The sequence below is a fragment of the Channa argus genome, chromosome 20 (assembly GCF_033026475.1).
Source record: "Channa argus isolate prfri chromosome 20, Channa argus male v1.0, whole genome shotgun sequence".
NCBI lineage: Eukaryota > Metazoa > Chordata > Actinopteri > Anabantiformes > Channidae > Channa > Channa argus.
In genome coordinates this window covers 7,239,972-7,362,957 of record NC_090216.1, presented here as the reverse complement: position 1 = coordinate 7,362,957, position 122,986 = coordinate 7,239,972, and the positions used below count along the sequence as shown (strand labels likewise).

Genomic DNA, 122,986 nt, shown 5'->3' with positions numbered 1-122,986 from the left:
CAAAAGAAAACTTTAGAAATGTCAGGAATGTGTCAGGGCAGAAGAGGTTGTTCTCTTGATGATGTGTTGAAGGAAAGCAATGACCCAGTCGTATTGCTTAGGGCTCCACTTGCCCCCAGACAGTGACCTGTGCTGATAGACATCAGAGGTCTGCAGCCTAAACCAAATACTGCTTTATTACTAGTTGGAAAATTGGGAGAAAGCCCCTAAACTGGATGGAAAATGTAAACCAAAATGACATGATTATGATGCTCATTTCTATATTTATTGTTAATATTGCAAAATAAGGTGAGCACTGGTGCACACTGCAAATCTGGGTGCTATTAATCTTTGCGGTTTCACTGCACTGTACGTTTTCTGTTATCTTGTTAAATAAGTTATTCTCATTAAACATTCTATTCATTTTAGTATCAATATTGAAGATAAAGCATGATAGAGATGTTTTAATGCTTTGATCGTCATAGCTGAATTGATCTGCTCTTGTGTAAGATGTTATACTGGTGACAGAGTAAGATGCACCACAGGCCTTTTTAATGCAGTATTTGGCATTAAATGAATGGGAACGCTGAACACAAATCAGCCCCCTGCAAAAGTCTAAGTGGTGCCTTTCTCCCTCAGTTCAGATTTTCAATTGCAACTAATGCAATTTCTGAAGCCCTTTAGCCCAAGCAGCAGAGAAGATGTAGATGTCAATTATTCTATTTAAGAGCTCCAATTTTTTTCTAATGGCTCTATCTCCATCTGTGGCATCCTGGAAATGATTAGTACGGTTTGGTTAAATGATGTAACTAATTTCCATGATTGTCGGTAATGAGTCCAGCTTTGACGTTGAATTATGACTGCAGCTTAATATGAAATGGCATTCATTTTTGGACATAATTACTGCCCACAAAGCAAACAGAGAATAGCCACTGGTTTGTTGTTGGGGTTATAGTAAATTACCTTGTTTCCTGCCATCTTTTGGCTTACACAAAATGGAGCTCTTTGAAGGTGCATTAAAACTGTTGCAGTTTTCTCATCTCTGTTGGATGACCATTTAAAGGAGAAAGTAATTCACTAGCCAATTTGTCAGATACATTAAATAAGTTATCTTTGTGACCTCAACATTTGCATAGAGTTTCAAATGCAGCTCCCCTCATTCAGCAGCTTAAAGGAGTTATTAGGCTGTATAATTTAACAAATTGCAGTAGATAAATCTGTTGCATTATCTATCAGCATTTTAATTCAAGCCACAGAGAGGTCTTGTTTTTTATTTTTTATGTTTTTTGGTGTGTCGGTTCCTCTAGCTAAAGCCCAGCTAACCACATCTGTGGTTGTGTGGCCAGGCTTTAGTTTCCAACCGCTGAAGTGTTGCAGACAGTTTGGCTCTACATGAAACCATTACATGACAATTAAAATGGGTGATTGTGCTCCTACAGCCTGTCAGGTGCATTTAACCCAACCACAATGGGCTCTTATGTTCAGTCAGGAGGGCACAGATGACCTTCAACTAGACACCTTATCTCTGAAGACTGGTTTCTAATATTATTTCAAGCTGATGATACCGTCCTTTTATGAGCTGTGGAAAAATGGGGAAATCACATGATGCATCCGGAAAATATTGACAGCATTCTGGTTTGTCTTCTGTTTCATTACCACATACTGTAGAATGGAGAAAAAGATGCAGAGATTGAATGCAATAATGCAATTTACTTTTAACAGAGTAAATCCATGAAGAATATGTCATTTTAAAGATGAAGTAATTTATTCAACTTGTGGGTTCCAATAAGGTGTATATATTAGAAAAGATCAACTAATGGCTCTACCGTACCTCTAAATCTCTACCTGCTGTGTAGGTCAGTAATCCATCGAAAAGCACATTTCTCACTTGAATTCGAGAGGGAACCTGTAGCTGACTCTTTTAATTAGCATTTTGCAAATAGATACAATCTTGCTTCCTAAACTTGAGAATTTGATGTTTTGTTTTACATGATAGTAAATCACATATCTTTGGAGTTCGATTTCCTAATGCCACCATGGTCTTGAGGAAAAGCAACAAACATTTTAAAAACAAAAGGTATTGTTAAAAGAAAAAGCAGGTGAATCTTTAATGAAGGTCTGATTAATATCTTCTTTTAAACTAAATGGTACACAAGGAGATGGGTGATTTACCAGATTAGATTATTATTAATTTCCTGAATCCAACGATGTTGAAGTTTTAGATTAAGGTTTCATCCAGAGGGTAAGTGGTCTATTGAGAGGCTCCTCTTAATGAATGAAATCAACTAGGCAACCAGCTGAAATGACAGTTTGTGCTAATGGACAATATACACATGCCACAATATATTTTTTACCATTATTAATGTGTCAAACATTTAAAAATACATGTTCAGCATTAGTTAAAATAAATGTAACAAATTAGGTAAATGCAGATGTGAAAGGCTTATTATTGAGTGTTTGAGGATAACTTCAAGTCAATGTATTTTGCATTTTTGTTTAAAAGAGGCCCATGGTCCTTTTTCATATGAAGTGGACACTGCCATCAGACTGGGCTAAAATGAAAATCGTGTCCTGTGGAGAGGTGGCGTCCCCATTGCTGGAACATCCCAGCTTGGGATTGAAACCCGAGCTGCTCACTTGGATGTGGCTACGGCCTGCCACAACACCTCACTCCAAGCCGCCCCTGCCTGGGGAGGCTTTTAAAGGGCTTTGATGGTAAAGACAACATCTCCTCCAGAGCATTGTAGTTACATTAGAGCCTAATTAGACGGTAAAGCTCAAGGCCATGTAACCGACTGCTTGGTTTTACACTTGCAACCATCAATCTCGTTACAGGCTGGACAGGCAGGCAGCAGTAAGGCGGACTAGTGAAGGGGGTACTCACCTGGGAGCTGGGCTATAGTAAATCAATCTCAAGCCATGACAAGAGGGCCACCGATTCAGGGCTTGAGGTACCATTTTGGCTCCTCCTAGGCTTTTTGGAAGAGATTAATCATAGGAATATTAATCTGTTTTAAAATCAGGCCCACAGTACCCAGAAACCAGATATTTGAGATTTTTGTATGAAAGAATGTATTATATGCTGAATTTAAAATACATATTTCGATCGTATCACTAGGCTTTAGTCAGGAATCAAGATAGTATGGTAAACATTCACTTCAAAAGGCAAATTGTGAAAATTGGTGCTTTAGAAGTAAGAGTGCAACATTCACATAACTCATGTCAACTGTCGAACTGATGAATGTTTGTATAAGTAAAACGAAGGCAGGCATCTGGGGCCATGTTCGAATATGTTTGGCTAGGAGGCACCAGAGCTGTAGAACCTAAAGGAGAAATCATACCTGTTTGTGACTTTGGGTTCCCCATAAATGGAAGTCAATAATTTCTAAGCAAGTGGATTTCGTTAGGTATACCGTTACTTTTGTGTGTAAATGTTTAAGGTGTCACCAACAAGAGTAAGAGACAATACTTGAGGGTTGATACCGGGGAGAGACACCATACCCATGAATAAAGTGTCATATTGTACCACCACTGGCTTGTTTCCTCCAGGGGTGAAACAACAAGCACTTAAACAAAGCTGATCCATGTCCTATAGAGAGCCACCTGTCAGGGTTTGTCGGAGCTAAGTTTTTTGGATCCAACTAAATATTCCACTTGAGAGCATGTTGCATTGTATCCGTGATTTGCGGTCAGCTTTGGAGTGACAGCCAGTTTTCTTTATAAAGTCAAAAACAAACAGAAAGAAACGTGATGAGGCCAGATCCCAGGGGGACTTGTTATCCCCATTTAATCTGAAATCAGATTGCAGGTCTTTTCAGCACAGACCCTTTGTACACTCTTTTCTGTGTCTATAAAAGCTTCTGTGCTGTTTAATGGGTTCATGGCCACAGGGCAGGGGTTACAGTTTGTCCTTCCTGCAATTAGCATTCACGGTTAGCTTAGCAGAACTAATGCACCACATCTTTGAGGCTCAAGTTCCCCGTGCGCCTCTGAGTGACTGCGGGCAAGACTTAACTGACTTGTTGTATCCATTTCAACCTGCTTTATTACATGTTATTGGCAAAATCCCCCAAACAATACCATTTAAGCCAGCTATTATCCATCAATGAAGTGTGTGTGGTACATCGTTGCTCAGAATTTGTGTATTTACAGTCTAGCTTCTGGTGATATAGTAAGAAGAAAATCAACACAAGTGTCTGAATCAATGGCAGGCAGAGCCTCTCATAGACCTCACTTTCACATCACAGGCCACTTTCAACCCATCGTCAAACTGTATTTGTGACAATGTTCTCACAAGTCGGCTTAATAAAAAAAAAAAAAACTGTCTTTGTGTGTGTGTGTGTGTGTTGTTTTTTTTTTTTTTTGTTTAAATACATTTCTTGTCTGGTTTGCCCTGTGACATTTAGGTCAAGGCGCTATGATCTCATGACAGTTTTCACTGTGCAGGAACATTCACACCAGGGCTATTGTGGAAGCAATTGTGGGCTGTGGGGATCTCATGGGTCTTAAGTGACACAGCTGCTGAAACGAAGCAGCTTAGAGCAGTTTTGTGCTATTAGCTTTCTCTGGGTTGTGTAATTTCACATTGTTTATACTGTATATGAATTCATGGACCTTTATGTCAGTTGACTGCAATATGTATATTAAGGCTGTAGTTATCGACTGTGGGATTTTCAGAGTGCAGGAGGATATATCTTATGTGTTTTATGATTCGTGGGATCACTATAACTACAAGTACAATCAAAACAAGCACTGCTCACATACAAATTGCAAAACACATTAAACCAACTTAATCGATTAATAATTAATAGATTTTAAAACAGACATTTATTTAACATCCAGGTAAACTGAAATATTTGTACACTAAAACGTCCAATCAAAGGCTCGGAACTAGTGCACAGTGATAAAACTGAAAGGTCACTATCATAGTTAACGTCTATACTTATTATGGATTCAGAAATATAATTTGTGCTCGTGTTTTATAAACTCCAACCTGTGGCTAAGTGGGAAAAGATGTTACTCAATATAAAATACATTTGTCATTTCCTAAGTGCATTCTGTCTGAGTGATCAGTGCATTATGGAGCCAAATCAATGACACAGAAAGTAGCTGCTTTCATAAACAGCTTTTGATTATTGGACATTAATAACTTTTTTTAATTCAGTGAAGTGAAACAATGTGATGTCCCATCGACTGAAATGCAGATTAAGCAAACTAATGTGAGAGATCAATGCGTTCATCCAGATCTGTACTTAGAACTGTCATGCATTGAGAAGTCTGGCTCTAATTCATCATAGTTCACACATTATATTATTATTGATGGCACTTGCCTTGGGCTAGTCCATTTGTTTTTCAGATTTGTGACAGGCGGCAGGATGCTGGATGGAGGTTTATTCTGCAGCCACGCCAGCAGCGTTGCGCACAGCCCTCTCTTATTTGTCTATTGATCATCATACCTCCCAATAATCTGGTGCCTGACACATTTGACAACATTATGTGGAACGGGTCAGAGGACAGTGCTAATGAAACCGAATGATGGATGCTGTTATCAGCAGCATTAACCCTGTTAATAAGTGTCACAGGCAGCACATTCACTCACATGTAGCTGCAGCCCTGCAGACTGATGGGCTTGCCATAAAAATAAAGAGCTGATCATTCAATAAGGTGGTCCATGGGTGTGATTCAATAAAGCATCACATAGTGTTGCAGCAAGCATTAGCAGGTCAAAACAAGACTGTTGTAGTCACATTTTAACTGAAGTGGTTTTTAGTTGTCTATAGGTCACATTATAACCATCATTTTAACAGCACTACACACTGAAATATATCTAAATGTAAAAAAAGTTGCCTTTCAGTAAAATGTAGGCAGCTTGATCCTAGGCTTCGGAAGCCTTTTGACCAAAACAATGCTTACTCAGAGGGTGCTTCTGGAAAAATAATAACAGTAAAAACTAAAAAGGCTAGAAACATTATGGGATTGTTTGGGCCCGGGGATGTAACTAAACCGTCTGGTGCACTTGTTTCATATAAATTCAAAAGCAAAGAAAGGCCTTGAGGAGAAGTTCTGCTGTACCTGACTACAAACCTACAGTACAGGTGGATTTTAGCAACGAACAATAAGCAATAAGCAAACAATAAGCACACATGAAATTCAACATTACATTTTATCCAAACAAGATTTTCTTTTTTCCCCAAAAAGCAAGTAAGCAGACATTTCCATAGAGAGGAGGCAGAAAATGAAAGTAAAAATCACATTCTGTGCGAGCAGTCATAAGAGAGGTCTGTAACACCAGGCATGAAGTGAGCTGTATGACTGCGAACGCTCCGCTCTGCTCCTCTCCACTCCATCCATCGCGCCTAATGTATCCCTCTCAATAGCCAGGGACAAGGGGAGAAAAGACTGCTTGTGTATAGCACAAAAAGCCCCACCACAGCCGTGTTCACAACAGTAATTGGCAAGGAAGCTTCATTTCATTCACTCCTGTATGTCTTTTGTTGTCCTGTAGGTTTTAACAAGTGTGGAGCTTTTTGAGAGTTGTTTAAAAACGGGCTAATTTCTTTCAGCCTCCTGCTTGTTGTTGCCCATGTGTCCATTTATTTACAATTTATGAATAGACAATTGAAAGACTCTCTTTACTTTGCTGGACACTCATGTGTATTAATAACTGAACATTTGGCAGCATCTTGATGACACTTCTGAGTACCCTACTTTATTTTGAACCTCTGCAGGAGGTGGAAAACATTTAATCCCTTATGAATTCGGCTGCTTTCACACTTTGAAAGCATTGCTGCTGTTCAGTAAAGTAGCGGTCACAGAATAGAGGGTGGTGGGCATTAGAGGGACAGCACATCTCCTTTCATCATCACATTGAGGTAGTTGTTTAAAAGCCTGCGAAATGTAGCTTGTAGATATATTTTCACCACAATTACACTTTATCCCGTTGTAAAATGCATTAAGAGAGTTTTCACAATATTACACCGGAGCATTTTTTGTGTTAAGCACTCTTAACCCTGTGGTACACCCGTTTTATAGAAATTCAGCTGCAAAGAAAGGTCCTGAGGGAATGTGTGCCATTTGCTTTTTCAGGTGTAATTCAGTTATTGTATGTATTTTTGAGCATTATTTTGTAAAATTGTGGGGTTTTTACCATTATTCCTGTGTTTACGTAAGTATTTACAGGATCACAGCAGTTTATTTAGCTAAACCAATGTTGAATAAGTGGTTTCAACTATAATTTCGGTTTCCCACAGGTTGCATAGCATGAAAAAAAACTTTGGAGTATTTCGCAAGTAAGATAAAGAAACAGCTCTTTCATGGCAAGAAGGTGAAAGCAAAAAGGTGGCCCCCATCCCACTAGAATAGTGGGATCCTATTGCTTTAAATCGACGGACTCACAGAAATGCTTCTACAGAAACAACACAAGCAAAGCATTAAGTGAAATGTCTTGGATGGATTTCCATAAATATTCAATAAGATATCCCCGTTCCCCAAATAAAACCAAACGTACCCGGCTAAACACCATAATTAGTTTTTTTTTTTTTAAATTGGGCTGTTAAGCTGAAATAACAACAAATGTGTGGTGACAGCTTAGGTGCATTTTGAGATTCTCATTGTGTTTATGTTGGGGCACAATCAAAACCAAGAGTCATTCCCAACCGTTTCCCCACTCAGAGAAAACACAGCTTTCCCCGTGGGGGTTGCACTCCCAGTATGACACAATCTCATCTCTAGGGCCCTCTACAGTTGGAAGAGTTTTGCATCTCAGAAAATATTACAGTTAGAGGATGGTTGACCTCTGCCTGAGCAGAACCTTTGAGTGAGTCAAACTGAAGCAGCCAAAATCACAGAAGACAGAGGAATTCAGTTAATAGGGTCACACTGTTAGTTGAACTCTAAAATTCATCTGCCAAATTGCACCTGTGTTCTAGTAGAAAGAACATGTTGCAAATATTTTCAAGAGGAAAAACACTGTCCTGGAATACTGGCCCGTATGAATACAGCACTGTGGTGCAGGATTTCCAGCTGAATGGTTCAAACAGTGGCTTGTTACTTCACAGGTCATAAGAGAACGATCTGTTCTTCATATCCAGGCTACTCAACAATTCCATGTGTTTTACAAAAGAAAGGTCAAAACAGCCATCTGACCCGACAACCCTGGGAACTCTGCTGAACGGTTAGAGGTCACAATTGGACACCTGGCCCTATTGCAGGGTCAAGATTTTAGTTCTCCACTAATAGGTCATGGAGTCTTTCTATATGTCAAATTATTAAACTTATAGATGGTTAGAGCTTTAGGTTACATCATGTACACAAGAAAACAAAAACAAAAAAAAACAACTACTATTGACCTGAGAGGATTACCAATTTAACAGAGCCCTCATTGATTCCGTTTCCAGAGAAACTGCAGCCTGGATCAGTTTACATTGTTACCTTGTCACACTATGTTCTGGTCTGATCTCCATGTCCATTTCCGCTCAGCCGCCCCTCCCGGTCACCACCATGCCGCGTAACAGAGCTCGCTTTGTCCCAGTGGCCAGTCATCCATTTCTAATCTCCAGTCTTTGACCGCACTGGAGACGTGCTGCATGCTTTCAAAGACCAGAGTGAGCTGTTGATGCATGCGCTCCATCTCCCAAATGAAGAGCAGAACAAACTTTGTGGACCAGTAGTGACAAATGACTCAGTATTATATTGTTGATCTCTTGCAATGTGCAGATCTGAATCACACACACACACACACACACTACACACACACACACACACACACAGGGGAAAAGAAACTTGGTAGAGGTGCCCTTATTCTGAAACTATGGTAGTAAGTATGACATGCATTAAAACACAAAGCTTTTTATTAAGGACATTAGATTGTACAAATAAATGTAAACATAAAAAGACTTGATACCATGACTAAAAACACACACAAACCTAAAAGAATAAAACAACCATGCTTAAATAAATCAAATGAGCCGTGTTTAGCAATCATGCTATGTTGATGCTGAAAGTGCTTTTTTAAAAAGATGAAGTATTTTTTACTCATTTTTGGGTATAATGAAAATACAGTAAGACCTGGATGTGCCCACCACCTATTAGAATTAGATATAATAATTAGATTCTCATTTTAGATCAACCGATAATGTAAATATCGTTTCTTAAGTGCTTTGAAGGGAACTCTTCCTGAGGAGACTCTTTAGTCCTCAAGTTTAAATATACAAATATAGAGTACATAAGAACAAATTCAAGCAATGTTTACTGACACCTCAAAACAACCAGAGTATAAAAATGTGCACATAGGAACTAATGCAGCAGAGTGCTGTTTGTATATCAATTGATGATCTGTCTGTCAGGTTAAACAGTAAAGAAGCCTTTGACAAACGGAGGAGCTTGAGTTCAGTGTAATGCTGTTCCAGGTAGAGATGCCACGCAAGCAGATACCATCGACACAAAGAGCTCCTTCTATTGCATTAGCTAAAGGCACTGATATCTTGATGGAAATAACTTCATTTTGGCCACTACCAGGCCCAGTAAATACAATTGCTAGCTGTTAGCGCAGCTGTGTGAGCCCAGTAACTGACGGAAAGTGACTCAGACACAGTTATGAATGGTGCTGGTGGCTGTGCCTGTGCACTCTTGAATACATTATCATCTCCTCTGTGTGGTGGAGCATATTAATAAAGCACCTTACAGTTACACCATCTAAACAGACTGTAAATCACTGTCAATTAAACCAATATAGCCAGTAACATGGCCAGCCCTCGCTGTGCTAGAGTCCACCAGGTTTAACCACCACAATTAACACATTAAACACTTCAATGCTGAACTGATGTGACACAATCAGCTACCATAATGATTAATTGATGGCTTGGGTAAAGTGTAGGCCAGCCCTAGAAATTGCCAGCAAGAGAAAATTAATCAGGCTAATTGTTTGAAACCAACTTCATTAACATAACATTATCCCTGAGGATTAGTTAGGAAATCAGGAAAATGGGGCTTTTTATTATCTTGTCGTCCTTTTTTTCTATAAATGCTCTTTACACACTTTATACATTCATAACTTCTATTGATTTAGAATCATAACAAATACTGCATGGTAAAAGGCACAAGTTTGTTTTTTGTGTGTATTTTTTTGGGCACCTGCACGTTTCCTCTTCCTGCCCTGTGTGTCCTGCTTCTCCAAGACTACACACTGTCATATGCTGAGTGTGATACTGTGAATGGTTTTTACTGGGATTTTAGCATCTGTTTCCTCCCCGGCGATCCTGAAGATCACACAGGTGTCGGAAGGGATGGTGGTGGTTGCGGTCGGGGATTTACCCAGCCAGCCTTGAGATCCACGCTTGTACATTTTAACTGTTACCTGCAGTGTAGGAAAGAGAAAAGTAAACAGGGAGATATAGTTAATTAGATAAATAAAATAAAATTGTATTAATTAATAATAATAATAATAATAATAATAATAATAATAATAATTAATATGGTGAAAGTTGCAGTCAATTAAGAAAGATGGGTAAGAAGAGGCACTTTTCTTTCCTGACTGGTGTGGGGTCATGACCCTGACTGAGACCTCCTGACTTCTGGCTAGACCCTAGCAGACACTCATGACTTTCACCTTTGACCTCTACATGAACAAGCTGTTAGTCAGTGTGTTAATGAAATAATTAAATTGAGGCCAATTGAGTAAGAACAGTGTCCTTTATATCCAGCGTGAACACATCCGTCTATTTGGCCAAATATATTACATGATAAAACAAATTAGTTCTACTTTCAGTGGAAAAAAATAAGTCAAAAGAACAAACTGCTTTGGGATCAATTAGTCATCTGTTAAAATGATCAAAATGTGAACTTTTTGATGAAATTAAATATTGTGCAACTCTTTGTGAACAGTGATCCAAACAGCAGTAAGAGACAGAATAAATATTAAATTAACCTCGTTCTCGCTGTGAGTTTTTAATTCCCCTCCACATCTTGAATGGAGTCATACCTCTCTTGATTTTATGTAGGTTGTAGGGCATAATACGCTTTAACACTACATCAAAACTGCCTGTTATGTTTGAGCCTGACAATGGAAGTCGTAACTAGATTTAGACATGCAGGTAATTGAACCACATCCATTTCAAAAAGAATGCCTCGCTGCATCTCTTGTTTGGCTGCATTTACAGGGGATAACAGAATATTACAGTGCCTTTTCACAGTTCCATTTTCTTTCACTTTAGCATTAGGCAATTTTTCAATTATTAGTTTTTTTTTTTCCATGTTCTTTCATCCCCGGCTCTCCATAATGTCTGGGCCTTTTAGTTAATGGTAGCGACAGTCAGAGCCCAGTATATCGGCCCTTGTCCATTTTGTGGGTCATTGTGGAAGCCCAATAGGCCTTTTATTACACAGACATCAAAAGGCAGATAAGCATTAGAGGTGGGGAAAATACCCTGCACTAGATATGTTCCCTCTTTCCTTTGTCTGCTATTGAAAGTGATCATTTTAATAGTGAAGAGGTTGGTGAGCTTTGGGGCTGATGGGAAGTGCGACACCCCTGACAGCCTACGAATATGAGCAAGTCGATAACACAACACAAGCGCACAGCACACCCTCAACACCTGCACACTCTTGCTGCTAACCTAATTATCTGCAACAAAGGCCACTGCGATTTCAGACACACATCTTTCCACCATTTACTTACTTATTACTGTGCATTAAAACAAGGAGAGAAAAAGAGAGAAAAAAAACTAAACAATTGTGTCTTATATTGCAGTCTTGGCCGAATGCCACATGGCTTGTGTTACAATAGCATCAGACACTTCAGAGTGAGTGAGTGTCTATTAATTTGGGATGCATGACAAAATAGCTTCATGACAGCTGGTGGCAGAAAAGCATACAAACCACCACAAAGACATCAGAGAGGAATTATTCTAGCAAATCATCCCCAAATGTAATAGTCAGCAATTAACAAATTTAATGGAAATAAAGTTGAGTACTTCTATCCTTGTGGCACTTTTGCAGACACAATGCTACGTCTCTATGATACTGCAGCCCTGATAGATGCAGAAAAAGCTACTTGCTCCATATTTTGTATAGTTAGAGCAGCATGAGAGGCTAGGAAACAGAGTTGGCACAATCCTGTAAATGTTATTTTAATCTGCACCAAAATATGCATAGTAGCAGACAGCAACTTTTCACTTTGATTTATCTTGTTCCTCTTGCAGGATTACATTGAGTTAATGCAAGTGTAGACTGCAATTTACATCACCATGACTCACATCAACCTTGTTATGCCATACAGGAAGGATGCTGCTGGCCTTGGCATAAAATCAAACAGGGTGGGGAGGAAGGGTGGGGGTGTATGGGAGGTGCCATGTGCAGTCTAGACAAACTCCCTGCCAGGTGTTATCCTGAAGAGATGGCCTGTCAGGTACAGGAACTGTTATTGCATGTCAGCCTCTCCGCCACTTGAGGCAAGTGTCTGAGGGTAAAGACGACACTGTCTCTGACTTACAGTAGAAGAAGACAGTGCAAAGCAGCTGCAAAATGGGAGTCCATGTTATTTGCAGTCAGCTCTCTAGTGATGAAATGTAGTACGTCACAGCTATGCAACAAGCGAAGATGAACAGATCAATAGATACCAAAAATAATGCCTATTTTTAACAAAATTTTCCACACATTTACCTGAATTGTTATGATTTCAAGCTGAGACAGGCCTGAGTGTGTATCACACTTCATGGCGAGGACAGGACCCTTGGGGCTAAGGTTGGGTGTCACACAAAGGGCTGATAGCTCACCTAACGGTGTCTACCCCCGAATCTCCTCTCGCTTTCAGTGTCAGGGGATTCGTGAGAATGACATCATTCCTCAAATTTCAACGAGACAAACTCTGTCTTCTTATTTACCGTCTGCTAATAGTCATAAATCCTGCCTCTGCCTCACTGTTAACCTTTTACCCTCTTTAAGTGAAGACAGCTCATTCTCTGTCCGAAAAGAGAAACACCTCCATACAAACAGCTTATACCAATCTACATAGGTTTCCTTCTCTTCTACATGAAGGGGGCTTCTTGCACAAATTCTCAGTCACTTTGGTGTAAAGCCTCATGAGCTCGGTCTTGTGAAGCCACACAGTAGATCACCAAACAGTTTTAGTAAAAATGTAATTATTTGTAATTAAAGATCTAACAGGTCTGACGATCAGTAATATTGTAAGGAACTGTGCAACTGGGTACGAACGTGTCACCACCTGTGTGTATTGCCATTCACAAAGTTCAGATTCTTCCCCTGATAAAGTCAGAGAATATCTGTGAGGTATCAGTCAGCAGAGGCTGTTACCTGGAGCCATAGGTGCAGTGTTTCAGGTGAACTCTGAGTGAGCGTAACGCCACACCAGCTTCAGACGACGGGCTCTTTGTTCCACGCCGCGTCTCACCAGACACAGATGAGATGGAACACTGTGTAACACACCTCTGGTGCACCGAACATCTTTGACGACGAGCCAAATGCGATGGAATCGGACCAAAAGTGTTTTGCTGTCATTTCGGATAGATGTAACGAAGCAATCAGGTAAATACTGTGTGGTTTGGCTCAGTGGATGAATATATTAACGACCTGCTAAGAGAGTTGTGAATGCTGGGAACATCAGCGATTTAATTCAAGGCAGAGAAATGTTTTTTTTCAATCAAATTCTTGATTATTAAATCAAGAATTTATTTTAATTATTTTTTTCCACTGAAAGCAGAACTAATTAGTCAAATAATGTACTGTAAGCATCAGTATACAAATCTTGGCCATTTATACAAGGCGTTTAATATCCAAGCTAAATTTTTTATATGAAATCAAATACTTAACCTTTTACCATCCACAGTTTTACCAATCAGAGTCGAGCATCAAACTTTCACAGCTGGTACTTCTCAGTACCAGCTGTCTTAAGTTATTATCAGTGAAAGTCTTTGCACATCCATCTGCCGCAACAATGAGCACAATAGTGAATAATCTGTCAAATCAGTTTTAAACCAATTAAATACTTGTGAACAAAATGTCACAAACTAGTAAAAGACTGCAAGGTCAAATCTTTAAATTGCTTGTTTTGACCAACCAAGCATCCAGAACCTACAGTTATTAAATCTTTATGACAAGCAACAAGCAAACCAGTAAACCAGTGAACCAGCATTTTCCTTGGTGAAGGGATACCCTGAATAATCAGTAATCAAAACTGTTGTGGTCCAACCTAGTCTATTGATAGTTTGTTAATCCACATTTGTTCTACAAGAGAAGAATAAATTAACTTCATGTGGCATCAGCTGCTTGTCTGAACAATCTCTACAATACATTTTGCATTGAAGGACTAAATTCATCACTGAGCTGCTCTGTGCTCCAGATGTAGACTGTTTATTAAGATGCCGAAACTTTAGTTTGGTGACATTACTGTCTACGTCAATAACCACATTTGTCTAAAGCCATGAACGCAAAAAAAAAACTATGTCTCTGCATCTACACAACCTGCCCCAGCTAACAGGAAGCCATTAGACTCTTGGAAATAACCATTTACATCCATTCACCCGGCTCTGACTTTATTTCCATCCACATAAGTGCATTTTCTGCAAGAGGTTAAAATATGAATCCCCCTCCTTTTTCTCCTCAATGGATCTGGTTGTCTGGCTGACTTGAGAGGGCACAATCTATGACTGATTTAATTTGCTCTTTACAAACATCTCTAACAGCATTACCCCCAGAGCATACACTGACTGCCCCCATCTGACTCCATTAACTCCCAAATCAGGTTTAAAGACCATATTGATGCCGTCCGGTATTAAGGGTGATTATCAAAACAACAGACAATGGGCCAAAGTGTCTGTTAACTAGTTTATCCATAATTTCACATAACTGTAACAGATGGCAGGGCTGTCAATTACATACTGTATCTGCTGCATGCAGCGGCCACACGCTGTCTGGATATGCAGAACATTAGCCTTTACATTAAAAGAGCGATAGTCTGCTCACAGGTGGTCAGAGGAAATGGGCAGAGCACAGAGAATAAACTATAATATTAAATGTCAAACACAGAAATGCGTATGTTGCCAAGGATAAAAGTCTAAAAAACAGCGAGAAATCACCAATTACTAAGGGATGTATTTTTTCAACTATAACTGTCTCACTGTATGATAATAAAAAAGTCAGAGATTAATAAATAAAAAAAAAAAATCCTAATGTTGCTGTTCAGTCCACTTCAGCACCTTTATTCTCCTCAATTAACGAGAATAGCTTTTGAAACTGTAATTAAGTGTCTCTGCTCCACTCAGCCTCTTCATTATTCATGAATCCTTATTGATCATATCTTACAGCCTATACTGTGGAGATCACTGTAATATCCTGACTCCCCAAAACAAATAGCCGGGCTTCCCAAGATAAAAATGAACATCCTGGCCACTGACCACAGAAAAGTGTCTTTTGGACACTAAATCCTGCATCTGATGCCAGATTAGCATATGGTCTTATTAAAAGTGCATTGGTCTAGGCAATAATTTAATATTATTGTTTGACTTTCAGTGGAACTCTATTGTTATGATTTAATTAGTATGATTAACTTGCAGATCTCTATAAAATATAATAAAATTGTTTTAAAATGGTCATCATAATTTCAGAGAGCCTAACGCGATGCTGTCAAATAGCCTGTTTCATCAGAGTAACAATCCAAAACTCAAAAGATATTGAGGTTGAATATGAAGAATACCAATATTTTGCTGGAAAAACAAATCCACAAATTATTTCAGCTCTACTGGTATTGTTTTATAAAACTCTGTTCCTTGAATTCATTACTGCAAACAAAGAGGAACACAAACTAATGCCCCATTTAATGTATCAATTTAATTATGTTACAAGTAAATTTCCTTGCCCAAACTTGTTATATGTTATTATTGGCTTAATACTTGTGTTAACTGTCCTGAATAGGATTTCAACAATATCCTACAACACAGTCCTATAAAAGAAGAAGCAAGGACTGTTTGGTATTTCTATTTATTTTAATCTTCATAGGTGTCACAAATTACCTACTGTGTGTGGGGAAGAGCCACAGCTCATCCCACATTCAAAGAAATTATTTTGTAAAGAATATTAATGGCTTAGAGCTTTGTTTTAAACATGTATTCAAATGTACTGAAACTCAATCTCCACCTGTGTTAAGTAGGAATGTGTAAAACATGAACTCCACCGGTTGGTGTTTAACTAAATTAACAAAAGAGCGCGTGAAGAGCCCTCTAAAATGCATGCTGGGTGATGAATTTAGAGGAGACACATTGAGTCATCTTCAATTCGACAGATGCAGAATCTCTCCATGGGACTCTTCACTGCAGCTTAGTGCTTAGTGAAAAAATAGACTTTACCAAGTTTAATCACATGCTATTACAAGGCAGCTTTTATCATTGCCTTCCACTGTATAAGTGCTGGTGTCTTCACTAGTTCATTACAGACACTTGTGATTCTGCAGCACTCTTCTCTTGTGTAATTGCATGGTTAGCTTTCCTCTGTGGCTTCCTACACACACTCCGGTGCAAATTATTTCCAATTCCAGTTTCCTTTTGAGAGCGATGGTGCAATTACAGAAATCTGAACATGCTGGTAATTTCCCCCCACAATTTTCAGTTTTGTTGAAAAATACTGTGCAACTAATAGATCTTTCTTTCTGGGAAATTCTTCAAAAACTTTTCTTTGAAACTCTTTTATGGTACAGGACGTAAAATGTGATAAATCACATTTTAAAATAAACAACTTAAAGCTACAGTACACTGATCAACAGTTTTCAAATATTTAATATGCTCCATAATTGATTTTATCATGGACAGATGCTGTCAAAGCCACTTGTGAGCCAGACTAATTTAACATCATTGTCTTTCTAACCAAGGGTGGATTACTGGATGGATGAGAGGTTAGGGGGCCTGGGTCAGAGATACTCAACTTTCACAGAAAGATGCAAATAAATAAATAAATAAATAAATAAATAAATAATAAATAAAACCTGAAGGGGGACAAAGTGACCAAAGAACAGACAAAACAACTTCAAAAATATGCAAAATTAGCAAAAAGAAACAAAATAACTAAACACAGACAAATGGTGAAAGTGGTGGTGGTCCCTTGCCCTGCCAGTACCCAGGGGCCCATTTTCTCATAACCGTCCATGCTTCTGACTAATCAAAGAAATTCACAGATTTCTGTTCAGTTGATATGTTTTGTGTTATTCCCATTATAATTTCATAAGAATGACTACTAAAGGACTGTGCAGCAGCTGGCCTAGTGTAAAGCAAAGCAAAGCTGCTTCACTGTAGTTAGAGGGGAGGGCTGGAAAGAGCAGAGGGGACTGATTCAGAGTCTCACACTGAATCAGCTTATATTGCATTTTATAGCTTTAAATACTCTTGAGTATGGAACATTTTAAATATGCATCTGTTTTGTTTCTGTATTTTGAAAAAAAAAAGACAATTTACATACAGAAATCACAGACAAAGCAATGCTCATATAATTTTTCTGTTTATACTGCAGCTAAATATTTTTTACTCTACATAAAAAGCCACAGTGGCTGCCAAAATTATCTATTTAGGCAGCAGAATTTGCAGGCTTTGTAAATGGCCAGCTCCTGGCCTTTTGTGTGCCTCCATTCATTATCACCACAAAGCGGTTGATGTCTCCCCTCTCTGCCTTTTCTGTGCTGAGCACTGAGCGCACCAGCATGTCCATTACAGGCCTGTGACACGTGCAGCCTGGGAGATGGCCAAACAGAGAGGAATGTCAGTGCAGAGCTAAATTAACAAGCTACATCTTTGTAGGATCTGTAGTCAGTCAGAGAGACGAGATGTTTCTCAGGAAACCGAGGGCTGATATTTGTTAGTTGAGATGGTGTCGGTAGCTTTGCTTCTATTAATCAGCTGACAGGGGGTGTAGTCAAGTCACGGTTAAAGGAACTCAACTGTTGTTTCTTTAGCTATGCTATTAGTGGACACTCTATATCCTCACTGTGAGTTAGGAGACTTTTTTTTTTTTTTTTTTTTTAAATACAGGAGGCTCCATTTCAGCTCTGCATGAATAAGCTGATTAGTATATATGAAACTAGTATAAAAGCCTCATGAAACATTTAAATATCACAAATGGAGACCACATGAGGATGAACAAAATAAGTAACCTACACTTTAAATTATGACATGAATAGATTTTGAGCTCTCTCTCTCTCAAATACACACACACACACACACACACACACGCACACACACACACACACACACACACACAAATTACCCCTCAATCCATACTAATTGAATGAAGCCAGAACTATGTTCTAAGAATATAGACCATAATTAATAAATTACAGCCACTCTACTCAATCATTCTCCACTTTGGGGACATGTAGACATCCCATTCTCTGCAGAGTAATTGACTGAACCCACAGATCACACACCTAGTGCATCCACTGTGGCCCTGTAGATACATCTGCTCCCACTTCTTACAACCAAACAGATGCCTGAGTGAAACTGTAGGTCATATCGCAGATCTTCTACCCTGTGTGTTTACAAGTAACAAATCAAAAGCATGCATTATTTCTGGGCTCTAAAAATACGCCTCTGGGAGATATCATGTTTCTTTGCCCCCCCCCCAGGTTCCCATTGCAGCTGCTGCTCACAAGCAATAATCTATTTTTTCTGAAGTCAGAGAGGATGAGCATCATGTAGTGAAGAGGAGTAAAAATGTAAATGGTTTTACTTAAGGTAACCAATGGCAAAATCTATTTTTCCTGGTGGTTACTGCGGCTCAATACTTGCAATTTGATAATGACAAACAAATATGCCCCTCTATTGTATCTGAGCATACTACTAAATGGGATAAAATACACGCCCCAACAGGATATTCACAGTCCATATTCTGAGACACATATCTCTGCAAAATATTAGGAGGGGGTCCACCTCACACAGACTCCATTTGGAATTATTTCTTTGAAAATATATTTCATTGTCATCATGCGTGTCCCTCTGGGCTACAAAAGGGCCCGCTGGAGACTGTCTAATGATTGTTGGGTCATGTATCAAATACACAGCAGCTGGAGGCGAGAGGGGAGAGTACATACAGTGTGAGTGTTGGGGGGTTGGTGGGCAAACCCGGGCGAGCCTGAGTAGAGTGTGTAAGAAAAGCCCAGTCTGAGTGTTTGGGTGCTAAGGGTGGGTGTGAATCACTAATGGATGCTGAGAAGGGGGTCATACTCACTGGACCTTAAGACCTCGGACCTTACTCTGTGTAACTACCATCTCATTTAACGTATCTACTCAACAAGCAGGACGAAAGCACCATTAAACATGCAACAATTATTGCTTTGTGAATGCTTTTAAATGCAACCAAGCCCAAAATGATTCTCAACTGATGTATGTACAGTATAGCCATTAAATACATCGTCATAGTTATGAGACAACATTTAACTCATCCACTGAATCCTTTTACTGCCACACAATAATAAAAAAAAAACAATAAACGACCGATATGAGAACGTGAATAAGCTTCAATTGTTTTTGTTTAACTGTGCTTTGATTTGTGATTAAATCAAGTGAGCTAATGAGCATCTTACAGCCAGCCACAATAGTTTAACTCAGTAATAACACTAAATGATTAAGGGAGTCATTAACACGAAGAGTGATAATTGAAATTAAATGAGAGCAAGTGAAGCCACTCGAACAGGCTTTTTAAAAACAGACTCACGCATCCTTATCTGACCTGGGAAATGCAGATTTATGAATAAAAAAAAGCTATTTTATTTAACTTCTAAAAATAGAAAACATGTTGTACTTGGTGTGAGGTGGTGGTGTGGTGAAATTGTATTTTTACTTTACTTTACTTTACTTTAATGGCTTCTGACCAACATTCCACTGTAAATCCTTTAATCTGATGTTTAGAAAGCAATTTCTAAATTCATATTGACCTGATTGTTTTCAAATAACTGTAAATGACTATAAAGTCCTGCAGTCGTCAGCATAAATGATCTGTTTCTAGATAGTGGAATAAGAGGGGAATGACTGAAAATTGAGTACAGTAGTCATAAAGTACTACTGCCACCTGCTGGCCTTCAGGCTCATGTTGGGCTTTATGCTTAACATTATTTTTGGATGCTCCTGACACAGCATCCAACTGCTATTCCCTCTGGTACTGAGTCGACTGACCTGAGGAGCATGTCCCAGCAGGGCCCACAGCAAATCAGGAGACAGGTTTTTGACTCTGGAAAATTCAAGCATGTCCGTTTCTTCCCGGTTGAGAGCGATGTATTGGCAGACCTGGTAGTCTCCTTTCAGCTGCCCACCACACTGCAGCCGCACCAGATCCCATGTCCCCACCCTCCTCAGGACCTCCCGCACTGAATCCATCTGCCTGTATGACAGATGACCTGCAGGACAAAAAAAAAAAGAAAAGAAAAAAAGGAAACGAAACAAGTTGAACTGAGTGCACTGCTGATAATTTACTCAGATTTCATAGTGGAATTCAAGTTGTTGAGTCCAAGTCTGATTTCTAAACAAGTTGATTTGGAAACAGGTTCAATGTGTCAGTAATGATTTTTTCCCCACAAGTCTTAGGACTCAGTAACAGACAAAAATGACACGTTGTGGTGATGGTTTTTTGCAGTGTTTCAGAGAATTTATTAAATCCCTCCAAGAATTTATGTACCTCATTTATGGAAAAACTCACCAGAGATCCAAGAGGGAGTCAGAGCATCTGATATCCAGGCCATGTAACCCTCCCTGAAAGATCTGAGGAAGTCGTCTATCTGGCTGTGGGAGACCAGCTCCTTCAGTTTCCTCAAGTCCTCATCCACCTCACAGTCTGGAGAGAGGAAGAAGAGTCTGGGGAAGAAAAGGCTTTGGCTCACAGATACTCCACTCCTCTTCAGATAGCTGCGTAAGTTAGTTGTCTTGGCCTAAAAGGAGAAGAAACTTAAATGAAGGGATGTAACAAATGAAGCGTCCGGCACAAATTATTAGTCTTTTTTCTTTGATCAGTCTCCAATTTACTTTTTTTCTTTCAGAATTGTAGACCAAGTTTTTGAACAGTAGCTTGTATATACTGTGTTTACACTACATTTAACATTCCTACAAATTATTTTTAATTAAAAAAAAGTAAGGAAAATGTTTGTATTCTTCAAATCAAAGTCCCAAAATTAGTGTTGTTTGATAATGGCACTGAAACTCTGTACATTTTTCAATAATGTGATAAACAATTCAGCTGGCAAACAATTATCAGCATTACCTTAATCAAATTTGGGGTCATTTAATCCAGAAACGATATGTGCTAATATTAACACAGTCCCATTATATGATGAGACATATGTAGCTTTTAATTTCTAAGGACTCATTTTAACAAATTATACACCCTCATAGACGGTAGAGCTGCATCTGTTTTGTGTGGATTAATGAAGTTAATAGATCCAATTCAAGCAGAGCTATTTTAATAATGCAGTGAGTATTTGCCATCAGATTCTTCTGTCAAGCTTCCAGTCCAAATTGAGCATCTATAGAGATGGAAATTAATGCCTCCTAACAGAGCCAGGCACATAAGGTGACAGCTGTGTTTAGGCACCTGCCTGCTTTCACCACTCCCCCCGTGAACATAATTATGGCCTTTCAAATGAAGAGCATCCACTTGGAAAAGTTTAGGAAGCTCTGCAGTAGTGCTAGAAATTTCCATATAAATTGTTATGGTGACTCAGAATCTCTTAACCTAGCTGAGGGTTGCATGAAAATAATGTAGTGGACAATTGACTGGACCTTTGATTTAAAGTGCAGCAGACAGTTTGACATTTAGGTTTTCATGAGGGTGTTTCTGCTACATCTGGGTTGTTTTTTTTTACCATGATTGCTTGAAGAGGATTTTCAATCTGTTCAATGCAGGTATTGGTAAAGTTCTGTCCCTCTTCTTTCACTTGCACATGCCAGCTTTGGTTGTGAGCTGACACTGTGCCTCTCCAGGATTTTACATCTATGCAGAAGATCCCCTGACCTTAGAAAAAAACAAAAAAAAACAAGAATTAGGTGAAGGTTGACACACTTTGAACAACACTGTACCACCTATACTGTCATTATAACTTTACTGAAGATTTACTTAGATTAAATACTACTTCACTACTTTATGGTTTATGGAACAACATTTAAGTTTAGAAGATAGGGGAAAATATTATGGGATATACTTCTATACTGACCAAAACCATATATACACATGCATACAATGATAAAGTAGTAATAATTATAGTAGCCAGATGCATTCGAGCCTTTAATTAGATGTAAGAAAATTAAATGTGTTTGGATCAGATGGGGACCAGTATTTGCCTTGGACCTTAAGGATTGAATTCAATATTTAAATTGTAAAGAAATAAATATATCCTCACTAAGAAAGGGTGTAGTAACTTTGGTTGCTCCTGGTTCTAAGTATCTAAAAGTCTTCTAAACTCCATTTAGCTCTTTATGGTCTTGCTATGTGGCTTCAGGTTTACTGGGACACACAAAAAAATGGACACATTATTCATTTTATTAGTACCAACTGTGCTTTTCGATTATGAGAAGTCAAATGTCTATTAGAATGATCCATTCCTTGCTAAATGTAAAATGTAAGGTCCTGAAGATGTACCCTCTCTATACATCTCCACATCCAACAATGGGCTAATATGAGATTCTGTGCCACACTTTCAATATTCTTCTGATTTATTGCTAGGCTCTATGGTGAAAGGCCAAATGCGCCAACCTGTGAGGATAACAATGTTGATATCATCTCTGGCATTCTGAAACTGGTCTGGGATGCGCAGATTGCAGTAAACATCTCCCTTTCTCAGCCCAGTCAGTTTCCTGTAGTGACAGAACACAGAAGATAAACGTAAAAAAAAAAAAAAAACAGAGATGAGTAGATACCAAAAACAGTCGCAAACCAAAAGAATGAGCTGAAAGATACTAAAAAGCCCCATAGGGCAAAGGGTAACTGCAGAGTCGGGTGCTAATTCATTGTGGATTAGTCACTATTCCTTGAAATAGCTATTTGATCCAATGTCATTACAAAAATACATGAGTGTAACTTTAATACTTACTTGACGTGTTGTAAAAAGTCCGACAGTGCTGGCATGTGCTGCTGGCTCTGGCCTTGGCCGCTCTCTGAAGCTCTGGAGCTGGGATGAATCTGGGTAAACAGGCTTCCAAGCATTCTAGTCTTTGTGTGAGAAAAGATGAAGTGACTAGGCAGTTACACCAAGAGACAGCATGCGCAGAGCTGCTACATACAGTAGCTTCAGAGGTTTGGATCCCTGTTACTGCAGTGCCTAAAATACATTATACATGTCAAACCCACATTTGTTTGTTCTTTGATCCACATAAACAATAGGACATTTGCCATTGCTTCATTATTGCTGTCAAGCTCTGTTGTTATGCAGCCTGAAAATGTGCCACGTGCTAAACTTATGGTTAACAGCTTTGTTGACGAACGCTTGAACTTGAGGAGAACAAAGAGCAAACACAGGGCCGCATGCTGAACTCGCTCAAGCTCTCAAACAAAACACTACATACTGTTGAGGTCTCGCGCTGTTTAAAGAGCCCTTGAAGAGGAAAAACAAGAAAATTCAGGAGTCCATCCTCACGGTGTTATTGCTTTTTTCCCCCTCGTCTTCTTCTTCTCCAAACGCTGAGCAAAGTAACTTTATCCAGATTTCACAATTTCGCCGCACCCTCCCTGCCAGCTGCTCTTCTAATGTTCCTTGAGGAAGTAAACAACAGACCACGTGCACCACCTGCAGCATCATATGTCTTACACCGCGAGATGACGTCAGAGGACGTCAATCAGTCCCGGAGCGTTTACGCCGCTGTTAAATCAGTGGAAGATCAGTTGAAGATCAGTCGACATGGTGACCTCCAACCCTCATACATGAACAGGACACTTACACACTTTCTTTTTTTTTGTTGGTTTAATCAAAGCTCAATGTACAAAGTATAGATGTTTGACTGACAATGTAAAATCTCTAGACTAGACTCCCACAATAGAAAAATTAAGTGAACAAAAATATAAAAATTTGCTGCCATCAAATTCCAAATGACCTAATATTTTCCATGAAATGGTAAAATAAATATAAGAGTTGGCTGAAAATAATAAGATTTTACATTTCATAGCATATGAGAAAACACTGATGAGAGTTATATGCTGTTTTTCTAAACTTGAAGATAGTCCAAACAAGTGGCTGGTTCACACATGCAGCAAGATTTCCAATCCTGCATGACACATAGAAAGGATATTACAAAAGTAATGGAAAATATTTAATTTCGTAGTAAATACACACTGAATATCTCAATATGATGATAAACAATATCCGGATAGCACAAAATACTATGAAAGAGCTTAATATCAAGAGCAGATAGCCAAATCAGCTCATATGGGCTCAATGGAAGCCAATAAACAAAGGCACTCTGCCTCTCCTGACCTTCACTTCTGGTTTAGATCGCAGCGATAAAGCAGGCGCAACCTCAATAAAACTCATACAATGGAGTAAAATAAACAGATATTAAATTAAAGCAGAGGCAATACTGGCTGAACTGCTGCAAGAATTTGGGAACAAAAGCTTTTTTGTGCGGTTTAATATTGTCTATAATCACCACCTCATGAAACATTTCCAATCATTTTCATCTCTTGCCTTCACGTATCAACACATATAATCATCTTGTATTGGAACTTATAATGATGTGCATGTGTGCATGTGTGTGTGAGTAGCTATGTTCATACTGTATATTAAATGTGCTTCATGCTCCTAGTTTGGCCTTTTTGGTTAAAGCTAATATCAAATTCATAATCCATCTCATTTGTGAATGTCTACTAGGAAGCAGCAAGACACTTTGATGATTGGACAGAATTTATGTTCTTTTAGCCAACCATCTCACCGAATACTTAAAACGAGTATTTATCTGAGGAATACATGCTGCTGCTGGCCCATGCTGTTCCTTTCCGTTTTTTGTGCGGCACTGTGTTTCAAGTGGTTCCTGAAGGTTTTGCGTTTCCCATTGTCACTGTTAATGAAATTTTCACCTAATGCACTTGAAGAGCCCCACTGTGTGTGTAAGGAGCTGCTGAGGGTTGTCAGGTCGCCTCTAAAGTATAATTAGGCATGACATTTCATACTTGGATGGCTAGTCACTATTGTATAGAAGGCTTGGCAACCACAGTAGAAAGAAACAAGCATAAACTGCATAATGATAGTGGTGTAGATGTCACGTATTTGTCAGAAACCATAGGCAGAAGATATTAATTTGCTGGTATTGTGAAAGAAATCATTTTTTACACTGATAATATTTCCATTTTCAGTCTTTCAAATCAAATATCTCATTTGCAGAACTAATGGCTACATGGCACTGCTGATGCTCTGCTCACTAATTTCTGCTCATTTCCTTTGAATTATTAATATGAGAGATTTTCCATATGTGCTCTGAGGATTCAAAGAGAATTAGCATTTTACAGTGAAGAGTATGAAGAGCTTAACTGCCCCGATCAAATAGCGTGATTTAAATCCTGTCTAATCAAGATGTTTAATAGGGGTTGCAGCTGGATGACCTGATGTAAATGGTCTGAAACTGTCTCTGGGTCTCCATTAGCTGTACAATTGGGACAATTTCACATAAAAAGCTTGTGTCCTGAAATCAGGTTTGCAAAATATAACGATAGGGGGTTAATAATAATAATAATAATAATAATAATAATAATAATAATAATAATAATAATAATAATAATAATAATAATAATAATAATAATAATAATAATAATAATAAACCGAGTTAAATCTGGGCTCATATATTAATCACGCGAGTGTGAACAGTTTTGGTATTGACCCTAAAGCACCTTTTTGTGGCTAGCCTACCTCAGTAATTAGCTATGCCATATGAAGAGGTAATTTGTATGCTAAAGTTTAATTGTTCAATTATCACTGGATTTGAGAGGAGGCCTTGATGCCATTTCATCATGTTGTAGTAGCTGACAGTTATAGAGAGAGCCCTCTAAATAAGTTGATTTATGCAGGCCAGCCTTACTGAAAAGCTCTTGCTACCTGCCCGGTGCAGTCGGTGGCAGTGAAAGTGGATCCATTCAGCCCTGCAGAGCTCAACCAGAGAGAAAAAAAAAGGACTAGCTGCTGACAGACAGCATAAACACCACCTGCACAAGTACCACTGGATGCAACTACTATTAAAACATTATTACAAAGCAAAGAAAGAAGACTAGTTAAGCGTTCTTTCATACCAGGAGGACTTTTATATTTTTATTTGGTTGGGCTTTAAACAGAATGTGAAACAAGTCCATTTGAACACTGATCATCAGCATCCTCTCAGTGAAGGCCAGGAAAAAAAGGAAAAGGGAATTTCAAGTCTTGAAAAACAGTAACAGTAATACTAGTGTTTAAGTAAATAAAAATAATCTATTTATTTATTTAAAAACTAGTAGTTCAAAGCTCACAAAGAGTGTGTAATAACGCAGCAGAAATGATATAATATATATATATATATATTAAAGGGAGAAAAGTGCTGGAGGATTCTTTGGGACACTAACATGCACTTGATTAATATGTGTCATAATATAGAGTCTGCAGGGAATAAATAACTAAATAAACACAAAATGAATGTGTGTTTCTGTCCATAGTTCTCGTCTCCTGGGAGCATAATACAGACTTTCATTCTGTAAATACCCCTGCATATTGAGTCACTGATGACCTGGAATGATGTCCAATGATTACAGTCCATTTCATGCTTTTGTGAGGGACCCAGATGGGAATTCATGAGACAAAAGGGGCCCCCTTCACTTTCAGCTTTTCATGATTCTCATTAGTGCCCTGCAACGCTCTATTGAAACTTACGTGTCTGGTTTGTAATTAGCTCTTATAGAACAAGGGACGACATGGTGTGTTTGAAAGACTGAAAGGCAGGTCATCCCATCCTCAACAACAACACAAGAAGAGTGACATCCTGACTCTTCATTCAAAAAAAAAAAAGTATATATATATATATATATATATATATATATATATATATATATATATATATATATATTTTTTTTTTTGGAAATGGTTTTCGAAATTTTGAGGGCAAAGAAAAGTAAACCAAAAGTGCAGAGACAATTGCTTAATAAATACGTAAGGAAAACATTTAAAAGTACAATAAATTTAAAGAAAAAAATGAATGAAACTACATGAAAATAAATAAATATAATATATTAAAATTAATAAATTCATACTATTAATAAAATGTTACTTTGTGGAAGGTTCTTAACAAGAAAAAAATGCTGATGATCTAATTTGTGAATCAAATGTCTCTATCCTGGGGTTGTCTATCGTAATTTGATTAACATACAGAAGACATGTACTTACACCGTTTTTACTACCACTACTTAAACAATACCTTTTGAGGGCTGTCGGGGTCATTAGTTTAATTTTCATTTCGGTGATGAAATACTAGGAACATTCTTCACCTGAACAGCATGCGGGAGTGACAGAGACAGACCCCTTTGATGAATGATTTGTAAAACCTGGGGTATAACAACAGGTATTTTCAGCTCTGCCCCAACAGAAAATGCTCCTTTCATGTTCTTCCAGCTTGGTACTCACAATCTGAAACAAGGGTACAATTGTGGTTGTCACCAAACAATGAGATTTTTTCTTTCTTTCTCTAAATTCCCCATATCATCTCTACATAGATGAGCAATTTGTCTGTCATGAGGTCTGGGGCATCGGCCCACTCTGGGCCTATTTCACTGACAACACCGTTATTAGCTGTAAGCCGAGCCAGAGGCAAATGAATCTGCCTACTGTTCAGGAGGCCAGGGCTCTTTTCAGCGATTAATTTGATAAATATATTAATTATGAATCTGGATGACAGTACAGATTGTCAGGCTTCCAGACTCGGCCTTTGTGATAAGTAAGCTTTCAGATTGGGGCTCCTCGGGTTTCAGGACCTGTCATCCCTGGGGCTCAGCCTCTTATCAGCGCCTGACCCATTCAGTCGGTAATTTCCTGTGTGTTGTAATTAAATGGAGGCTTTCTGATTGCAAGTGACTCTCTTTAAGAGGTTCTTCTTAGATTTCAGGTGAAAGGGATTTTCAATGGACTGGCTGTCTTCCCTGCCCTCTGCAGGTCTCAATAGGCGGCGAATGTGCTGTTCATACAGCAGGAAGTGGACCTTTTATACATTTGTTGTGCTGAGCTGTTGTGCCAAATATTATTTGTCCATCTGAACGTAGTCCATTAACAAATAAGTAACATTCAGCTTTTGTCTGATCACTAAAGGACATCAGAAATTAATCAATTCAAGTCTGGTAAAACTGTTAATAAGGTCAAGGAAAAGTTCAATAAAAAAGTCTTACTCAAACTACTTGTAGAGGCGATCGTACTCGTATCGTGGTCCAACAATTACTTCATTCCAGAGATCGTTGTATGACGGACATTGAACATTTATTGCATTTGTTTCTCAACTTAGCCAATAAAGGACGACTTGTACAATACAAGTTTATGAAAAGTAATTTCAACAAACACATTCACAAACACTTTCATTAAACAAGGTTCTCAAAGTACGGCTAAACCCACAGAACACGATAAGAAACCGTGTGCATCCACAGCTACACACTGAACCTCTCACTTCTACCTTGTAGTCAGTTCCTTTACTCCCGTTACCGTGTCTCTTGTAGCCCACGTCTTTTCCTTTCAATACCTGAGCTGATCTGAACTCTCTTGGAACAAAACCATTGGTATAATTATTTCCTAGACAACTGTCAACAAACTTGGAAAGTAAACTACAAAGGCAAACAATAAAGGCAATCATCAAAGTATTATGATGTCACTAATGATGGTACACAATATGTACAATACAGCACACAAACAAACCCTGGTTGGCTCATACACTACTACTGTTGTAGTTAGTACAGAGTACAGTTATCTTCGAGTTTTGAAACATAATCTGAGTCATGGTCGTTTAGATGGTATGCTGAGATCTTTTGAAAACTCCTTGGCTCCTTCTTTGCTTGCTGCTGACAGTGGATTATGGATATTTACTGTGGGTGCTGACTCTACCTGTCCATCTCCGCTTGGATACTGTTTCAAAGCTGGCAGACGGACATCCTGAACCTACAGAGCTGCAGTTTTCTGTCAGTACAGGCTGACAAACGGTTACAGAGCCTTTAAAATTAAAGAAGATAACAACCTACAGCTTGAAGAACAACACGGCTTACTTTATTTTGGGTTTTCATTTGAATTTCACTGTGTTGTCCTGCTCTGAGGTGACAGAGGAACAAACCTTGCATCAATAAATTGTTCATCACTGAGTCACAGTCTGCAGGTAACAGAAACATTGAGTTTGGTCAAAAGAGGATAAGTCTGATTATGTTAGAGTAGAGATTTAAGTTTAATTCACCTATACCTTTGTTGAAAAAAGACAAATTATATGTATTATGGTTTAATTATATATATATATATATATATATATATATATATATACACACTATTGCACTTAAAGTTGGAATACATTTTGACATTTTCTACATTTTTTTTTTACATATAAATTATATTATTTAATTTAAGCAATGGTACAAACCTACAGTGGGACCTTATGAAAGCTTAAATTAGACTTGCTCTGCTGCCTCTTAAAACACAGAAGGTTTCCTTGCTGCTTTTCTGTCTGGTATCACCAAGGCCTATAATTAAAATCATGTTTTATTTTTTTATCATGCTGTTGAGGAACATTAATTCAGGAGAGAGGCTGAGCTCCCAACAGTAGCCACAACCACTTGCTGTGACCAGATGCCGTGTGTGGAGCTGTTTCCGTAGCTGTAGCCATAGTCACAACTACAGCTAGTCGTTTATGACCGCAGTGAAGAGGAACAGTAAGGAATCACGCGAATGGATTTCATAGCAAAGCTTAAAGATGAGGATGGTGCCATCCGTGCACCATGCCTAACTAATCTGTAGCTATGGCTGTGGCTAGAGGAACAGCTATGGATGTGTACCTTGGCTACTGTTGGAGATCCCTCCAATGTGGAGTTATTGTTATTGAGCCTGTGGCTCCAAGGGCAGCTCTGGGGAAGAGGTGGGGCAGTGGCTTTTCAACACCAATGGTCCCTGTGTGTACCTGCTATTAATCTAAACAAGAGTGAAGTGGCTTCATACAAGCAGGACACTGGAGCCCAACACACTGCAGAGATTAAATGAAGTTTTGGCTTTGACCCGTTACTCTGACCTCTGACGTTTAAGTGGACATTTACTGTATGCTCATCTTTTTACTCATCAAAAACCAGATATATTGTTCCTTTTTCACCATTTCGGCTAAAGCTGTTCTTTTGTGTTATAAAGGTATTTCGGTGCAAGAGCAAATAAACGAATTTGGTATGTTTAGTCAATTAGCAATTTGTAACTTGATGATATTTTAGGTTCTCACACACCCTGTTAGTTCACTTCTTGATTACTTCACAAGATGTCAAATTTTATATATACATATACATATATAAAACTATTCAACAAAACTGATTGTATGAGCAGACAAAAAAGATAAAAACAGCACTGACCTCACTTCGCCACAAGGAGGAACCACTGATTAATTTTTGCTGATCCACAGTCTTTGGGTCTGTTTGTAATACTTCAGTGTTTCACTGGATGGCAGGATTGCTTGATTCAGCGACTAAGCTCCCAATCTCTTTTATGAGCCACCTGAACAAACAGGTGAGTCACTGATTTTTGCATTTCATTCTGACTAACAGTGAGTGCTAGGCTATTAAACATGTCTCTCTCTGTATGTAATATCATTTACTAACAAAGTGGTTATTGTTGAGTTATTGTTTGGTATTTTTTTATTTTTTTTAATTTTTTTTTGATGACTGGTTTCATCACAACCATTCACATTTAACAGTTCATATTTGTAATAATCCATTTTCCATCTGCAGAGCCTCATATAGCATCGCTAAAAATAATTACCTCAGTGGTGCTGAAATAGTTACTTCACCGTGGAAGAGCTGTATTTTGAAGAGGGGACACTGGAGGTTAATTGCAGTCTCCTGCAACCAGGACGGGTCAGCTCCATGCAAACAAGGAGGAAAAAAACAAATTACACATATTCATGTAATTATGTTGAGATAAAATTAATTTTCAGAGGCTGCTGTCATTGCGTTCTATTCATGCTGGCCACAATAGGCTCAAGATAACAGAATAATTACGCATTAGTGTTTTTAATTAGGATTTCTCTCAAAGGTGAAGTGAACACTGATGGAATTTCGGAGGGATTTATTAAATTAGTGTGAAATCAAATTAGGGCAGCAAATTAATCCTTGCAGTGAATTAGATCAGTGAATGAGAAAATTGACTTTTCAACTCGAAGCAGGGGATAAGGTTGGATTAGTAAAACTCTTACAAACCACAGGTTGTTGAGCTCAGATGGTTAACAAGAATGATTGGAAACAACTTTTAATTGTTTAATTGAAGATGATCACATTTATTTGTAGGCACTGGCAGAGCATCAGAAAACATCCGGAGAAGCAAGAAGCTCTGTGTCATCAGGACTAATGCCCTTGGCACCTTGGAGCTCATTGTTTGTCCTAGGAGCTCCAGCACCTTGATTTATCTTCTCTGTGGCACACTTTAGTCATGCTCTTGGCGCTCTTCACTGTAGCTTTCAGGAATTCCCACAATGCACTCAGAAAATCATTCTGTGTGTTTCTGCAGTGATGCTCAAGTATCTGCAGGAAAAGCTGTGACACTTCATGTGTTGCAGCCTGATGTCTATAAGCAACAGTTTGATATTTGATATTTTGGGAAATACAGATTCAATTTTTTGCAGAATCTTCTGAGATGTTTGATATGTCCCTTGTTTTATTTAGTTAGAAAGAGTAGTTAGTTTTAGTAGTTAGAAAGAGTTGCAGCACCTCCTAAATATAATTGAGTTTGTGTGCAGACTACACAAACAAGCTTTAACATGATGTAGTAAAGAGGCAGTAGATTCACACTTAATGCTCAGACAAAAGAGGGGTATTGATCTTCTCAGCTATTTTCACCAAATTTTGACCACATTGATTGAAAACAACAAAAAACTGTTTAAACTTAATAGAATTCGACTTTATATTCCACCAGTGATTAGTCGAGATTTAAAAAACAAATGTAACATAAAGGATGATTTTCAGTAAAGCAATAAAGTGGGTCAGGTGAGCACCTTGTATGGCAGCTGCCATCACTGGTGTGTGTGTGTGTGTGTGTGTGTGTGTGTGTGTGTGTGTGTGTGTGTGTGTGTGTGTGTGTGTATGAATGAGAAGCATAATTGTGCTTTGCATAAAATGCTATGTAAGCACACCATTTACTTTTCTGGATATCTGCTGTTATGAAGCAGGTTTTCAGTCATGGTGTAGTGGGAAACAGTTAACACAACATAACAGACATAACACTGTACTGTCTGTAATGTTTTGTGTACATTAAAAGGCAAATTTGAAAGGTTTCTGCTCAGCTGCTTGAGGCTTTACCATTTAATGACACACAAACACACTAAGCTGACTATTTGTCAGATCTGCTTCCTACGCAGGCTTTGTATTGTGCTGACTGACACTGATCACTGTGTCTCTGATGGCAACAGACACAACAGGTTGATAATAAAAGCAGGATCACTTTCCCTTTGAAATTACTGCAATTTCATGTATTGGAACGACAGATTGATTTCACTGTGACAAGAGGAAAAGTTTGAAGTAACACTTCAGTGTGGAGGAGGAGTCTGCGGTGGTTCAAGTTGATTAGCGTCAGAAAGAATACAGTCAGTGCATTTTAATACCATGAATAACTTGTGCCCAGGAAACATGAGACAAATATAATCCTCTTCATTATGTTTTCTAGACGCTTCTGAAAACGCTGCCACTTCACACCCAAGTATTGGCACTTGGCACTTTGCTGAAGAATTACTAATAAGAAGATCAATATGTTGCAAATTGTGTTTACTTTCTCTGTTTGATCCAGCACAGGCTTCAAAGAACACTTGATAACGACAATGTGATCTCGTCTGTGAAATAAATAGATGAAAGACAAACAGCCGAATTTTTGAGTTGCTACGTGACCCCGATTGACACCTTTGAGGGTAAATGTGCAAAAACATTTAAATTGTTTGTAGTGTGGTGAAAATTCCACTGCTATCAAACTCATTCCAGCTCTTTCATTACGATACAAATCTGACAACCTCCTACAGAATGTCTGCAATAGGTATTAAAAAACTCTTCAATTTAAAGATAATAACTGTAGTATAATGCTTTGTGACCCAATTTTTAGTGAAGCGGCCTTTTGTCAGCATCCACTGACACCATGCTAAACTAAAATCCTTTAGATAGAAGAGTTGCCTATTTGCTGCCATGTTTCCTTGCCAAAATCCTCTTGGATCCATATTGAAAACTATCTTGTGCTCCATACTCCTGCGCCTGTATCAACAGTGCACTTATTATTAACTTTGGATGCCAAGCGGCAGCTTGGTGCTGGGTTTCCTTGCCATTACTATGGCTAATGTGCAAAGACAGACGCCTCAGATTGTTCAGAAGAATTTGGATAGTGCAATGTCCTGCCAGGGATACAGATGGAGGACATGGACAAAAGCCTGAAATCAGTGAGGCTTTTCTATCTTTTATAAGCAGCAGTCAGTATTACATTATTGGAGTATTGCTACCGATCACAGACATGAGAAGGGTTTTATTGTTGCGGCTGGTTTTATGTACTGTATTAGAAGTACTTCTGGATCAGGATGCAACAGAAACGCAATTTAGATCAGGATGCATCTTGTGTACAAAACTATCAATGTACAATATAACTACAACCATGGCTGTCAGTTAAAACGAGTGGAACAAAAGAAAATTCATGTTGCACGTGAAATAACCTGAAATCTCACCTTTACACGGTAATATGTAGATGTGTTACATGAAAAGTACTAGAAGAACAAACCCCATTTTCAGAAAAGTTGGGAGGCTGTATAAAATGTAAATAAAAACATAATGCAGTGATTTGCATTTAATTTGTAGCCTATTTTTGATTAGAAATATTACAAAGACAATATATCAAATATCATGTAAATGATATATTTTTTTAAGTATTTGTTCATTTTGAATTTGGTGCCAGCAACTAATCTTAAAAAAAAAAAAAAAAAAATCTCTGGCTGTGTTCTGCAGGCCCCCAGGCAGCACTGCATTAAAAACAGATGTGATTCACTGCATGGGCTCAGAAATATGTCTGAAAACCACTGTCAGTGAGCGCAGTTTGTTGCTGCATCCACAAATGTATACGTTAAATCTCTACCGTGCAATATATTATAATATATAATAAGAATAAGGAACGCCATCGCCTTCTCTGGGCCTGAGCTCATCGCAAATGGGCTGAGATGGAGTGGGAGAAGTGTCCTGAGCTCTGATGAGTTCAAATTCATTTTCAAATTCACAGACACTGAGTCCTGCACTCTGGGATTGTCTGACAAATCGGAGCACAGTTGAAAAACTGTAGCATCTGTTAACTTTTTCAATGGAAGCTTTGCTTATTTCAGCAGCACACATTCTGCTCGTAATACAGCAACAGAGCTCTGTAAGAGTCTGGGTGCTAAACTGGCCAGCCTGCAGTCCAGACCTGTCGCCCACTGAAGACATTTTGTCCATTAGGAAGTAAAAAATACGACAAGACAGTAAAACAGTTGAGAAGCTGAAATTCTGTATTAAACAAAAATGGGAAATTGTTATTTTTTAAATTTAAGCAACTGGACTCTGCAGTTACCAAATTCTTACAGAGTGTTGTTAACAGAGAAAGTGATGCAACACAGTGTTAAACATGACAAACACACAGTACTGGCATCAAATTAAAATGAGCAAATATTTTTTTAAAACTACATTTTTTCAGTTTACGTATAAAACCTTTTGTCTTTTTACTATTCAAATGAACCAGCTGTGTGACTTAAGGCACCCATGCAGAAATAGCTCAACATGTAGGTCGATACATTTTGTTGGGACATTCATGATCCAAACGGGAGGGTGCCATAGTTTTCCCTTTAGTTCCAGTGACATGTTTTATTTTTTGGTAAATATCTTAATAACTGGTAAGTGGAGAATTTCATGTTGCACAAAGGATCATTCATCATAACACTATTAATCCCCTGCTCTTAAAGCTTTTTGATTTAGTTTTATTTTCTGGACCACCCACAGGTCACAATGTCTTTTGACTGAAATGTCTCCATAGACAATGAATTGGCTCAAATTCTATATATTCGTGGTTCCCAGAGGATGATATAGTGCCACATGGAGGTTGAGTGAAATGTCTTAAAATTTATTTGATGGACCATCATTTATTGTAATGTCCTGCTTTTTTTAAAGTAGCTGTCACATATACTTAATTAATAAGATCAATAATAAAAGCATAGAAGAATAAAGTGGCACAAAAAGGAAGAGCTCAAGTAAAAGTACTTCAATAGTGACCGCAGAACTTGAGTTCTTTCCAATACTATTGCACAATATGGCCAGTACTGAGGTGGTGAAAAGCACAAAGTGTAAATCAGAGGAAGCCAAATTATGTCACTGCCATCGTTAATAGGGTTGATCTTCAAAGCACAAACCTGTCATTATACAATCAAAAGCATCGTTCAAACAAGCAGGCGAGGTTGATTACATGATGTGATCACACAAAGCAAATGAATTGGGACATGGTTTTATTTTTAGCCTTCCATTTACAATTTGTTTCTAACAGGCTCGTAAAGCCAGTACCCCTCATGATCCCTCATTGATTGGACCTTTTAGTAATTATACAGCCATCTGAGAAGAACAGGCGGCCGGAAATGTACGATGTGATAAAGGTGCTGTTCGGGTTCATCATAAGAGCTCATGTAAAAATCCTTAATGGACGTGTTTCAATTAAGCAGAATGTGAGTTAAAGGGGAGTTTCCTGGACGAGTAATCAGTTTCACGGGATTCACTTCTTATTTCTCAAATTCATTTTTGTTTCTTTTTTAAAAAACGTTTTCGAGATTTTATTTAATCCGCACCATTTATTGTCAGTGACTAAAGTTTTACTTTGATCTCTGTAGTGATCACCTGCCGTTCCGAGTTGACTGCCAGTGAACTGTCCCTATTGTCCTTCAATGCAATAATGGACGGATTGCCATGAAATTTTGCACTCACGTTCAAGTTGGTTGTGAACATTTTGGTGATTGTCTGACTTTTAGTGCCATCATCAGTCACATCAAACGAACAATAAATATCACAATAATTTGCGATGCAGGAAGGATGTCGTTACCTTTGGACAAAGACTCGCTGTTTTCCTGTTCAACAGCTGCGGCCAGTAACTTTATATTTAGCAAATAAACGTGAAAGGGGCATCAATCTTTTCATGTAAGTTTTGGCACAAAAACAAATAGGGGCATTTCCCAAAATGTTAAATCTTTCCTGTAACATAAACCCACACAGCAAGTATACACAATATAAACAAAAGCTCAACATTTTCATAATAACATATCAGTAAAAGCTGTTTTTAACTAAAGACAAAGTGACCCAGCAGCTTTGGACGACCATGTGTGTGTTTTAATATATATAATATCCAGCTTTGCTAAACTCTTCAAAATCGGACATGGTTGCAGTGGTGATGACTAAGTGAGCGGGTAACAGGAAGCTGGCTTCTCAGCATTATTGTTAGCAGTGTCAACACCTTCCCTTCTCCTTTCTTGCTGGTTGGCATTTCATTCTGTTTGTATAAAGCCGTTTGTCTGAGTGATTGTCTCTCCTGTCCTCACCTATGAGACCTTTGTGAGCCATAAGATTGCTGCGTGCCCAGCTCATACAGTTTGAGTTACATAACACGCAAATTGTTAGGTCTGAGTTTTACACATTTGCACCAAACTCTTTCCTAAAGCAAGTTCCTCTCAACTCAATGAAGAGGACATGTTAAAAATATAAGCGACAAGTCCAAATTTGAAAGTTGAGTCAGAAAAATGTTGAAGCCAAACTATATATTTAGGTTTAAAATTTACGTCAGCCTGCCAGTCCTGGTGAAGTCAAGTGTGCAAGTGGAACTGGCAGCAAATTGAAATCCTCACTGTCACAGTGAAAAGGAGGCGTGCTGCAGGCTCTCTCTCATCCTAGCATCTCTCTCAGTCAAGTCCTGCACTTGCTAAATCTTCTGACAAGAGGCATTATCTTCAAAGTGGCAACCTGCAAACTTTAGATCTCGTCTCAAATGCAGGAAACAAGGGGGACGAGGCCCCACCACCGTCCTCCGCTACACACAATTCTGATTTCAGGTGACAAGACAAAAAAACAAACAAAACACATTTTCCACGCAGTTAAGAAACTAACCCATGATGATAATGTTGAAAGGATTTGACCGGCATTCAGAAGAAACTTGTTCCAGGGGTTCAAATGTGAGGATTTGGTTTTGATTCTGTTAGATTACAATTTTAAGCCTAAACACTTAGACAGGACAGTTGGACACTTACAGACAGAAAATTTAGAACTACACTTCTGCTTTACACAACCTACACTTAAAGTTCACCTATAACTCGTCTGTGTTTTGAGGTGGATGAACTCAGCAAATCATAACAGCTTTTAGCGCATTTGACTCCATTATGGTTCATGTCACAAAAATAAAAAATGCAAAACCCTCCACAGTTTGTGCTTTTTATTTCTCTGTATCTGGCATGATTAATCATTCAGACACATTCGTATCAACATCAGACAAAGCAGCTGCTCTGCTCTGTTCATTCGCAATGATATTACCCAAAGGCCAGGAGGCGTCAAAGCCCATGTGTCCACCTTCAATCAGAGCTCATTTACATGGATCTGCATAGACATAATGCTCTCCTCATATAAAGCCTTGTTCAGGTGGCATGAAAGAGATTCTGTATTTCTGACAACAACATTCATATTTATTGAAAGCTACGTCCACGTGTGTCTGTCTAAGGCTGCTTGATGCTAAATGGGCTTGTTTATGTGACAGGTCTCCCACAAATGCATTTATATTACCCAGTCCCTTTAGAGCTATATTTTAAGAATGACGTTGCTTATGCATGTGCCTTCATTGTCTGTGGAGCTGGCATTTAACTGTGAAAAAAATGATTAATAAAATGCTCCCAAGCTGCCCTCAGTAGCTGAGATCAACTGGTGGCTCTGTGCCGATAAGGCCTCTGAATTGATGACATGCATGACAGCGCTCCAGTGGTGCCTTTCTCCCAAGGCGACTGCTGCATCACATGTGGAAGAATAATGCTGCACATGAATCCATCATTGCCAAAACCTTTCTTGGGGCCACGATGGAGCTGCATTTCTGTGCAATGACCCCCAACGGTTGGCATGGTTGTCTGTCCATCCCCTGCAGCCGCTTTCTCTTTGCATCAGGAGCAAACATCAACCCATATACTCCACAGACACTATCACAGGATGGTGTTTTAATGAGCCTCACTTTGAAGGAAAGCCTCCCTTTTGTCTGCTGGTCCCTCTCACCTTTTGTTGCCCTGGAGAGCCTGATTAGAACATGGTGGCCTGCATATCTCCACAGTCAAATACCATGTGGATGTGTGTGTTGCAGTAACAATAACTCTTTCCGCCCACACGCTCTCACAAGACCCCCTCCCCCCTCCTACTCCCTTCTTGCAGCCACAGCCACAGCCACCACCTCATCCTGTTCCAGCATCATGTCACAGTACACGCTCAGGAGTGGCATGCTTCAGAGGAAAAAACAAATCCACAATCACGTCCACGGGGGACAGCAAGAGTGAGGGAGTGTCAACCTGGAATGGACCATGTTGCCCCTTATTCATAAAAAAAATGCTGTTGCAATACAAGGATGGTTCAATGCAATGTAACAAGACCTGACCACCATGAGTTCATGTCTTTGTTTTTAGCTTATTAGAGTCCAAAAAAAGATTTGATTAAGTGAAATTATCTAACAGTTGCTTTTTCATCAGTCCGTAATTTTTTTGTGAGTATTGTCTATTCTCACATATTAGTTTATGTGTTAACGTTAAATTAAATACATGAAAGAATTATGGCTGCATTTTAATTCAGTATATAGGCTATTATCTATTAAAAACACTGTTCAACGTCATAAAAATTAACATGAATTTTATTTACTGTTGAATCTGGTTACTTGAGTTCAAATTATGTAAACACATGAAAGGTATTAATGCAAGTGGTTTTAAAAAATACGGATCCGCAATGTCCTTAATGTTCTCTGACTGACTGTTTCTCAGAGGAGACGAGGGAGAGATCAGGTAGCCCACACACTGTGCTGTGTGCGCGGAGGGGTGATGCCTCGAGAGCGCATCACAGGACCACAAAACCCCACCGCAAGACGCAGCGCCAGATTAGAGCCGCTTCGCCACGAGAGGTTGTTTCCCAGCAGTACAAAAGAAAAGAGGGACTTCGCACCTACAGATTCCCAAACATACTTCTTCTCTGCTGATCATCTTTGCTGGCTCCCGTACAGAGACAATGTAGAGTAGAGCGAGAGGGGATCTCCACCGGTGGAGAGATCTGGGATGCACGGACACGATTATGGGTGATTAAAGACATTTTCCAGCCGCACAACAAGACTGGATATGCGCACAAAAAGTGGGAATAAGTGAGTTTTGGGGCACACAGGATGGACACTGTGGAGGTAATACTATCTGTGTTGGTTGTTGTGATTATTATAGTGTCGTTGCTGTCCAACGTCCTGGTGCTGATCTGCTTTCTGTACAACCCGGAGATCCGCAAGCAGGTCCCCGGTCTGTTCAACCTCAACCTCACCTTCTGCAACTTGTTGCTGACGGTGTCCAACATGCCACTCACTTTGGTGGGACTCGTCAGTAAGGCTCAGCCAGGAGGAGACGGTTTCTGCCAGATTGTGGGGTTCCTGGAGACCTTCCTGTCCACCAACTCGATGCTGAGCATGGCAGCTCTGAGCATCGACAGGTGGATTGCGGTGGTCTTCCCGCTGAGGTACCACTCAAAAATGCGCCATAAAGACGCGGCTTTTGTGCTCGGGTACACGTGGGCGCACTCCATGTCCTTCTCCACGGTGGCAATCTGCCTCTCTTGGATGGGATACCACCGGCTTTACGCGTCCTGCACCCTGTCCAACCCCAGAGCGAGTAGTCGGACCCAGTTCGTTGTCTTCACCGTGTTTTTCCACTCCTTCACGTTTCTCCTGTCTTTTATAGTGCTGTGTGTCACATACCTCAAAGTGCTTAAAGTGGCAAGATTTCACTGTAAAAGGATCGATGTAATAACAATGCAAACTTTGGTTCTGCTGGTGGATATACACCCCAGGTGAGCTCCTTTACCTTACTACTGTTTGTCTTACTCCTGCACATGTGGTCCCTCATCAGTCATAAAGTCTGTAATCATTCTTCAGTTATAAAAACAGAAAGAACAACAGAAGGGTTGAAGAAACTCTAGTCATTCTTCTTTTCTGTATTAATTTTAAAGCCTGAAATGACCCTGTTCTGTATTGACATTCAGGACATAGCAGTTCAGTGAATTAAGCTTTTGCAGCTTTGAATTTTGTCTTCAGTATGAGGGGGTAGAAAATCAGACTCTGCTTAAATGTCATAAGGAAATTCTTTACTCTGCCTTTAAATAGTATAGCTAAAAACAATAGTGTATGTGTGTTTATGCGTGTGTGTGCAAGACATCAATCAATGTCAGCTGGCTTACATACATAGTGTCCATCACTGCCGCTCCAGGTGAGTGATGGTGTCCTGCCTCCTGCCAGGCTTTTTCTCACTCTTATATCCCCAGTTTCATTAAATATTACCTAGTTCCATGTGTCATCCTTACATCACAGCCCTTGTGCATTCAGGTTCACACACGAACACACACATGCTTAAATTGCATTTCTTCAAGTCAGAATACTGCCCTTATATGTCTTAAGTAAGACTTAAGGATAAATACATGATTTTATCTCAGCTCAGCCTCCAGTTTTAATGCCTTTATGTGATTCTAGTGACTTCTCTAAATGTTTGCCACTGATTACAAAGCACGTGGACTGTCCATTTTCAGTGTTCGAGAGCGTTGCCTGGAGGAGCAGAAGAGGCGAAGACAGCGAGCAACAAGGAAGATCAGCACCTTCATCGGTACCTTTATGGTTTGCTTCGCTCCCTATGTGATCACAAGGTGTGTGTTTGAGAGAAAAAACACACTGACACACTTTACTGCATATCTTTTGTTTTGCTGGTATCCCCAAGTTCTCCCCTGTTCTCCTTTCAACCCCCACTACATACACACACACACACACACACACACACACACACACACACACACACACACACACACACACACACACACACACACACACAGAGCAGCCAGAGTTGGAAGATGAGATCGGCTGACCTTGTGATAAGTAATATCCCACTGCTCTGCTGTTGCTGCTGCATTAGCACTTTTCTCCTTAAGTTCGTTGGGTGCAGCTTGTCAGGTAGAATCCCCTTGCATCTTTTTTACTGGACAAAGAACAGGGTGTTAAATGAGGTGACACATAAAAGACAAGAGAGTCGAGGTGTAAAAATTTTTTTAGTTCAACAAGGTAAAAAGTTCAATCAAGTTAATAAAATCATGCACGTTCATGAAAGAATATACAGTAAACTATACTGCGTAAGAAGAGGAAAATAGAGGAAAACAAAGTTGCTGTTTCATTGGCATTGGCATTGCTCCTGCTACGGGTCCTGAACAGATCCTTTTCCTAAATCTCCTTCAACAGTCAGCCTGAGGGACAGACTCCATCTTGCTCTGTGCAAAATGCATCAGAACATGTATCCACAGCTAATGTGAGTGTTCAGCTGTCTGAGTTAATAAATCAAGTGGAAATCTTCAAAAGTTGTTTTAAGTTTATCCCCCATCGCCTACATAGGAAACCAGGATCTCTGTATTTACAACAATTAACCTATTAGTGTCCAAATGAGGATCTGTCCACTGTTACGTGACATAATTGATAAACTATGAATTCACATTTAAGCAGATTTGATTTCTATCTGACAGAACACATGCTACTGAATGTTACAGTATTTTGTAAACTGTTTTTCATTAAGTTTTTGTACAAGAAGTTTGACTTATTAAATGAAGCCAGATTGTTATAAATAAAGAGCTGGAGGCTTTGAAGTTGTGCCTGATCCACTCAGACAACAAGCTTTGACGGTTCATTGTTTTATCGGGAAACTGTCAGAAATGAATGTCTTCAGCAGCGCTGAACATGCTCTCATTCTGCAAATGGGGGTTTACCAATTACAATCTGAATATATTATGCTAAAAGCCCCTCCACTATCTCTCTGATCCTCATTTGTTGTCAGGGTCATCATGTATAAAGCAAAAGCCCTGCTGTGCAGTGTAGCAACTGACTTAACCTCCTGTCTGTTCATGCTGGTGCTGTGGAGTATGTGGGCAAATGCCAGTGATGGCTACTGGCCCATGTAAGGCCAATGTTAATATGCTGACAGAGCTCAACTGTGGACTGAGTAATCATACAGAGTGCAAGGGGAGAGCATCAGCATTTCCTTTGGGACCTTTATGACAACACCTATCGTAAATATTTTAACATTCGACAAAAATTAGTGGGTTAGCACTTAATTTAGAGAGATGTGGATGAGAAGTACGACTTGGATCTGCAGACAACTAGCAACATCATCACGCTCATTAGCCGCCTTTGTAAATCAAATATACCGTGTTATAACTGTAAATGGTAGTGGAGTTCACCCAGACTACTAGAAGAAGTGTCCATGCGCTGTCCTTTAGAGTATTTTGCTCAATATTCAGTCTATTAGTTTATTCTATTACAGTCACAGTTAACGGGTTTGTTTCCACACAGTCTTTAGTGCTTAAAAAGTCTGCTTAACTCGTCTGGTGGCTCTGCCCTATGCCTTTTCTGACAGGAAATGCCGCTGGCTGCAAATGACGGATGAGATGAGAAGCAGCCTCACACTGTAAATCCACACGCATAGTGAAAGAGAAAGTCTTCTTGTAGTTTCACTTGATAGCTGCCCACATTTTATGTTGGACAGTGGATGTCTCCAAATGATAACCTAAGACAGAATAAGTGCCTCTAAGATGATTGGTTCTTTACATAATTACACAGTAAAAGTACTTTTTCCACAAAAAAATCTGTTATGGGCTACGATGTCTTGCAAATGTATTTCTATTTCTGCCTAATAAGCTCAAGGCATGCATGTCTTTTCCAGCACGTTGACTTGCCTTTCCACTGCTCTCTCTGTCTCACTGCTCTCTCTTCATGCTTGCCTGCAGGATTGTGGAGTTATTTCCAGCGGTGCCTATCAACCCACACTGGGGAATCGTCTCCAAGTGCTTAGCTTACAGCAAGGCAGCCTGCGACCCTTTCGTGTACTCCCTTCTACGACACCAGTACAAAAAGACATGCACTGACATTATCAACAAGCTGCTGAAGCGTAGCTCCTTGAACGCATCCGGGCGCACTCATGAAAACCAAGGGAACAGCATACCGACGGTAGAGTGACAGGGGATGGACTGATTAGATATGGACCGAGGGTTGACCTGACAACTGTCAGGGAAACATGAAGCTAATTTATCATTGATGAAGAAGAGGGCATACTTTAATTGGCTGTTCCTGTCCACATCTGCTCGAATTCGGTCTGGCAAGCCAAAAAAATAAATATATAAATAAAAGTCGATGCAGACAAGGGCAAACCCCTGCACAGGAATACCACTGCGCTTGAATACTGAGTGCCCAGAGCAACACATGAGTGTTTTGAGGACGACGAGAGCAGATTTCACATCCACCTGGAGAAACAGATGTGCTCACCCAGGAAGATCGACCAGTCCATAGGCTCATTATTTTAACCAGGGTAACTTCCAGCCTGACGTAACTGATTTTGGAGTATATCTGTTTGTTTGGACACTATGTAAAATATAGATATTATCTAAAAACTTTGATAGCAAATGCCTGTATGTCTTTTGTAGTCTGTGCAAAGTGTTTGCAAGTGACAAGTTGGTATGTACAGTATGTAGCACTAAAAACTAGTCGAACCAAAAGTTAATAGGCCACACAATCCCCTAATTTTATAACAGATAAAAACATACAGTATAGCAGGAGGTGGCACTGCACAGCGAGGCTCAGGTTATTTCAGAGATTCCGGTGGAAAACAGACAGTTAAAATCATTTTTACAGTATTTTATTTAATTTTATTTTTATCACATTGCTCAAAATGTGTATAAATGTACATTGTATGGAGCTTTGCATTTTCATTTACCATTCTGAGGGTCTTCATAACCTGGCCAGGCCAGGCCAGAGTGTTAATGGTAAAAACAGACTTTGCTGTCATCACTGACATGAACGCCTCAGGTTGTGTAACCAAGTGGAGATTGATCAACTATGTTGCACTTGCAGAGAGGGGCAACCACTTTATGCTTATTCACAAATTCATGCAAGATGGACAGAGAAGGAATTTATATACGGTATGATGTTTCCCAGTAATCAAATGCAAATTATTGGCATTTTGTTATATTTTATAGCAACGATGGGCTGTCCATTTAGTGGTGCAGTAAACACTCTCTACAAGCAGCTGAAAATGTCTGGCTCAGTCACAACGCGACAGAAATAGTGTTCAAATATCTAGCATTGAAGAGCAATTGAAGAGAATAAAGAAATATTTCTGACCTTCACGTGGAAGGCAGCAGTTTATTTGTGTGTGTTTAGGCAAGTCTATTTCAATTGTTTCAAAATAAAACCCACTTACAATTATTTAACATCGTAATACTTGTTAGGATGCCAGTCAGATTCAATAAAGGCATCGTTATGCTCCAGTTCGGTGGCTCCAATAGGACGTGAGATAAACTATATGTTTAGTCCAAGTATGACTACTATTGATGTAAGAGTAGTTAGGCTAACAACTGTAGATGTTCTTAGTATGACTAGAATGCAGTTATTGAAAAGGGTACATTTAAAAATGCCATCATGAAATTGTGTCTTCTGGTGTGATACGTCATAAACACAGTTGGTTACGTCTCACACTACTCTCTAAAAATAGAAAAGACAATACTGTGGATTAATTACAAGACATGGTTCTGTTCAGCCTTGGCACAGCACAGAGTAGAGTTGGAAAGAACAGACGGTTATAGACTGTCACCTTCGTTGTCTGAATGCAGTCAGAGATCTCGAACCTGTGCGCCTCCAATTTCACTGGGCCTATAGGATCCAGCTGGAGGGCAAAGGCTGTGTGAAACAAAATTACACTTCCTGTGAAATACAGTCTACCCTGGCTCAGTCACTGTAAGAATTAATTCTTTTTACTTGGAAATTGAAAAATAACATAAAACTAAAAGCTTCTTTCAAAAATAAAATCCCATAATCTAATACATGGTAATTATATTTCAACAGATTTATTTTTTTTGGTTTATACCAAAAGATATTCTTTTTATAACGTAAAGGAACTATATATACTGAAAGTTTGGCAATTTTTTCTTAAAAACAACTTAAACAATTCTAATTGTTTTTAGTGTTTTGGTTCCAGCTATTTCCCAGGGAAACATTAATTAGAAATATTATACTAGCAGCGGTTATTTGTAGTGGATAGATGAAAGCTGGTCATCACCCATCTCTGTTTTGGATTTCGAGCATCCCACCACAAGTTAAAAACTAGGAATCTGCATCTGTTTGAATACACTAAGAGTTGGCACACACATGCTAAGCACAATTAGTTCCTTTACCCTGTAAATCGCTGAATACATGTCATGCAGTTTAACCGAGCATTTCAGATTGGAAGCTATAGATTTGAGTATCAGACAGACTTTTGTTTGTTTCCAGAGCAGCTTTGCCTCCAAGGAACATTTGTTAAGAAACTCTTCAACTTTATTAATGTGTCCATGGAAATCACACTGATGGTGATATTTATAGTTTTTTAAGAAAGATACTTGGCACCCAATATATTATATTTCATAAAATGGATCGTTATAGAAGGATGGCATCTCACTTATATTCCCACAGTTACAAGACACATGCGCCGTATGTTAATTCAGTCCTGTTTCAGTCATTTTCAGACATTTTTTTGGAGGCAAGTCAGGAGTTACTGCATGTTTTACATATTATTTCTGCTTCTCTCCATATCCGACGACAGGCAGGCGTTTCATCACCTTAGTTCAATAATATGTATTGCAAATTTTTAATTTACAGGCATCTGAATTTATTTCATAACATTCAATTGGGTTGTTTGTTGAATTTCAATACACAATGCAGTTAGAGAAGCAGCCTCACACTGTAAATCCACCTGCATAGTGAAAGAGAAAGTTCTTTAGTGGGATTCTTTATGCATCTGTGAATTTCCCAGTTTGTGAATTTTCCGTTAGTAGCTATAATTCATTTCCTGAAATAATACGAGAAGAATAAATATGATCTACATAATGAATTGGCATAGGTATAGTTACTTTAATTTTGTGTCCGTGAGAATTTATGGTTATGTAGGATATATAATGCATAGTACTGTATGGCACTCCAACACAAGCGATGCCTTAAATTCTGTAATATATGGGGTACAATTGCATTTGACTCAACCTTTGCCTTATTCACTTCTAAACATTAACACATAATTAGACTAGAACCTGCCTCTGTATTTCTGTATTCCATTTCTGCTTTCATGGTTATTTCTTGCTGCTTTTTTGCAGATGTAAACTATTTTTTTTTTCTCAGAAATGATGATTATGGTTACTGGTGGCAAACATGCTAAACGTTAAACAACACATGGTGAAAGGCTTAGTTAACTGATGTGAAAAGTATTTTTGTGTCTTTCTGATATACAGTACAGTACGCACATGTAATTGATGACAACGCTGTATATGTTTGCGTGTTACAAAATGTACTGCTTCCAATGCAAATTAAGTTTTAGCTGTTGTTGATAGCTGACCACAAAGTGGGTGTAACATACCTCAATTTATTACTTCACTGCCTGAAGTGGTTTTGTTTTATGTCCCTTTTAATTTATTAAAGCTTGGCTCGAAGCGGCTAATGATGGCTAAGATGACAAACCCATGAGGATGGTGGGGACAGGTGATGACTGCTGTTGCCATCTGTTAATGATACAATGAGAAAACTTGGTTTGGTTAGTGGTTATGATTTTAATTATGGTGAAAAAGACAGCAATGACTGTTTAAGATTTTGCCCGTGACGATTAAACCATAGACTTTACCAAAATGGTCTGCTACTGTTTTGACAACTAAAGAGCAATTTCTCAAGAAAAGACTCAAACTCTAAGACTTTTGGACTGGAGTATGTCACGCTAAACACAGTCAAATATGTGAGAGCATCTTATTCTTTTCATTTTAACCCCCCCCCCCCCCCCCCCCTCCATAAAAAACTGCATTTCGCTCTGCCCAAAACAGCCTCCCAAGCGTATTAATCTCCTCTAAGCTGGCTTTGGAGTGAATTCATTGCAATTCATATTTGTATCTTTATTATATGATTTACAAATTAAGATGCACTGTAAATAAGATTTGTACTTGTATTTGAGTATCTGTGCAAAGTCACATTTGTAAATTGTTGTGCACAAAGACACTCTTTCAAGTACAAATCTTGTTTTACACATTCTTGGATCTCAAGTTGATCATCTGTGGAAGATGTTGTAAAAAAGATTTGTGTATGTGAGAAGATTCGTATTTACAGCATGAGATCTGCAAATGCACAACTCGAGACCCCAAATGCGTAGATCAAGATTTGTACTTGCAAAACAAGATGTGTACTTGCAAACCAAGATTTGTACTTGAAAGAGTGTCTTTGTGAGTCCAGTGAAGGTCAGAGCTGTGTGGTCATAAAGTTCTAATGGAACTTTCTCTGTGATTATTCATTTTAAACATCAGTAATGGTGATAAGTACAGCAAAGCGGCTATCATTATTTAGTCTGTCCTGAACAGCCTGATGTTGCCCAGATGCTGGTAGTGACGCTCATTTATCGATATAAAAGGAAGTCAAAAATAATGTTTATTACTCTGAAAAGTATCCATCGTCCTTGGAAGCTTTTTATTTTTTGACAACATTCAATTGTTGAGATAATTGGAGTTTTATATGCTGATAAACTGAAAGGGAACCTTTTATATGAAAATTTTAAAAAATCTCAATATCTCAAAAAGTCAATATAAGTTGAAAAAATATAAGTTAAATTTTTTAAACATGATATGGGATATGTATTCACTCCCCTGATGTCAGTAGTTTGCAGATGCACCTTTGGCCGCAATTATAACATTGAGCCTTTGTGGAAAAGTCACAATCAGCTGTGAACGTGTGGAATTATTCCCCATTTTCTTCGTAAAACTGCTGTAGCTCTGTCAGGCTGCACAGGGATCATGTGTGAACAGCTCTGTTCACACCCAGCTTCTTAATCTCAGCTTCTCAAAAAAACAGATTCTCAATCTTGATTTCACTTCTCGCTCACAAATTCTATTTCTTGAGGTTGGGACTTGGCAACTCCGCATTATCAAATTTGGTTATTTATGGCCATGGGCTCATTGTCTTGCTGGAAAACAAATAGTTTTTTAAGGCACTGTTACCTGTAACCCTCTAAAAAGGGATGTGAACAACATGTTATTATAATAAAGATAAAAAGTCTAGAATTTATTCCTGTTGAATGCAAACAAAATTGTTACAAAATTATTGTTTCTATATTTTCTATATTTTTCGATGGAATTTTAAATGAAGTTTAATGTTTTTTTTAATTCCTCAAATGAACATACCAGCGTTTTTCTTAAATTACTGTAAATCATGTTGTTTTTTATTTTAATTGCTTCCTAATAATTTTGAATAATTTAAAACCTCCATTCACACTCACACCTGCGGGCAATTTAGAGTCATCATTTAACCTAACATTCATGTTAGGTAGGAGGAAAATGGAGTAACCAGAGAAAACCCACTCAAGCACGGGTTGGGATTCAAATCAGGGACCTTCTGGCTAGAGGCAGACTTAACCACTCCACCACCGTGCTGCCTGGCATAAATCAACTTTTCACTTTCACTAACTTCCTGTTGATGCTTGGATTTGTGACCAAGGGATGAACAAGTGCTATAATTACGTCTTCAGTCTGTTCATTGATATGACGTTTAATTTGTGTATCAGCAGCGATTCAGACAATTTCCTGCAATCAGTCAGAGCAAGAAGAGAGGGATTTATTTTTCATGTTGTTCACACCACAGTGCAGGTGAGAATGAAAAACATCAGTGGCAGACAGAGACAAACTCTGACATTCAGACTGTACAGACTGACATTCTGTACTCCAATTCACACCCCAGGAGCCAGTGACAATGTTCAGGTGGGTGGCACTGACTCGAACACAAAGCTTAATCATGGTTGACCTCAACCCGGTGGGTCATATAAAAACCCAATCACAACTCAAAATAAAGAGTGGACTCAGTTAAACAAAGCAGTTATTTCTTCTCGTTGCTCTTTGGCCTTGTCAGCTATGAATCCATATCAACTGTGACTTCTCACTGAAAATCATAATATATAAAATGGTATTTAAGTATGTAAAAGGCAGACAATAAATGTTCTATTTGTTCATAAATGCTGCTTTGTAATTAATTCAAACTCTACTTTTCTTTCTTGTTCATGCCCATATGCTTTTTTAAGTTTGTCAGTCACAGCCATGACAGACTGTTGCCCAGTGTTTGGTTTGGATTAATGCGGTTTTAGCTAAAACATTTCAACAAACAAAGATCCACGGTTTTCGGCTTGTCCCTTCAGGGGTCGCCACAGCGGAACACATTCCGCAGGTTGATTGGGCATGTGTTTGTACGGGGAGAACAAGCAAACTCCACACAGAACATGCAAACATGCAGCCTTCTAACTGTGACGTGGCAGCACTAACCACTCCACCACCATGCTGCCCTCTGACAGGTTCAGGGCCCCCCGACCATTTGGGCCCTTAAGCCTGTGACCGGTGTGGAATCACAGCAACATTACCACAACCTAAGAGCAGAGACACGCCAAGTCAACATCAAAGAACTCTCAGTAATGACGTACTACTGCTGCGTCGCCTTTTTCTCATCCAAAAAAGGAAGAACTTGAACACTGTAAGGGCCAACTTTCATGTATGTTCTGCTCTAGTTGGAGAACAACGGAAAGTCATGGTCGTAGATAGTGGACATACAAAGTGTAAACAAAGCAGACAAATTTAATTGAGAAAAATAAAACTTCAAATCAAACCCAATTGAAAACAATATATTTTTCTGATAAGGTTGCAAAATTATACTGTCCAGTTGAGAATTTTTTTCACCCTCTTATTGCTCATAGAGCTTGTGATATCCTTCAAGCCCACGTAGAGTCTATCTGTCTGCACGGCCCCGGAGCAGCAGAGCGGAGAGAGGTTAAGAGCTGGTTTATGTTGCAACCTCGCATGGCGTTTCAGTCCTGTGATATCCAGGCCAACGCTGGACACTTCAAAGGCTGGACAGACTTCTGAAGAGGCGTAGGCCTTTCAACTGCTGGCAAGGTCAGATTGTGCTTGTGTCGTCCCACACGTCTGCATGGTATCACAACTGCAGGCCACAGCGCTACAGTGCACGTCCTGCACACTATAAAACCCCCCAATCACACTAAGATTGATGCCCACCTCAAATCACAGGGATTGTCTGCGTTGCATATGAAAGAAGTTTTGAACTTTTGGCTTCTTTAAATATTTCTTGTTTTTTCAAACTGTTTTCCCACAACGCACATTTATTCAGTTTCCACTAACTTTGCTATGGAGCTTCAGAAAGCATATTAAAATATAAATTATTAATAAGTTTTGATATGTCTTATGCTCTCCAGTGCTCTCTCATGCACTGTGATGATGTGAGCCTCTGTTCAATATCTTCCGGAGGAGGAGATAAGAGGTTGAGGTCTTCCTCTAATTGCATGTTGGCCAGAGAGACAGAAGGCCGGTGTTGTTGTCAGATGAATCCAGTGGTCTGTAAAAGCCCCAGCAGAGCTCTGATAATTAGAGCCTTTCCACCCCGACACTCCCAAGATACAATCTCACAGCACAAATGAAATGAGATAATGCTTAAAATTAACCACATTGATTATAATGAAGTTATGGGAATGAAATGGACCCTATTGTTCATTAGGGATGTTCATTCAAGCAGGAAGGAAAGAAAAATCTGAGATAAGTTTAATATTTATCATACAAATAACTGGCAACATCATAGTCACTTTGACTTTTTGATTCAATTCCTGGTCTTTTTGATTTGGAGCTCAAATACCTCAGCCTGCACCACGTTATACTTCTATTCTGCTTTTTTTTATTGTTTTATTATTACTGCTGCTGTGCATTGTGTGTATTTAGTTTGACTGCTGTCTTTCAGAGCTGGTTGGCACCCGAATTTCCTTTGGGATGAACAAAGTGATATCCTATCTTATCCTAATGGAGTCTGAGCTTTCCTTTGGGTAGGTGTATTTCAGTAATGAATGACTGCCCAGCCAGTAAAAAAACAACAAAAAAAACTCCAGGAACTGGACCAGACGAAAGGCAAAGTATCATCAAGCATCATCAAGATCCAATGCATCTGTTGTCTACGAGTAGAGGAGTTTAGGTAAACATTACCTGCTAAGGATTTTCTGTTTCTATAATCTATTAAATATATGTTTTTGATTTGACTTCATCATTTGTGTTAATAAAGATTAGAAATCTCACACAGCAAGCAAGAAAGTTTGACTTGGCAGCGATTACTTTATGTAAACGCGTTGAAGCACTTGTCATCCTATCGGCTTCACCTCTGAATAAACCTCTTACACAGTATGTTACAAAAAAAAACAATTGTGACTACTTTAAGAAGAGTCCAAATTATTTGTGAAGAAATTAACTGATTACATTTTTGTCTCCAGATGTGTTTTATGTCTGTTGTTATTTGTATTTTGTGCATTAATTTACCCATTTATATTTTATATTTTATTTTTTTTTTTTATATAGTTTAAGCTCTACTAATACCTTTATGCTCAATTTACAAAAAATATCACATTGATGTTTTATTTTTCTATAATTATAAATTATTATAAGAAAAAACTATTCTCTATTCTCTGACTTGAAATAAATTTAAACAATGCAAAATAAAGCTATTAAAATTATACTGAAATTACGCAACTTCATGCAGTAGTTAAAAGTGATTTCCAAGGTCTTCGACATGTATAAAATCCACACACTATGAGAAGAATCTCAATTTGTGCAAACATAGTCTGGATTTAATAACTTGCCAGAGTTAACAGAAAACATATAAAAGTTCACAAGTCCACGAGTTTTTTAAACACCGGAAATTGTACAAGTGCAGGTAATAAAGCTTTTGTAATGGTTTACGTGACAGTGTTATATAAGTTAATACATATGTACATAATGACAGTCATGGCCATTCCTCCACGTGTCTACAAATAGATGCTAGTACAGATTTATAACCTGTAGTTTGTATTTCAGTTTTCTTTTATGTAAAAAAAATAGCTTTACATGTGATTGCATTCTGTTATCTGCAGTATTAAATGAAAAACTAGGGTCATAAACAACATTAGCGTTTAAACGTTTACAGTGGATATGAAGGAAATTAGAGATGACAACGGTGAACACAGAAAGAACCTATGCCTGGAGAACAAATCAAATATATAAAAAAAGAATCCCATTTAAATTAATCCACATTTTCGATCTCTGCTAATTCCACTGACAGTACTCTGGAAGAATCTGACAGTGATCCAAACCCAGACTTGGAGTTCTCCCAGTCCGATCAGAGCATATGTATGTTTTTACTATTCCTTTGGCTTTCGCATGCAGTCATTATGTTCCCAGGCGTCTTGCTCTGGACCTGCGAGCTTGGAGCTGCCTGATGGGCAATTTAATGGGCTGCTTGTTGAATTTTTCCATAATTTCTTTAATTCGTGACAGGTTGGTGCGAATGATGGTGAAGTCACACCTGGTGGCGCCCATTTCATAGCCCACCTCGCACTTCTTACTGGTGAGGCTGTAGCCTTCAGCCCTTGCTGTTACCCGGTACTCTCCTGGGTTCAGCAGGCGCCAATAATCCCCATCAGCAGCTGAAAAAACACACACACACACACAAAAAATCTTTTACACTTGTTTTTGCTTTGGTGTAGCTGTAGATGTCACTGTGCTTAAGCAACCTTGTCCACTGGAAATTAGCATGTTTGTTGCCCTAATGTGACCTGAAAGGTGACCTGCTTGTGCTGTATGCTCACCCCGTGATTCAAAGGTGCAAAAAGGCTTCAATATAAAGAGTATTTTTTAATTGAAGTTTGGCAAATGATTTTTCTTATACTGATACTGACATTTTTCTTATACTGCATCAATAGCTTCCAGGCTGTCTCTCCTAAAATCTCAGTGACTACAGGAGATTTATCATGATGGGACAGCAACTGTTTTCTGTTTTGCAGTGTTTGTACCGCTCCAAAGCAAATTCAAAGCAGATCCGTTGGATAAAATTTCCAAAATAAATAGCCTAAAAACTTTCCTGACTGCAGTTGAAAATATCAAGGTTTAAGAAACTTATACTTAGTTCCACGAATAATAATGGCTAATGTCCGTTTCAATTTCTCGCTCTAAGTACAAAACTACTTCAGCTTTGAAGGCTGCATTTTTCAAGCATCAGCAGAGATTGCCTCGAGGATGCACAGTTTATAGTCAAATGCGAAGCAGAAGGCTTTAGCAACACTGGCTATGACTGTGAATTGAGTCACCCTCCAACTGCTGCGTTTGTTTATGCTTTTTATGTCTTCTTACACTGGAAACCCAAGTTACTATAGGAGTGACTTATTTCTGAGGAATAAGCTGAAGTGAACAAACTGTCGAGTCTGTCTAGCCTGAAGTGGCTTCTGCTGCTTTGAGTGCAAAGCCTGAGCTTAGTCACAAAAACAGCCACGTGTTGCAAAATAGACAATGACAGATGTTTTTGTTTAGACAGCACATTTTTCCACTGAACAAAACCAGAATAGCTGAAATTGCTCATGAAAATCAGGTGAAATTGTAAATTGTACCTGTGCGAATATCGTGGCTAATGCCCTCCACAGAGATGATGGCATTAGCTATTCCACGGCCTTGCAGGTCCCTTACTACACCTTTGATCCCACGATGCACCTGCATATGAAAATGAAATGTGAATCCTGCCCCAAGATGTACCCCATCAGCATCGACTGCATAATTTAGCAGAATGTAAATTATGTGTGATAATTTAAATTGTAATGTCTGATGTATCATATATGAGCTTCAGTTTAACATGTAATATTTAATATCTTACTATCATTATGATATATTATTGTTGGAATATTCCCTTGTTTTTCAGAATCAATATTTAGATTAAAGCCGTGTTTTCCCATGGGTTTGACCGTCTGAAACCCACATCTCTCAACAGACTATAAGTCTGCCATATTTCAAAGTTTTATCAGAGTGCAGATGGGGCTGCAGGGAATCTCATTTTGCCTGAATTTGGAGGACAACATCTTTTCACCCATCAAGATCCTACATCCCACTATCAGCTGGTCAGTTTTACGATGAAACATTCAATTAAACTTCTAGACTTTTGCTAACATGAACATTCTCAGTCATCCAGCTCATGGTTAGCCCAAAGGTTCTGCTCAGTGGCAAGTGGACTTGCTTGTTATTCTAAAAGATGTGTCATCCATTAGCCTTTGAATTGGAGGGGAAATGTCTTCAAGAACCAAAAGCAAGTCCAGTTGCCACTGAACAGCTCATTTAGAAATGAATAATAAAGTCTGGAATTTGCTTGATTTTACACTGGCTTTTAGGTTTTCAGACAGACTGACCTTTGCAGACAATGTCCTTAAGAGGTTCCAGTTATTAAATTTGGTTTTTACTTTTAACCCAGCACTTTGGTGAGGCAAGTTACAGGAAGGCAAAGTCAAACATGAACAACCAAATTCTTAAAATAACTCCAAACTAATAAAAAGCATGTGTTGGTGTAGCTAGTTTGCATGAGCCAGTGTTGTCTTGTGTGTATGTGTGAGTTGTGGGGGCTGCTTTGCCTCTGTACCTGCTCCATGAAGACAAGGAGAGACTCGCGATTGTTCTCCCACTCCTCAGGCAGTTCGCTCTCATGAGGGAATTTGTCACAACCCACATACATCGACAACTCAAAGCAGTTGGTGTGCAAAAAGCTGAAATCATTCATACCTGCCAACAAAGACACACATATCTGTAACCCAACTTAACACAGCATTTCGTCCAGGTATTGGATGGAATTTGTGGTGATAATTAAGAGTGAAATGGACAGAAAGCACACTTTTGCTTCCCTGTGTTTGTTTGTCTGTGAATTCTTACATGATGCTTCAAGCTAAAACCTAGAAGCTTTGAAATGCCAAAGAGGTTTAGTGCTGAATATGTAGATGTGCTCATGGGTGCTAAACAAAGCTACAGCTCAAAGGCTCAGTGCTGAGCAGAGAAATCCTGCATAATACAGTGTTAGGATCAGTGAGAAAACACCCGGGCAGCTATGGACACTAACTGCCAGCCGCAGTGTGCCAGGACGCTCCGTTGATGGTGCCATCCTCCTTGGCAAAGTCCTCTGTGTGGCAGACCCGTCGGTTGGCATCTGTCATCAGGCGGTGGGTGGAGGCGTAGGAGAAGGCCAGCCAGCGGAAGACATGGTCATCCGGGGTGGGGGTCAGCTCCCTGGTCACCCCTTGTGAGCGAGTTTTGTCGTACGGGAAGGTCACCACCAGCTCCCCTCCTTGTATGTTACTGCCAAGTACAAAGGGGATCTTCTCCATCCATGCTATCAGAGCACGTGTCTCCACGGCAACCTACATTAGGAATACACAAGGGGGGAGAAGAGAATACAATTCATCCAATCACCTCAGCACTGTAATAAATTTACTCTCTCACGCTGAAACAAAATTCACTGCAATGTGCTCTCAGGAGGGAATGATGAAGCTATCCAAAACAGTGTTGACACGGCAACATGCTGTAAACAAATTTCACTAATGCAGTATTTATTCAGAAGAACGAACAAATTTTCATCAAGAGGCAGTAAGAGGCCACCTAAGGATCCAGTGCCTTGTATTTACATGTTACAATTGGGTAACTGATAAACTGCAACTACTGTTTGGTCTTCTATAATTAAACCAGCCCTCATATCTGCAAGCACTAGTTGGGCTGGTCAGTGAGGCGAGCAAGGACTGTTTCACAGCTTCCTGAGCACAGATGGGGATCCCAGCTCTGCAGCTGTACAGCATCTAGTCTTGAGGCTCTGTGTGACTCACTTGCAGCTCTCGGCATCGTCAAAACCCTCGTGAGGAAGAGCTTTTAATAGATCACTGGGTGTATTTTAGCTCACAGCCTCTTCGTCACAAATAGCAAGTGTATGCGCTTCTCCCAAAATAGACAGCACTGATATGCCCATGTGGCTGTTTTACCCTTTTCAAGAGGCGGATGGTTTTCACTGGGAGACTTATGTGATAAACGGGGAAGGTGTAGGACAAGGATTCAGAGTAATAATATGTAATTTTTAGATAAAGTCACTGGAAACTAAATGGCAATCATAATATTGAGGATGAAGAATATGGAAGATTTTACTGTAAACACTGAAATCTGTGAGTAGGACTTTGTAGTGACCTAAAATTTCTGCTAGTCCTAATTTATAAAACGTCATTATTATTGGCAGGGAATTCAAAATCTACACATTAATAAAGCTTAAAATGCAATACAACAATTTAAGCGAGTCACTCTTGCTCACTGAGGCATTTGTGGATTGGTACCACTCTGGGATGGGAACATGGTGGTTGGAAAGTTTGCGAGGAATCCACTTCTTGGCTTCAGCTTCCCACAGTATGGAGTTAAGATCAGGGAAGTTATGGTGAATGTCTATTCCGTCATTGCTCCATCGACCTAGTGACCAGCCGCTGAGCTCCGAACCCTGTGTGAAAGAAAATTATAAAGAAACAAAATGCAAAGGAAATTCAGAAAGAAAAAATACAGATATTTAGTAGTGGTGACAGTTTAATGATTGCAAATACAGCCCTGTAACATGGCTCAGATGATTTTATTGAAAGTGTGCAGTTATCTTCATTCGCTAAGAGGCTAAACAGCAGTATAAGCTTAAGAGCAGATGGAAGTAGGAATACTGTAGAGTGGGGGAATGTCAGCACTGGCAAACCAGAAAGCTCTTAAACCTAAATTAAAAGGATCCTAAAGAAACCCACAGCACCACAACCTGAGTATAAGGTTGGCTAATTATGGATAACAGGACATTACTTATGTACACATTATGTCATTTGAGCGATGATTTAAGTCACTTCACACTGCCAAAGTCCATTATTCACTTGCCTCTAAGCTCCGTTGTGCAACGTTATTTCACCTGTTGGTTACTTCTTGTTCCAAAATATTGCTTACTGCAGCTTTAATCATTGCATCAGCCATTACAAAATGTGCTTTTTGTTAAGTGCTGCTCTTTTGTAGGCCTCACTGTGTTAAATAGATCTGTCTCTTAAATGTCCCTGTACATGTAAATCCAAGTAGAAGCAGACAGAAATAATTCGTAAGGTGCAGTATTAGCTTTGGTGGTGTTACAGTAGATACTCTGCAGTCACACATCGGGTCACCAAATGGCATGACGTCACTGACTGCGTGGAGGCCAAGCACTGACAGATGTAGTTTTTTCCTTACTTGTCTTTATCTATTTGTGCTTAGGCCTTTAATCTTGAGGGCCTGCAACACATTTACTGTGGAACAGGGAGACCGTGTCCATTCATATAATGTAACACATACATTGTTTACTAACATTACTTTAATATTTGAAGCCAATTTTCGGGCATGCACCTGCACCATGTGCACTATTATCAAGCACAGACCTGCCAAGCAGATACCGTATGGCGCCACTGCCACCAGAGGCCAGCATGTGATATGAGGTCGCTTGTGGCCATTTTGCAGACCTACCACTTCAAAGGCTTTCTCGTACCCATCGGGGTTGACAGATGGCAATAGATGGATTCTGGTCTCTTCCACCAGGTGACGAATGCGCTGGTTGCCAGATAGATACTCCAGACACATGAACTGCATCAGCAGGAGGAGCAGCTCCCGTCCTAGTACCTCATTACCATGGGAACCTGCTGTGTAACGAAACTCAGGCTCACCTGGGCAACAGGTTCACGTAAAGGGAGAAATGAGGGGAGTTACATAAAAATAAGCACTCATTGCAACTACATGTACTATACAGCTACACATAGAACAACAGTAAAGAACAGAGCACGATGTCTCTGATGCTGTTACTGTGTATTAAATTGACCAATCATGCAGCACTATAGCACAGTGTTGCCAAAAATATACTTACCAAGCTCGTGCTCTCCTGGGTTGTCTGAAATCTCTACAGCATACAGCTTGAGGCCACTTTGGCTCTTTCCTATGTTATAGATTCGGGTGATGTTGGGGCACATTTCATTAACCACCTTCATTAGCTGTGGAATGTAAATAATTAATCATCAGCTCTTCATAAGTAAAATTAGAGCTAAAGTACGTGACTTTAGCTGTGTACAGCATGCTCTTCTGTATTGGTACACTTTCAATCTTTGCTACACTTTTTGTAGCTCCAAAGCACAAAATAATCATCATGTTATTGGACATTTCAAATACACTATCACCAGTGCTGTTTCACAGACACAGATTTAATAACACTCCAGTCAGTGAGGCTGCTGTGTGAGAAGCAGTCAAGGTAATTATGAAGATAGGCTTGTAGAGTGGATGATTAAAATAGCAAGTATCATTTACACATATGGGCAGGAGAGAAGACACAAAGAAGCGCAGCAGGAAAAAAAAATGCATTGATGTTAGAAATCTGTGTTTACGCTTACTTCCCGCCGCTCCAGAAGTCATTAACCAGTCAGCAGTGATGAGCTTTTAATTAAGTCTGGGTTGAATGTTGACTTTTCTAGCCAAGTAAGTCGTAAAACAAATGTCTGGCTTTGTTCATAAAACTAAGTTAATGCTCCAAATTTATTAAAGCACATTATTTACTCGCTGAAGAGACCTGGATTGGATTTAGCACAGTCGAAGTAGTATTTTTATACACAACCACTGTCTACTTACTGTAGACGGTGTGCTTGAACCTGGATGGATTACTGAATGGGCACCAACAGTTCAGGGGGCCCAAAGGCCAAGTCTGAAGTTACTGTTTATGTTTCATTGGCTGATGAAAGAGCACAGTTGAAGATGGAAAGTGAGGCAAAATGATAAAAAATGATGGAAAAGTATCTAAAAGACACACGAAAAGATCAAATTCTGGCTCCAAAACAGATAAAGTCAAAGTCAAGGAGAAGTCAAAAAGGGGGACACAAAATGCCCACAACAAACAAAATGAGACAAAACAAAAAATACAGATATAAAATGACGAAAATAGACACCAAAAGGACCAAAAAAACAAAAAAAAACAAAATAAAAATGGTCTCCTTCCCCATTTTTTCATAATCGGTCCTCACATATCCACTAAAACTGATGCTGCCATTAAAGAGAGGTTTTTGTCGACCAAGATGTGTTAGCAAGAAAATATGGAATTTTCCTATTTAAAGAAAATGGGAAATGTTCTTTCTCTCCAGCTGGTGATAATGTCCATGGCAATATCAGTATCCCCAGGGCTACAACATTACAAACAGTTGTGATCTATAAAAAACAGGGCTGTCCTTGCTATACTCGTGGGGTCTGCTCTTTATTTCCGAAGCCGCAATGGGCTTTTTCCATTTTGAAAACTATTTAAACTGCTGCGGATGAGCGTGAGATACGGCAGCAGGTGCCTGCGTGAAGAAAAGAAATGTCAAGGGTGAAAAGGCTTTAGAAGCAGAGTTTTAAAAATAGTCTTTTTTTTGTGAACACCTATTGAGGCTGGACGCCCTGTGTGACACACATTAGCCCCAAAGGTAAAGAAAAAAAGAGAGAAGGAAAGAACAGTCAATTTTCAGTTCCCATAGATAATGCTGTAGCACGTTTTGAGCTGTGACAACAGAAATAAACGCTGCTCTTCTACTATAACCGCATGGCTCGAGCATTAATTGGAGTAAGTTTCACTGTGGGTAACGTAACAGCAGTTTCAGACACCTGTAGGCAACTGTTGGGAAAATGCGAGCTGTTACTTTACAGAAGATTGCACTTGTACCTTCGACAGCCCCTCAGTCGCAGTGCACACAGTGACAAATCCAGCTGTCCTCCTTCTCTGTACAAACAGGGCACTGCTCATGACAACTATATGAATAAGTAATTACGGAATCCAGGAGACGCTGTATGCATTTTCATGTGGCTGCTATCGCTCGGTTCATTTGTGCATGTTGCACACTTTGTTTCCACAAAAGACACAACTTGTCTGGTTGTTCACTCACGGTTACAGAAGATGTTTTATTGCTCTGGTGTCTCTGCTGAATAAGAAATAAGAGCCGGGCCTTCAGCAGCACACTGCTAACCTGTTTTTTTTTTTTATCTTTCATTCTGACTTACCTGTCTCATCTCTTTGTAGCTGTGGTGTCTGAAATCCAGGTCGTCTGTTGTTATGACTTCATTGCGTCTGTGGTAATAATTATGTGGATCTGTGGGGAATCAGAACAGATACAGGTATGAATATTTATATTAAAAGAGGTAGGTACTTATTTGTAGTGTGAAAGGACATTGCTGAGCATCTGCTCTCCATCTAAACTATATAGTATTTTAAAGGTATCTCTACTCATATCTAGCTTTTAGAAAATTTTTGCATTTTTGCCAAGGATTTAAGATATCTGCCTCTGAGGTTATTGCAGCCACCTCCAACCTAAAGAAAGCGGCATTATAATGCAGGGTGTTCCCGGCTCTGAACAGTGCCACTATAATAATTCACCTTTAACCCGTCTTTCCAGAAACAATGCCCCATTTACTGTGCATAATCTCAACAAACCTTGCTGTGAAAAGGTTTCATTGGGACACATTTTTTCAGAAAAAAGAAATGTTCCAGTGAAATCGGAAACCTCAGCACATAAAACCTGAAACCATCCGCATGCCTAGAGGTAAGTGGAAGCAGATGCAGGTTTGTGTTCAGTGTGAACTGTTTTAATTGGTCACGCGACTTAGTGCAGTACGATTAAAGAAATTTCAAAAGTAGCATATTATAGCTCACTCTGAAAATATAGTACCAGGTAGTAACAGGAAGTGCAGATCTAAGTAACAGATTTGAGACTTAGCTGCAGCACAGCAGGTCTTTACAACTCTGGAAAGTTATAAAAATGACAAACAGAGATGACTCTTGTCCAGTTGAAGCAGAAGAGGAAACAGTTTAATGTAATAGAGTCTTAAGAACTGCACAGAAAGAGGATCAGGTCAACAAAGTGTTTGCTGTTTATACAAACTGCAATTCATCTATTTGTGGTTAATTTTCTTATTCTAAGCAGAGGTGCAGTTTATGCCTAACTGTAACCAAGTGTTTTTATTGTAACCATCAAAACAAAGTCCTGCAAACCTATAGAAGTGTTTTATAACGAAATTATAACCTTCTACTAACTACATCTGTTTTTTTTTTTTTTTTGTGTGGGTTCGGGTTTGGGTTCTGGAGTGTTACCTCTTCTACATTTCAATTTGGAGGTTAATCATCCTATTTGATCACAATAACCACAATCAAGATAAAAATCCATCATACATATTTCACATTTCACAGTAATCTACCAGGAATTTGCAGTTACAGTAAATGTATTTTATGGGCCAATGCAATGCTTTGCCTTTGCTTTACTGTAGCTCTCTAACTGTGCCTTCATGAGTGTTTTATTTGTGTATTAATTTTAAGCATGGGCTAATGTCCATTTCAACATGACCCATAATCTATATCATTCTGCTTTTTCTACACTCACTTGGCAGGAATTAAAAGTAAATCTTCTTTGTCCATACAAACCCGTCACCTGGCAGTGGACAGCCAAGAATCTCCACTCTCATACAGATGCTGCCGCTTTTAAACCAAGAGCGAGGGTTGACTCGGATATATCGGGCGACCACTGGTACTGGGAAGATGTTCTGAACTGGGATCTCTTTTTCTCTGTTGGCACTGAAGATCTACTGAGACAAACACATTCAGCCTGATGGTGAATGAATGGTAATAAAGAGGATTGTTTAAAAAGTAAAATGCTGTTTGAACCACGGCTGCAAATGAGTCAAACTAAGCCCAAACTAGTAAATGCCCCAGATGATTAATGACATCTGAAAAAGCTAATGAAAACACAGATCTCCAAGACACTTTTGGAAATTCACTTAGGTAATGCACAAGACGAGGAAAAAAAATTTGTTTCTAAGCTTTGATCTTCAACCAACACACATCTATGCACCTGTAGAATGTGATTAAGCTCTGATTCCACTGGGGTTTATTGTGAATTTTAACACCCACGGATGGAGTTCCTCTTTGCACCTTTTGGCATTTTGAAAGACAAACAGTGCAGTTTGGCATTTGGCACAAAAGGTGGATGAGTGGGTGAGTGGGAAGCTTGTAGTTGAGGCTAAATTACTGTAGGGACACCATCTCCCACATCAATGACTTCACCAGCTAAGGGAGTGTCCAGTTACACCAAAATTGCATTTGTTGTGACATGAACCACAGTAGGGAGCAACAGGGAAATTATTTTCCTAAAAATATCAAGATAACCAGCCAGCACTCTGGTGGAGCGGTTAACAGTGCTGCCTAACAGCTACAGAGCCCCTGGTTCAAATCCACCTGCCAGCTGTGGCCTTTCTGTGGAGTTGCAGGTGTTGCATAAGTTAATTACATCTGCATTTTCCCTCATTGTCACAACTGTTATTTCACAACCAAATGAATCAGTTGCTGCAGTTTTTAAGGTATTGCTGAAGTTGGTTTCTTTCAATTCAATAACAGCAAGTGCCCAAATAGAAAAAACCAAGCAACTCTGACAAGGAGCCAGGATGAGGTTCCCATCTGCTTGAGGACCATCAGTATTTACTCTTCTCCTCAGCTCATTAAGTTTGGAAATAAGCAGAGATGTAAATCTTCCCCTGTAATTACTCTCAAATGAGAATTCTTTTCCTTTTTAAAAAAAAATCTGGCTCCAGCAAGTGACACACAAAGCAAGTCCCCTTATAAAGCAACTTATTAGAGACAAATAATTCTAATACTTGAGCTCAAAGGCTTTGTGTGATAATAACTGCCTTCTGTGTAGCTACAGTTTTATTTATTTTTTTCAAGATTCCAGTTTGGAAATGCCACGATTGTTACTCACCAAGTCCTCTGAGCCGTTCTTCAGTGTAATCCAGGTGTGACTGTCGTTGCTCACCATGACCTTGTAGGAGGTCACCCAGTCACTCCTGTTAACATCGTAGGAAAATCAGGGCAGGAGAGAAAGAATAGAAATATTCTGTCAGACTGAATTCTATGCAAATGGAGTTCTGGGATGACTGCGAGGCCGTCACTCAGCACAGATCCAGACACATTTAATACCCTCCAGGTGAAAGTCTGTTTAAAAATAGCAATAATTGGACAGGAGGGCAAAGAATTCATATTCAAAGTGTCACTTGAGCTTTTTTAATACTCAAAGTTGTGGAATAGGAGCAAAAGTGAGATTTGTCATGCAGATGGTTTTTGTTTTTCCTGGGGCAAATTTTGATTCTATATTCCAAGAAACTGTCCATAATCAGACTGATTTTCATTCTGCATCACTTCCTTCATTTGTTCATTTATTCACTTGAATCCCTGAAGAAATCAAAAATGCACATGGTCATCCAGAAGTGCAGAACGAAGCCAAAGCTAGTGTATTCTATTGCTGTATACATGTGAATGATGCTACTGTGAATTCAAAGCATTAATGTATTCCTCCATTTAAAAATGCCAGACAATGTAGTTTTGGGAAACACCATGGATAAGATGGACACAACTTAAATCTTCGTGTGTCATGTGTCAATTAGCGTAGCATTAAAACTAAAAGCAGAACATGTAGCCTGGCTTGCAAAGTTCAGAAGAGAAAGGGCTTAATGTTTTTGTTTATACTTTTATATAGAAACTGACAATTTTAAACTACTTGGCCTACTTTTCTCAGACTACATTGGTTTTTATTGATCTCTGTACATTGCAAAAATCAATCTACTTTTAAAAAGTTGTTTTATCCATCACGTTGCACAAATATGCATTCATTTTTGTTGACGTGACATTAATGATATAAGAGAACAGTGAAAACCTTATTGAGGTCACTTTTTTTCTTATAAGAACAGTGGAACACACACAATTATTTTATCAGTTTACACAATTAGAACCTACTACTACTCCTCTGTTTAATGTAATGACTGCACTAATTTATAGAAAATATATCAAACAGTTGTTAAATAATTAGCTACTTTCTAATCCTGGCGAATAAATGCAGACTTAATGTCACTGTGATGGATTACAAACATCAAGCTAGTTTAAAATGTCTGCTACGACATTTTCATGATGAATAAAGACAAATGGAAACAGGTGTCTGCATAGAAACTTAACAAATTAAACGAGTTCAGCATACATAATAAACATTATCCAGTAGTAGTAAGAAGGTAAAACTTAAAAGCACATTGGTATTTTCTTTAGAGCACTTTATGTAAAGCGCAGATATGTAAAACCTCCAAATAGCAATTTTTTTAAGGTCTGCCTGCAAAATGAGTTCACCGATGACTTAATGTCCCATCATGCCAGACAGAGCTCCACCCAGAGTACACAGTATGTAGGTTGGCAGTGACATCAGTGCGGAGCTGGTCCAGCCTGGTAAGAATTCCCAGTTCTGCTAATTAAAGCATAGACAGAAACCCCTGAGCCAGCACCACAGACAGCTACAAGCCCTAAAGAGCTAATTGTGGAGAAATTCTGTCTCAGGCATTGGTGTGTTCTGGTGCCCTTAGATCGTGCTGGCCTTGAAGGAAAAATTCAAACACAGCGTGATAAAGTATCTCCTCACGCAGCAGTCTCTAGAAGTCTCTGCCACCCTTTCCAAATAAGAAGTACAAAGGCCAAAGTTGACAGATGTTATTAGAGAGCGAAGTCAGTAGGTAGATGGGGGGCACGAACAGAAGCAGCTGTTGGTTTTCTTGTTCCATAGAGAAACTGCTTATAGTTAATGTAAGTACGACTTTCACGCTCGCTTTATCTATTTGGCTAATATTCCTTTGTAAAAAATAAAAATGAAATATAAAAATGCCAAACCTGTAGGTTTGTCCTGGAAGTACTTTATAAAAAGCCCTACTAGGGTTTTTATAACTTGCATTGACAGTTTTTTTATTTCAGAAATAAGCCTATTTTGAAATAATGTAAACTTTTGGGTTGCCAGGCTGTGAAAAACTCATATTTCTAATACTGAAGTTGTTCTTTTTAATAGGTTGTTGGCTTTCAAAATACTTTATAAGCATAAACAAATTTGTTAATTAAGGATCCTCTATTATTTAGGACCCAAAATAAAATAAAATTTCGGTCACAAGCTTCCTCCTACTGGTGTGGCAGTAGCAGGTAGTCATACATTTTGGAAGATGCCACTGAGACAGCAATTCTTCTCTTAACAAGTTGTTATGACACTCAGGAACACAGCTGGATGACTCATTCCATTTTATTTTCAGTCAGCACTTAGATGTTTTTAAATATAATCCCTACTTCCTTTATCCCCCTTATCCGCCCTTCACCTGTGTGTGTGATAGACAAGCTAACAGTGCCCTGAAATCTATTTTTATAATGTATTGACCTTTTAAGAGAGATGAAAGAATGAGACTACACTCCAATCAATCAAACTCATAAAGCCTTAATCCAACTGTGAGGGGATCAGATTTGTGAAAAGGTCAAATAGCAGTGAAATTTCACCACCATATGGATTCAACGGAAAAAACTGTTTTGTTTATGTTTGCAAACTCACATTTTCCAGATGGGTTCTAAGGAAATTCCAGGAGTTATTTAGAGCTTTGGAACATTTACCTCAACCTTTCTACTTCCAGTTTTCATTTCCCATAGTTACTCTGAAACTTGTTCCATGTGCAATTATATTTTTGTCCATTTACTGTGTGTGGGTCATTATTAGTCATGCTAGCAGGCAGCATGCCTCTGTAAATGGCAATGTTGATCTTCCAATCAATCCACAACTTTGGTCTAATGACTTTATGGCAACAAAACCTAGATTGTTATAAGTTTTTATGCAGACATTCATCAGCCCTGCAGGATGAATCCTATGATGTTTCTTCTTCTTTTTCTTCTTTTTTCTTTTTTTCCTTTTCCATGTCAAGGGTCGTCACAGCAAATCATGTGCCTCCATCTAACCCTGTCCTCTGCATCCTCTTCACTCATTCCAACTTACTTCAAGTCCTCTCTCACTACATTCATAAACCTCCTCTTTGGTCTTCGCCTAGACCTCCTGTCTGGCAGCTCCAACCGCAGCATCCTTCTATTGATATATTCACAGTTTCACATGTCCAAACCACCTCAATCTGGCCTCTCTGACTTTGTCTCCAAAACATCTAACATGAGCTGTCACTCTGATGTCCTCATTCCCGATCCTCTGAACCGTTGACCCTAAAAACTTAAAGTCCTGCACATTCTTCACCTCTGCTCCCTGTAACCTCACCGTCCCCCCTGGGTCCCTCCCATTCACACACATGTATTCTGTCTTACTGCAGCTAAGCTTCATTCCTCTGATTTCCAGAGCAGACCTCCGTCTCTCTCGATTTTCCTCCACCTGCTCTCTGCTCTCACTACAAATCACAATGTCATGTGCAAACATCATAGTCCACGGAGATTCCTGTCTAACCTCATCTGTTAGCTTGTCCATCACCAGAGCAAATAAGAATGGGCTCAGAGCTGATCGTTGATGCAGACACACCTCCACCTTGAACTCCTTTGTCACACCTACAGCTCACCTCACCACAGTCTTACAGCTCTCATACATGTCCTGCACCACTCTTACATACTTCTTTGCCACTGCAGACTTTATACAATACCACAGCTCTGCACCCTGTCATATGTTTTCTCTAAATCTACAAAGACTTGACACAATGACCTTCTCTGTACTTCTCCATCAGCATCCTCAAAGCAAATACTGCATCTGTTGGACTCTTTCTAGGCATAGAAAGAGTACAAGCCATATTGCTGCTCACAAATGTATAAATGCATACAAGTCCTCATATGCTCTTTGTTCGACCTTTGCCACCTCTACCTTCACCTTACGCTGCATCTCCCTGTACTTGTGTCTACTCTCTTCAGTCCTCTCAGTGTCCCACTTCTTCTAAGCTAACCTCTTTCTCTGTATACACTCCTGAACTTCCTTGTCCACTTTCCTCTTTTCTGATGACACACCGAGTACCATCCTACCTGTCTCCATGATCACATTAGCTGTAGTTTTCCAGTCATCTGGGAGCAACTCCTGACCACCCAGACCCTGTTTCATCTCATCCCTGAAAACTTATCAGCATTCTTTCTTTTTCAACTTACAATCCTAGGATTTTAATGATATTTACTCTATCGTCAATGAGTTTGACGATGAGTTTGAGGTCTCACAAATTTTGACAGATTGTCAGGAAACTTGATATGCACATTCTTTACTGTATTTAGTGCTTTAATTACCAAATTTTAGGACAGTTAACGTCAATAATTATAGCTGCGAAACCTCATTATCTTAAAGCAAAAGGCTTTCTTGGTGCAAGCTTTCACCTTCTTGCGGACTTTGAAGCAATCCCAGCTGACACTGGGCAAAATGCGGCATAAATGCGAGATAGGTTGCCAGTCTATCAGTGGCAAAAAACCCGCACCCCCCACAACAACCCTTTCAAGTTAGCTTGGACAAGCAAATCCTCATCCTCACTGTGTGACCATGTGCAGTCCTTTGTACATGTCTGCATGGTTCCTACTCACGACCAGAGGGAGCTCCTGCCTTGTGTGATGACCCCTGTGAACTTTGTCAGCCTCCTGGCATCCACCTCGAACCACTGCAGCGGGTCATCTCTCCCAGCACACCAGGCGCCGTCATAGAGGTCATCTTCATAAAGGCCAGCCTACAGGCCAGAAACATCCATGTGAGGCAGATTTGTGTCTCAGATGTACATGTTGACTCATGCGCACACACAAACACACACACACATGCACACACACAGTCTATGCATGGCAAAACACACTGAATTACAATATTTCTTTTTTAATTTATTATATAACTCTGACACCATCTACTTGACTTTTTTTTTTAATTACAAACATATTTAGAGGAGAGGGTGAAGTATGCAAAAGTCATAGCTAAGATGTTGAGATTTGATCCTGAAATATGCTGCTGTTTAGGTACAAATCAACTAAGCTAGATAAATGTGTCTTGTAACATGATGACGACTGCACATCAGCAATAAATTTTATAAACCAGGTACAGACAACATTACTCATGTTAGACTGGAGGGAGTGAATAAAGGGTAAAACAGAGCCAAGTGGAGCTCTATAAATGAATGCACGACACATCTGTGAGGCGGAGCTGAGTGTTGAAAACACTGTCTAAGCCTCTTTCCAAATCCCGGCATTCCTGAATTTTCTGCACCAGCTTCAGTGCACATTTTAACTGATTTGCCATGAGGACACATTTTCTTGACACTTGCTTGGTACGGCAGCTGAAAATATTAATCTAATGCATTAAATGCTTCTCAATGCATAAGGCCTGTGTTAAATGTGTTGTCTCTGTTGGCTCAGAGCGAGAGCTGTAAACAGTCTCACTCTTTCAATATGCTAACAGGACACACTATTCTTCTTCTTCATCATCACAACATAAACAATTTCAGTGTGTCCATGCTGAATACATAACATCACTGCTTCTCTTTGAAGTACATCTTCCTCATTATGCCTTAACACGCAATCATTAAGAGAAGGACTGTCCAAACACATCTGTGGAGCATTCTTACCTCAAAGATGAGTTAAAAGTATACTTTCTAAGTTAATAATACCATCTACTTTAACACTTTAACACAGTCTTTGGCAGATGCTTTTATTCAAAGTGACCTACATGAGAGGTAAAGCAAGCAAAAGAGCTGCGTTGGGAGAAGATATTAAAATCACTTTTAGACAAAATGTGTCTGACAGAGGATAAAGGAAGTTTTGTCTATACGTTTTTTTAATTTTGCTTAATTTACCCTGAAGATGCTGGATTTGCAGAATTGTGTAATGTAGGAACCACTAAATGTGCTGTGTTGTGGTGTTCAGGTAGGAAGGGGCTGTTGAGTTGACCACTCTGTAGGTTAGTCTCAGCGCTTTGAACCTAATGTGGGCAGTTTGTGAAAGCCAGAGCCTGTATAAACAGTTGTGTGATAGGTGCCCTTTGAGCAAAAATGGGGTGTACTGCTGTATTTTGGAGGATCTGGAGAGGCATGGACATGCTGGTAGTCAGGCATGGCAATATGAGATACTCAAGATGAGATACAGTACAGCTGTTGCCTACATATAACGAGTTGGGTAGCATATTTAGAAAAGTAAGGTCTGATTTTCTCATGCCCTACAGTTGGAGGTCAGCAGGGTTAGTGTCCCCCAGAAACACTGCTATAACAGTTGTCTGCAACGGTTCCAGGGGACAGTAAAAAGTGACGGACATTTAGATTTGTAAATATATTTTTAGTTGTTGTGGCTTTTTGCAGCTCGTTTCTTAATGCTGCGCCTGTGTTGTCAAGTTAGTTGTTTTTGTATACTTGCTTGCCTTGAGCTCTCAGGGCCATCGGATTTCTGGCAACAAATTATGTTGCAATTATTATAGACATTTTCCAATATAAAAATAACAGTAATCGTCTGACAAATCTCCAAAAGGTTTTTGTCAATAATATGTTTATATTCAATTAGAGACCATGCTGCATGTGGTGGAAATGAAGCTAAAGGTCTTGGCCACAGAGAGTTAATAAAATAATTGTGTATGAAAGAAAAAAATATTTTCTTTTCCTTTTATGCCGTTCGGCTTTATTGTTGAAAATTGAATGATTACCTTTGTTAAGGGGCATCTGTTATGTTTTATTTATCTCTCCACAGTACACAACATTATGTTTAATGAACTATAGAAAATGACAGAACATGCAGTTATGTTTAGTTGCAAACATGTGAACTTTGGATTGTTAATCACCGTTTCCCTGATAAATATTTTTTCAGGTTCAAATCAATTCTGTTATATTACCGGACATTTACAGGGTGTGTGACATCTGCTCTTGTGAAAGTATGTGACAGTTCTGTTGGTTTCCTGTCATGTGTGTTCCAGCATCGAAAGAAAGTCAAATTCATCCAAGTACTGTTGGTGTCTGGAATCTAAACAAATTGTAACAGCTACAGAGTTCACTGGACACAGGCCCGATTCAACAGCAGACATCTGCTTTCTGTGTTTCTCCTGATTTACAGATAATTGTTTTCTTAAATGGACACAGTCTCATTCTCTTTATGATCCCTGCACATACACCAAACAACAAATCCTTTGTTTTGTTGGTTTCCTGAAACGTAATGCCTTACTGCCTTGACCGAATTGAGACCATGTGTGTGTGTGTGTGTGTGTGTGTGTGCGTGGGTGTGTGTTTCATTAATTGTGTAGCTGTATCTAAGGCAATGCAGCCTGCAGAAGATGAGGCTTGCTGAAGACTGTATGCAGCCCAATACCCTCAAGCTTGCACTAACAGGAAATACCTCTTTTGCAGATGCCAATCCTTTTATTAGGTTTGGGGATATGCTCCCAGTTTGATGGCAATACTATTATTTTCTCTGTAGAGTTCATTTTGGAGTATTAAAATAGGCTGTAAGCTGAAAAAAAAAGAAAAGTCCTCCACATTTACAGGGGAAAATTCAGTTATCCCATTGTTCTGTGTAGCTTAAAAATTACCTCAAACTGATCCTTAAATTAAATGATACTATCTCTTGATCATGTTTCTTTCGTATTGCTGCTTTGTTAAAGAAGAAAAAAAAAAAGCTTCCAAGAAAGATGAGATTGCCCAGGGAACAATGCAAGCCTCAACATTTCTTGGAAGCTTGCCCACGCTATGCCAACATTTTAAATTCCTGTCTCACCTGAATGTTAAGACGACCTCTGTGTGCACCAAGGCCGTAGCGTTTCGTGGTTGAAGCGTGAAGCTGGAAATCATCAATCTTCAGTGTCTCCAGTCCCATGGGAGGGCATTCTAGGTTACAAGAATGACAAATTAGCCTGTGGTGGTAAACTTATGTAAGAGTGTTGCATTGCTCCGGGAGGATTGTTTTCTGCACAACATAGCTCCTCAGTCAGAAGCTCGGCTTTTATTAATAATCAATTAACATAGACTTTGCACCATGAGCTTAAGAGTGGCCCAGTGGTGCAGTGGTTTGCACTCCTGCCTCACCGCAAGAAGGTCCTGTGTTTGAATCTGCTGGCTGGACCCTCGAACATCCCCCAGTGTAAGGTGGGATCGTCTCCAGCCCCCCTGCAAAGCTTAACATCAAGTGGGAAGTGATGGCTTCCATGATGAAGGGACCATAAACATAAAAGTGCACTGAACTTGAAAGTGTAGAGCAAAGTTTTAATAAAAGTAGATAATATAGTTAACATAGAGTGAGCTGTTAACTGCATAATGAGATAGTAAAGATGACATCCATTATCAGTGCTGATGTTTCTTCATTCTCCCTCTTCATGAAATACACATGGTTTTTCAAGATGGAAACTTTTCCGTCTCCACTGCCACTAATGTAACATGACCTACATCCCATCTTGAGCTTGAATGGAGACAAATAAAAAAACATTGTATCCATCCAGTGTTACACATTTACAAGTGTGTAATACCAAACTCTCACAAAATGTGGAATATTAAACACAAAACTGAGCTTGAATCTATGAAACACCCTGACAGAGACTTTCATGTCTAAACTGCCATAAATATCCAGATGTGTCAAGCTTCATGGGTGATTAATGACTGTAAACTTCACACCCCTTTCCTTTGATAATTCAGAAATACACACCATGCATTACAGATATCTTACTGCACACTCAAGCATGCTTAAATTGTCCAAATGACTAAAGCACATCATTATCCTGAATGGGAGAAAATGAGAGATGATTCTTGAGCTGTCAATGCATAATGGACTTAAACAATAATGGACAGTGATGATGATGACGGTGATGGTGATGGATGTTATAAATTCAGAGGCTGTACAATTAGTAAAACACAAGTAAAAAACCTGTATTTACTTAATGCAGCCTACGTGTGCTCAAACACTGTTGTCTATGTTTGTCAAAATATTAAAAAGTGGTTGTTGTTGTTGTTGTTGTTGTTGAAACTTATTACAACATTCCTTATTCACAGATTTCCTCATCCTCACTGATTTCCTGTAGGATATCTAATGCAGGCAATTTATAGAGTGCTCCAGAATTTGTTTTAACTCTGATAAAGTTGGATGACTGACAAATCATAGAAACAAAAGCAGCAGAGGCAGAAATATCCTCACTTTCAATCCCCAGGGAAGGTCAAGCTCCACCAACTCTGGGTACTACAATTTCCCTAATATGCGTCTTAAAGCCACTGAGCCCAATTTGAAATTACTCTGACGACATCGCTCTGGCCTCACAAGTATGATTTGGCTTATTTTCTCAGACTTTACTTTCCACTGGCTGAGTAGTACTCCCCATGATTAGTGAACGGATCGTGGCGTGTTAAATCAGTGGAGTCCCTCTTTCACTGTGGACACCTAACGTGGAGACTGTCACAAATGTGAAGCGTGCTGCTGTATGTGATGCCTGGGAGCTGTGATGCAGTCTGCAGTATGTGACCTTGATGTTTTGCTGTGGGCCTGTTTTATGGCTTCATGTTTAGACATGTAAAAATGCCATAGTATAAGTAATACACCCCCTCATCCTTTAACATGACACAAAACATTCACTGTAATTAAATACTTTTTAACTTTGCTTTGAATGAGACTTTCTGAAGAATTTTGCCAGCAGGATTAAATCTATATCAGTTTGTTTCCAATGCATATCAATGCATATCGAGTTGTTACAAGCGTCGTTTTGTTTAAGTGAAGCTGCCATTTTCTAACATTCTTGTTCTTTCCTAAAATGAATAAAGATGAAATTATTTTACCGTGTTTTATATGTTTCAACCCAAATAATATGTGAGTTGCTGTAGATGATGACATTTTTCTGTGCAGGCATAGTAAGCACACATTGAAAGACCTTGATAAACTATGATGGAGCTCATATCTTCGCTAGAAGTACAGGTGATGGCAATTAGCTATCACAAATGTGAATAGTCATTTTGTATAATGCCCACTGATGCCACAGCAATGATTTGGCAAACCTTCAGCTGTACAACAAGACACTGCTTTTATGTTGGAAAAACCCAGTCTTAACAAGAGAAGGCTGCACTTCGCTTAAAACTGCTTTCATTTGCCGCTTGAGGGAGTTCTGATTTCATTTGAACAAATGCATGTCTTTAAGTGATTGCAGAAACTTAGATGGTGTTCAATAAATAGAGCTCTTTGTGTGAGATTGCCTCATCTTTTACACTACAGTGGATAGCATCCAATGAGGACCAAATGGGCAAATCAAGGTTGACGTGTGAAATCCCTGCTGTCCAGCGGCTCTTTGGGTCAGATCAAGCTGTTTGCAGACTTCCCTGGACCACAGCAGTGGAATTTCAAAGCAAGAATTTCCGACTGGGCACCAATCTGTTTGTACACGGAGCATATGCTGCACATGTCACTCTCATACAGCCACATCTGCCTACACAGATGAACATCCAGAAGTGTAACAGCCACAAAGAAGATAAAGGAATTTTCTTTCAGACAACTGTGGGTCTGGACAGCTGCTTTTACAGAATTTTTTCATATAGCTTTGCAGTACAGGGCATGCGTTGTCAATCCCATGCAACAAGAATCTTATCGAAGCCACAGACAACTACATTTAAATCAACACATGCATTCAGCAATTTCCTATTTAGTGTATAAAGCAAACATAATTTAAAACCAGATTAATTAATACGTTGATTATTTCGCCCTCTCTAAGACTAGTTAGTGTATTACTAACAGTAACTCTACATCGCTATAAAACATGTGCTGCTCTGCTGCTCTGTCTTTGATCCTCTATGGCTAGATTTAAACTCCTTTCAAAATCAGACACATACTGTAAGTCCACAGGCTTTTTGGATCAAGCATTTGCAACACATTAGGAGCAACCCAGGGCCCCAAGCAACCCAAAGGGTTAAGGTTAGCAGAAAGGAAAAGAAAAAAGAAGCGATGGGAGTCTGCCATATTGCAAAGCCCTAAATCATTATCACCATATGCATGCAGTCCATCACAAGAAGATTCACATAGGAAAACAGCATCTGGCTTTACCAATACTTTGTAAGAGAAATGAGGACCCCAGTGGTTAAAACCATATAGGCTACTTGCCATGTTACTGTGCAGGGTTTAAAGTTTAGTCACACTATGTATTTCATAAGTTTTCATTTCACATCTGGAGGTACAGTCCTGCAATACTTTAGGTTGATGGTCTCTTCACCGTACTGTTCTAAACAAATAGCTCTTTATCCTTCTTTAATTGTTAAAGCGGTAGTTTTTTCCAGGAAAAGCTTTACTGTAGAGTGAACTGTATCCAAACAGAAGTGCTGTTCTGTAAAATATATTCAGGGTAATAAATGGCAATTTTAGCATAATAGCATGTTGAATTTCCCTGATTTCCCAAGATTCTACTAACTCAGTTGTTTTAATTAGATGTTAACTGGGCAAGTGGAATGGGACCGAGCCAGGAAAACAAATGGGTTATCAGTTTTCGTATAGTGGGAACAGCCTTTCTCCTTACCCAAGCATCGAATAAGAACTGTGAGCTGATAAAAACACTGCTGACTGCAGTCCCATCCCATGGATCAGATGGACAACATGTCCTCTATTCAAGGAATTCCTTTTTTCCAGTCTTTCAAACAATCAGCACCCTTTCATCAGCCCCAGCCTTTCTAGCTTGACTGTACACTTGTGACATGTTGTGAAATCTGTGAGGAAACATCTTGTTTTAGCAATTAAGCCTGATGGGAACAATAAATGAGCTGTCGAAACATCTGCCGGATCAGACTTTGAAAATCCCTGCTGGTCTGAGATCCTCTTTTAATGAATTCCCTATTGTTTTGGTATGTGTAGAGACACCAGGCCCAGAGGTTGTGCTACTCCTCGGGTCAAGCATTTAGAACTTTGGAGGCTAAACAAGTTCTAAATCAGTGTAATAGACTTCATGATGTATAGAAGGTGCATGGTTTTTACCCTGTCAAAGTCCTCAAAATATGACCCTGACAAATCAACTGCTTCCAGGAGACAGTGAAACAAATTTGGAAAACACATTGGTGTTCAGTCACACTTCCAGCCATGAAAACATGATTTTGGAAGTCTGAGTCGTCCAGATCTCAACTGTGTGGGCTGTTTCATGCCAATGGAGTTCCCATTTTCCTACATGCGAGAACATCCAAGTTTCTGCTCTAGTGAATTTAATTTGTCATTTGACATGACAGGAAGGCTACTGGGGCATCGTGGCTTCAGTTTAGCAAATTTACTGTGATCCATGGAAACCAAACACAATGCTTCATTGGCAAATAGGACATCGTTGCCTGTGTGGCTCGACTCCACATTTGAAAGCATCATCTTCTACTGCCAGACTTTCTCTCTCAGGGAAAATATGCTTTCCCAAAACTCCTTCTCTCTCCAGAATATTTGTCATCTCACAGAGAGATGGTTTCTTTTTTCCCCAAGACTAACAGCTCCTGTGAAAGCAGAGAAATGATCCCTGCACAGGAAGCTGATTTTTTATGGGATCATGAATTTCCCATAACAAGTGTGAGTGTCATTGATTCTGTGCTCACCCTCTTTTATTGAGTTGTATTGTCCTTCTCCTTCTGAGATGCTGTTTGAGGTTTTCGGGACACTCTTCTTGTTCTCTGCCTTTTTGTTCGATGTTTTCACTGAGGAAGGAAATGAAACATTAGTGCAGGAATGGAATTTTTTTTTTTTTGTCTGAAAAGAGAACTGTACTGTAAAAGGCTAAAGTATGTTTAAAATTATTGATTTATTGATGCCAGCAAAAGCAATAGTGTTGATACAGCTACAAAAAAGAAGCTTTGGCTTGATTCAATACATCACATATGGATGGATTCAGGCTCAGAATCAAGAGACAATCTCTGGCATGAAACGTTTAACTCTTGTTTGTCTTATGTAGTTGCAGTGTGTGTCCCACATATTTAAAGTCTTTATTACTGTATGTTTTATGTATGAAATTTAATTCAATCATAAAAATATTATGTGTGGGAAGAAACACGGGGGTGGGGAGTTAGTTTCCAGCAAATGAAAATGGGGGTGAGCTCAGAAAAAGGCACAACACATGATAACAACCCCTGTGACATCCCAAAGTCTTGCTCCTCATCTAATTCTGGGGACAGGTTCAGACCCAAAGCGTAGGTTCATAGTTTTTCATATCTGTCTCTAAACAAAAGTTATGTGCCTCTGTTAACACTGCAAGAGGTCTTACTTACTGCAATAATCCCTCATGTACCTATTGGCCCAAAGATATTGCTTTCTGAAGCTCTTTCGATGGCACTGCTGTAGGCCAACATCCACAGTCTTCTGCAAAAATGTATTCAAATGTGTATCTAAATCTGAGGCTTAAGCATACTGAGTAAATCAAGTGGATGAGTTTTTAATGTGAAATTCCCGTATTGCGTGTTGAGAGTTGTTTTCCATTGAGTTGCAATGGAAAAAGGAGGAAAAGAGAAAAGTTTATACTAAAAAGACCTTGATAGATGCCTCCTTCGTGCTACTAATTTGGAAGGACAAAGTCTTATGCCGAGAGAATAGTTATACATTTTTACACAAATGGAGGACGTTTCAAAACTATAAAGCTACTGTATAGTATGCACCTTTTTCCACTCCGTACCTGGAAAAGCTCTATATTAACACCAGGAACAATTACAGCAAGTAAAATTTGTTTAATTGTTCCCATGTGCATTCAAAGGTTGACTTGAAAAGTTGTGAACTTATCCTTTAACAAATCTACGGCTGCATGTGTGGTTTAGTATAAAAAGGATATAGATGACTCTGAGATATGACCATAAATTATTTAGTCTCTGGTTTCAACATTGTATATCATAGATTCATTAACGTAGCACATTAATCATGATTGCAGAAATATATGTGGACACATGAGGTTCTGTGGTTTTTCTAAGCTAATGTGCACATTTGAAATATAAATGACTAATCCCACAAACTGTAATCACAACTTTCCTTTATTGCAAAATAACAGGAAAATGTTGTGGAATTAAAGAATAATTGTCTACGAAATAGAAAAGATATGACGATTGCCATCTGTATCTCACTGACCCTGTTTGGAACCACAATTTTCATGGATACAAAAGAGTTAAGCTCTAAATGCTGCAGTGCAGCTTAAGAAAGTTTTCCAGCAAGCTTTTTACCCAGCAGCAGCAGTCTTAATAATGTGATATATAACACACAATGTGATATATATTAATGTGATGAAGTGCAAAAGCTTAAACAGCTGTCAGATTACTCCAAATTACAATATTTTGTAAAGTCAAAGACCAGATTTCATTTTGATAATTTAATCCATTGAGCCTCTACAGCTCTAGCGTGAAATTAAAACCTGCAACATTCAGTTAGTTTATCCAGTTAATAGTAAAATAATCCAAAGCGAATTAGATAAATCCAACATGTCCCATTAAAAGAAAGCAGTGGATACTGCTTTTTCAGTGTTTTTGTATCCCTCCACCTGCAGCAGGTAACCCTGCTTAGACTTGTGAAGTCAGATGCCTGAAACATGAGGTCACTGTTCACACAGCTGCTCAGCATTATCTGCCACCAGCCAACACAAAACCTTCATGCCCGTTACTGTCCACCAATGAACTAGCAGGATTTTAGACAAACCTACAAACTGCAGGGGCTGAGAATTCCATAGAGAGAGAGCTTTGAGCTATAGATTCCTGGACGGATGCTAACGGGACAGCACTGCTGTGTGGGGAAAATGTGGACTTACCACGTGTTCTGGCTCATACATGCAGTACTGAACTCTGCCATGCATGTGGCTGATAATCTTTGCTGTTGTGCAGAAGCCACACAGAAACGTGGCTCTGATCTAAGTGAAGGGGGAGTGAGGAGGAGGGCTACTGGAAGAGGGCATTGCTGTTTTACTATTTATCTAATGCACATTCATCAGCATGTGAATTAAAGTCATCTGTCCCTCGAAGTTCCAGAAGACTTTTCACCTGACACCTCAAACGATTTGTATGAGGAAATGGAATTAACCCATATTGCACTGACTAAGTAGCAGCTGAAAAATACCTCCAGCTGTTGTGTAAGCAGATGCAAAAAACTACAGAACTGGAATTACATTTTTATTCTTTAATACATATAACTTTGTCTTAACACAGTGGCAAAACAGACATGATTACCTGTAAAGTTTTAGCAAAACTTTACTTTTATAGTGTAGGTTATGTTGCAGCCACACAATTTTTTACTATCTGATTACCTTTGTAGGTTTAGGTTTGTCAATATTGTTTAAAAGAAATATACATTACTCATTAACTGTCTTGGCACAAACCTTTTATCGACGATTTCTAGACTGGTAAATTTTATGGCTACAGGACATGAGAGAGTCTTACTTTTCAAGTTTTCCTGCTAAAAACTATCTGTGCTTTTACCTGATTTTGCATCAGCTGTTGTTTTATCCGTCTTCCTGCTGCTGTCTGCCTTCCCCTTGGGCACTTTCTTAGCAGGGTTTGGGTTGGGGTGTTCATGTCTGTCAGGTGTTGAGGCCACAGGCTTCTCCAGCTCTTGCACCTGGTTGTACTGTTCTCTTGTCAGCAAATCTTGCATGTAGTAACCCTCATCGTAATCAGCAGAGCCATGGCTCAGGTCTGCCAGCACCATGAGGAGTCCCAGCAGAGCCAGGGTTGTTAGGACGCTGAGGTGCTGTCTTGTCATGACCTGAGGGGGGAGTTATCTCCAGCTGAGTGTCCCAATGGCGTCTCCAGAGGAGCTTGCTGCTGCCAGGCTGCGTCCCATCAACTGCTACCCTTCCTCTCTCTTCCCACTCCAAAATGGAGAGTTCAGAAAGTTCTCTGAGAGCTCCAAGTCACTGACGAAAGCAGCAGAGCCAGAGGGTCCATGGACGCCTCAGCCTGGGAAAAATCCAGTGAGGGAGGGAGAAACACGCAGAGCAGGAGATGAGGGAGAGGAGAGGGAAGAGGCAGAGAGACAGACAGCGCTGCTCTCTCCTTTTGATGCTGGCAGGTGACTCAAAAAGAAACATTTTGTTGGTCCCTTTTTGAATCAAACCAGTCCAGGCTGCTGACACACTGCAGAGTCATTTTATTGGAGTGGGTAGAAGTAAAATAAGGATAAAAATCTCTCCAATGAAACATACATTGACACATGCAGGATATGCTTTCATCTTCATCTCCTCCCACTCTGTCTGGGGCAGCCACTCCCTTAACCAGAGGAAAGTTTCTTTTTTCCTGTGGGGGGAATCATCTCAGGGGCTTAAACTGCTTCTGTGTGTCCCAAGAAGAAGCAGAGGCGAGCTTCCTGACCCATGTAGGGGTGTGTTTAAAGGTCCTAACTGGCAGAAAATATTTATTTCCTTGCAGTCATCTGCCCTTTTCAGTTTGAATGTTAGAGCACAGAGGGTGGATTTCAGCTAACACTATGAAATCTCTCTACCAGGAAGGATAAATAACTTAATGCTCCTCTTGAAGCTGTCTTATTTGCTGAGGATTTTCTCTCATTTGAGTCAAAACCAGATTTAACTTTGCCGTAATTTACACATTAACAAGCAGCCTGATATATTACTAAACCATCTCTCAGCGGAGCACCAAGGCATGTTCCAACACAGGGCTGGAGTGTTGCCCATGTGTGTCACGGCTCATCACATCAGCGCTGTCTGCTCCTCGTGAAGTTTTCCTCTCTTTTTTCCTGTCTCCCTCACACACATGACTACTGCAGCCTCAGCTTTTACAAGGAAAAATATAAATCCTAAAACCAAGAGTCAAAGAGACATATCTGATTAAAAACATATTGATTCACCTAAAAGTGTGTTTTTCGGGTGAAATATAAGGATTCCAACATGTTATCGCTGGTACAGGGAGCATTCGCAGTCATTGCTAACCAGAAACATGTCTTTCCCTGTGCTCAAAAGATTCAGTCATGAGGAGTAATGATTCCACAGAGCATTTGCACTTTTAATAAGTACAGCTTTTGACATTTCATCAACCCGAGGCAAGACAAACTAAGAATAAGGTTAGTAATCCCCTAACAAGCCTGCTGCCTGGATGCTGTCCAATTTAAATGTACTGGCTCATTACACATATTTTAAATAATGCAGATGGAGTCTGACAAAAAGTTGCATAAAGATCAGCCTTTACACCTGAAACTCAGAGAGCTACTCTGAATGTAGGCTAAAGGAGGTTGATGCTGCAGGCTCATCACAAAGGAACAGGAACTGCAGTGGGTGGACAGCTTCGAGGCTGGAAGACTCCATGCTCGACTGACACAATCTTTCAGCAGCTAGGCAGGCATTCACTGTTCACCCACTCGTCATCTAGGCTACACCCATCCCGAAGTGTCTGGGAGTAGGAAGAAGGAGGAAATCGAAGAGATTGAAGAGAGGAAGGCAGATGTGAGTGAGGTTTTACCACATGAAATATACCAACTCCCTTCACACCTTAAAACATATGAGAGTGTTGAGTGTCTCTAAATGTATGACTGCACTCTAGCTAAAATATGGATTTGCAGATTTACAGGTCTAAATTACAGTAGTGATTACTTCATGGCACAGTAAAGGACTTCTAAAACAATCCTGTGTCGAGAAAGTGCTGCATGAACACAGGCTTTCTGTCTTATCTTTCTGTTGTCCAACTTGTCCCAGCACATTTTACAGCGGATTTGCTAATACACATTAGGTGTTTCATCCTAAAGGTTAAGCCTCAATGAGATATATTGCCTCCAACTAACTTGTCGCCATGTTGTCACCTTTTAGAAAGACTGTGTAGCTATAGTCCACGCAGCCATACTGTGTGGAGTGCAGCCTGTATTTTCAGAAAATCTGCATAAGACAATATGAATGCAATTTCACATGCATTATGCGTTGGGTGCGTTGATGGTGTTCATTATCCAGATGGTGCCATCAAATTATTGCAGAAGCAGCGCAACCAGTTAAGGTACTTAAAAAAACATCAGACACACCTCAATGGAATGAAAAATGTGTTTGTTTTCTGTTTTTCTGTTTTTCTCATAAATATACGCAAGATTGTATTTGGTATCTCAATATACCGACTTTTTTATTTTTTTCAACCAAAGTAAGTTTTTAGGAAGCTTATAGCTTATAGAGAAAGAGCTCTGTTTATGACAATAGTGTGATCTTTACCACTGCATATATGCAGAAGAAGTTACACACAACATTTATTTAATCATGAAATTGCTTTTTAGACGTGGTCACTGAAACAGCCACGATGTCTGCATCAAACTACCTGCTGTGGTCTAAAGTACCTCGGCCAAACCATCGCTTATCAGGCTGTGAAGCACACAGCTTATGGCAGGGATGTTGTGACAATATCTGTCTTTCTCAGTGAAGAACACGCAGGGTTTGAGAGTGGTGGCTCCTGATTCTCTTCATAGTGTCTTATAGGGAAGAAGTCCCCGGTTGGATTCTTATTAATTGGATGTCAGTGCCAAGTGTGACACGTTAGAGGCCCAGTGGCCTCACGGTGGCTGTTTTGCCACCTTGTAATTGATGAAAAAGAGAACTGAGATAGAGAATCTGAGGCTGTAAAGAATAGTGTATTTTATAATGGGTTATACACAGCTCAACAGGACATGCAAGGGCAAGTTTTCCCAGACAACCAATGTGTGGTCTGTGATGATTGGGACTTAAGGTGAGAAATACTCCCTTTGCTTTTTATTCAAAAACAAAGTTGTTATTAACTTATGTGGCTTGAAAATGTACGCTTCTTAGCTTTTTGCATGAAACATTTGTTATTTCATATTGGCTGTACACACAGATGAAAATGTATGCATACAAATACTGATTTTGTAATTACCCTTCAACTACAACCTTAGGCATATGAAACAGTGGCCAATGGCTTGTGGCCAATATTTCTTGTAAATTCTAATGTTAAGAGTTTAATGAGGATAAACAATTTGGCACCTTGTTAATTTATTTACATGTCTACCAAAATGTAACATGAAACATTTATGGATCCAAAACTTGGCATATTGCAACCATGGATTTATTAGTTCAAAGCATTCATTGTGTGTAAATCTCTACTCTTGGTATTAATATTCAAGATGGAGCTAAATGGGCAGCCTAAATCTCTGATCAATTCATTCTGAAAGGGAAATGTGCTGACACACAAGAATGATATTAAATGTGTCATTTTCTGAGTTTAAAGGTGGTGCCGTGTACATCTGAATGACATAGACAAGGAAGGTTGGAGGTTTGAAAGGTAGGTCATAATGATTATATGCAGAAATCAAGCAAAATTGATGATTGCATCAGATTACATAATTCAAATCTTTTGTATTGTAAACATACTAACAAAATATATCTATTTGTGGACAGCTGTAGTTGTGTTGACTTCAACTTGGCTCAGTTATTCCTGTGAACATTTCCAACAACTGTGGGATCAAAAAGAAAGGTAAAAGGCTGGTGATCTTAGCAGCTTTTCTCCTGTGTCCATGGAAACTGTGGTGATGGTCAATTCGCTGGGCTAGCACACATGCAGAGCAGTATTCTTTGAGCCTTATGTTATTGCAGTGTCGTCCTCAGAAATCCCCAGTTGTTTTTATAGATGCAGTGTTGTCACTTTACTAAAGTGGTAGGACACATATTAGGTGATAATTTGTTAATTTGTTGGGGACTGGTGCTCAGGTGGATTTCAGTGGAGGTTTTGTTAAGATGTTTTTCTCTCTTCTGGATTAGTTGAGATCACGAAGAATCAAAACAGTGTCAAACATGGTATTTTCTTAAATTGCAGTTGTGTAGAACCATTTCTAGTTAATGAAGACAACCCTTGAAGTACAGCCGGTGATTAATTATTAAGTCAAGAGAGAAAATGTTTAACTTACATAAAGTTGGAGCTGTGATTGCAGGGATATTTAAAGGCCGCAGCACCCTGTGGCTGTTATTTTCATGTTAAGTCTTGTGTAAAATGCTAAATATGTGTAGGGAGAATTTTGTACTTCGAGCAATTTTATACATGAAGCATTTCATCAGCTATAACTGATTGTAGGAATGGGCTGGTGAACATATTGGAGAATTTAGCAACTAAAGAGACAGTCATATCCCTCAAGAGTTTGTGGGGTGCTAAAAGAGTAGAGTGAAAATTAGATAAGCTATAAATTCAGGAACACGACTCCAAATAAGCCGATAACGTTGCTGAAACTACTTGGCCACGTCGACCTTAAAGCAATAATACAGCATCAGCATGTGGCCAAACAACCAGTAAATACAGGTTTTAGGCCTAACGATTTCTGATTCAAATTCACTAATCTGTCAGAGTTACCTTTTGTTAAATCATTTTACTGATAAACTATTCGAATAATAACTTGTCAGCATGTGCAGCGAGTTACAGTACATATTCAGGCCAAATGAGACAAAAAACTTCAGCTGTATTTAATGCTGGCTTTAACCTACTTTCATGGTTTTCTACTTCTGTGTCAGCTCTGTCCAATAATAAATGTAGTTTAATGTCCCCGAAGAAACCATTACATTTGTCACGGTTTTACAATTTGTGCACAATTTATTATTACTCGTTTTTTGGAGAGGCCGCAGCAAATGTCATATCTTTGGAGACCTTTGAGTAATGAAATGGCTCTTTATCTGTTTATCACACACTTAGACCTCAAGCTGCTTGGTAACAGTGTCAGTTTTACTGCACAGTGGCCTGGATCCCGGTGCGTTTCAGGACAGCTGCCCTTAGAGTCCTCCCTGGAAATACTTCCTTCCTGAACACCTGTGTTTCTAATTCGTTGTCCACCATTACAGTGGCTGGGGCAGGTTCCAGTGGCCATATTGGACCAGATGTTTGTATCAACTAAGAGTGACATTTTTTAGTATGAATGGCAAGTTATTCCTGATGGAAGCTTGAATGAGCAGCATGAAATGCAATTTATTATAAGCTGATGCAACATGAGCCGCTGTGCTGTCTTTATTGGCAAGTTTTTTTACTGTACTAACATTTACGTTTTCGGTGGTTTCTTAGGGAAGTAAAAATCATTATCTATTACTCACTTGGTAACAACATACAATAACTGTCAAGCATTTAAACACTAATGATTTCCAATCATAATGGATTTAATAATACAGCTACTGTAGGAAACCATCCCATATATGGACATGCTGAAAGACATCTGGCCATTTTGCTACTTCGAGGAAATGGTCCACCCAAGAACAGATGTATCCACATTAGAATTCTGAACTGTCTGGACTCTTGGCTAGAGTCTGAGGTGATGCTAATGCAGAGCAATGACACTGGATATGCTGAACCCTGTTGAACGATGACACAACTGCAAGGACACAAGAGGCCTGGAAGGGCAGAAAAAACAAAGAAGGAACATCTTGTTTATCACATCTTTCATTTTCAAAAGCTGAATAGATAGACTCAGGCATGTGGAGACTTGCCAGAACTGATCAAATCTGTTAGGACAAATAATTAGGACGCAAACATGCATGGAAAGGATTGAATGAGGTTAAGAGATGTTGGTTTCCTTTAATTTTGGAGGCAGGGCCTACCAAAAACATATATGTGCATTTTAAAAGGAGACTGGGCAACAATCTTTACAACAGCATGGAGATGCTTACTGACCAAATAAATAAAAATAACTGCAAGCTGTTTGACAAGGCCATCACATCGGCGCCATAGCCTAGCTTGGACTGTGTGCAGAAATAAGACGTGCAATCAGTAATCGCTAGCTTTGCCAAGGACTAGTTCTCTCTGTAAAATATGTGTCCAAAACAGATAAAACCACATAGCACTGTATGTCACAAACAGATGTTTTAGGCGGAACCCTGAACATCCCACAAATGTTAAGACAGACAACAGAACTGGGTTTACAGTACTTTTCTGCTTGCATTCAGATTACTGTGCGCAATCTAAAATAGAAGAATCATAAATGAGTTAATTACTGTCTAAATAATCCTCTTGATAATCTCACCCAACCCAGGTTGCAGATTGGGTTAAGAGCTCTTTGTTTCCTTCATTCCTTGCTCACTGCATCATCAGTGCCCAGGACTGGGCCTCACACAGCCTCATAATTGGCAATATAATTGGCAGACTATCAGAGCATTCAATCACCATGATGGATTACAAATGTTTGTTGCATAAACTTGTTTATCCAGATATTTCTTTCTTGTTATCTCAAAAAACATCCATTAATCACTGTCAATAATGGGACACAGGGCTGTAGTTCAGAAGAATTTATTTTTTATTTTTTATTAGAAACAGGAGATGTGGTTTTCACTTTGTTGGTGGCCCTGGCACCATTTTCTGACCTTACTGTGATGGTCAAAGGTCTTTTACTCAGGCATAACTTTAGAGGCCAATGCCAAATGTCCCTCCCATTAAGTAGTTCCATGCCACAATGGAATTTCATTAAAGTTTCTTTTGACAGAGTGCTAAAGTGAGATGAGAAAGAACAGCTCTTAAGAAAGACTTGATGAGGAGGCGAAAGAAATGTGGTGGAAAAAGACAGTGTGGAAATATACCTTTCTGCCAAATCCCCAGTTCATAGCTTACCCAGAGCTGGTAGCTTTGACCAGCCTTGACCAGCTTCTCTAATGTTCAGCCAGTGAAATGATGCTCCTCATTCAAGACTTTTAAGTTTTGTTTTTTTTTTTTTTTGTGCTGGATGCATATGTTAGTATAAATTCTGTCTATGTGTTAGTCTTCTCAATGAATCTTTGATAACAGACATGGCCAAGTGAAGTCAAAATTATATTTTTAGGATCCGTTTATAAATCACAGGTTAAATTAAAATCCGAATCTGAGGGTGCTAGCAGTGACAGGTAAACAATTGTGTCAAAATGTTCATTATTATGGGGAATTAAAAACAACTGAGCAACAGGAATGATATCATACGTCACCTTAGGATTACAGATACATGTCTTTAAAAGATCTCCATAGATAATGGATTATTACTTACCTTTTTTTTATTGCACAGGGAATCCAGTGTCAGGCTTTGGCTGTGACTGTACAGGCAATACTTTGTAGTTAAACAAATATATTGATAACAGACCTACCCAGTATTTCCCCTTAATGGCATTCATTTTCATGTACTAAGCAAACAACATCCACAAGAAGCAATTTAAAAACCAGAGATAGCGTCCTTTAATGCATACTGTTGTTATTATGGTGATGTTTTATGCGCTTTCAAAACCGATGTATCGCGAGAAGAGGTTTAGAAACTTGGGCTTAACTACGCTAGAAGTCACATGATCACACTCGTATCAGAGAGGTTATCGTCGTACTTCTCTTCTACCCACGTAGAGTCTAATTACAAGTAATCTGATTTCGTAATAGAGACTTTATTAACTTAAATAACCCCCATGACAGCATCAAAACATCCTGTATTCTGATAAAAAAAAAAAGATCGTTTTAATCGTTTGATCGTTCATTTCGCCCACTCGCATGTCTTACCCCGGATTTGACCAGCGGATGTCGCTATTTCTGACCGTAAATACCCAAAGTAAAGTTGCCTGTGAAAATGTTATCAAACAGGTAGAGCATCAAGTATGAAGTAGATTCCTGCCCCATAAAAACGCAATAAAAGTTGTGTCTGTCTGACAAAAATACACTGAATGGCAGTAGCTTGACCGAGCAGCTCGGCTCACGTGCCAAAACCTGCAGCGTACACTCCAGTTAAATGCAGCGCACCTTGAACACTGCGGCGGCTAATTTAAATCGACATTGTTGGGACTGCTTCCCTGATATATGTTTTTCTTTACTCGGACCTGCTCTTAAGACTAGTTCCTGAGCTAATATAAACCTGCTATTTGGCCTTTGTTTTTGACCACCGCGATTAGCTTGTCGGGGTTGGTGTTACCAGCTATTATCTAGCTAACTAGTTGTTAGCTAACTCCTTAACGGTGCACTGCATTCCCACTTAAGCCGGAAATGGTTTAATTTTTCATGAGAGTCCTGTTAATAAAAGATTTATTGTTGCTGAGATGACAGGACTTATTTAATCCTAACTGGGTGAGTTTCTACATTTTAATTGTTTTGTTTGTTTTGTAGGCTGGGCAGCTAACTAGCTAACATGGCCATAACGTTAGATGATTGATAATTGCGGCTCCTCTCATTTTGTTGTTTGTTCTTTTGGGAAGACATTTTATTTGCAGCCTATAAATTAAGAATAAATTACATAAAGCTATATTTAGTGGTTGTACTTGATATTGCTGTTTGGCACACGCATTGCAGTGTTGCCATCTTGTTGATTTATGATAATAAAAACTGATTAGCTGCATATTTCCCACTTGGTTATTGCCTCATTTTTGGAACTAATAATATGGACTTGTTATAAAGATATTAGTTGTTCTAAGCACAAATACACGACTGTGGAATCATTATTCCCCTTGTCAGACAGTCATGCACAGATATCCTACAGCACAAATAGAGACGTTTACATGAATTCATTAATCAGATTTTTGTAAATAATTATCTTATGCCACGTGCCTTAGCATGTTGCTGCATATGAATAACTTGCTGGCTTTAGATTTGTTTGTATAATCCACTAAGTTGTTCACTCCCACTGATGGCTGGAGGTGTTGTTGAGCCCAGTCTGCACATTGTAGGTGCTCACTAGACATTTCCCTTGTAGTCTGATTTGCCCTTTGCATGGCCATGCTGCTCCTGTGCATCTGTTCAGCAACTTTTCTGTTCACTGCACACACCTGCTGCTACTGCTGCTGCAACCTTTAGTGCCATATTCACCTCCAGCCCCACATCTACCTGCAGGCTCTTAGTGTAAATGAGGTTCGTTATCACAACTGTCAGGTCTCTGCTGTGCTGAATTATGGTGTTTTGTTATGAGTAGTGATGAGGTCAGAGCCAGATGCCAAAAAGTCAAATCTGTCAAGTCAAAAATGACTTGCGTGCATCATAACACAGACGTGTCTGAACACACGTAACCACAGAAAAATAAAATAGATCATTTGTAGACATAAAATATAAAAAAAACAACTGAAGGTGAGTCACACTGCATGATATAATCGGGTAGGCTATTTCAGAGCATTGCAGCAAGATATTAAAAGGTTCCACAAGCAGCCCACTTTTCTGTTGTCTGTCTTAACACGTTTTATTTTTTTTATTTATTTATTTTTTTTACTGTAGGAACAGATAGGAGCCCTGCGAACTGAGACTGAAGCAGTTGGAGAGGAACATATGGTTCTAAGAGTTCAGACAGGTAATTACTATGATAAATCTGTTATACATGAGGTAGTTGTCTGATTTACTCTTTTGCCCAACAGACAGTAAGAAAACTGCCAGTTTCTTCAAAAACGCTGCTGACAGTTGTATTTTTGCCATACCAAAGTTTAACAGAGGGGAAGTAAATACATGCAAAACTGTGGGAGTTTAGGCTAAATGTGTGTTTTAAAGTATCTGGAGTCTAGGGTTCTCTCAGAGGCAGTGTTTGTCCAGTTTCCTGTCAGTCACGGTATTCTGATACAGCACAGCCTAGGATGAAAGAAGCTTTGATAATATTTGTGCATTCCAAGGAAATTTGTTGGAGACTTTGATTGCGGGATGCACTGTCCAGTTCCAAAAAGAAATATGCAAATTCTTTGCAATCCTGCAACCCCCCCCAAAATAACACACACACACAGATAATATCAGATTGCCTTGACTTCAGTAAGGAAAATATCAAGTTGTTGTTGTATTGCAAAAGAGCTGGCTTTCCTTTTTAATACTGAAACATTGGTATCTCACATTCTTCAGTAAATTCGCGTGATGTTTTCACTTAGTTGAAAAGAGACTTTCCAATATTGTTTTGGTCACTTTGTATTGATGTGTAGGTTAAAGAGGAACAATAGATGTTGAGAGTAAAGAGGCTTGACTCTTTGTTTGGGTCCAAAACTAGGACACCTGTGTTTTTTACACCACACAATATTATGTGGATGTAGTTGATGCTGCAGATGTGTTATTTTCAGTGTTAAGTGTTGGCTGCCCTCTTGTGTAGATAACTGGTATCTTCCAGCTTCAGCACACATTTATTTGTATTTTTTTGTCCTTTCGGCTTATTCCGTGAGTCCAGGGTACTTGAGTATTTAACTATTATGTTACTTTATTCAAATTGCTCAGTGTTGCTCGACTTATGAAACTGCTGTTGGTCTGTTTTTTGTTCTTTTACCTGTGTAACTCTCTAGGTTGTTGTGCATCTGTTTTGATTTTTTTGTTCATGGTTCTTGTTGCTGATTTTATTTGCCAGATTTAATGATTTTGTGCTTTTGACAAACTTTCAACAGGAGAGAATAGGAAGGTTTTTTTAGAGTAATAACAAAGCTACTTTTCAGCAAACTGACTCATTCTACTTCAGTGAAAAATTACTTACCAGTTAGATGTCCTGTTAGGGTACAGGGGACCTGAATGAAGGTCACATATAAAAGCTATTTGAATTCCATCATTATTGTTTGCCACATTTAATGTATTTGTGTCAATATTGATTGGTTGCAACTGCAGACATTTCCCAGTAGGGGGTGGTGTTGCTTCACTGATCCTCCTGCTCTGATCCCAGACAATGGCATTCATCTTCTTTTCAGTAGAGTTAAAATGTTTTATCTTTTTAGATTTATGTTCCACTTTTGTTGGAGAAAAATAAACTATTAGCCTAGGCCTCATTTTTTAGTTCTGTGAGACGGGCTATCTTTTAATTAATGAAAGCAAACTTCAAAAGATAACACTTGACTTTATTTCAGTAATTTTGAAATCACTAGTTAATATTGAACACCTGGTCACAATAACACAGCTAAGACCTGCCAAAATGTCAGTCACTCCGGTATTTACTTACCCTTTGTCACTCAGACATACACAAACACACTCGCAATCACCACAATTGTGCTATTTTCTATCTTTGATTCAGATTTGCTTTTATAACTTAAAAAAATAATTTAAATTAAAAAATTATCTTCATGGGCACTTGAGAGATGAAGTTCAAACAAATGGGCTGGTGGTAATGTCAGTGGCTTTCTTTTATTAATGGGGGCGGCAGGCTGTTCAGACAGGGTCCTTTTCCCAGAGGAAGGAGTCATTCCGCAGTACTTCAGCCAGTTTCTCATTAAATGGTGTGTAGAAATCCCGCAGGATCTCTTTTGTGATGGGCAGCATGGGTCCTAGGTTTTTGTCAGCTGGCCTCCTGGTGTTTGACGCTGGGCTTCTTGTGATCTCTGTCTCTATTTCTTTTGTCAGTGGGCCTGTAAAACATACACCAACATTTCTTTCAAATGTACAGCGTACCCTTGTAGTAATCTGCTGTTTACCACAAGATAAAATATCCCTTTTAGATAAGAAGTATGGAAACTGTAAGAAAGATATAACTATATATCATGGAGGTTTTGGTGCTGAACATGAATTAAAACTACCATGTTTAACACCAGCTAGCACCAGAATGAAACTCTGCTCTCCTTCTCCTTTCTCTGCCCTGCTGCTCTCCACCACTCTCTGCTCGGCACAATTACAGTAAACGAGAATGTTCTAAAAACTTGTGTATCAAGCAGAAATAATCAAAATTCTCTTTGTGGTTGGAACATGTCTACTTTGGTTGGGGTATTTGTGTACTAAAAATAATTGGAAAGAATGACCTACGTCATTAAGCATTTTAAAGTCTTAAAGTTATATTTTATTGCGATACATGCACTAGCCTTTGTAACATGACAGACAACAGCAGAAAAACGTATTTCTGTTCTTTTAAATCTCCATGCAGAGAGTTTTGGTTGAAATGCATCACAATGCAACATAAAGCACTCAGTCTTTACTAGACTTGAGAGTGGTCTCATAGAGTAATGTCATTCCTATAGTGACACAGTTAATATTTTCCCTTTAGTTTGTGATGCGCATTTTACTACTGGATTGTCTATCCCTATGTGTTTATTGGTATTGTTTTTGGGAATCACATCACATGTTGATGTGTTGCTCACTTACCTAGGTTAAGGAAGTCAAAGACTTTGTGCATTGTATATTTCCTATTTGAGGCATGGTCTTCCAACCTCAGGACCAGAATTTGCTCTCTGCTGAAGACAGTCAGCCAGTCCATTAAGTACACAATGTACAGGCCAACTTGCAATCTGACCTGAGGACATAAAACAATATAATCAACCCAAGATAACCAAGCTTCATCCTAATAACTCAGCTGTGGGACATGGTGGTGTACGCATGGTTAAACTTCTTTTATGGCAATGTAAAGGGGGAGGGAGGGAGGGAGGGAATTCCACCAGCTTTCTCTTTCATCTCAACTATGCATTCAGCTGGGCATTGCTAGGCAGTATGTGGGCACGTGAATATTAGCTTGTATCATTTGATTTGAGTAATGCTCAATTTGTGTTTTTGTTTGTTTTGAACTCATTATTGTGATCAATTTATTACAGTTTGTAAAGCAAAACTGACATTCACTGGTGCTAGTTTCTCAAAAATGGGAATGTGTTGCTGATATAATTGGATTTAAGTCTCATGGTTAAACAAAACAGGTTGGTCTCTTTTTCACAATTTATTTGACATTTTGATTACATGTATGTTGTTGCTATGCATTTATTACTGTAACACTAAAGGTTGTTGGCTTGATGTGGCATCGTTACAACCTACTTAGCAGCAGGTCTAAACAAAATGCCTTGTTTCTGGCAGAGGAATTATGCCATTTTGCTCCATTATCAACCATGAAGGTCGATTCAGAATTAAAAGTAACCAACCAGGCCACTGACTCTTTCTTTGAATTTGGTATAGCATTGAGGGTCAGTCATCTTCTTGTGCTTGTGTTACTCTTTTTTTTTTTCTTTTTGTTTTTCTCCAGACTCTAATCTGAGCTCTGAAACTTTTATCAAGGGGACACAGGTACAACAGATGATTACGGACAGCTGTAATGCTTTTCACATGTTCTAATAACTCTGAGGAGGTATTAGTGGATGGTGGATGCTACATGTGTGCAAGTTCCCAGAGGGCCATAAAGCTTGTCAGTGGAAGAGCAGGGCCTTTGAAGAAGGCAGCCTGGACAGTGAGCCAAGAGGACTTTTAGTCCTGACTGTCCTCTCAGTTGGTCTGCCTCTGGCCACTGTGGGGGGGGGGGAGACTGGCCAGGGGCCAAACACTGGGAGGCTGTACTGCTTAGTCTGTTTTGTGTTTTGTGAGAAAGGAGGAGGTTCAAGTCATTGGTAAACTAAGTTTTGTGCTCCAAAGAAAGGCTGTAGATGCTGCACTGCTCTGTGGTTCAACAGTGTTGCCAAGCCTTTTCATAAAGTAGGTCCTGCATGCTTTAGCGTGTGCTAATGAAGTGTGGATTTCACTTCTTTATTCAGTCTTTCTTCCCACCAGCTAATAAGCTGGACACCAAATGCTGGATTTCTGCAGGGTTGCAAGACAAAAGTGGGAGGAAGGTTACACTTACTGGCATGGCATTGTTGACAGTAGTGTTGTACACACAGGACCGAATTGTGTACTCTGTAAGGCACCCCTCAAATAACTGCAGGGACTCTGAAACCTTCTCATGGAAGTCCTCAGCTGATTTATTGGCTATACCAAAGTACAGGTAATCAGAGTAGAGCCTACAAAAAAACAACGAAGATACTTTGTAAACAAATGTGGAGCTGAGCTTGATCTTAAAATTTTACCTTTGTGAAAAACATCATATATCTCATTGTATTTCTGGGCTTGTACCTATTTTCACCCATATTTTCTCTGTCATGATTAGGCACCAGAGTCATTGTAATTACAATACCAGTAAAGTCATGAAACTATAAAATGCAAATTCAAGCAGAATACAATGATTTGCAAATCATTTTAAACCGAATTTTGATTGTAAATGGTAGAAAGACATTCTGTGTTTGACGAGCCGCTTAATTAAGGAAAAAAAAAAAAAGCAAGCATTCTTGCTTGATATAGGGTTTCAGCTGCCCCCAAATAGCTTTTGGCCTCCTTTGTCATAGTTTTCACTTAAACATTCCCCATATCTTTTCACTGATTGAAATGTCTTTGGGTCCTAAATAACAGCGGCACGCTGCTGATGTATGAGCACAATGTGGTGCTGAAATAAACAACACCTTCACGGAAAAAGATGATGTCTGAAGGCCGCAAAGATCTTAATATACTGTTCACATACTAAACTGCACTGAGGACATGTAGAGTTGTCTCTCTCCTCCAGTATTGAAGATCCAGGAGCCACGATTCCCAAAAAGAATAATTGATTCATCAGGCGACAGGACAACTTCCCATTTCACCTAAGCCGATACGCACCGGAAGACTAGCGAAGAATAACAGAGCCTCTCAAACACTGGGCAGTTCACAGATGGACTGTCTCCACCAGATATCAGAAAGCTGGGGGTAACACGCTTACCGAATGCCCAGAAACAACTGGACTTTGATAGGCACAGCCCCAATTCCCAGAAGTGTGTGACTGGCACTGACCAGGACCAGCTAGATCCGACCAGTCGTCACAATCAAATCACATTCATAATCCGCTCTACAGTCGATAAATGTGAACTTTTTTTTTTTTTTTTTTTTTTTTTTTTAATGAACTCAAGCTCAGAGAAGGCATTTTTAGATCTTGTTAATTTTTTTTTTACAGGGTAGACTGTGTTTACTGACAAAGGCTTTTTCAGAGGTGTTTAGCCTGTGCAGTAATTTCCACTATAGAATTGTCTGTTTTTCATGCACCGTGACCTTTTGCAATCAAAATAGGTTTCACATAATTTGCAAATCATTGTATTCTTTTAATACATTTTACACAGCATCCTAACTGTGATGGAAATGAGCTTGGTAAAAACGCTGGTCATCTCAGCTCTCATGATTCCGTCAGTGGTTTTTGCTGCCCAATATACTATTACAAAGACCAAACTATTTGAAAGTATTATTTGAATAATGTCAACCTTTATGAAAAGGGATTGCTGGAAATGCAAGGCATATAAATGCTCGATAACAATTCAGTCTGAGCTGTTAGACAGTGTCTGTGTCTATGTTGTAAACAAGTGTCACATAATAAAAATGGCAGTGTTAATCTAATTAAGCATACGAATCAGTTCTCGTAGAATTGCTTTTAGGAAAGGTTGCACAGGCTGTGATTTGATAGACAAAGGCAATTATAGAAAGCATATTCAGACATTCTCTGAAGTAAAAATCAACATTGGCAGCAAAAAGTAATCCCAGTTCAAACAAACTGGCTCGTGGGCATTAACAGGGCAGTGAACTTTCCACGTGTCTGATAAAGCTGTCATAATAAAACTTGTATGATTATAGACTGAGTAAAAGGAAGCACATCTGGATTAGGTTTTCTGTTTCCTCTAAACATGGAAAATGTCGGTGTACATGTCAGAACTCTGCATTCTTCCTTGTATTCTAGCCTAGATAGATTGTAGGAGGCAGTGAAACCAAAATTACTCCCACCTTTCTACTGGATCCCTGAGCATAACTATGAAGCGGGCATCAGGTTGCAGGGCGTGGATGAAGTCCTGGATAAGAAAGGGAGGCTCTCCCTCTGTGGTGTTGTCATAGAAATACACCCAGGCATTGTTATCCCACATGGTGGAAGCGCTGGCTTCTCCTGCACAATACACCCACGGTCATTCAAATAAAAACACAGGCTAGACACAGACCATCATACTTGCACAACACTCTAATCTTCAAGACTAAGCAAAACACAGAGAGTTTTATACTTTGTTTTGTACTTTGTGGAATAAATTGTTAAATAATCAAGAAGTTTGTGCTATTGATTATTGATTTTAATAAGTGAAAATATGAAAAAAATAAAAAAAGCAGAAAATAGTTTCTTTAGAAAATTGTTAGAAGCCATTAATATATGGAATTTACTTCAAACTTGTTCATATAATTGACTCTGAACCAAGGCTGGAACAGACAGACGCAGCATGTTCCCAACAAATATGCAACGAGTCAGTAAAAAGAGGGACTCTAAAGCAAGTGCACACTTTAAAAAAGCAAGAGTAATTACATCTCCAGCTGTGAGCAAAATTGTGGAACGACTTCAGTCCACACGGTGACCATACTGGTGCTCATAACGAGTCAAAGGATGTCGTTTCTCAAACAATTTGAGAGCAGAAACTTTATCGGGCCGTGCTGAGAAATGATATCCAGGATTCATTAGGCTGTCTGTGCCTTCATTATCCTGTTATCTGTGAAGTGAAGCTGTGATGTATTTGGAAAGAACATAACAGGGGCCTTATCTGCCACGCTTCTACTGAGAAATGCTTGAAAGCTAGGACCTATTTTCTGGGATGACAACGCTGAGAGTGAAATAGGTTTGCTGCTGATGCTGTTATCCCTAAAATGATACACACTGTGATCAAGTTGATTTTAAGGTCTCCCTGTCCATTTAAAGGACTTATTTTACTCCACAGAGAGAGGCTGTAGTAGGGCAAACAAATGGAGGTGCCAGAGCAGTATGACTCTGGTTTTGCACATTGGCTTCGTCTTGTCCGGTGGTAGAAGAGTCAGAAACCCAAGATCCTGGCCACAGGCCTGCACCTTGCTGGGCTCTCCCAGGGCATGGTGTGAATACTGAGTGGGGCTTTGGCACACTCCCCCATGACAAGGATTATTTATTTAAAGAGGGTAACAAAACAGGGCGGCATGCAAAGCTGCACTCAATGTACCAACTCAGTCCAGTGTGAAAAGGCTATTGTTGAAAACTTAAATCAGTTTTTCTTTGCAGCTGAGCAGTTCTTTCAGATCATGTTTGGGCGATGGGAAAAGAAGCAGGATATGCAGATAGAGGAAGGAGGTTTGAAAGACTTGCGGATATTATTGCTGTCCAGACTCAAAAAAACAATGATTCCTTTATGGTCTACTTCAGTGAAGTGGCTAAATGAAGCAGAAGGAAGCCCTGTATTATTAAGGTATTAGAGCGTCTCTTTAGGGCTGAGTTACTGGCTTTCTAAAAAAATCACTGTGATTCTCTGAGATGAGAGTGGCTGCTACAGAGCAGCGCTGTGCTTCAGCCTTGCTACCTGCTGCTCTAATAGCAGCTTTGTAATATTGGAGGCAAGATTACATGTGAAGTTCCAGGGAAGTGTCGGGTCACCCCAAGCCAAATGCTGTTGGCTGCAGCCTGATGAGGGCACCCAGTGCTGTCAGTCCATGTTTCACATGCTGGTCACAGCACTGATGCATGATCTTAGTAATTAATGATTCAGCAGATGTGACCTGTTCTCTGAAATGATGTGACAAAACAAGAAGGCAGAGATTACACTGATCAGGAAATGTCTGTGTGATGCTGGGTGATACGTGTTTCACGTGTTTCATCATTTCTATCGTGTTCTCTTTGCCTTCCGCTGAATTTCTTAGATAAGCATTCTGTAGTGTGTTATAGGAAAAGACAAATGCTGATAAGCAACTTCCTGTCATAATGTGCCAGTATGACGTTTGCTGAGTTTCATGTGATCCTTTCCTTTGTCTATGTCAAAAGCTGTGAATGAGATGTAGTCTTTTAGTTACAGACACTTCAGAGTTGGTAAATAAAGAGGCAGTTTTAGGCAATTTATGTTAAAAATAACATACAAGGGACAGACGACATTTTCATTCCAAATCTCACAAAGCATTGAATGATGTCCCAATCTAATGTTTTAGCCGTGAACAAAGTTGTGGTCTGTCGCCTAAATGTTGATTAAGAAGAAACAAAAAAATGGAGGCTATCCCTGGAGGTCACGCCAGATATTGGTTTGATTTATGTTTGTTTCCTGCACTTGAAAGTTTTCTCACAAAAGTTGAATAGAAAAATGACACTGCTGAAATTGAAGCAATCAGCTCGCTCTCGCTCTCTCTCTCTCTCTCTCGCTCTCTCTCTCGCTCTCTCGCTCTCTCTCTCTCGCTCTCTCTCTCTCTCTCTCTCTCTCTCTTCCTCTCTCTCTCTCTTCCTCTCTTCCTCTCTTCCTCCCCCCCGACCAAAACCAAACTATTAACCACGCCTGGATGCATCAGTATCATTAGCAGGCAATTCTGTTGCTTTGACCCTTGTAAGCTTTACTTCTGTTTGCTTTTACCATTAGCATTGGGATTTAATGGAAAATTGTGTGGATTTTTCAATGGGGGTTAAGCAAGAATAAGTCAGATAGTATTTGTAAATGATCTTTGCAGGCTCACTGTGCAGAGAACACCCCATTCATTCCTCCTGCCTCAATTCACCAGGCCACGAAAAACTTATCATTTTACGTCACCCTGTTCGATTGTTGCGGTCTCGGAATCTGTAGCTTGTCCTTCGTTATGAGTTATGATTATTTAGCTTTGAGTAAAGTTGTGACGTGATGCGTGTTGGGCTTTACGTGTTGACGACATGCTTAGAGGGAAAAAGTTCATTGGGTCCAAAAATGTATGAGGGAAAAATGAACTACTATTAACTGTAATTAATTGAGATTGGAGCACCGTTTTTGCTTACCTATGATGATATTCGGCTGGCTGGCGCTTCCACTGCCATTTCCTGTGACGTTGCCCTGGATTTGATAGGCAGCCTGATCAAACAAATCCAGGTAATCTTCCACTGGGTATCGATCGTGGAAGCCCTCGCTGAGACGAATGATACCTGGTAGAGGTAGAACACATCATGGTAGAATTAAATAGAATTAAACAGGAGGTAGGATTTACAGAGGTTTGTGTTGACTCAAGCTAAGTCCCTAGTTAATAGGAATTTACAGTACTGAGGATGCATATTCATCCAGTGTGTTTTTATTCCTACCTGATCTCTCCTCCATGTTTCTATGATCACTCAAGTCATTTGGGGTTCTGTGTTGTCCTGACTGGACAATGATAGAATAAAGTCCAAGTCTGGAGATGCACTCTGTGCTTAGTTTCAATGTTTCCAATTAAAGGCCAATGTCACATTAATGCTTTAAATGCAAGACTAGCAAATGTGTTTTCCATCTGAGCTGCTGTGCTCCACAATATAATTACAATTTACTCGGCAATTGTGGAGATTCATTGTAGGATTTAGAAGTATCCATGCAACATAAGGATAATGAGGTGGTTTAGGCATCTGTTCAGTGACGCTTTGAGGCTGGTGCAGTAAAACACCTTCCTTTAGTTAGCAGGAAAACATGATTAGAAGACTCTAAAATCTCTGAAGCACACAGCCTGCATCATTATTCATCCAGAACATACAGGCTTGTATGAGGTGTGATCCTGTTTCTTATGTTTTAAGGTTTGTTCGTTTTTTGCCTCATGCTATGAATGAAAGTGCATACAGTGGTCACTTCTGGTTAAGATTCCAACTGTTCTAAGAAAGTTATCTGGCATGGATCACATCCAATCACCTTTTCACTACACTGGCTCAGTAAAGCTCCCCAGGGGAATTAAATAAATAAAAACAACACCATTTGAATGCAGAGAGTTCTCAGAGCATAGCGTTAGACACTAGAAGAGATGGAGAGAACAAAAGCAAGTGACAAAGCATGGGGAATGAGGGAGGACAATAGTTGAGAAGGACCTACTGTATGTTTTGGGATACAGCTGCATTTGCTGCTACGCAACATCACAAAGCAGCAAAACATACAAGCATGCCGCGTACAAATCTGGATAAACAATTATCCCACATCCAGCCACTTTATGAGGTTCAAATTATTATCAACGAAGTATCAAAGTATTGCATATAGACTTATCAGTTCCCAAATTAGAGTTTGCATGTCTCCGGGGGATTAGGGGCATAATAAACAACTGGATGAACTTCAAAAGGATGCTTTGGCTGAGAAAGTCTTTGTTGATATTCGCTGTGAGAATTTAGATGAAATTTTCAAACCCTGTGGCCAATACTGTATATAGCACCCTCAAAGTATTCTGCCAAAGCCCCTGGTGAAATTAAGTCATTTTAGAGGGGTAGATCCAGGCAAAACCAAATGTCATTCATTTCTGAGCACAAACAATAGCGCTCATCCAAATTAAGAAAACACCATGAAAATTCAGTCCTAATGCTGTAATGTGATGTCCCGCTGCTGTTTTAAAGGAATAGCGAGATTATCTGCACACTGTATGCACACATTTTTCAACTGAGTATAAAATCTTTATCTAATTTGCTTTTGAATTTCATTATCAGAGCTGACTTTGAACAGGGACATCAGTCAAGAGGCAGATCAGTCCCATACAGTCTAACTGCTGCCCTTTACATATTTCTTTCTCTTCACAAATGCAGACAGACTTTAGTGACACATACACAGTGACTCACACTTCTGCCTTTTGAGCTTCTGAATTCTCTATTATTCATGAGTCTTAATAACTGTTAGTTTTGTTTTCCTTTCTAACTGTATGTAGAGATCCGGAATAATGATTTGCCTTTTTTTTTTTTTTTGGCTGTAGAAAAAGAGAGAACTTTTTTATCTTAACCTACATTACATTTTTACTGCTTGTCTTAATAATTATCAGCTAAATTTCAGCTTGAAAAAATTGTGCATAGTTTACTAAACTGGTTTTTTCTCAAATTACTTAATTTGTCTCAATGTATTGTCCTCTGTTTTTGCCAGATGGCTGCTTTCAAATCAAAGGAGCAAAGCATTTACAAGAGAAGTAATTCTGACCAAACACATTATTGTTGCCAGATCCCACATAGAATTTGTACCGTCTGCAGTGGTGTAGTAGTGACTTTAAATAATTTTCGACTTGATTCCTACAGTTTGGCTCAAGTTATGAGTTCGTTTGAGCTACAGTAAAGTATCACTCTGCTTTCTGCTGAAAACATATTCAGATTACATAATCTGGAGAAATGTTTTAGTTCCATTGATTTTTTTATACTCAAGAACTCTTTTAGAGGGCATGATCTGAGCTGGAAAAACTTGTGCAAATTGAAAATAGGTGAAGTCATCCTTTACATTACAAATAGACAGAGTAGAGGAACCACACAATAACATCCTCAAATTCAGATAACAGACCCACCATATGACCAGATTTCTGCTGTAAGGTGGCTCTTGCCCTTTATACATGTGAGGGTGAGGGTTTTATCTCTGTTTGTCACGTGTCTAAACTCCCTGAAACCCTGCAGTATGTGCCAGAATTGTGGCAATTGGTTGTGTGTGTGAAACAAATAAACAGCTGCGACTTATTTCTCCACCAGGTAAACTGGTACAAGTTTCTACACAAATAGAATTGCCATGTGATCCTTTTTAAGCTCTATAATGAAGAACAAGGCGCTGAAGGAAGTGATGTTTGTGGTGTGGAGATGGTGCAAGGAACGGGGCCAACGTTGGCGTGTGCTAAATTTACAGGAAACCTAATTTTGTGCCTACAAAGGAAGTTGTACTCTGCACGTATTTTTTAAGTGGTCTCTACCATAGAGACAAATCTTTGTCACATACCGTGATCTACAGTAAACCTCTCTGCTTCTGTGTACAGTCATAGTTGAGAGGTTATTAAAACCATCACTGCATAAGCTCAACCAAGTGAGTATTAAGACAACCTACCCTGGCAAGAGGCTGGGGATGGTGTAAAGACAGAAAGATGATTAGCATTCAAAATGTTAAATAGAGGAGGTAATAAAAATGGTAAATGCATAATTAAAGCTGTAAATTTGGAGTTAACAAACCTCAGGTACAAAAACCACAGTTTAGGTTTATTCTCATGCACAGCACAAGGTGGGACTTGAATATTCATTTCACTGTTAATTGCAGTGGGAGATTGAGACTGTGTGCTGCACAGATACTTTATTCATGTCACATTCAGGGCCCACATCCAGCTAGGTGTCACATAAAAAACTAATCTTACGGTTTTTGGTTTGTTGATGTAGACAAAGCTCATCCTGACAAAGTGTGAAAGTGTCAATACCCTTCCCCTCCCATTTTCTAATGAAACAAATAGAAATTATGGATTTTAGTGACCACAATTTAGAAATTGTAACACTATGATGACAGTAAGAATGCAGGAGATGCATTTAATTGGGCTCATGAACAGCCAAGCCTGCCTTTGAGGATGAGACCTTTTCAACTTGTTAGTCACTGAGTGCTTTTCTGAAGTTCCCAGCGCTATGGCTCTGTCAAAATGATATACTGTTGAGTCACATTTCACACCTTTCATATAATGCTCTCGGGTTCTCATTATTGCGTACCAGCTTGTAGGCGTCTACCACAGCAAATTACAGTTTTTATTGACTTACCAAACCTCTTGCGGGTCCACCAGTGTGGCTCTTTGAAAGTGGTGAACTTGACATCTGGGTGCAGCCTCAGTCTGTCATACAGGTCTGTGGTACCGCACTTTGGTTGGCCGATGATGTAAAAGTAAGGAAGGCAACGCATCCGATAAAGTTTCCCATCATGGTGAAACAAGTGTTCCCGAAAAGTGTTCCTCAAATGCTGAAACACAGTCCGGAAGCGCCTTGAATAGCGTGCATATAAGTTTGCCCTGTATGGGTCCGAAGTGATATTCCCAATGTATTCCTCATACCAGCAGGGGTTCCTGACACCAGGCAGAAATTTGTGAGGGATAACAGAAAACATCTGTAAAAGCATAGAAAGCATTATTAGTATTATTATTTTATTAATATTATTACTATGGAAGATAAGTTCATGAATTTCATAAATACTTTAAAGGCAGTGGTGTATCGAAACGATTTATAAACAGCGTATCAACAAGTTTATGTGACTGGACATGATATAGAGGATGATTCGGAGTCAGTGAGTTGTAGATGCATGATTTTGCCTGCACGTTATTATGTTAGAACTTTACCATGGAGTTCAGAGCTAAGTATTTCTTTAAGATTGTTTGCAACCACATTCAAGGAACATTGTGAGATTTTGTCAGTATTATTCTCTTTCCTGTAGCACTGCAGCCATTTTCAATCACTTGTTTCTGTTTCTGTTTCTCACCAACTGAAACATTATCACTGGGTCTGATGTCTCACCAAAAAATGTCACATTTTTTGGTGAGAACTATACAACAAAGGTCTATGGTACTGTGACTCATAATGTGAAAAACAGGCTTTTTAAGGTAAATTAATGCTGGATCCATCCACAGCAGTATTGATTGTCCCCTGGCCACACTCTCCTATTCTTTAGCTTGTTCAATAAGAAATTAGCTATGTTGCAAATAACCCTGGCACAAGCCATTATCATTAGGATTAACCATTAATTGAGCCAAGCTTTGAGGTGAGACATTCACAGGAAAAAGAAAGCCAATGTGTTTGAAGACTCTGGTATGATTTTGAGCTTTAAATCCCTTCTGGGAAGAAAATAAATAGGTGGAGACACACGCAGTGATCTTGTGTGATATGAAGTATTTTCTAAGAATTTCAAAGCAGTTTTATCTCTCAATAAATTAAATTAGAAACTGCAATCAGTGGGAAAACGCACCAGCATGAATGTATTGAACCCTGCTTAGACAGCATGTCAGCATGTGTCATGAATAACCTTTTCATTTATCTTTTAATTACACTTGGAGACACATCTAAGATTGTCAATTAAAAGAGAGACCAATATCATACTGGGCCACGATTTGTATTATGATTAAATTAGAGCGATAGTTTTTACATAATAAAACACAGAGGTATTCATTACCGCAAATGATCTGATAATTTAATTTGACTGAATTTGCATCCTTAGGATCTCCTTATTTAAGAAATCAGACAGATACAACATGTCTTCACTCACATGAGGCTCACTGTTGATCAGGGCCTTAAGGTCTGGAACCTGGCGGCTGCTGCGAAATTCCATCTTTGACGTGATTGACTTGACCACCAGTTTGATATGTGTGTAATCCTTGATTGAGGAGAGGTTAAAAGCAAAAGGCCCCGGGCTGACCAGGCTGCTGAAGTGGTAGGGCGATGGGGTTAGGAGAAGGCCCTTTTTGTCTCCTGTCAGAATATATGAAGCCATGATGATGAACATGATGGTAATGCCAAAAAGGAAGCTGTATAGACGAATCTTGCGGAAGCAGCCCAGTGTGCTCCAGCGTTTTGGTAGTTCTCGTTTCACCTCCAGAACGGCAAACAGGTTCACGGGCCTGTCGTCCACCTCCAAGAGTAGAGGTCTCTTGCGGTAGTCATCCTTTGGTGTTCCCAGCAGGCTGTATTTGTAGTCCATCTGTGTCATGGTGTCACCAGCCTGCGAGCCCTAGGTTTGACAGCTCAGGCACAGGGAGGTGTTGTGAAGCAGGGACCAGCCAAAGAGGAGGTTCTGGGATCGTGCTGACAGCTGCTTTCCATGATGGGTTGTTGAGAACAGCCCACCTCATCCACTGACGCTTTCCTGGTGAAAGAAAAAAAGAGTGCAATAAAAGAGTTGTCAATATTGACTCACTGTTCATGTGTGGGCTGACGCAGCATCTTCCTGAATCCTTAGAAATGTTTAAGAATTCGTTGTTACCACTTACAGTACATTTTTCTGTTACTGACACGTTAAATATAGCTGTGAAATGTCAAGCGTTTTAGTGATTCACTACTGTGACAAAGAATATACTGATGGTCACTTCCTGTTAAAGTGCAGACTTGCATTTCGGGTTTATTTAGTAACAATGTTGTCACAGAGGCCAGATGCCTTCCATTTCACTTTAAGTGTACATGAAACCCCAAGAGTATACATCATCTAGTGTCATATGGCAAATTAAAACTATACTATACAAATTTAAATGATATTTTTATTAGTAATGTGTGGTGATGCACTCACCGCAGATTACATGAGAACCGCTTGAGTGCAGATGCACTCTTTTATTAGAAGTCTATTCCGACATAATTTTTTGTGACTAATAACTGACAAATCATATTGTTTAGGGTTAACTAATGTCACTGACTTCTTACACTTCCTGTTTAAAAGCATAGCATAGCAACACCCTTCACAGCCTCAAAGTCCGTCCCTATCCCCTCTGTGAACTGGAGTCACAATATGGAGTGAGCGATAAGGATGAGAGATGTATTCAGCCTGGAAACTATGAGGCTGCATGTCAAGACTCTCCTGGGGAAAGACATGAATATAGGAGATACCGGGTCTGGACCAGAGAATGGATTATATTATCAGAAAATAGTATTTCTCACTGTGAAGTCACATGGATCAACAGTCTCCCACAGATAAAAACGGGCCAATGTCTAAAGGGTGAAGGAACTGGGGATCTTTTAATGATAATGCTCGTGCAGCAGCGGCCTTTAGTTTTATCATTGAGGCTTTTTTATTTATTTATTTTTTGGGGCGGGGGGCTGTAGAAATAAGCCAACATGGTGCCAGTGAATACAATACAGCATAATGACAAAAAGCCAATGAAGCTGATGGTCGAGGACATGTTTCAAAGTTTGATTGGGATGAAGGCTCTGGCTTCATGTTTCACACATTCACAAGTTGACATATTATACCTGCAACCTGCTCTTGCTTGTGTGCATTGTAAGATAAGGGCACTATGGAAGTGAGCCATCGCTCCTTCTTACAGCTGCTGATATTGTCTGCACCCATCATCACCGCCCATGGCCCACACCCTTTGCGCAATTCTGTATTTGCTATGCTTTTGGCAGAGCTGATAACAGAGCAACTGGAGAGTTCCTGTCTTTGCGTTCAAGCAATGTCATTTACCCCCAGCTGGGCCCTCAGCATCATATCACAGCAGCAGTCCCTCCAGGAGACAGGTAGAGGAAAAACAAGGCCCACTCTCAAAGGACCAATTTTCACCCCCCAAGAAGTTTATTTGACTGTGACTTCAGTGAAAAAGCAAGTTATGAAGAATTCTGGATTCATTCCAAAAGGCTTAATCCACAGTTGGATATGAATGTGTTTTCACTTTTAGTCAGAAAATGTGCAGAATTATTTTTATCATTTGCCATTTGCTCACAAGTTTCAGATTGGATATCAGTGCTTTTATTGCATAAAAGTAGTTTGTATAGTAGTCTGTAATGTTTTTTTAAATTTTTCACCCTTTTCCAAGTAATTGAAGTCAAAGTCAAAAAGTCTAAAGATGTTTGCTTTTAGCTGAAATGTAATTACTGCAGGTCAGATGTCCTGTTCCATCACAGGTTTGAACAGTACACCTTGTAATCAATGTGCTAAAAGAATGACATTTTCTGGATTGTACTTTGGTAACAAGCTATTGATGAGTTTATACGCACATCTGTAGTCGTCATGCCATTAGCACTTATTGACTGTCTGTGTCCTTCATCAAGGCTGAAGTCAATTGAGCACTTATGCTCAAGGCCATATGAGAGAATGAAGAAGAGGGCATGAGGATATGAGGATTAGATATGAAGAGAGACAAGTCAGAAGAGAGAGACATAGAAGTGTGTGTGTGTGTGTGTGTGTGTGTGTGTGTGTGTGTGTGTGTGTGTGTGTGTCTGTGCATGGGGGGGGGGTCTACATCATTAACAAGAGAATGTCACTCTCAGAGGGACTCGCATCTAAATCAATCAGTTAACTGTAGCAGTGGGCGACTGGCAGCTTGACAGATCTGCTATATTCATAAAGCAAATACATTGCTCCTGTCTATCAAGCACAATGAAACAGCTTAAGTAGAACACAAATATGGATGCAGAGCAGAGGACAAAGATGCCACATTACTTCACCTTCAAATCTCTTACAGTAAAAAAATCACTATCTTTATATTATATATGGGTATCAATACTTTACATCATTTGAACATACAGTAGGAATTAATAAAACCATTTAGGTTTTCATAAAGTAAAAAAATGTTACCACAAAAGGAAATAGCCTCAGTTAGGCAGTCTACAAATCAAATAGTGTATGTTTCATTTGAATGGAATGGATCACGCAAATCAACCACACATATAACTAGAATTATAGTGATTGTAATTAACTTCAAAGACATTGGCATCAGTGGTAATAGCCTGCATGCTGTGCCGATGGGCCCCTCCCTGTGTGGTGCAAATTGCCACAGCTTTAATAACTCATCAGAGGGAGACCTCTCCAGACTGCTACCCTGTCATTCAGAAGCAGATCAGTAAAACAGGCAATCAGACAGATTTGTTTAAAGTCTGCCATCTACTCTGCTCCTGCCTGTCCATCTCCGCTCTGATAAAAACAATCTCACAAAGTAGCAGCTAATTGCCGTTCTTTCTTTTATTTTTTTATTTATCCGCTATGCAAGAAATCGTTTCTTTGTGTTTACCAGCTTCAATGCCGTATAATTATTGTATGACAAGCTGCAGTTTAGGTGGACATTTTTGTACTTTAGAAAATCTCAAACTGAAATCTATTGTCAACCACAAAGACTTTTTCTGTAGCAAATCACATTTCAAACCAGTTACATTCCAGCTTCCAGAAACATAAAAATGGCTGACTGGTGCCATAAACATGGCTTTAATGTTGATGTTTTTACATTAAAAAAGGTTTTAGCTTGGATTTTTGTTAGGTTATTGGCTCAATTTTATGCAATTTTATGAAATATTCCTTTCGTTCTTTGTTGTTAACCTTTTCACCTGCAACAGCTGTAGCTGGAGGCATTATGTTTTCTGGTTGTCTGACTGTCCATCCATCACATCATTGTGAACACAGTATCTCAAGGTCAGTGTGACCTCACGTCAGTCCTGTCCATCTGTCCCATTTTTGTAATTGAGATATCTTGGGAATACCTTGACAGAATTTCTTCACAAGTGTCTACAAGGACTCAAAAATGAACTGGTTAGATTTTGGTGTTCAAAGGTCAAATCTCAAGCTCACGGTTAAGTCACGTCTATCCAATCTCATCAAGCCTATAGCTAAAAAGCACCCAAAAAGAATGATTGCATCTGGCTCAAATTCTTTCTTGGACTCATGCAACAGTATATCCGAATATGAGTCTGGATAGACATGCATGCACAATGCAGCTTGACTGGTTCACATGCATCAATGCAGTTATTCTAGCTTTTTGTTTGTGTCTGAAATGATAATCATTCTTTAACGGACCGCATTTATTTTGTCTTACTATCAGCATATCAGAGGAAGTCTTCTCATATTCTATAATAAATATTTCTAGACAATGGAAAAGACACTGCACAGCCCTTAAACCATTCATTCTTCAAACCCCAATGGTGAATGATCATTTTACCTGGCTGCAGAGGGAGTCTGTGCGGTGGAAAGGACACTGTCCTACTTCCTTAGCTCTCTGGAATTTCAAATGGGGAAAATAATTGCATGGGCTGCTGATGGGCCCCAGTACAAAAATGTCTTTTTGTTTTTATTCAAGGCAAAGGCCCGGGTTTCTCTTTTACACACACAGGCTGCAGAGAACGTACTGCTCCACATCATAGAAAATTATTAAAATATTTTCTCTATGTGTTGATGTCTTCATTTTAAAGGGTTTTTTTCCTACTGGGGTTACACTTCCCCATTTACTATGGAAATTAAATGTTTCCTGCTTTTTTCCCCTTTACAAATGCTGCATGATTCTCTTGGAGACATAAATCTGTCCTCTGAGAACTAGAAGAGGGAGGTCTTTGTAAATGTCAGAGTATCTTTTATTATTCAGTGCTGTGTACATTATGTGTTTGTCCACAAACAAAAAGTTAATAAGCTCAAGCAAACCTGATCGATAATTCCAGGCAGAGTTCATGGAAATGGTTAAATCCTTAAAAACAAAATGATCTCTGGATATCCAATTTATAAGTTATATCAAAGGCATCCGAAGAAATCAAGAAATCACTGTACAGACAGTAAAACTCTTCTAACTTGCTAGATGCAGCGTATGCATGTACTGTATATTAAGTGTTAGTGTTGTTCCCACCCTATTACAGACACACAGAAACATGGAATTTGGCTTTACACTCTGTTTTATCTGTGACAGTAGTAGAAACAGATTAACACAAGCAAAGTATAAAGAACATTGTGCTGATGGTTTGCGTATCAGTGAAGTTCTTTTCTTTTTGTTTCCTTCGAGGTTTGGATGAATATAGGAATTAGCATCCAATGACCACCTGGAAACCGAGCAATAAACACATTTAGTGTCCTTCAGAATAGAAAAGCAGAGTTATCGTGTTCAGGTGTCCAAGACGACCTTTGACCTACTCTCACTGTTCTTGCAGGCAGTCTCCCTGTTCTGGCTTTTTCTACACTAAACTGATGACCTGCCTGTAAAAGCCAATTGTTGCTGAAGGGCTATAAACACACATTAACTTTGTGTTAATTTCTGAGAAACCATTTATTCCTCCTCCTCAAAAACAGAAGTGCACCAAAACAACAGGAAGTACTGTTGGGTCAAGAGAATGACAGAATTAGTCAGAAAAAAAGCACAAAGGGTGGGGTCGTCATAAAGTAAGCTAGAGGTAAACATTTTTCCACCAGGACAATCACAATAAGTAAAGTTCAGCATGAGGCCACATGAGTGTCACAGCCATGAGACTGAGCCTGACGTGACATCCGAGCAACCTCCTGACTGGTTGAACAGTGTTGGTGGAAAAAAAGCCACTGCTGACACTAGCTCTTCTGGTATGGTTGTTTTAATTTGCCAGCGAAATCTTACTGCGGCTAAAGCTCTCTTCCTAAATTGCGGAGAAGTCTACGCAGTTTTAAGATTTCAGTTCTGGTTTGTGCGTCAACGCTTTTATTTACCGTGGTAACTGCAAGTCTGCTTTGTTACTGCTGCAACCACTACACGAGCAGCAGAACAACAGCAAGTGTTTAAAGCAAGTCAGCGAGCCAGAGTTTTCTACACAGCAGCAGAGCACAATAAAAGGTTTTGATTACTGCTTGAGCTGAAGGTGTAATGGCCCCCACAACTCTTCATTTAACAGAGCACTGTAGCTGCTATTTACTCTCTTTCAAACATGAAAAATGTCTCACTTATTGCAAAGTGCAGCAAATGATGATTGTCTTGCTTTTTTGATGGATTTTTGATGAATGACTGCAGTCAGCACTGACTTCTGTGACAGATACAGTGTGTTTGCTGCAGCTGCTTTACCATAAGTCACTGCATGTTTAACCAGTTAAGGGCCTTTAATGTGCAGCAGCAATAGTAGGAAATATTCAGGTTGGACCATATCAGTGCACAAAGTGCTTCACCTTCACCTCATATTGCTTTACCTCGACTCATTCAGAATCACACACACACACACACACACACACACCCCAAAGATGGCGGTGCCATGCAAGGCACTTGGCTAACCCAGCATCAGCCGAAGATCAAACCACTAACCTTGGGATTGTTGGATAATCTGTCTACCTCTTGAGCCACATTTGCCCCAGTTTATTGCTTAATGTATGGCATTATTTTCTTAACTTCAACAATAACATTACAGCTAATAATTGTGTAATGTGTTACATAAATATTGGTGGCTGCACAGGGCAGCTGTAGCTCAATTGGCACCGCACACAGTTGTCCACAGGCCAAAGGGTCAGTGGTTCAAGGCAGCTACCTGATGTGAATGTGAGTGTGTGTGTGTGTGTGTGTGTTTGTGAATGGTTGAATGAGAAGCCACATTTTGAAGTGCTTTGGAAAAAAACGCTATATAACCAGAGCATTTGCAATTTGCCATTTCTGAGTACAGTGGATAGGACAGGAAAAGAGTGGGAAACCCTGATGACACTACTGACTACAGAGTGTGACGCTCTCCACTGCCACAATGAGCAGCAGCAATGCTTCAGTACCAAACTACAAGTAGCAGTGAGAGTAATGTGATTGAATATTGGAAGATGGGGCGTGAGATGGTGATCGTGAACCATTTCCTTACAATAAAAACTATTTCCTGGCCAGTCTTGTGCTCACTGAAGGTTGTCCGACACATGAATAGAGACCCTCATAATCATGACTTACAACGATCAGGTACAAGATTAAGTACATCTTTTATAATTGATAATCATGACTTCAAATAAACGTTTTATAAAAGTAAGGAGTGTAACATTGCTTTTTTTGACCAATGAGCCTAATTGCATATTAATAAAATTTTGCTGAATTACATGCATGATATATGAAGCTGCTGTGTGTGTGAAGGCAAGTGAAACAGGTCTCAAAAAGCACAACTGCACTGAAATGTTATGCATAGAATGGGATTTTCACTGATATTCTGACATATTGTTCCCTAACATATTTAATAAGGTAGAAACATCTGTGTATTGTTCCCCATGTTCACAAGTTTATATATTTATAACATAAAATGTTTCTTTGTCATGTTGACCTTTTGAAAATAAATGTTAAAATCAATATATGATAAAAGTGAAAATTATAAAACCTTAACTGTGGAGTATTTATTTAAATAACTGAAATCAATTGAAAAAAAGCATCATTGGTGTGCGCAAATGAAGCAAGACCCAGAGCAAGCTACCGAAGCGTGAAATTAATCCATTGCTTGGGAGTACAAGAGAAACATCTGGAAATAGAATTGCACTGGGCTAAATGTCTACAATGTGCCACAAAGCCTGCAAGACGGAGCCCTGTGACCTGTCAAATATGTCACTTCCTCCTTTAATGCCCCCAGGGACTACAGCAAATTCCAATCATGTAAATCACAAGCCTGTAACACAAGCAAGAAGGAGAAGATCAGTATTCATATATGGCTGAGTGGATTTATTGGTCCTATTACCTAGGGAGAAGTCATCCATCACATTCCCCCAGATCACACACACTGTTGACCATAAGATCAGAACCTAATTTCCAGGAAGTCAGGCAGCAGGCACCCCCAGGAGATCAGAGGACTCGGCCTTGACCCGACAGAGGAGCCGCCGGGTTAAATTATCAACACAGCTCTTGGACTCGCTTGCTGCAGAGGAGGGTGGCCTCTGCCCTGGATTCATAACTGCTGCTCAGCTTGGATCTCGTGCATGTGAGTCTCAGTTCAGCACTTTTTTCCTGACTTATCTTTTATTCATTGTTTTAATATCACTGGCAACCTCCCACAGCCAGTTCCTTCTTAGGTGGTGTTGTCATTAAAAAGACTCCACACGGAACACGCAGTAAAATGAAGCTAAAATGGGAATTAAAATAATTATCTCAGAGGTAAGATGTTAGATAAGAAGAAAGAGGAAAGGTCACTTATCTTGGAATAAAGTATAAGTACAAAAAAATATATCTTTTCCACACTTTTCACACTGTCAATGAAACAGCTTCAAATTTGAGGGGCATATGTAAAACAGTGCTGTTTGCTCAGCAGCTTCGAATGAATAATGTATCAGGATAAAACTAGATGTAGTGCGTCTGTAACTTATTCTCTGACTCTAGAAAATGTATAACCCAGTGAATTAAAATAATTCTGGAGACATCCTTATTTGTATATATTTTTCCTGCTATTGTTGATTTATTTTTTATTATTTTGGGGGGTACAACAGAGCAGAGAGTTTTTTTTTTTTTTTCAGTCACTTTAATCCATTTTTCCCCTTTAATCTCCCGTCTAGAATTTTGTGTCAGTGGTCAGATGTTGTATTCTCTTGATGTTGATTCATGTTCTTAGTTTGCAAAATGTGTTTGTGCCTTTCTGACAGCTTCTGGAATGTAGGTTGAAATAAAGGACATAGCAGAGACCCTTTAGGAATGAATAAAAGAGGCAAGTTATTGCAAGCAAGTTGTGCGTGTTTGTGGGGGGGACAAAATGGCAGAAGTTGTGAAATAGCACTTCGATTCATTGATGCTGGGTGCTGTGTAGGCGGATGTTTTTGGGATTTGTGAAAGATGTGCCAATTGGTTTCTTATTCCCTTGAGGTGCATCTCTCATGCTTTAAATTGCCAATAATGTGGGTGGCAACTGCAGGCGGTAACTTTTATATCGAGCACTATTAGCCACTCAGCAACATACGGTATCTGTTTTCCTAGAAGGTGGATTAAAAATGAGGTTTCTCACCACACAGCAGCTAGAAAGAGAAATAGTTGCTTTACATCAATACTTCTTCACTGGTATAATGTTAAGAATAAGAGAGAACCATAGGAGACAACACAGATGCTCAAAATGGTCCCATTACCTTATCTGACTTCTTTTCCTTTGTTCAACACCTGCTCCTATTCCTATTCTGTATCGTTATGAGACCTGACAGGCAGTCTCTCCACACGTGGACCAAAGTTCAATCTACTGTTAATCTTCCTTTCTTGACAAGAAGCAGACAGACCTGAGGGAAAAGCAGTTGGTAATTAATCCAATGGGAATGTTTATGGTTTTCAGTGGAATGCCTCTGAACCCACAGAGCAGCATTGATGGCTCAGATCCAAATCAGCTTGCAGAAAATCTAGGGCAAAACTATAATAAAGACCAAATCTTGTGGGTCTGACTTTCAAAACTATATTTACATTTAAAACAATATTACAGTTTTAGTGTTTTTCCATCTGCATCTTGTTTTTTAGGGCACATCTGTAAACACTGTTCTGTACTCTGTACTTCAGTGGTAAACCACTACAAAGATGTGACTTTATGGCACATCTGTGCAACATGTAAATATAGTATGTATTTTAGTAAACACTCAATCTGACTCACAAGAGGCAATAAAATCAAGAAATGTTTATCATGTGCTGCCAACAGAAAACAGTAACAGTGAACCTTGAAGTTCAAGTGGCCAGAAAAATGAAATAAAAATGAAAAACTTTTTAGACAGTATTTGACAGATAAGTCATCTGTCAAAGGTTAATTATTTGTTTTGGACGTAGTGGTGGCAGATCTCTGATTCAGATTTTGTGATCCCTTAATGTTTTATATAACACTAATGTCATGTCAAGTTCATTGTTTTCAGTGCTAACCTGACAGGGCTAGAATTATACTTACTAGTGACATATTATACACAGGCTGCCGCTTGGATAATCCGGTAAATCATCATTTAATTGTTTTACATCTATCACACTTAATCCTAATTGGCAAACACTTTACAACTTGATGGCAGTAAACTGGGTAATTACATACAGTTCTGTATTGCATATTACTACTACATAATGCTTAAAGTTAACACAGTGATTGTGATGAATTTCCAGATAGATCCTGTTATTCTTTCATATGGTACATTATGGATCAGTTGCTTATAATTCATTGTTGTCAGTAGAGACGTGAAGAAATCAGATGAAGACGGTATCCTGGAGTCATGCAGTGTAAGATGAAGTCTCTGAGGACTAGAAGGGAAAGTGAAAGAAACTCATTTGTTAAATCAAGTGAGTAATGAGAGAAACTTTTTTTTTCTCTAAACTTTTGTCAAATAAACATGTTTACACATCAGCCTGTGGCTAAAGCAGGAGGAAAACTCGAGTATCCCCCAAAACAACAAATCACACTCTTTTGTATACCCGGCAGTTTGGAGGATTCCAAGAGTAAGTCGGCACTATCAGAGATTTCTAATTTTTATTTATTTATTTGTTTGTTTCTGCAGATACAACTTGGATGCGTTTAATACCCAGCAAGGTACCATCTCCACATGGTGAGCTGAAAAAATGAGTTATTAAGCACTACACTTTCCTACCTGTGACTACGCATGCTGTGATGTTTTCTGAGCAGCTTCCTGTTTCGCCTCTAATTCCCTGCTTTTTTAACATTCTCCAGGAGATGGGTAGTAATCCTTGAGCAGTTGCATTTCACACCTAGTTAACAGTCAGCGCTCCATTTCTAACTGTGCTGAGCCCCTTGCCAGATAGGGATATGTGCACAGATTGAGCGTTAGCCTATGACTGCCAAAAAAAAAGAGTGAATTAACATAACGTAGTCTATTACTGAGTCGGATGGCTTACTGCTCTGCTGCTTGGTAAAGGGTCTGATGCAAAACATTTTAGGAGGGCTACTCGAGGGCATCCCAGTAGATCCATAATATTAACTTGGGCTGTGGATTTTCAAGTTATAAGATGGTGTGCTTTATCTTTTCCCTGCTACATTATGCGTGTGACCCACAATAATGAAGGCTTGGACAAATTCTCTAGGCTCCTCTAGAAAGGTAGGCAGGTTAATTCTCCACATTAAGGGTGAGCATAAAGAGGTCTCATTTTAATACGGAGGAATAATTGCATGGTATCTTAATTTTTAAGGTTGCCAATGTGCTCCACCTCTCTAACAGAGGGATTATTCACACTGTAATTTAAGTGTGAGGTTTAGCATAAAGTAAATCACCATATAAGAGTTCTGGTAAAGCGGCCACACACACAAAAAAAGTTTAATCAGAGTTCCACCTGCTATGCTGTACTTTGATAAATGGAGAGAGAGGTAGAGGTGTTCTAACTACAACAGCACATCTATCTTTCAAAGTGTAAAAGTGCCGGTGTGCTTCATCAAGGGTTCATACTCGCAGCAGCTGCCTGAACAGATATAAAACTCCAGATTAACTTGGCAGTGATAATCCCAAAAAAATTGTAGCTGCAGCAATGAAAAAAACATTTGTACAAATTCCTAGTGACCTGTGGGCCTGCAGGTGGGTCTAATGCTTCTGCTGGAAATTTCAAGGCTGTCTGGTAAACGGATCTCCATGTTGACCTTTGAACCAAGACTGAAACACAGCTATTGTAGTTTTTTTTTTAACAAATCTGAGCTCTTGATATGATAATGAGTCCTGCTCAAACTAATCACATCCTTTAACCACACGCTCAGTTACATTTACATGGAGGCTTGAGTGAAATTGAATTTGTCTGAAGTTCAGTGATGAGACAGACATGTGGTCAGCTGTGTGAAATTATCAGAAACATCCACAGTGGTTTGTAGGTCCCTCTCTCTCACACACACACACACACACACACACACACACACAGTACAGTAAAGAGAAATAACTGTGGTATTGAAAAGTTTCACTGTTGATAATTTTTAAAGGAGTAGCTAGAAGTGATTGGAAAATGAACGCATCTCTCCTGCTGTACATTGCTGAGGTCCCCACAGGTCTGTGTGGACGCCCATTAGAGTGACATCTGGAAGACAGATACTGAAGTCACACACAGACACAACCACTAATAATGGGTCCTTCTGCAAACCTAAGGGATTCCATGGCAACATATGACAGGATCCATGATTCAACTCTATGGTGATGGTTAAACATAGCTTTTAAAAATCATGTGTATAAAAACAGAACCATAATCATCTTCCAATAACCAACAGTACCCAAATACTGATGTTTGCTTTTACTTAATATTTTTAAAACTACATAATATTATATGAAACGGTATTTGTTTCTATTGGAATTTATTTGTCCTCAATGGAAATGACTGAAATTTGTTTTTGTTTTTTTATCGATTATGCAGAAATATGGATTAAAAACAGTAAAAAAAAAAAAAAAAGTCAATAATTTTTCTCAACCCTAATCCAAGTCTTTTTTTCTGGAGGAAACACATTAGAAACATGTGGTGGCATCCAGACCAAAGTCTGACCCTGTGGTGTGACAAGACTGAGACAGCAGTTTGCACTTTGGCAAACTAGCACCATTAATGTATGCTGCTTAATAGCAGCTCCTTTTTGCAATGACCCGCTGAACGCACATTCAACTATCACTAGATTACCCTGATATGTGAGAAAACTTTCACATGCTGATTAGCAGCCAAGTTCTAGACCAGGGGTCTCCAACCATTTTCCCCTTGAGAGCTACTTTTAGAATATGGAAATGGCAGAGAGCTACTTATGTGTTGTAGCATATGTGTTATGTGTTGATGTTGTTTGCTGTTTTAGTGAACCTTTCAAAATGTTGGTGTCTACAATTCACATTTTGCATTAAAACATCACAAAAAAATATTTAATTTTATATTTTTGTGTTTAGTGCATCTGTATGCATTTCTTTCTGTTGTATTCTCTTACTGGTATGGGTACCAGCGGCGGCTTTGTGCCTGCGCGTCATTTGCTGTTTGGACGTGGGACACTTATGAATTTGATTAGATATACATGTAAGTTCATTTGCAAAGTGACCAATTAAATTTGACTAATCAAGTTTTCAAATTTCTGTAGGATTCATTAACCCTGGTGAGCTACTTGGAAAGTGGTTGAGAGCTACTGGTAGCGCGCGAGCGATGATTTGCAGACCCCTGTTCTAGACATATGTAGACATATATATATTTTCTGTAACTTTAAAGCAGAATCGTGAATTTGCATTGGACACCAGATATAATGAAAACTTTAAAGAGCTAGTCTCACTGAATGTAAAAATGTGTGAAACATGTCTGCCATACATCTTTGCAGCAATTGGCTGATAGTATTTTAATTGCCCTTCAACTCACACAGCATCTGTGTACTTAATGTCTCTCTCTCTGCTCCCTTAACACAAATAATGAAGCAATAATATCAGTGATGTATTTAGTAAACTCTGATATTTACATAATTGTAACCCCCTTATTTTGTCTGCATGAGTTACTTTATCCTTGCACCACACAGCCTCATCAATCAAGCTATAACTGCAAAAGAGGGCTCACCAAACTCCCTCTATATGGCACAACTGGGTACAGATGGTGAGGGAAATAAAAGCCCTTCCAGTCTCTCATGCGTCATTAATATTAAGCAATGACCCCCAAATTGACAGCTGCACACAGCAACTCTGGGATGCCAAATTTACCTTCTTACTCAGCACCTCTAAGTCCCTGAAAGATGTCCAGGGTAAAACACAGTTTCATTTTATTGCAGGAAAGTGTCCTACACATCTGTAAAATAAAGGTGTTTCTAACTCAACAAAGCATATAGCAGCTTGTCAGCCATTTGTTAGATTCTTAATTGGGATTTTACACATCAAAGTGGCACTACAGTATGCAAAGTTGGAAATTGTACATGACTGTGTTTGTTTGAGTACTGGTTTTATGGGACATTTGTAAAGTGATTCCAAAAGGTTGGTTGCTGTCTCATCTGACATTCTACTCTCCTTTCGGCTTATCCCGTGAGTTCAGGGTCGCCACAGCGGATCATTGTCCGCATGTTGATTTGGCACAGTTTTTACGCCGGATGCCCTTCCTGACGCAACCCTCCCCAATTTCTACCGGGCTTGGACCGGCACTGCATTGCTGGGGAGGGGAACGTGCTGTCTCATCTGACATTAATGTGAATAATTCAAACAAGGATGTTTTCAGCACTTGAGGAAACATTTAGATATAAACTTCCAGGGTAGTGTGACGTCATTATACTCAGGAAGCAGATCACAGCAGTGAAGCTACTGTACAAGTTTCATATGGCCTCTTTATAATGGCTTTGGCCAGATTGACCAGATAACTAGAAAAAGAATAAAGCTTTCAAGATACTGCAGTGCTTCTGTTTGTTTACTAGAACCAATACAACTGGAGAATGCAGGTCATTCACCAGATAAAGCAGATTAATGTCCATCAGCATGTTGGCTTAATCACTGGAAGCTCCTTAGTTACAATGACAAATAGCCTCACACTAGTGCTTCAGACAGACAGTGTCTTCTAGAGTGGTCGCTCCTCCACAGTCACATAAATCCTGCCCAGTGATCCACTACTCTCATCAGGAATATATAACATAACTTCATTGGGAGATCAATCCATCACTGAGCCCCTGCATGGACCATTATTTCCAAAGACTAACTCCTACACTTTGTGCACAGCCAGATACCCGTCTCTACTAGAGATCATTCATTCAAAAACTGAAGCTTGCTGTCTTTTAAGTTGTGAGCTCACAAAAAAAACCCATCAGTCTGTCTATGAAACATTTTCCAACAGAGGGTTACTGGTGACAGGCGTAAAGCTAAAGATGGCAACTTTAAGAGCTGTCATGTTTTCATAGCTTGCTGAATAACCCAGGACTGAAGTTTTAAATAGACACACAGCTCAGCAGCGGATAGTCGGTTGGTTTATGTTGATGCAAAAAACTCTTATCTGCATACTGATGAGGTAGATTTAAGTATCTACTACCACTGGTGTGCAGTCCTCACTTTGTTAAATCCTTCAATAATATAAATGTACCCATTCTTAGTAAGTATTAAATGCCCAAACACTGGCAGAAGAGCTACACCAAAGGATGTCGTATGGTTTATATATTGTAGGTTGTAGAAAAGCAAAGTCATAGGTGGAAGAAAAATATTTGTAACTGTAGCAAGAAATTCTTGACCTACAAAAGAGGAAATTGTTTTTGACGCAGTTCTCTGACTCATGTTGAGGGGTCGAGGTTCCACATGAACAGTCTATGTCCCTTGTACCCCAAAGGAGCCACATCAAGCAGCACCGGCCGCTAATGCACACTTGACACCGAGCATCTTGACTGAAACAGAAGACCCCTAAAAGAGAGGTCAAATGGTTCATTTGAGAAACATTGAGTGCGGCTTCAGGCTCTCGGGCTGACTAGGGAGCTGTATCCCAGAGAAGGGAGGGAAAAAAATTGGTGCTCGAGTTATCAGAGCAGCCCCAGGATGTGTGAGTTAGTGGGCAAGCTAAAGGACACAGGGTATCTAAAGGACTGGACAAAGGATTTTTGCAAACGAGACCATGAGAGAGTGCTCTGTCTGCTGCAGAATGTCCCAAACAAAACTATGTTCTCACAAAAGATAAATGAAGGAAATGTGGGACACAAAGAAGTTTACAGCAAATTAGGCCAAAGACTGCAGCCTTTATTATTACTTCTGTTTTTAATTAATTTTGATGAATGATAACATGAGCAGAGCCTTGACAGAGTATGAATCTAGTTCCAATCTGCATGTTTTCCTAAGATTTGTAGATGGCAATAAATTTCATTTTGGAAATGAAAACGGTGTGAATAAACATTAGGACTAGCGTGTTTAATCTATGTGACATTTAATACAGGATGGCAGAACAATTCACGTGAAAGTCTTCATTTAGACCCCAAGTGTCAGGGCTAATGAAAACTGCTCCGCTGCACAAAATACGCAGATAATCCTGTAACAACATGGGAACAAGTCAGTCGAGCAAGATCAACTAATTTCCTGAAGCCTTCTCCTAAAAATGACCCCCCCCACCCCCCCCCACCCCCCCCCCCCCCAAAAAAAAAGCTTTGAATAATGCAGTCTGTATAGTTCTGAATTTGTCCAAACATGAGTGGCTTTTTAATGATCTGAAATCCGAAAAGGGCAACAGTTCTGTGCACGTTTGCTGTCAAATCCTCCTGCACTTTCATGTTGAAGTGAACCTAAAACGGCCGAATTGAATTCCCTAACATTCCACCAGCCATTTCAATTGAATTTGCTTCCCTTGAGAAATCTTCACTGAAGATTTCAATATGAAGGTATCCCCTCTCGTTCCTCTGTGTTGCCATAATTAAGAAAGGCTGGAATCTGTATTGAGAAGCAATGATGGAAAATGTATCATGCAAGCTGCACTTCCTGCTGTGATCACATTTACATGTGATCAAAGTGGTTATAAAACTCTTAACATCTTTCTTTTTTTTATAATTAATAGAGGAGCTAGGTTATAAATATTTATTCATAAATGTGCATCTTTTTTGTGTGCTCTCTTTTCTATTACGTCATGAGGCAATTTGATGTGCGGCAGCGTGATTCATTGTTTATGTACTTTTAGCTCTGTTAAATGAATACTTCATCAACCCAATACAAAGGCCCCAGTTAAAGCTGCATCTAAATCAAGAATGACCAGCTAGAAATATTATAGCTCAACTTATCTCAGACAGAGTAATTCATCAAAGAGCTTCAATTGCTCCACAGAAATATGTGGTGGGGAGAGATGAAATGTGTTCAAACACAACCCAGTGCCTGCGAGAGGCCACGCGCACTACACCCAGTCATGGCATTTAAATCATTCTAATCATCCATCCCACTCACTGTATAATAATATATTGCAGTGAGAAAGAGAATCCCCACCACATTTACAACGCCTACATCTCAGCTCCCCACACAGACTGTCAACTTGCAAAGAGCTACACACTCCCATCAAGGCACCCATACAGATAGATATTTGATATGTACTTTTTACGGTATTCACCCCAATTATTATCGTCGCTATAGATTATTTCTGTTTCATTTTGTTCACTCTCAAAAGTGAAAAATTCTCCGATTCAGTTGACTTTCTGTTTGCTACCCCTACATCTTAACCAGCTACCATTTGCCTAATTGAAAGCTCAAGTACAGTAATTAAAAGCTTGTATTGCTCTACACATTAACTTATTCAACTTGCAAGTCAAGAGAGGGAGAAGGGGGGTAAAGTGATGCGATGCACTCTGAGGGCATGTCTCAACCATTAACCATAACTTAGCAGCTCTCCCATGAACCCATACTGCAATAAGCATGTGTGTCTTGAGCTGCATTTCAGTGCAGCGGAGTCCGGTCTGCAAAATATAAGTTTAGGAGTCAGTTAAGGATGTGGTGGTGTCAACTGTGGGAAGCTTAATTAGAAGGTGATTTGATGACTCCACAGGTCCTAAACCCGCCAGACTTCATAACATCTAATGGTATAATTAGGAATTTGAGGGCAACAAATAAAATGGCAACAAATAAAATTACACTTTTGCCTCAATCTGCCTCATATTTGCCCCACAGCAGTTTGTGGTCTATTTTGTGTCTCAGGTAACACAAAGAGAAAAGAGGACCACTCCATCTCTCCTGAGGCTTCCCCTGCTCTCATTGGTCAGCAGGAAAATCTTTTGTTTTGGCTCCCTTGGTTGAAGAGCCTCACAACGCATCTCGTGAATGGGAGGCAGATCTCCCTGCACAATCACAAAGAAAATGTGCTAGAATAGTTGATTTCGGGTGGGTTTGGAAAAAGACCGACGCCCTAGAGAACTGATGGCGATCTGTTTACAAGCTATTGATTGATTAATGGGCGATTATTCGCCCGTGTTCATCCACAGCGCGCATTTGTGTATTTGCTATAAACTCACAAACAGCAGCTCCTTTTCCCACTTTAAACCCGTGAAAACTGAGCGGACTCTTGAGTTGGGATTAGAATACATAGTGACCCATTCATTCTCCACGGTCGGCGGGCGCCTCTCCGCTGAAAGGAGCCCGTTATGTTGGCGATGTCTCCGCTTTTCTATACAGGGCGCGCACACAGTCAAATCACCCAAAAACTTTTCCATTTCGGCACCGATGCGCACCAGAGACCCAGTCATGCACCCTGACAAACTGACGGCATGAACTTCAGCGGAGACATTGCAAACAGAATTCCCCAAAAGAAGGCAATGAGGGTTCTGACAGAAATCCAAATGCTCACTGATGAACAGCGACGAAAAATTGAACTGTGGGAAACAAAAACGTACCATGAGTTTTGAGTTCTGCGGCGCTCAGACGACCTCCCGGATCAAATAACTTCTCATCGCCGGCTCGTACATTTCCATTTGGGTCCCTGGTCACGGAATTAATGGCATTTGTAGTTCCGCGTAACGATAAATATCATTGCTCTGCTGGCGGTGACATAGGAACAAGTTGGAGATTCGCTCTTTTCCTTCTTCTCTTCTGCTTCTTTCTCTGCTTGAACCGATATGAAGGGTGGGAGTTATTCTCTCTCTCTCTCTCTCTCTCTCTCTCTCTCTCTCTCTCTCTCTCTTCCTCTCTCTCTCTCTCTCTCCCCCCGTCTGTCTGCCTCGCTACTGGTGGGGTGGGAAAGAGTGAGGGGTGAAGGGGCGAAAAGAGGGCAGGAGGCAGGGGTCTCCTGATTATAAAAGCTTAGGCAAACAGGAAAACGAGCCCTCCTTCCGTATAATGGGAAGAAACGTAGGCAAATACACATTTAAATAGTCAGTAAACGCTGTTTATAAAAAAGAATGAAATCAAATTACATTTGGCCAAACATGTTAGATCAAGAAAAACCGAACATATCAGCATCTTTAGGTATTGTGACTTAAAAGCTGTCACATGTATCTGTTAGGAAGTAACCGTGGTAAATCAATTAAGGGTCTCTTCCTGGCAAGATATAACAATACAACAATGCACCTATTCTAATTTTGGTTAACTGACCGTTCTGATTTCATTTACTGACTTCATCTGACACTCCTGCACTCAAAGCAACTTAGTAAAGAACCAAATAAAGATTATAAACACAATAGTCCAAAGTTCAGGAAAAATAAAGCCAATTAGAGAAACAGACATGTTTGACTAATTATACTAGTGAGACTATACAGCAGGGGTCACCAACCTTTTTGAAACTGAGAGCTACTTCTTGGGTACCGATTAATGTGAACGGCTACCAGTTTAATACACACTTTTGAAATAATAAATTTGCTCAATTTACCGTTAATTATATGTTATTATTAATAATTAATTAACTAATGAGATTCATCTATGTGAAGACACGGATCATGTTAATGATTTCTCACAATAACTTTCAAATGTGATTTTTAAAAAAGAATAGCAACAAAAAAATTTATTGCAGCTCATTGGTAAGTGGCGCTGTGGTGAGCTATTATTAGAACAGGCCCACGGGCTACTCATGTGGTCCTTGCGGGCAACCTGGTCCACGGGCACCATGTTGGTGACCCCTGCTATACAGTGTCCACCTCAATTTTTAATGACATTTGATCCTCGTGTTGATTATTTTCACATTTCGTTCCTCTCCTCTCAGCCTCAACATACTTCAGAGGTTCTCCAAGTCAGGGGACATGCTCTTATGTGATTTTTGCATGGGATCTAAGATCATTTTCACTTTGGAAAATTCCTGATCTGCAAAGCTTCCTAAGACTGAGAGTCATCTTTGCATATCCAAATCCTGCATAAAAACGTGCCTTCGTGGAGCCATCTGTAAATGTCATTTCCCTTGCACCTTTTGGTCTCATGCTGCCTAATATCAGCATGCACCCATCTGTATGTAATGTATATTAATTGTGGTTTCATTTGACCAAAGAATGGGACATTTTTAAAGATTCTTTTCATGTTTTTGGCTGAGATAATCTCGTGGTTTTGTGCTGTATACTGAGTAATGGTTTTCTTCTTGGGCACCATCTGTAGAGCTGGACTTTACACAATGTCTTTCAACAGATAATCTTATGCCAAATCAGAAGCACTTATCCATCTGTTTTGCCTTGCAAGGTTGTGAAAATAGCCAATTGTATATACTGTCATTTTGGATGATGGATATTGGGTCTTCTGTTGTTGCAAGTATGGCTCTTCTGATGCCTCTTAACCACTGCTGCAGCTGTGTTTCAGCTTATGTTCAGTAGCCTCCTGACACTCTCTTCTATCTTTGTAAAGTCTGAGAAGCTGAACTACTTGCACAAATAATTTAGTTTTGTATATAACTTTTAATAGTGAGTCCT

The 122,986-nt window shown here is 39.3% G+C and overlaps 4 protein-coding genes across 5 annotated transcripts; 1 reads left to right on the top strand and 3 right to left on the bottom strand.

The window, feature by feature from the left end:
- Positions 1-8,810: 8,810 nt before the first annotated feature.
- On the bottom strand, positions 8,811-23,712 carry si:zfos-911d5.4 (uncharacterized). The gene is made up of 7 exons (XM_067488572.1): positions 23,588-23,712; positions 23,045-23,163; positions 22,708-22,808; positions 21,821-21,969; positions 20,662-20,890; positions 20,142-20,362; positions 8,811-10,333 (listed from the first exon to the last, which is right to left on the bottom strand). The coding sequence occupies exons 2-7, from the start codon at positions 23,155-23,157 to the stop codon at positions 10,166-10,168; spliced, it is 981 nt and encodes a 326-aa protein (XP_067344673.1). The 5' UTR covers positions 23,158-23,163; positions 23,588-23,712; the 3' UTR covers positions 8,811-10,165.
- A 15,163-nt stretch (positions 23,713-38,875) lies between these two features.
- LOC137106092 (G-protein coupled receptor 26-like) lies at positions 38,876-49,467 on the top strand. Its single transcript, XM_067489104.1, has 3 exons — positions 38,876-40,245; positions 40,978-41,091; positions 43,210-49,467. The coding sequence occupies exons 1-3, from the start codon at positions 39,578-39,580 to the stop codon at positions 43,436-43,438; spliced, it is 1,011 nt and encodes a 336-aa protein (XP_067345205.1). The 5' UTR covers positions 38,876-39,577; the 3' UTR covers positions 43,439-49,467.
- A 2,643-nt stretch (positions 49,468-52,110) lies between these two features.
- cpxm2 (carboxypeptidase X (M14 family), member 2) lies at positions 52,111-79,321 on the bottom strand. The gene is made up of 14 exons (XM_067489035.1): positions 78,544-79,321; positions 75,700-75,798; positions 70,898-71,007; positions 67,751-67,890; positions 63,126-63,210; positions 61,803-61,953; positions 60,382-60,470; positions 58,235-58,358; positions 57,841-58,037; positions 56,642-56,821; positions 55,412-55,709; positions 54,941-55,080; positions 53,928-54,027; positions 52,111-52,970 (listed from the first exon to the last, which is right to left on the bottom strand). The coding sequence occupies exons 1-14, from the start codon at positions 78,824-78,826 to the stop codon at positions 52,714-52,716; spliced, it is 2,253 nt and encodes a 750-aa protein (XP_067345136.1). The 5' UTR covers positions 78,827-79,321; the 3' UTR covers positions 52,111-52,713.
- Positions 79,322-89,780: 10,459 nt separating this feature from the next.
- LOC137105946 (carbohydrate sulfotransferase 15-like) lies at positions 89,781-121,252 on the bottom strand. Of its 2 annotated transcripts, XM_067488796.1 has the most exons (9): positions 120,995-121,252; positions 111,861-112,004; positions 102,660-103,256; positions 101,171-101,510; positions 97,478-97,621; positions 94,477-94,633; positions 92,486-92,642; positions 91,033-91,180; positions 89,781-90,305 (listed from the first exon to the last, which is right to left on the bottom strand). In XM_067488796.1, the coding sequence occupies exons 3-9, from the start codon at positions 103,098-103,100 to the stop codon at positions 90,109-90,111; spliced, it is 1,584 nt and encodes a 527-aa protein (XP_067344897.1). In that variant the 5' UTR covers positions 103,101-103,256; positions 111,861-112,004; positions 120,995-121,252; the 3' UTR covers positions 89,781-90,108. The 2 variants fall into 2 exon arrangements, with proteins under 2 accessions (XP_067344897.1, XP_067344896.1); XM_067488795.1 differs by lacking the exon at positions 111,861-112,004.
- Between the last annotated feature and the right edge of the window lie 1,734 nt (positions 121,253-122,986).

Excerpts from the sequence above, each read along its gene's own strand:
- si:zfos-911d5.4 (XM_067488572.1), bottom strand. The coding sequence starts at position 23,157 with ATGCTTGGAAGCCTGTTTACCCAGATTCATCCCAGCTCCAGAGCTTCA. Across the intron at positions 21,970-22,707 it reads CAACATTGTTATCCTCACAG|GTCAGGGGATCTTCTGCATA; the intron begins GTTGGCGCATTT and ends TTTTTTTCTAAG. Across the intron at positions 20,363-20,661 it reads GACTCCCTCTTGGATCTCTG|GTCATCTGTCATACAGGCAG; the intron begins GTGAGTTTTTCC and ends TTTGTCCTGCAG.
- LOC137106092 (XM_067489104.1), top strand. The coding sequence starts at position 39,578 with ATGGACACTGTGGAGGTAATACTATCTGTGTTGGTTGTTGTGATTATT. Across the intron at positions 40,246-40,977 it reads CTGGTGGATATACACCCCAG|TGTTCGAGAGCGTTGCCTGG; the intron begins GTGAGCTCCTTT and ends GTCCATTTTCAG. Across the intron at positions 41,092-43,209 it reads GCTCCCTATGTGATCACAAG|GATTGTGGAGTTATTTCCAG; the intron begins GTGTGTGTTTGA and ends GCTTGCCTGCAG.
- cpxm2 (XM_067489035.1), bottom strand. The coding sequence starts at position 78,826 with ATGACAAGACAGCACCTCAGCGTCCTAACAACCCTGGCTCTGCTGGGA. Across the intron at positions 58,038-58,234 it reads CCCAGGAGAGCACGAGCTTG|GTGAGCCTGAGTTTCGTTAC; the intron begins GTAAGTATATTT and ends CCTGTTGCCCAG. Across the intron at positions 52,971-53,927 it reads TAGCCACGATATTCGCACAG|CTGCTGATGGGGATTATTGG; the intron begins GTACAATTTACA and ends GTGTTTTTTCAG.
- LOC137105946 (XM_067488796.1), bottom strand. The coding sequence starts at position 103,100 with ATGACACAGATGGACTACAAATACAGCCTGCTGGGAACACCAAAGGAT. Across the intron at positions 94,634-97,477 it reads CCAGCCGAATATCATCATAG|GAGAAGCCAGCGCTTCCACC; the intron begins GTAAGCAAAAAC and ends TGTATTGTGCAG. Across the intron at positions 92,643-94,476 it reads CTCAGGGATCCAGTAGAAAG|GCTCTACTCTGATTACCTGT; the intron begins GTGGGAGTAATT and ends GTTTTTTTGTAG.